This window comes from Ochotona curzoniae, unplaced genomic scaffold, assembly GCF_017591425.1.
Source record: "Ochotona curzoniae isolate NIBS_2020 unplaced genomic scaffold, NIBS_Ocur_1.0 scaffold_1852, whole genome shotgun sequence".
NCBI lineage: Eukaryota > Metazoa > Chordata > Mammalia > Lagomorpha > Ochotonidae > Ochotona > Ochotona curzoniae.
Genome location: NW_024467087.1, coordinates 6,754,189 through 6,898,367, shown reverse-complemented (window position 1 = coordinate 6,898,367; position 144,179 = coordinate 6,754,189). Strand labels below are relative to the sequence as shown.

General features: G+C 37.7%; 1 protein-coding gene across 1 annotated transcript; it reads left to right on the top strand.

The window, feature by feature from the left end:
* The first annotated feature begins 64,080 nt into the window (after positions 1–64,080).
* On the top strand, positions 64,081–65,374 carry LDOC1 (LDOC1 regulator of NFKB signaling). Its single transcript, XM_040999906.1, has one exon. The coding sequence runs from the start codon at positions 64,081–64,083 to the stop codon at positions 64,519–64,521; it is 441 nt and encodes a 146-aa protein (XP_040855840.1). The 3' UTR covers positions 64,522–65,374.
* The last annotated feature ends 78,805 nt before the right edge of the window (positions 65,375–144,179 follow it).

Here is a 144,179-nt window from a genome sequence, read left to right as displayed (position 1 = left end):
AATGTATGGTACCGAAACTCCTGAAAACACTGAGACCAAAGACAGTTTTATGTTTTTGTAGTCGATGAATTATTCATCATTAGGGAGCATTTAGGGAAAAGAACCCAAACCCAGGTTATGGGTCATGCCTGTGTTGTTAATCGTCAAACACTTTCATGAGAAACGGATTTAATAAGTGAAGGAATATTACTTTTTCTAGAAAATATTTTGATTTTTTTAAATTTGAAAGATAGAGTAAAGGTAGAGAGGAAGGTGTATTGAGAAACAGAGATCATCTCTCTACTGGTTCATTCTCCAAAAGGCCACAAAAATAGCCAGACCTAAGCAATGTTGAAGCCAAGAGCCAGGCAATCCATATGAGGTCTCACCTTAATGATGGGGACTTCAGTGCTTGGGACATCTTCCTTTGCATTTCCAAGAGCATTAATAAGAAACTGGATCTGTAGCGGGGCACTGAGAGCCAAACTGGTATTCCAATATAGAAGGTCAGCATAACGTGGAAGCTCAACCTTCTATGCCACAGATATGATCCCAAATACAGTCGTTTCTGATGTAGAACTTTAAGAGGTTTGGGGGAGGGTGGCTTGTTTTGATTTTGTTTTATTTGTTTGAAAGGCAGAGTTACAGGGAGAGAGGCAGGAAAGGAAAGACAGAGACAGGGAGATAAAACTTCTATCCAACTAGTTCACTGCCTAATGGCTGCAATGACTAGGGCTGAACAATACTAAAGCTAGGAGCCAGGGAATTCATCTGAGTCTCCCAAGTGAGTGAATGGCTTGGGCACTTGGGCCATTTCTATTGTTTTCCCAGATGCATTAGCAGGTTGCTGGATGGAAAGTAGTGCAGCCAGAACATGAGCTGATACTCATATTGGTGACAGGTAGCAGCTTAGCCTACTGTTTCACAATGTCAACTGCTGTTTTTGTTTTTTTTTTCCCCCTTAGGAAGTGAAGGTGGAAACAGTCAACTTAACATTTGCAACAGAGTTACATTTTGGTTCAATAATAAGTTTTTACAGATGTTTGAAATATAAACATATTTATGATAGCAAATTAACAGGCAACTGTTTGAACCATGGATTTTTTTTTACATGAATCTCTTGGGAAACAAGAAGTAATTCTTATGATATAAAATCCATATTAATCCTTTGTAGTTATGATAGCTATTGTTAATATATCCATTGTATATATGAAGAAGCTGATGTTTGGAGAAGGCAAGTTATTTGCTCAAGTCTCATAGTTTTTTTATTGAGCAGGCATCCTTGAACCCTCTATATGTGCAAGAAGCTTATATAAAACCTGAAGATTCTGCAAAATGGCTACACAAAACCTTTTACTGAGAAAAGCAAGTAAGTAGAAAAATATGTTGTAATTCCGTAGTTAGTATAAAAGACACATAATATAGAGTAAATAAGGAGAAGTGGGGTGCCCAATTCTGCATTTAGAGGAAAGTGCAGGAGGAGAGACTAAAAAATGACTTCATGGAAGAAATGACTGCTGAGCTAAATGATACAGAATAACAAGGCAGTTGTTAGGAAAGCATAGTAGAAAAGGCATTCTAGATGGAAACTCCCTGGAGATATGTGCTTTCTAAGCTTTAATGTGTAGTGTTATTTAAGCGTGCATTATAAGTAGAAAAGGCTTAAAATGGACAGAAGTATTAATATGCATATAAACCACCTGTGGATTTTAATAAACGGTTGACTCGGAGTCAGTGTAGCTGATGTGTGGCCTGAGACTGTGGATTTCTAAGACCCTGGGTAATGCTGTTGCTGTCTGTCTCGGGAATCTACTTGGAAAAGAAATGAAAGTACAGACTTAGACTTGAAAGGTTCTCATCAAGTTTTAGCCTGAGGCCCATCAGTATTTCACCTCTGAACAAGGACAGTAGTTCAGACAAAACTGAAATATCATGTTTTTGAGGAGGGAAAGAATAGTAACAAACAGGGAAACTGAAATAGAATAGCTTTTTAGAATTTCAAAGCACAGAGTGCTAAGATGGAAAAGGGGAATTATTTTAACTGTTATAGAAAGTTCGGTTTCATAATGAGTTAAAATAATCACTGCATTTAGCTTGAAATCAATCAGTGTTATTTATGTCTGACAGTTTCTGAGCAATGCTATTGTTCTGTATTTTCTGGTTGGATAATGATCAGCCATGGCACTGTTGAGTGCCTAAAATGTGGCTAGTATGAATTGAATGAGCTGCAACTGCAACACACTTGATTTTGAAGTCTTAGTACACACACAAAAGAATATACATTATATCTTGGTACTTTATATACTGACTTGGTATTTGCATTAATTCAGTACTGAAATTGTAATATTTTAGAAAAATTGAACAAAATATATCATTGATGCTAATTGTATACCTCTTCTTATTATTCTTATGTGGCTACTGAAAATTTCACAAGTAAGTGTATGGCCCATACTGCGACTTGCATCATACTTTTCCTGGAAAATGTTTATCTAGATTGGGAAAAATTGGACCAAGGGTGAAAGGAAGCAAGGGTACAAGGATGTGGATACAACGAGTATAGGGAAATGTAGGATCACTGCAAAACATCACATTTGGATGAGACCTGACTTTTTGACATATCAAAATTTCTAGGAAAATTATTTAAACTTGTGAGTTGTTTTCTAAATAGATCTTTGTTTGCAGCCTAAATGTCTTATCGTTACTTGCAAAATAGCTTGTACTAGATTTTCTTTGTCTAAGAGCTTTTGCAGAAGGGCGATTGAAAATCTTTTCTCCATGCAATTTAAATATGCTGTTTGTGGGGCAGTGTGGTGGCACCACAGGCTAATCCTCCACCTTGTAGCACCAGCATCCCATATGGGCACTGGTACATGTCCTGGAAGCTACACTTTTGATCTGGTTCTCTGCTTATTGTCTGGACAAGCAGTGCAGGATGGTCCAAGGCCATGCATCCATGTTGGGAGGCTCCTGGCTCCTGGCTTAGAATTAGCTCGGTTCTGGCCTTTGCGACCATTTGATTAGCGAGCCAATGGATGAAAGCCCTTCTGTGTCTTTCCACCTCTCTCTAGAAAATCAGCCTTTCAAATGAAAACAAAATTAGAAATGCTATTTGTAGTATAACTACTTTTATATATTCATTTTCTTAGATCTTTGTTATTAATATTTTAAAATATTCAAAACCTGAAAACTCAGTTTAGAGTAAAAATCAAAATGGTCTTAAGTTTATCTTTCAGTTCTTCAATTGCTTTTGGATAGTTGTATTGCCTGTGTTAGAGTTTCAAAGGATTGTCGATTGCTGTCAGTATAAAAATATCAGCAATCATGAATCATGTTTTTTATCTTCCTAAACACATCTTTTTGCTCTTATATAGTAACCCTGTCTTATTTTGTATTCATTTATTTAAATGCAATTAAAAATAAAATTCCAAATTAAACTTCTGTGTTTAATAACTCAGAACTCTCCTCACTTGATAAGAATATAGAATGAACATTAAACAAAAAGAATAAAAAATAGAACATGATATTGACCAGGAGGAAGGAAGAGGCCTTGGATTTGCTTATAAAAATAGAAAGAGTTAAATTAGTAAATTACCTATTTAGATCAGCTAATCCTTTTGAAGCAAGAGAAAGAACCTCAGGGAAGAGACAACCCACAAGCTGAACACAGCTGAGGAATGAGTTGTGCTCTTGCAATGACAGGCGTGCTGGTGACCAAGAGCAGTATAAGTATTTGAGTGTGAAATTAATGGTGTTGGACAAAGCTATACTGATTGTAGTCTATTCTGAGTTGCTTCAGCAACAAGTCTTTCTATTTACACTAATAACATTAAAATGGAAAAAATATACAAGTAAATAATTGGGGTGGGCTGACAAATAACAGTATTAAGTTTCCACTTGAATGAAGTTCTGGAAAGAAGTGTGCACGAGGTATAGTTTGCAAGAAAGTGCTGCTGTACAGGGAGACACTGAGCTGATTATTTACGCTGAACTTGTGCTCATAATAGGCTTCTCAGAGTCTCTGCCTGGTTTCAGTGGAGTTAGTATTAGGAAAAATCTCCACTCTAGCATCACTTCCTGGAATGACATTCTGCAGGTCAGGAAACTTGGACTGGAAAAAGAGGTGCTCATTGTCCTAACATATTTCCTAAGATTCGCAATAATCTAGAAAACCTATTGCTTGTACTGCCTTTCATAAATACTATCATGAAGGTAGGTGGACAGGAAGGAGAAACAGCAAATTTACACTCCTTTCATTTGCTCTGTATATAAAAGCATTCCATGGATAAATAAAACCAATATACAAGTTAAGCTACTATAGACACAATATATCACTTCACAAAAAATAATCTTACATACTTTGTAATATTTTGTTAGATCAATGCGTTTTGATTGGCTGACAGTGAATAATCCTTAAAAATGTTTTTAGAAACCCTATCAATATGTACTATTATTGTTAATCAGAAAATTAAGCTTTCTTATATGCACAATTGACACTCTTCTGTATTTATATGATCACACTGTTATGTGAGTTGAATATTTAATACTTTGTTATCTTTTCTGCGTATTTTATTTTAAAAATTTATATGATGCTGATCCAATTTTATAATTCAGAGACCCAGCTGTAGGTTGCACTACTGAAGGAAGTACATGACATACTAGCTTACCTGAATACAAAGATGCATTGAATTAAATCAGATTGCATATTTCACAGAAGCAGTGCAATGGCTATGATAAGTTATAAAAATACTTATCAACCAAATGCATGTTCCTAATTTATTCTTCTTTTAAAGATCTACTTATTTTTTATTGCAAAGTCAGATATACAGAAGAGAGAAGAGACAGAGAGGAAGAGCTTCCATTTTTTCCATCCCAAGTGACTGCAACAGCTGGTACTAAGCCGATCCGAAACCAGGATCCAGGAATTTCCTCCAGGTATCCCACACGGGTGCAGGCTCCCAAGGCTTTGGGCCGTCCTCAACTGCTTTCCCAGGCCACAAACAGGGAGCTGGATGGGAAGTGGAGCTGCTGGGATTAGAACCGGCGCCCATATGGGATCCCGGCACATTGAAAGTGAGTTAGTGGCTACACCACCGTGCTGGGCCCCTAATTTATTCTTAAGTGCATGCTAGTGCTTTTTTGGATAAAATTTCCAGAGAAAATGATACGTGCAATTTTAAACATATCAACTCATAATTTTTTCATTGCAATCTTTATAACTTATATTTGTTTACTAGCTGTCCCCAGCTCCAGGAATTAAACCCTGTGTTCACTGAGTACAGAGACTCTCTTTACCAGATGTGCAGCAGAACCATCTTCAAATTTATCCAACTATGAATTTGACAAATATAGTAGTTGGGGATTTCTGGAATGTAAACGACAAAGATTTAGGACTTAGGGTTCTAGATTTATAGTACTGCATGGTTGCACCATGGTAGGGCCATTTCTAAGAGGGTCAATTGGATGTTAAAAAAATACTATAAGTGTTGATAAAATGTGTCTTTCAAGTATTGTCTAAAAAAAAATCTCAGGGCGATTAGCTCAAAGAAAATTATAAATTCCAACATTTAATTTAAAAAGCCACTACTGAGCACCACCAAGTGCCAAAAACTATTTTAGATATCAGTGGTGGGATGGGGATTCTTCTATCACCCAAGGACCTTGTAACTTCCTAGGAAAGAAAGATGAACAATGACATAGCCAATGGAATGAAGAGCAATAAGCACTAGACTTAGAGAAAGCAAGAGGAGAGGGTATTTAGTGTGATGGAGCTTGATAGAAAATGTGAATATTGAAGAGAAGACAAGAAACCACCATGGAGAATTGCTCATGACAAATATTTCAGGCAAAGAGTACATGCTGTTATAATGGAATTCTTTGTGATTAATGCAATAGTAAAGTACTTTTCCATTGAAATGAGAAAAAATTAAAATACTGTGCATTTAGGGATTTTTTTTTCTTCATGGTCTTACTTTTCAATAAACTAACATTGCCAGAGTGCAGCTTCAGCTGAGTTTGGAGCTCGAGAAGGGTGCATGGAGTCAGCGATAAAGAAAGACAGAGACACTGTCACTTGGTGCCTTCTTGCTTTTTTGCTCAAGAAGCAGCTGTCCTTTTTATTTACTTAGACACATCACAAGTCTCTGCACAAACATTTGATTTTTTTTATCTTTAACTTTAGAACTAAGCGAGCATGCACAGATGTTCAATTAATTTTTACTTCATGGTCAACCAGGTGCTCTTAAAGATAATTCTGTAAGTTACTATAATCAGTTTCTTTAAAGCAAGCCATTATTCATTCTTCAGAAGTAGCCATTAGGTGACAGTCAGAACTCCAAGGCCAAGGCACAGATGGTTACCTACTAATCAGTAAAACGTTCCTACTACATATTATTTTCACAACTTATCTATCACTTAGTGGGAGAAATACAACAAAAGAGAAAAAACATAAAGATCTAAGACAAAAAGTTTCAAACATTAAATCCCCCTACAACTGCAGGCTCTACAACCTCATAAACAATCAAATAATAATCAAAAGTGTGTCTCTATGGTGTTAATAAAATCACCCTATATTTCCTCTAGTTAAAAAAATTATGAAAGCAGCTAAAACAGCTACAATTTCTATGCTCTAAAGAGTTGCAAGGACAGGTTAACCTTTAAGGTCACAGTAACTATATTTTTTGCCTTAGCAGTTTCCGCTCATACTCCCATCATTTCCATTAGTTTGTAAAATTCTTATTAAGCCTTTTCCCAGAAGGCATGCTATATGTCTGGGCCAGATTTGAGGGCAATGGGTAGGCACACGATAAGGTGTCCAGAAATGGCATGAGTTATTTGTACTCCTGTGCACAGTTAAAGGCTCACTCACCAGCACATTATCAGTAACATTAACTCTCAAGCTCACATTAGTTGCCAAAGCCACCCCACAGGGGCAAACAATGCCTCGGTAGATTACAGAATTGTTAGTGGGGTGCTTGAATGTCCATGCAAAAAGGGGGTGAGATTGCGTCAAGGTGGTCAGAGAGAAATCCGCCGGGCACTGCCAAACAGCTGGGAGCTCCCCGGGCACTGCCAAGCAGGGGAGTTGTTCCCCTCACACGGTGCCATCCACACCTACTGCACGGACCCCAGCACACATGGCTGTTGCTAGCCATCACAATCTGGTAATACTGTCTTTGGGGTGGTAGCTACAGGGCATTACTGTTGGTACCACATGCTTGGTTAGTTTCAGCTCAAACTATGAACCAGGCCTCAGCCATGAAGGCTGGGATAGAATAAATGAGGCAGATATTTTACTGACTTCTGCTCATTTGAATCTGTTCCATGCAGAAGGGAGTTGTTGTTTTCCTCAAATTATTTAAGTACCAGCATTTGTCACTCCCGTAATTCACTTACCACATCAGAAATGCAATTACTTTAACTGCAAGGCACTTACATCTTAGTCAGTTCTACTGTCTAAAAATATGTCTGCTTTTATTTGAAGGGCTAAGATTGAAACTGTCACTTGGGACCATTCCAAAACTTTGCTAATTGTGCATTTCAAGTAGAGCAATACTTGAATTAATTTTCATCCTGGAATCTTAAGAAAAAATGATTATTCCTGTGATATTTTTCATTTATTATTTTGCAGTATGCTTTCTAAAGTATTTATTTATTTATTTAGAATTTGAGAGTTAGAGAGAGAAAGAGAACTAGAGAGAGAGATCTGCCATTTGGTAGTTAGCTCATTAGATGGCCACAATGTACCAGGCTGAAGCTAGGAACCAGGAGCTTCATTTGGGTATCCCATGGCGCTGGCAGTGGTCAAAACACTTGCATCATCCTCTGATGCTTTTCTGAGGTCATTAGCAGCGACTGGATTTGAAGAACTGTTGAGAAATGAACCTGTGCAGCCAGCCGCTACAATATGGTTTAAGAATCAGAGTTGAGAGTAAATTTATCTCAAAGGCTACATGGCTCATTCTGCTGCTTGGCCTCAACTTGTAACTTCTACTTAAAAGGTGTTTTGTTGTTGTAGTAGTTGTTTGTGTTTATTTATTCATTAATTTGAGAGGCATGTGGAAGAGAGAGAGAGAGAGAGAGAGAGAGAGAGAGCTCATTCTCTTACTCACTCTCCAAATGTCCATATTAGCTGAGGCAGGGCTGAACTGAAGGCAGAAACCAGAAGCCCAGCCAAAGTCTCCTACATGGATGGTAGGGACTCCACTACTTGTGTCATCACCACTGCCTCTCAGAGTGCAGGAACATGGAATCAGGAGCCAGGGCTGGATATCAAATCCAAGCCCTTCAATTTGGGACATAGGTCACTTAAAATCAGGCCAAACAGCTGTCCCAAAGTGCGTTAATTGATGATTTCCTAGATAATTTGATCGCCAGCACTGTTGGCTACTCAACCACTGGGGACACTAAGATTCCTAAAGCAATATATAAACAATATATTCAGTTATTCAGTGAACAGTGCTTTTTAAAATATATATAATAAATAGGAACTTGAATCCCAACATTCATCATGATGGAACTTGAGAGAACAGTTTACCTAGGCACCGGGTAAACTAAACTTTTTAGGTTCATTTGAGGTTATGGATAGCCAGAATCATTTAGATATGGCATATGAGAAGTTTGGCAGTTTTCATTCGAGAGTACTGTGGCAGAATTCTGATGCTGACTGAAATCACAGCATGATTTTGATGGTTCAAAGATGAGGACCTGCATTTCTGGGTGGGTTATTCCAGGGGAAGTAGACTATGGCGTGTACGTGCACACTTCCTCACTAGCTGTACCCGTGTCCTTTGGAACGGCACGCAGGCATGCCCTACTCCTTGGGTGGCTGTGCCCACTGCTTACCTGGAGTAGCTTAGCAAGATGGAGAACACAAATCAGTTTTATTCCCATCTTTTCTTCCTTTTAGTATTCTTTCAGTTACTCTAGAACTTTCTCTTTTCAGCCTTAAAGGATCTTCACAGTGTTTTCAATTTCATATTCTCTCCTTTCCGTCCTTTGCCTGGCCAGCTCGTTCTCATCCTCTACATCTGACCTGACAAGCAGGTACTCAGGAAAACTTCTGACATCCAAAGAAAATCATATCACTTCTTATGGTCCAAACAACCCAGACCCTCTTGTATCCATGACTGCAGGTTGTAATGAATAATTTGTTCTCTAATTATCATTTTAAGATCTTGCTCTATGAAGTATAAATTCCTCAATACCTATTCTGATAGATCACAATGAAGATGCTTCAGTGGCTCAAGAATTTTTTTCCTCTTTACCATTTATTCTTTAATCCAGAAACACATTTTGATGTGAGACTAATTATTCTTTAATATTCCATTTCTATTTTTAAAGGAATTTAGTCTACATGTGAAAGTATCATTTTTTTCAAGTCAGAAAGTGTATTAGTACTTCCTGAATTGTTATATGTGCATGTTAAGGATTTGGAACTGTTTTTCAGAATCTTTGAGTACTAGAATGAGAAGTTTCATGATCAAGAATTTACAGTGGAAACAAGTCTATTTGAAAAAATATATATTTATTTTTGAAAGGTAGAGTGATAGAAACGGGGACAAACATTGAGAGAGAGAGAGAGACAGACAGACAGAGACAGACAGACAGACAGAGAGATGCTCACAATGGCCAGGTCTAGACCAGACTAAAGCCAGGAGCCTGAATTCGATCTTGACCTTCTACATTGGTGACACAGTCCCCAGTACTTGGGTCATTTTTTCTTGCTTCCCTCTTCATGTCCACTAGCCTGAAGCTGGCTTGGAAGCAAAGGATCTGGGAGTTGAATGGCATGTTACGGAATGCTGGCACTGCAAATTGCAGCCTAATGTGCTTCAACTTCTAGATATATAATCAAATGTTTCATGTCATTTGTGAAATAATACTGTATCTCTGGCTGCTTATTAATTCAATAACTGTTAAGTACACGCTATATGGCAATTATAATTCTATGTAAAATCGGTTGTACATGATATTGAGCAAAGTTGCAGGCATACCCTGTTTTATTGAACTTCACATTAAAATGTAATTTTCCTGTGATTTAAAAAATTATTTATTTTATAATGAGGGAGGGGAGAAAGAAGAGTGAGTATGAAAAAGAGAGAATGAATCGGGCGATGTAATCTAGGCTTCTTGTGCAGGTGGCAGAAACTCCAGCACTTGAACCATCACAGCTGCCTCCCAGGGTGCAAATCAGTGTGAAGCTAGAATTAGGACAGAGATGAAGCTTGAATCCATGTAATTTGGTATGATATATGAATGTTTTAACTCTTAGGCCAACCCCCCACTCTAAGTATGATATTTTTCAGTACATGTAGCAGTACATAATGATCTGTGTTGATAACATTTCTATCTCCTAAAATATCTTTAATAAGTTTTAATTAACACATAATAACTACACACAATTTTGGGAAATGGCACATTTTAATATATGTGTACAATCATTACTGATAAAATCAGGGTAATTGATATTTGCATCTTTTACTATACTCCACAGATTTTTAGAATCAATTAATTGTCTCTGCATTAAAGAAGTCTGGCAGCATAAGTTTTCCAACAGCAAATGCTCCCTTTTATAATCCTGAATCTATTTTGATAATTCTCACAATATGTAAAACTTTTCAAATTACCATTTTATCTATTACGGTGATATATGATTAGTGATATTAGATGTTGGAGGATGCAACAAATTGGCCAGTGTAAGATGATGAACTTAACTGACAAATGTAAATTCTGACTACTCCAGCGAAGACCCATTACTTCATCTTTCACATGTCGCTTGGGTTTCTCTATTCTCCTTAATACTGCAACATTGAAAGTGGGACAGTTAATAACACCTTCAAGTGGAAGGAAGAATTCATGTTGAAAGCTGAGATAGGCTGAAGAGTACTCAGACTGTATCATACAGGCAAAGGAATAACTCTTGTAGAAATTGCAAAGTGCTGCTGTAATGAACACATGCATGATGGAAATCGAAATAGCCTTATTGCTACTATGGAAGAAGTTTCAGTGGTTTGAATAGAAGATGAAATTAGACATAGTGTTTCCTTCAGCAAACCTAATCCATGGCAGTCGCTAAATGTACTCAATTCTATGAAGTCTGAGAGAGGTATAGAAGCTGCAGGGAAAAAAAAGAACAACTAGTACAGTTTGGTTCATGAGGCATCAAGAAAGAAGCAATCTTTATAACATAAAAGAACAAGACATAGCAATTGCAGCGAGATTTCCAGAAGCTGCAGCTAATAAGATGGTTGGCAAATGTGGTTACACCAAACAGAAGGCTTTCAATGTAGATGCATTAAAAAAAAATGTAGATGCATTAAAAAAAATGACATCTAAGACCTTCACAGCTAGAGAGCAAAAGCCAACACTTGTTAGGGGTGAATGAAGCTGTGGACATGAAGAGAAAGCCAAAGTTCATTTGTCTTCTGAAAATCCCAGTAATTTTAATGATTATGCTAGCATGCCAGCACTCCGCAAAATGAATAACAAAGTCAGGACAACAAATCTGTTTTCCATATGGTTTACTGAATATTTTATCCCACTTTTGAGATCTATGATACTGAAGAAAAGAGATTTCTTACAAAATATGATTGTCAATTACCAATGGACATGAATGGGTCCAGCACAATGGCTCAGTGGCTAAATCCTCACCTTGCACATACCTGGATCCCATATGGGTGCCGGTTCATTTCCCAGATGGCCCACTTCCAATCAGCTCTCTGTTTGTGGCTTGGGAAAGCAGTAGAAGAGAGTTCAACGCTTTGGGAAGCTGCACCTGTATGGCAGACCTGGAAGAAGCTCCTGGCTGCTGGGTTATCTGGTCACTGCAACAGTGCTCTGTTTGTATCATTTTAAAAAATTGTAAAAATGCACACGATTGGGCCTAGCATGGCAACATAAAAGCTAAATTCCTCACCTTGTGTGCACCAGGATCCCATATGAGCACTGATTGTAACCCTGGTGGCTCCACTTCCCATCTAGTTCCCTGCTTGTGGCTTGGGAGAGCAGTCAAAGAGGGGCCAAAACAATGGGACCCTGCATCCACGTGGAAGACCAGGAGGAGGATCCTGTCTCCCAGGTTAGGATTGGCGCAGGTCCAGCTGTTGCGGCCACTTGGAGAGTGAATCAATGGAGGGAAGAGTTTTCTCTCTGTCTCTCCTCCTCTTTGTATAAATAAATATACAATACTTTTTTAAAAATACACATGATCACTTAAGAGCTCTGATGGAAATAGATAACATGAACGCAAGACATCTATCAACAAAAAGATTATGATTTAGTCAAGACTTAGATGATTATTAGCATTTTGGACAATTATCTTAAAATTAAAGTACATTAGGTATGATGGTTTACACACTTTATGAACTACACTAATTTTTAAACATATATTTTAAAAGCTGTGGAAAGGCAAAAATTATTTTGTTTACTTTTGTGCTGGTTGAGAACTGAACAAGCCAGATCTCCAAAGCTTGCTCATATATCCTCAAGTGACTGTAGCTAATAACAATAGACACATAGACAAATTTTGTACTCTAAGAGGGACTTAGCAAAATAATTTATTTTTGTCAAGTGTTGAAGGCAGCATGCATAGCATCCAGGAGGTAAGAAATGGAAGGTTTTTTGGTAGATCAATGCATGGAAAAGCTTGCCTGGAATGTAGGTGCTTTAAGGAGTGCATCTGAGTTCTGGTCAAAATCTGTACAGTACCCAGTTCATGACAGACACTCTGGCATAACATAGTGAATAATATTATTAGCTAACTTTTTTTTTATCATTACTAAGGGTCTGTCACTTTCAAGAACTGTTAGATAGAGATAGATAAATAATAGGAATAATTTCTCAAGGTTAGCATAATATAAACAATTACAGAAGAATATTGTGATTGAGTATATGGCAGGGGATGTAAAGGCTTCGAGGTTGTTATAGGACACCTGAGCAAGGTGTTAAAGAAAAGACTCTAACCACATAAACACTATGTGCACATAGGAATAAAGGTTTCCAACAGCATGTAAAGTATGGAAAAGCATCATTGGATGAGTATTACTCTAGCAAAAGGGTACAGTCATAGATGAGGTAGAGAAATTGGAATTCAGCACTGGAAGGCCTTGTAAGCTGCCTTAAGCAATTTGGACCCGAACCTAAGAGTAAGGAGAAACTGAAAGTTTCAAAGAAGAAAAGAGAAGTGGCAAGATTTGAATTTTAAGATGATCTCTTCAGATACAGTATAAAGCAGTGGCTCTTGAATTTAAATGTATTTTTGGAGTAACACGGGAAGATTGTAAAGTTCAACTTCTTCGAGCTTACTTTCAGAGGAAAGCTCATGTATACGCACATTTAGAACTCAATAGACATTTTATTTACAGTCACACTGGTCTTTAGATGGATTTAGGGGAGTGATAAGAGTGAAGGGGGTGATTTCATAGTTGGGGGACCAAGATGATAGTTTTGCAATAATTAAGATAATAAACTCCAGATTGGGAGATTAGACTCTGTTTCCAGTCATTAAGTAGCATAGAGGGCTCTGCGAACTAGAGTATTTGTATTCTATATACGTTATCATATATGTCCAAGCCAAAAAAACTTCTGATTATGAAAGTTGGCTAGGGAACCAGGTTAGGGGCATACTCACACGTGAGGCATCTTCCTGAGACGTCCCAGTGCTGTTTACATTCTCTTGCAGGAAGTCAGCTTTAGTTTGCAATGGCTGGTCTGTAACTGGAGAAGCTGTTGTCCTCAGGTGTTAGAAGAGGGCTTTAAATCAAGAGGTCAGACAAGGCTCTTTAGAGAGGGTTGAAAGAGTTGCTAAGCAGAGATAGAGGTTCGACTGTGGAGCTGATTCAACAGCGGGAATTTTCAACTGTTTTCAACCATTAAATATTCTTTCTTCAGGAGAAAAAGTTATTAAGCACAATATGCCAAGTTAATTTACCATGCTTCATTCATTTAATAGGTCAACACTTATAATTGACTGCATTAGTAATGACAATAAATATGTCAGGTATATCACACAATGCTGTTGAATTTGTTGCAAAAAAGAGGAGGGAGAGATTTTAGGGCATATTTATTCATAGGGTCTTAGTCTGTTGCCCTTAAATCTGTTTCTCATAGATACTGCTGCAACAAAACCTTTGACATGTGTCCTTTACCCATGATCTAGAGAAAACTTTAGTAAAATTTGTAGCTTAAAAATATCAGGGTTTCAACAGAAGTTGATGTCACTGTGGTTTCTTTTATTGCATAAATGTAGCTATTGCAGCATCGCACAAGATAAATGAATCATCCATATCTCTCTGCCACAAAAAATGGTACATTTTCCCTTGGCATGTGAAATCTTCATTTTTGTCTACTGGTGCATTATTGTGGATTAAACATTTTGAATTCTGAATTCTGCCTCTATTAATTTCTAGGGCTACGTAATAAAATTTTTGGATAGGGTGGCTCAATCGGAGATTTGTTTTCTCAAAATCCTGAAGGTTAAGACTCTGAGAAGATGTTGGCATATTTGATTTCTTTTGAAGCTCCTTGACTTGTACAATCTTTGGCTTGTACTTGCCAGTCTTCTTACTGCATTTTGATGTGGCTATCCCTATGTATACAGATATGTCCATGTTTCTCTGCGCCCATATTCCATCTTCTCTAGGAACAACAGTTATACGTATTAGAATCCCCCCTCTTAAGATATCATTTTGCCTCAATAACTGTCTTAAAGACACTATCTCCAAGTTATTACGTTCTGAGCTACTGGGGTTTAAACATGAAGACACAAAGGGAGCCGTGCATGTCAGCCTGTAATTGCCTCTTCAGTTTTTTTTTTTTAAGGTTATTTTGACAGAAGGGGTGAAGGAAAGGAAGAGGGACTTGGGAGAGGGAGAGACAGAGATGCTTTCATGCACTGGCTCACTATTCAAGCATTGTCTAGGCTTGAGGCTGGACCAGTCCAAAGCCCAAAGCTGGAAATTAAATTCATGGTTAGCAAGAACCCAACTACTTAAGTAATTAATGCTGCCTCCTTAGGGGTGCATTAGCAAGAAGCTGCAGTCAGGATTTGGATTTTGAACAAGCTGTTTAACCTAGGTACACTGATATTGGCATGAACATCTTCACCACGATGCCAAATCTTTCTGTCTCTTTTATTACCACCTCTGCAGGAAGCACATTTGGTAAGTAACAGAACGCTTCATCAGATTGTTGCACCAGAATGTGCTTAACCACTTCTCTCTTGTTAGACATTATATGTTATTTCCAGTGTTGCTGCTATTATAGATAATGCTTCACTGAGCATCTTTGTGTGCATGGCTTTTTGCATCTTCTCAATTATTTCTTTAGGATAAATCCTCAAGAGTGGGATTAGAGGGTTATTTTTATGACTCTCAATACATGTTATCACATTGTTTTGCAAATGGGTTATGCCAGTTTATACAGCTACTAGCAATATATGAGGATGTAGCTTTGCTACAATACCAATCTTTCTTGTTATGGCTTAAATTTGCAAATTTAATGCATGTAAAATATTATGCCATTGCTATTTCAGTTTGCCATCCTTAATTTATTACTGATATTGTACATTGTTTTGTCACAAATTAAAATGGCTCATAGAAAGATTCAGAAAACATTTATCCAGCCATTAATATCAAAGAGCCAATTAAAGTCACCAAAAATATTTCAAAACACATCATTTTCATTTTTATTGCTTATTTTATTTGAAAAGCAGATCTGCTAAGAGGGGAAATAGAAAAAGAGACTCTATCCACCGGTTCACTCCCCAAATTTCAAAACACTTTTGATAAGCGCCAACTCTGTGCCAGATACAGTGTTACAGGTAAAAACAAAACAAACAAATTTAAAAAAAGAAAGAAAGAAAATGAAGGTGAATGGAACTGTTGAGTCTAGGTCTGGAAGTTCATTATGGTTTTTCATATCACTTTAATTTTTTGTTAAAGAGAAGTTTAAAAAAATTGTCAACACTGACACAGTTAAATATATCATCTCCCTATGTCAGGATCTCACTATGAAAAGACAGCATATTTCAAAGTAGTATCTGAAGCAAGTTTAACAAACGAATTTTTTGAAGGTAGGGTAAATATTAAATATTAAACCAGGGTGAAATCCTTGAAACGCATCAACAACTCCTAAGAACACTGAGAAGGAAACATCTATGAAGCCAAGTGAGAATTGCAAAAAGAGGCCACATAGAGCCTTAGCTGTAGAGGAATGCAGTCACAGCCTCCTGCCAGTTCTCCAGTTATTTATTGGGGCTTGGCATGGGCTGAACCCAAATACAAACCAGAGGCTAAGAGTCTGAACCAACTGTCCAATGAGTCAGTTTGCCAGATCTAAAAACAAGATAGAGAAGGGTAGACAATGGATCCAGACGGCTCATTGCAAATGTAGACTATTAAGCGACCTTACTCTTTCTTCACCTTTAAAAGGAATAACACCCTTTCATATCCAAACAGATAAATTTGGAATGTCTATTCAGATAAAGGCCTAAAACAATTTGAGGTTAATGATACACAGCATTACCCAGGGCAGATTTCTTTAATGCTGAAGTTTGCTGTTGTTGAATAAATGCTCAAGCTTGGCAAGAATGGGTCTGGCAGGAGGGAAGAATCTTTTCTCAATTAATTCATTTTATTATTTGATGATACAGTTCCATAAACTTTGGGATTTCCCTTCACTCCCTCCCAAAGCCTCCACCCCAACTAATATCATTTCCATAGCATGGTCCTTCAGAAGCAGCCATAAGCCCACCATTCTTCTATATAAGTGTATCCTGCCATTGTAGAACAATGGCAGAGTCCAGCATCCTATTGTCACAATATATTTAACAGTTTCACTGGAAGTCCATCTTTGATTTTGCACAAGAGATGCATGCTACATTGTATCTTTGTATCTGGATTTGCTAGTCTCTATTACACAGTTACTATATATCCCGTTATATGAAAAGCCGTAAAACAAAATCAAAAACAAGAAGAAAAATAGAAAATCCACAGCATGGAGTTAAATAACATGCTACTGATTTACCAATGTGCTGCTGAAGAAATGAAAAAGACATTCAAAAACCTTCTGATAATAATCTATTAATCACTAACACAAGATTTTGGTGACCAAGACTTTAACAGTGCATCTTTGGGGTGCACGGAAATAATATCCACACTGACAACCTTATAATGTCAACTTGAGATAATTCAGTTCTTTTAATTAGAAAATGACAATCTCACATAAGCTATTCTTTACCAGAAAGTAATTGTAATTCACTATAGTCACTCTGCTTTGCTGCTGTGTTACTCTGGACCACCAAAGTGCCACTGCTGGTGCAGGCTTCTTTGTCTGGCATTTTTTATTCTGTTTATTCACTTTTAGTGCTTTTTCTGGTATTTAAAAATAAGTGAATCAATATATGTATTTAAAGAGAACAGATGTCATGTATTTCATGTATACAGTTTTAAAAACTTATTGGCACTTCCCACCATCCCTCCCTCCCACCATCCCTCCCTCCCACCATCCCTCCCTCCCACATCCCTCTTCTGTCATTTCTCATCTTACCTTCAATTTTTGAGATATTTTCAATTTACTTTATAATCACAAGCTTAACTCTCCACTAAACAAAGAATTCAACAAATAGTAAGCAGAATGACTGCTGTTCCTCAGCAGTATACACAAGGGCTGAATATTTGTTTCTTCCCCAATTCTCATGTTGAAACCTAACCAAAGTGAGACTTTGCAAGGAAGATCCAGTGATGAGGTCAGAGCCCTCATTTGTGAAAGGCAGTTGTGAGAGACAGCTGAAAGAGCTGCAGCAAGAAGGCGTATTCTCCCAGAATAGAATTCTCACTAGACATTGAATCTGTCAGCATCTTGGTGTCGGCTTTCCCAGCTTCCAGAACTCTGAACAATAAATTTCTCTTGTTTATAAGCCACTTAGTTTGTGGGTTTTTGTTGTTGTTGTTATAGTAACCTAAAGAGATTAAAACAGCTACCAATAGGAAGGATTTTTTTCTTATTACTGTGAATAGCCTTTCATAATGATTGTGGATTGAAGATCAGTTTGATATCGCCAGCAGTTCTGAGGACCAGAAGCAGAGAAACTAGGTGATAACAAAATTAAAGAATAATCAAAGAAATGAGTAGGGAATGAATTATACAATCTTCAGTCTGATGATTTTGTGATTATTTATGGCTTTAAAGGACATGAAGAATTTCCGCCAAGGAAACAAGGATTAGTTGTTTTCGTTGCAGCAGACCATAATAATACAAGGAATTGTGTTTATGTAAAATCAGAAAAGATGTTACTTTAATCACAGGAGAGAAATGCTTATTGTTGTGATAAATTATCTGAATCCATAGCTGATGTTTATGTGGAATAACTTTCCTGTTTTTAACATGTTTTTAATTTTTTATTGGAAAGTCAGATATACAGAGAGGAAGAGCAGAGAGACAGAGAGGAAACTGTTCTCTGGTTCACTCTCGAAGGAGCTGCAATGGCTGGAGCTGAACCAATCCAAAGCCAGGAGCACGGAGCCTCCTCTAGCTCTCTTTCATGGGTGCAGGGTCCTAAGGCTTTGGGCCATCTTCTACTGCTTTCCCAGGCCACAGGTAAGGAGCTAAATGGGAAGCAGGGCTGCTGGGATTAGAACCGGCGCCCATATGAAATCCCAGCGCACTCAAAGTGAGGATTTTAGCCACTAGGCTACTGCTCTGGGCCCTGGCATAACTTTGTTATAGAGCCATAGAAACAAGGCATTAATCACTGCTCCTTCTTGTATCATACGTTGTAACAGAGTTGAGGAAACCAGGTAATGACAAGCTTTGTGTAGCTCTTCAATTAAACTATTTATCAGATGACATCTCAATGCTGCTCCATTAGTAGTGGATATGACAGAAAATGTTACCTGCAAATAAAGAAATCGGAGGCCATTTCCAGAGCTTTTGTTGTTTAGCTGTATCTCAAGTCATGTAAATACTGATTCAATGAACATTTTATGTAATCACTTATTTGCACTCTGCATAAAATTAAAAGTATTTTCACATTGCATCTACGGCATGTTAGGGGCTTAATTGAAAGTTTCAGCGAATCATAGCACTTTTTGAAAATAGGTTTCAATCCTTCGGACTGTAACAACTATTCATAGCAAGGGGGGATTATAACAGTGGAGATACTAGTTTAGTTTAATAATTTGTAAATTTAATATTTACAAAGACTCAAATTTTATAGAGGCTCTCTTTCTCTCTCTCTAACTCCCCACAGTCACAAAATATTTTAAGAAAGGAATGGGGACATAAAGAAATTGAAATTATCCAGGGATGAAATGCAGAAATATAATTGTGGGTTGGCCTTGAGCTGGATTCTCTACCACACTCTATCTCAAAAGCAATACATAATTAATTAATTAATTTAGTAAAAAGCACTGCCTTTGAGGAAGAATTGATTGCCTATTCCCTGTGTTCAATGTCTTTCAAAATCTCTCATCAGAACAAAACATTTGATCTCTGAAAAAAACAACTTACTGTTGTTTGAAGGAGCCTGTCAATCTTAAAAAAAAATAGAAAAATGGTAATGCCTAACAACAACAAAAAGCCTCTGAAGTGACAATATCATGATCCTTTAGAAACGGAGCATTTGGTGGAGCACAGTTAGACCGTGACATCCTCAAGGACGGAGGATTTGTTTGATTTTCTCATCCAGAGATTATGAGAAAGCACTGTCATGCTTAAATTACAGCCTAAACTCAGCCTAACCGGTGAGCTAAGGCTGTAGCAAATCAGGATAGGTACATTGCAATACTTTCATTCATCTGTCATTTACTATCAGCTGTTCCTGTGCTGGGCAGTGTGCTAAGATTAAGTCCTAAGTCAAAGAATGTTCCTATGTTGGAAGGAGTCACAGACGCACAGGAAAAAGCGAGGGATTAAACAGTAAGCAGACTGTCAAAACACGGCTCGTTGGTTGCTGTGAGAATGAGAACTGCTGGGACGGGGGAGGGAGTGCAGGCAAGGAGTAGGCATTCTTTTGTTGTTTTTGGTTTTGTTTTTCTTTCTTTTTTTGGATACTTCATGGACAAGCAATGTTAAAATGATTAAGACTGTTAAACACATTTTAATTTTCTTTTATGTTCTATTTTTCTTATATTTAAGTTAAAAATCATAGTTTGCAATGCTCCATTGCTGGAAAAAAAGGTTAAATTTCTGAAACTTCTTATTTAATAGCTAATTCCCTACACAAATGAAGTAATGTCAAATAGAATACATTTGTTCACCCAAAAAAGTACATGTTAATGCCTCAAGGAGCATTCAAGCAAGAATTCACCAGATGGAACTTACAAAATACTCCACTGAGGCCCACTGAACTGCCCTTGCCAAGGCAGAGGACAAGTGATTTGCTGTGACTAATTGAAAAGCAGAAAGAACATTAATATGAAAAATGAAGGCACGATCCCTGGTATAAAAGGCAGCGAAAGCATTCACATAATTGATTACTCTTCAAGGCAACATGTGCCTTTCTTCCGTTCAGGAATCCTTTCCCGTTAGCCCAGTCTCTTAGAAAAAGCTATGAAGTGAAATCACTGGGAAGGTCATGCTTGCAGCTGCTTATCCCAGTGTTCCAGTTAGTGGCCCAAGGATGCTCGTACTTAAATAAATCTTTAATTTGGGAAAAGGATACTTGAATAAAAATTTTGAGACACAACGTTAAGAAACAATAATTGTATCATTAATGACCCTTAATTGGAAGATTAGTAGCAAACTATGAAAGAGCCCTACGTTTAATCTCAGCTCTATAACATTCTATCTATGTGAACTTAGAAAATCAACTTAAATCCAGGTGATTTTCCATTTCTTCATTAGTATCATGGGGGTAATAGAGACTCTTTGTTTCTCTTGCAAATTTGTGAAAAGCAAGTAATACTGATGATCATAAATAATAAAGTATTTTTACCCTATCCCTGAATGCTTTCTTTGTTGTTAATATAGGTCATGGTAACTTATTCAAATAATAATGTTGCATTCACTTTTATTTGCGCTTTGAAACAGAATGGAGCAAGCTGTGTCACTTCGGAGAAACATTTGATCTAAATATAGGCGATTCATGGAAATGTTAAATGTACTCTGGGAACTTATGGAAGGCCGATTTCTCCCTTTTCCTCTCCCCTGCCTTTGAGTGATAAAAAAGTAGGAGTGGACAAAGGAGTGAGAGGCTGTGTGCTGACAGGCCAGGGTTAGTTATTGGCTTTTTTTTCAATACTTCCTGGGGAGACTGACAACACATTAGTGACTGATCAGTGTCCTTAAACTCACACTGTCCAACCACGCATTTACAATTCCTTTGAATATTTGGAAGGTGATGTTTCTATTGGTTAACAGAAAGATATTTGAGGACAGGTAAATCTGGGATGTAGAATTTTCATTTATTAGAGTGAGGAGAGACAGAGAGAGAGAGAATGAGAGCTGGGCCTGGACCTGAGCCAGGACTAAAACAGAACCCAGGTACTCAACCCAGGTCTCCTGCCTGGGTGGCAGGAACCCAAGCACTTGAACCATCACTAGTGCATCCAAGTGTCACTGCTAGGACACAGCAGTGGTCAGAAACTCGAGCCTGATATTGAACCCAGGTACTCTGATGTACGAAATTAAGCTCTAAGCTGAATATCCACACCTAAACTTGAATGTGGTATTGGCTCTACGATATAATAGCTGGGTTATGGGCACATCTCTTTGGCCTGAATTTCTACACCAATAAAGCAAATGATAATACACAACTCATTAAAAATTGGGGTGAGAATGTATTGTGTTAAAATAGATGAAAAGCCTGAAAATTTTTTTGCTCGATAAATAGTATTTCAATTTATCAGTCAACCTTTAAGAGCTGGAAGGGAAGGTAACTATTGGAGGTTGCTTTAGGTGAGAATCATTATGAAGCACTTTGGAGATAAGAGTCATGGAGACACCAGGAGCCATAGAAACAGTTGATTCAAAGAATAGGTCTGGAATAGTGGAGTCTAGTGTAGGAGTTCAGCTTCTTCAACACTACATGACCTCAGAAATGTCAGCTACTTCCTCATACTTTGCACTGAAGCATGGTCATTGTACTATCTACTATTTCACAGCGTTATTTTGAGGAATCAGTGGTGTGAGGAATATGAAATGAAAAGGAGGATTGTGCCAATCATATATTCAAGTAATAATTAACATCCTAAGCAATTTTAGATCCTTTCACCCTCCAGCATCCAGGGGAAGAATGCTGAAGGCTTAGTCGTGTGTAGAGAGTTGAGGCCCACTGAGCTAGAATTAAGGCAAATGGGCATGTAAGCTTCTTTGCTCCTGCACTATCTTTAACTAGGTCCACTTACAAGGATTCCACCCATGTTAGTCAACTGAAAATGTGCTAAAGCAATTAGGTGGAAGAAAAGATGTTGTTTTAAAAAGATGTCTAGGTTAACAAGTTTACTCTGGTAATCTCATAAAAAAAAAAAAAGCAGTGTAATGGAGACCAGAGTATTGAGAAGCAAAGAAGACCTAGAGCATGCATCTCTGGTCCCAAATAAAAGAAGGCCTTAATAGAAGGATTTAGTAAAACTTGACAGTGAAATACTAGACTCTACCATTGCTTTTACCTATGAATGTCATGACACATGTATAGACCAGAAAGCTAGAGTCAAAACCATGGCTGAAGCACTACGTTATTGCAAAACACAGAGGATAATGGGGAGGGGAGAAGGGGAAAAGGGGAAGCCCTATAACTATAAAACTGCATTATGGAAAGTAAAAATTTAAAAAAAAAACAGAAAAAATACTGATTTCAACAAATTATGCATGATCAACTATATGTCACACCGGAAAGCAGTCGTGAGTTTTATTAAAATTTCATTTATGTTTATTTGAAAGGCACAGTGGCAAAAAGAAACAGAAAAGCAGTGATTTCAATTTGCTGGTTCACTTCCTAAATGAGTACACTGGCTGGCATTAAGCTAGACCAAAGCCAGAAGCCAGCACTCTGACCACCTCCCACGCTCATTTAGCAGGATGCTGGATAGGAAGTGTGGAGTAGCTAGGACTCAAATTAGCATGCCAGTATGGGGTGCAGGTATCCCAACTGGTGGGGTAACCTGCTATGCCACAATGTTAACCCTGATCATCAAATATAAACTTATACTGAATGTGAATGTCACCTCAAAAATAAGTAAAAATGGATTCTAAACATATCTAATATGAAACCACAAACATCTGGAAGTAAATTTGTGTGAATTTATGACAGGCAAAAGTTGTGTAGATAGAGAAAAATAAGGACAAAAATTTAAAAAAAAAGATTTCATATTGTCAAATTCTGAAACTTTTTAGAAAGATACTGTTGCTATAATTGGAATACTAGACTGAGAGACATTAGCAGCACTTACATTAGAGAAAATGCTTCTTCCAATTAACTGATAAGAAAACCAATGAAATTAGGCAAAGAATTTGAACTGAGGCTTCATATAAAAATAAATAGATAGATACACGATACATAGATAGATTCGAAGCTAAAGCAGCACAGTCTGAATTTCAGAGTGGTCTGAATTGTGCTGCTGAGAGCATAGGACGAGAGAAGACAGCTGTGTTTTCTCACCATTGCTTTCTGTCTGTGTAGGCATTCTCTCTTTTCCTTTTGCTTTTCTTTCCTCCATTTCCCCATGGTAGAAAAGTTGTGGACAACTCACATCCAGTGGGCCTTTGGTTGTCTCAAGGTCGTACAGACAGTTCCAGGCACATTCAGAAGTCAACAGTCAGCCTCCTTAATCCCAGGATGCAAACCCCTGTACTAGACTGTGCAAACCAACCAATTAGTGGGCCTTTGGGCCCTGGGAAAGAGGGTACCTGGTGGATTTCCTTCTCTTGAAACTTCAAGATCAAGATGGTGTGATTTTTAAAATGGGAAGCCAAGCAGAAGCAGAACCATATTTGTTTTCAGGATTGGCTTTCGAAGCAGGTTTACAATGTTATTTGCTGAAATCTGCTAGGTGTTTGCATTTCACCTTGAGTGGCCAATTTACAGCTCAGCACTTTGGGCGTAGATGGGTAATCAGCATTGTCTTTTGGCTCCCACAATCAAGGTATAAATTTATGTTGCTAGAACACAATTGTACTTTCCAGCTGATGTTCTCAGTTATTTTTAAAGTTTTCTGAAAGTTCTTTTCTTGTGACTTTGGGGAAAAATTGTGTTTCCGAAGAACTGCCCAGAATCATCTGCTGCCCCCCAGCTGTGTGGCTGTGTGACCCTGGACAGTCACAGCCCTCTCTGGGGCTTGCATCGCTCATGAGTAAAACTAGGGACTGAACTGGTTGGTCTCTGAGGATCCTTCAATTTTTGAAACTTTCTACATTTGCTGATTCTACGAGTTTACCTCTGCCTTACTATTGAGATGCTGCCAACATACATTTAGATACTTTTTTTCCCCCCTTGCTGTTGATTTGTAGTCTCTGGGATTCCTCGTCTTTGTTTACTGCCTCTTTTGAGCTGCCTTGTTGGTTTAAGCCTGAGACGGTATGTCTCATGCATAATTTGCCTCCTTATGATCTCGCAGATGGTGTCATGTTTAAAAGGTTAAGGCAGGAGCACTCAGTGCAGGAGCAGCGGTACAGACACAGCCGTCTCCCTTTCTGACACGCAAGCGACATGTCCCTCCAGTTTCTCATCCTCGGTCTCTCTTCCAGTTTGTTTCACTGCTGGCAGGCACAGATGCTTTTCTCACTCAATGGTATGGTTAGTGGTGAAATGGATTTTTCCACCAGATGCTCGCATGTGGGTGCTATCTTTTTCCTCTCCTGACACATTTTCTACACAAACAGCAGATTGTGTGTATCTGGTATGCTTTGAGCCCAGCAAAAAAATTCAAGTTCAACAACACTGGGCTGATTTTTAAGTTCTTTAAAAATAACACAGGCATTAAACTAGACAAACTCTTCGCGGGACCCCTGTGGCCATGATCCAGACATGCATCCGCAGACGTTGCTAGCTTTACTCAGGAGGCTCAGACTAAACCCTGATCTTGCCCTCACCTATTTAGGGCTACTGCGTGAAGCAGAAACATCAGATTCAGTTTTACAAGAGCAGGACTCAATTGCTCCATCGTTTTAGGTTCTGAGACCCAAGGTATATAATTTAATCTCCGTTTCTTCATCTGTGAGAAGAAGTTCTAATGAAAAGCTGGTGAGAATCATTGACATAATTACCAGGAAGCAGAGGTCCCTGCTTAATCCACATCACTGTCAGCTCACTGAGCTGACTGCCCGGAAGTCAATTTTCACGAGGAACTGAGAAATTTCTAGGGAGGGAGTTTGAATTGTGGAATTGTTGGAAGCATGGATTACAGCCCAGCGGTTCACAACTGTGGCACTATTTAAATTGTGGACCGGATAATTGTTTCTTGTGGAGTCTGTGCAGTGTGGCATTTTGCGCTGCATCCCTGGTCTTATTCCACTAGATGTCAGTAGTGCACCCCTTCGATTGCAACAATCAGAAGTGCCTGCAAATACTGGTAAATGTGCCTGAAGGCAGAGGTGCAGACAGGGTGGGGTGCTAGGATGTGGCAGAGGGAATGGGGAAGAAAAACCTCTAAGCCTTGATTTCAGATTCAAGCTCTACTACTTACCCAAGGTCAAGCAGCTAGTAACTGTTGGCTGTTCAATTTCTATAAAATGGAACTACTAAGTACCATGACTGATCATCTCACTAATGTCTGTTCCATCCAGCGTATAAATCTCAGGATGGCAGGTGCCGTGTCTGTCTTGCTCTCTGCTGCAAGAACTCGGAAAAATGCCTGGAACAGAATCCATCTTTGGTAAAAACTAGTAAAGGGAAAGGATGAAGGAAGCAATTAAGACAGTAACACAAAGTTGCAAATGCTGTTGCAATCTCTTCCTCTAAGGAAGAGATCTTGTTTTTTAACTTAGCTTGATAGAAAGGATGCTTTGGCGAGAAAAGAAGTAGTGGCTTTGAGGACAACGTGTCATTAACAATTGTCTTCTGTCTAGCCCTTGTGGACTTTATGGGATTTTGTTGGCCCAAGAAGTAGTAACTTTCATTTTCACCTGAGTTTGGAATTTATAGAATTAAACAATTGAAAATCAATAATGACATTTTTGCTATTAAAAAAAAAACCTGAGTTTAGACAACATATTTTACACATGCATGGGGTTATATATATATATATAATCCTGGCAAATTCTGTGGGTGAGAAAGAACTTTGTAACCTGAAAGTCTATTTTAATTTAAAGGACTATTGAAAAATTTCCCTTATGGTCTCATCCTTGTATTTCCAACTTAACATATTTTTGGAACTTCAGATGATCATGTTACTCTGACTCATTTTCTGTGGAATGGCTACTTTCAGGCTTCAAATGGATGGGCACTTGGTACAGTGGCTTCGGGATAAAATAGAATGATGGATGTCAGTGCCTTTGCTGACCTCGGGTGGCCATTTGGGGAGTGAACCAGCAGATGAAGATCTTTCTCCGTGTCTCTCCTTCTCTCTGTAAATCTGTCTTTCCAGTAAGAAGTCTAAAAAAACAAAAACAAAAACAAACAAATGAAACCCATACCTGTACTAATTAGTTGTTGTACAAGAGATTTCCAATTGATTTCAAGGACATTTAGAATATTAGAGATGTGAATCATCAGTTTGCTATATTATTTTTGTTTTTTTTATTTTGATTAATATAAGCAGAAATATGTATTTCATAGATAAAACTTTAGGAAGAGAACCATATTCAAATCTCCTCTCACTGCCCCAATTTCCTTGTTTATTTCTTCTCTTTTTTTCCTTCAAGTTTTGTAACAGCATGATTTCAACTTACTTTATAACTGAATGCTTAATGTACCACTAATCACAGTTCAATAACTAAAAGACAGAAGGATCGCTATTCCATAATAATATAGACAAGGGCTAAAAGCTATAACCAGATAATAAGATTGTATATATTCTGTTTTAACTACCATATATTACAGAAAACTTATGGTTTTGGCATTTTGTGAACTGGATTATTTCATGAAGCATAATTCCAATAGCATCTGTTTTGTGGCAAAGTCAGGAATCTGTTATTTTTTATGGTTGAGTAGTATTTCATTAGACATATATACCACACTTTCTTTGGCCATTCAGCAATTGATGGACATCTGGTTGATTCTTGTTTGCTATTATGAATTGAGCTGTTATAAATATGGTACAGACATTCTTTTATATATTGATTTTATTATATTTGGATAAATAAATACAAGTGGGATGGCTGGTTCACATGCTTACTTGTATTTTTCAGATTTCTGAGATATCTCCAGAATGTGTTCCGTAAACGTTATACTACTTGACATTCCCAACAACAGTGTTATTATGGTAGCTTTCTCTCCACACCCATTGCCAGCATTTATTATGTTTTGATTTTTGGATGATAGGCATTCTAATTGGGGTGAAGTGAAACCTTATGATGATTTTTATTTCCAGTTTCCTGACAGCTAGTGATCCTGAACAGTTTTTAATGTTTACATTGGACATTTACCTTTCATCCTTTGAAAAATGTTTTTGATAGTGTTTTAATATTGCTATCTACTCTTTAAATTATTTTGATTTTTTCTGTGTTCTGTAATTTGAGGCTCATGTGCTTTTCTTATGGGTGTCAACACTGATCATGTCACATAAGTGTCATGTGCAATTGAGTTAACTCTTCTTAGACCTGGAAGGAGCCCCCAGAAAAGTCCAAAATGATTGTCATGTTAACTTCATAATATCACTTACCTCACACCATTTTAAATATGCTGTGTAATATTTTTTTCAAAGCTCAATCCAAACAACAGAATTATATTTATGAATATATTCCACTTTCATAGTATTCCTTTATAAAGATTGTGTTAAGTCTATTTATTCAGCTCTCTTCATTCATGTGGTTTCAATAAATTCTCATATAATTTTTCACTAAAATATATATAATCATTTGCATTTTATGGTTTCTTGTGAAAGGCTGTGAATATACTTTATTTTGGTTTCATTTAAATTTTTTGTTGCATACTGCCATTATAAAAGAAATCTCATCTTGCTTCTAAGACTTACTAAAATTTACTTAATTGATTATGTTAAGAAAGGTATTTTAAAATCCTCAAATTATATAAGCTTTGTTTCACACTCTAAAATGTATTTCACAGCTTTGCTGTCTTCTTATGACAATTATTAATGAAAATTATAATAAAAGCTAGAGGAAAATTTTTTGTACATGAATGCACATGTGATAAAGAAAACTTGAACAATATGTCACTATAATGATTACTGAGAAAACTGAATAACGAGGAAAATTCTCCTTCCGAATTACTTTTACAATGATACAAAATTGCTCCTTCTGTTTGATCTAATTTTAAACACACACTCATATACATTCAGTAATAAGATATCGAAATTCTATTATCACTGAATTATAGAATTTTCACTTTTATTAATATTTAGGTGGTTTCAAAATTTCCTTCATACTTATGTATAATCCTTGTGACCAAAATGAAGCAATAAGTACTATTTAACATAAGATAGCAGTTTCTAGGGGAAGTGCTTCCAGAGTGCGGTATGGGGCTTTTTTGCTGGTCTACAAGATCTAGCAATTAAGCTCCAAAATATTCAAGGAAGACTTTAAAAAGTATAATGGCAGTTTTTCAAAATTCTATCTTTACATTTCTGTGACTCTAGTTGCTATCTTTGCAGATTTGTGGAAATCTGGCACAGCAATGCTTATCAGTTAGAACTGCCAATGCCATCTGCATAATATATTTGCAGCAAAGTGTATTTGCAAACTGATTGTCTTGTTGGCTGTAGATAGGGGAAAAGAACAATTTCTGCTGAGTACTGTCTAGAAAACTCACCTGCCATTACTTAGAGTCTCTTTTCATATTGCAGATCATTTTTTTTTCTTTCCCCATCATTATTCATCATCTTTGCTGATGCCATTGCAGTTAAAATTTGCCCTTTTGCAGGTTGGCTGGAGTTTTATTCCATTTCATAGAGGTTCTGAAAGTGATTGTAACTTTTGTACTGCAATGGAATTAAAGAGCTTTCAGCCTAACCTTTTATCGCCTCTACTCTGTTTGCCTACAGCAATTATTTTTTAGAGACAAGTTCTCCTGAATTTGCTATTAGCTAAATTAAGGTAAGGCACAGGAATATTGTAAATCCTGAGTGCGGGGATTCCTTAGATTCTTGTCTGTGACATTAGGCTTCTTTTACTTCGATTGGGCATATAGTGAAGAGAACTGGAAGTTGAGCAGAGGTATCCCAAAGACCATTAAGTGAGACTTTAGAGAACTTTATATGTATGAAATCTGCTTAAAGCACTTACAATGTGCATACATCCCTTAAACCATTTAACTATATGTTAGAATATCCAAATTGATAAGATTCTCCAGAATAAAATGTAATTACATCAAACTGAGCAGTTTCTGCACTGTAGAGAATATGCTCAACAAAGTGAAGAGGCAACGGACAGATTGGGAGAAAATATTTGCCAAACTATGCAAATGATAAAGGATCGATATCCAGGATCTATAAAGAGCTCAAGAAACTCAACTCAACAAAGCAAACAGTACAGCTAAGGAATGGGACTAAGCACATGAAAAGACATTGTTCTAGGGATGAAATTCAAATGGCCAACAGATACAAAAATATTCTCAGTATCAGTAAGAATCAGGGAAATGGAAATAAAAATCACAGTGTGGTTTCACCTCACCTCAACTAGAATCGCTGTCATCTGTAAACCGAATTACTATTAATAATAACAATAATAATAAATATTTGAGAGGATGTGTGTGGGGGAAAAAGTACTCTAATACACTGTCATTGGAAATGTAAACTACTACAGTCATTATGGATGACACTCTGGGGGTTTCGCAGAAATCTGAAAATACATCCACCACATGATCCAGCCATCCTACTCCTGGGAATTTAACCAAATGAAATGAAATCAATATATCAAAGTGTCATTTGCACTCTCCATGTTTATAGCATGTATATAGTATATATGTACACACACACACTATGGAATGCTACTCAACCATAAAAATAATGGATTCCAAAGTGGATGTAACTGGAAAATATAATACTCAATGAAATAAACCAGTCTTCCAAAGACCTATGTCATATGTTTTCTCTGATCTGTGGTATATAAAACAGAATACAAAAAATATAAAAGAATGAAACTGACATGATTTGATCAGCATTTTTTAGCCCTTGTTTATACTCATGTGGAACTTTAGTCTTTCTACTTTTTGTTTGCCGAGTGTTACCATTAGTGGTGGATTAATTCTGTGATCGTAGAGTAGATTCAAAGTATATATTTGAAGAAAAAAACTAAAGCAAAAAGAGAGGAGAGGGTTGAGGGAGGAAAAGTAGGAGGAAGTGAACTATGATAAATTTTCTTATCTACCTATGGGGCCCAGCATGATGGTTCAATGGTTAAATCCTCACCTTCCAAGTGCAGGGATTCAATTTGTGTCACATCTGCTCGACTTTCCATCCAGTTTCCTGTTTATGACCTGGGGAAGCAATAGAGGATGGCCCAAAGCTTTGGAACCCTGTATCCAGCTCCAGCCTTTGTGGCCATATGGGGAGTGAAGCAGTAGATGGAAGATCTTTCTGTCTCTCCTTCCCTCCGTGAATCTTATCTGCCTTTCCAAGTAAAATAAATAAGTCACAAAAACACAACTACATCTATGAAATCTCCCTTTATAATTAATAAAATTTAAAAAGTAAGAAATTCTTTAAATACATTATTATATACTGAATGTGTCCTTAGCTTAAAAAAATCACAAATATAAAAATCATTTCGATCGCTGCCTGTTTAAGTTTGGACAATGTTTTCCTCCTTTTCTTTAAAATTTCTAACAAAATGCCAGTATCAAAAAGCAAACTGTTGCTTTTTTAAAGCCCATATTCTGTTTATACAGACTCTAGTAAAACATTATGTTACTAATCAAAGGTGATAGATACAAAGCATTGTTTTGTCTTCTGACATTATGGATTATGCTAATGGCCATCTGCCCATAATTGACGTTTTGATTTTCAATCATAGATAAATAAACATAATCAACTTTAAAAGACAACTTTTATTGTGATGGATGCTTATGCAGTTGTCTTTTATTCTCTATTATGCTTTTCATAATTTTTTAGTTAATTATTTAGTAGTATAATACTTTTATGACACTGAGACTGTCACTGAATTTCAATTGAGGATCTGAAATATGTTGTGTTTACAGAATGATATTGTCTCTAACATATCCACATATCTACTGCGCAGCTGGGAAAGAGCAATTAAGCCACTAATTCTTAGGGTATTTTGAAGCTGGTTTTGTTGTTGCTTTTAGTTTTCACACTTGCTTGAGGGTAATTCACACTATAGTTTTCCATAGATTAAGGAGTATAATAAAACTCAATTCAGTTCAATAGAATACAAGCTTAATGGTTGTAGTGCAAAATCAATTAAACCTGTCTCTTATATAGTCCTAAATTAAATGAAAAACCATTTTTATATAAAGTCTTCATTTGTAACTGCTCATCCATTACAATCAAAATTTCAGTTTTGCAAGTGTGTTTGCAGTCCATGTGAGTATGTAGAGCCCAGAACTAAGCATGGTATGTGTGGAGATAACTCTACTAAATCACTAGGAAAAAATATAGAATTAGAATTAGCCAAAGATCTGGTTGCTGCCCTCGAAGAATTTAGAATCCATTTAGGAGCCATAGTCTACATTTTAGGAACATTTGTAAATAAGATATCCAGGAGCGACTGATAGAGGCTTTAAGAACTGGAGAGCAAAAACTCATGCAATGGGATTTCTCACTATTTTAGAATACTTGAAAGTTACTAAGAAGACAATTTAAATCCGTCCTGAAATCTCCGGACTCTGCATGAACTGAGTAAATAAATGTCATTTGAGTGTCACAGTACGATCCTTTGGTAATGAAAATGCCCTGCACTGATAGATGAAACAGCATCACTGCCGACTTCATGTCTTTGAACTAAGCAATCCCTTTTCTGTGAATCAGGTATAATCAGTATGTGAAGAAGGCTAGGAGATGTGATTCAGTTGCCATAGTGAATACTGCACATGTATGTCTATATACAGTTTCTGATTACAATCACTACGTTCTTCTAAACCTCCAAGGGAAGGAGTATATACAGGATTCTTGTTTGCTTTTGATTGGATTATTCTTGTTGATTCTTACATCGTATATTTCATGTTGACTGCAGGCCTGTTTTCTTCATGCGTATGGCAAATATTTGGCTGCATTTGTATTTCTGCTGTTGTTACCTTATTATGGCACTTTTTGCCTTACATAAGTTTTACATTGTAGGTTGTAATATTTGAGAACATTTTGCTTATGTTTGATGAGTTTAGTTCAATGTTTAGGAAAGTGTTACCCCCTCAGTGCATTTGTATATAGTTACCTTTGATTTCTCCCATTACTATTGTAGTTTCAATTTTCATATTAACATGCCAGTCTACAGGGAAATTTTCCTGATGTATGATGTGTCATATTCTGTTCTACACTCACCAGATATGTTCCCTGCTGTCAGTCAATGCTGTTTTTTTTTTAAAGACATACATAGAGGAGAAGAGACAGAGAGGAAGATTTTCTGTCTGCTTATTCACTCCCCAAGTGGCCGCAATGCCCAGAGCTGAGCTGATCCAAAGACAGGAGCCAAGAACTTCTGGGTTTTTCACGTGAGTGCAGAGTCCCAAGGCTTTGGGCTGTCCTCAACTGCTTTCCCAGGCAGCAAGCAGGGGATGGGGAGCGGGCAGCCAGGATCCCAGTGCATGTAAGGCAAGGACTCTAGCCACTAGTCTACCACGCAAGCCCACTACATTTTCTTTACTCAGCCATCAGTTGATGGAAATCTGGGTTGATTTTTGCAGCAACATAATTTCAGTTTACTTGATAATTACAGATTTCATGCACCACTAAAGATGATGTTCAACAAATAAACAGTATAAAGGACAGTGTTCCACAGAAATATATATAATGGATATAACAATAATCAAATAATATGATGCTAGTTTCATTCTTACACATTTTTGTGTTCTATATTACCTACCACATTTAAGAGAACACATATGATGTTAATTTTTGGGAGACTGGATATTTCACTAAGCATAATGGTCTCTAGTTAGTTCTATTTTGCCACAAATGACAGGATTGAATTCATTTTATGTCTGGCTGGTATTCTGTTATATATATCGTGGTTACTTTATCTAGTCATCTAGACAAACATTTCTCTTCAGTCCATATACATCTTGGTTGACTGTATCTTAGCTATTGTGAATTGTGATGGTATAAATACGAAGGTACAAATAACTTTTTAAAAGTTTTTTTGCGAGGGGTAATCAGATATACAGAGAGGAAAAACAAGAGGAAGATCTTCTGTCTGTTGATTCACTCCCCAAGTGACAGCAGAGACTGAAGCTGAGCTGATCCAAAGACAGGAGCCAGGAGCTTCCTCCGGGTCTCCACGTGGGTGCAGGGTCGCAAGGCTTTGTGCCATCCTTGAATGTCTTCCCAAGTCACAAGCAGGGAGCTGGATGGAAATCAGGGCTGCCGGGATTATCATTGGCCCTTATGGGATCCCAGCATGTGCAAGGCAAGGACTTTACTGCTGGGTTACTGCACTGGACACATTACAAATAACTTTTATATGTTGATTTCATTCTATTTAGTTAAATTCCTGGGGGAAGAATAATTATGTCTCATAACGCATCTATTTTCAAAATTTTGAGTAATCTACATGCTGTCTCTCATAATGGTTGTGCTGGTTTATATCCCCGCCAATAGTGTAGTAGGGTATCTTTTTCTCCATATACTCTACAGCGTTTATTATTATTTTTAATTCATAGATAATAGTCTCAATAGTTGAGATGACATGAAACCTCACCATGACTTTTATTTGCATTTTTCTGATGGCTAGTGATCCTGAAAAGTTTTTCATTTGTCTTTTCAATATCCCTATTCCTTCCTTTGAAAAAATCCTCTCCATTTGTTGCCATTTAATCTCCTTATTTATCCTGAATATTGGTCATTTATAATTTTCACAATTTGCAAAATATTTTCTTGAATTCTTTCTGTTGTCTATTGAATTTGTCGAGTGTTTTCTTTACAATGAAGAAACTTCTTAGTTTGGTGTAATCCTTTTGTCTGTTTTTGCTTTTTTTGCTTGTACTTCTGGAGTCTTATCCAGGAAGTTAAAAGTGTATTACACAAGTGAATGTAAAATAAATTTTAACCATTTTGTGTTTGTTTATTTCTGTTTTCAATTTATTCTCATCTCAGTAGCTGTACTCAAGGGAAAATTTTAAAGTTCTGAATGACAACCAATGCTCAGGACACAACCCATATGATTGTTGATTATCAGGAGTCAAATGAGTGTAACACCTTGATTACAGCGATTGGGAATATATATATACATATACATCTCAAAATTATCTAGTCCTGTCAGGGAATTTCATTTTGAGATGTAGAACTAAGTAAATGATTTCTTATTGAGCAGAAACAGAATGAAATAAAAATGATATGCAAGAATGATAGAGTAGAATCATAATTATTCGGAAGCCATAAGTTAAGAGATAACAACATTAAATAAACTGGAACAAATGGAAACAGAAAAGCTCTATCAGGATCATGGTAGTTCCAAATAGGTAGTAATAAAAATCTGTTAGTAAGGGTATAGATAGAAGGTTGGGTTCCTGCTTCTTTCCAAGAGCGTCTATTGAGAGTCTCTCCTGCCACTACTTCTCTGCATTCCTGAAATTAAGACTTTGGAACTTAGTAACCTGAATAAACCTGTTTCTTGTAAAGTGAAAGATTCTGAGAACAGGAAGTTTTGTTTGAATTTGAGAATCTCCTTCTGAATTACATTTCAAATGATTTCTCCTAGATTTTCTCTCTCCTATACAAAAGCAGTTCCAGCATAGCTTTATGTCTTTATGTTCATAGCTACAGAATAATAATGTGTACATTTGGGAACGATGCCTTGAAGAACTGGTTTTTAGGATTTTCTTATGTGGTGTTGTCAATCACCCCCCCCCCGCCGTTCTATTAATTCTTAAATTCACACTATTTGTAGTTTTAATTCTCCCATTTCACCATAACTCCTTTTGTGTAAGCCAGTAATCATCACTATATCCAATGAACTAAGTCATCTGTCTTCATTTTACAATTTAGCAGTAAGTGAAAAACAGAGGTGACTTGTTCTTTCTTGAAACACTTCCTTTATTTGATTCAAATATCAAATTTCTAATTTTTCTCCTACTCAATTGGTCATATATTCTTAATCTACATGGTAGTTCATCTTTACCTTCTCACACTCAATGCTGCAGTGCCATATTGCTTGGTCTTCAAACATTTTCTCTATGTACACTCCACTTTCTACATCTTTTGCAGCTTCGGGCCTTTATATGCCATCTGTCACTTGATGATTGTCAAATTCACTGCACTCCTTCCAAGCTGTTCACTAAATTCTTGACTCATATATCCAATTGTCTAATCAATAAAAATTATTATGTTCCCATCTGAACTCCTGATCTTCTTTCTTCTATAAACCTGTTGTTACCTTAAGCGTTTCCATTTTAGTAATCGTGTGCAATTTTTCTAGTCACCCAGCTCAAAATTCTTAGAGTTGTATTTTTTTTCTCTTACATTCTTGAACATTCCTGGAAATGGTCTGAGTAATATGTTTAGTTAAAACCTCAATCTGTCCCTTTCGCACCACTTTGATGCAGTAAACATGATCCAAGATACATCTTCTCTCATCTTTTTATTCTTACAGATTCCATGTTTCCAAATTTGACCACAGAACTCTATTCTTGATACATATTCCAGATGTATCTTGCCGAAAAGATTTTTATGTTGGTATTTCTCCTCTTAAACAAGCATAATTTTTAGGTTTATATCTCACTCAGATTAAAAGCATTTAAGTTTTGCAAACTTCTGACCTTTGGTCTCTGCGTTTGACACTCCCTATTCCCTTCGCCAGTTTTTTATCTGCTCTGTAATGCTTCCAACCTTGTGAAGTCCTATTCAGTTCACTTATTTATAGAAGGTTTTGCCTCTGATTGCGAGTCTGTGTAAGGTTTTTTTTTTTCCATGTTCATTATTCCAATATTTGGAATAGTAGGCACTCAATATTTGCGAAATGTATTGAACAGTCGATCTTCACTAACAATATGACAAAAGGGAAGTCACCTGACAAATAAAGGCGCTCAAATGTTGAATGTCTATTAGCTGTCCCTGAAGTGTAGTCCCACAGCAAGCTGTAATTATCCTAACAGAACCTTTTTTGTGCTGTGTATGATTATTTGCTTATTTGTTAGTCTTCCACATTAGTTTGTTATCTCCTATGTGGCATCGCTGACTTTTTCCTGCATCTTGCGTTGGTTGAGCATAAAACCTTTTAATGCAGGTAACAAGTAAAGTTTGGTGGATATGTGACAAGTCCATTAATACAGATTTTGAAAAGATATATTTATTTATATAAAGTGAACAAATTTCACATATTTGACAATACAGATTCAGGAACATAGGGATGCTTCCCACTCTACCCTCCCTCCTGTTTACATTCTTCAGTCATCCTCCTTCTTCCTTATTTAATCCGTCTAGTTTTTTTTTTCTTATGTCTTCTGATTAAGACTTGGTAGATTATATGACCCAAAATTTCTTTTCTTTGAGGCTTATCAGTTTGTTAGTGTTTAGTTGTTCATACTAATTTCATACTAATTTCCCATGATACATTTTACTTTTAGTGATTTTTGTTGTATTATCACCTTTCATTATTTTGGTTTAGGATTTGTCTATTTTGTTTATCTTCTCCAAAAATCCAAGCTTTTGTTTGTGGACCTTTTGGTGTTTTAGTTTTAATTTCACTTATTTCTACTCTAATCCTTATTATTTCTCACATGCTGGTAATTTGAGTATATCTGACTTTGCAATAAAAACAAAATAAATCTAAAAGCAGGTGTCTTCAGTGACTCATTGATTATTTAGTAGTTTATTGTTTAATTTCTATATATTTATAAGTGATCCATTGTTTTTCTTGTTGATTTCTAGTTTTATTTCTTTGTGGCCTGACAAAATTTTATTATTTCAATCTTTTAAAAAGGATTTATTTATTTTTATTGGAAAGGCAAAATCACAGAAAGGACAGACAAGGTGGGGGGGGGGAGAAGGGAGTGACTGAGAGAGAGAGCTAGAGAGAAAGAGAGAGAGAGAGAGAGAGAGAGAGAGAGAGAGAGAGGGAGAGAAAGATTTTCTATTTATTGCTCCATTCCCCAAATGTCTGCAAAGGCCAAGCTGAGCCTAACTGAAGCCAGGAGACAAAAGTTTCTTCCAGGTTTCCAATTTGGGTGCAGTGTCCCAAGGCTTTGAATCAACTTCTGTTACTTTATTTTTCTATTGCATTTCATTTTATGTCATCATTTCATAGGCTCTGAGGTTCCCCCAACCCCTCTTCGTACCTTTCCCCCATGGTGGATTACTCCATATTATTGCTGTATTACAGTTCAAATCCAGTCATGATTCCTTCATTGCAAGCATGTACCATGCATAGAGTCCAGCATCTTATTGTCGAGATAAATTCAACAGACTCTTGGAGAGACCAAAGACTGTAAGCAGGGCATTGGATGGGAATTGGAGCAGCTGGGACACGAACCAGGGGCCCATACAGGATGTTGGTACTTCCAAGTGGAGGATTAGTCAGCTAAAACAAAGTGTGCACATGTATTATTTCAGTTTTTTTTAAATTTGTTGAGGCTTTTTTTGGTTCCCTAATATATGATCTATCTTAGAGAATATTCCTTGCTCTGATGAATGGAGTATGTATGGTTTGGACGTTAAGGTAAATCTTCTGTAAATGTTTGTTCAGTACATTTATTCAATAGCATGTATCTATATGGATTTTCTCTCTAGACGACGTGTCCATTGATGTGAATGGTTTGTTGATCTCCCACTACTATTGTATTAGAATCTGGCTCTCCTTTTAGGTTTAATATTATTTACTTTATATATCTGAGTGTCTTGTGTCAGGTACATATATGTTTATGATTGTTACATATTGTCATTGAATTGACCCATTTATTGTTCTTTGTCTCTTCTTACTGTATTTGATTTAATATCTAATATGAGTATAGCTATACATATGGCTTAATTTACTTGCTATATCTTTTACCACTTTCACTTTCAGTCTACATGTGTCTCTGTGAAGGGAATTTCTTGTAGGCAGGTTATAGTAGGGTCTTGTTTTTTTATCCATTCAGCAAGACTAAAGCTTTTGAGAGGAGAATTAAATCCACTCACATTCAAGGTTGATATTGATACATAAGAACTAACACTTGGCATTTTGTTGACTTGTTACTGATTATGCTTCTGAGTTATTGCAGTTAATGCATCATGTTTTTTCTCTCTGTTTGCTTCTAATGTATAACTTCCTTCAAAATTTCTTGTAAGATTGATCTGATGGTGGTGAATTACCTCAGATTTTGCTTATATGGAAAATACCTTATTTCCCCTTGTCTTCTAAAGGATGGTTTCATTATGTATGGTATTCTTGGCTGGAAATTCTTTTATGACCTTAAATATAGCATCCCACTCTCCTTGGCCTGTAGGATTTTTGCTGGGAAATCTGCTGTCAGTCTGTTTGTTTGTTCCTTTGTTTGTTTTTGCTTTGTTTTCCTATTTAGCTTCGGTTGACATTTTTTTCTCCTTCTTCAACAGTCACCTTGTGCTTAGGTTTGGACAGCTTGACTATAACCTTCTTTTCAGATCTTTGTTGATTGAATCTGCTTGGGGTCCTTTGAGCTTCCTGCATTTGCATGCCATGACCTTTTCAAGACTTGGGAGGTCTTGAAGTATCATTTGATTTAGCATGTTCTCAATGCTTTCCTTTCTGTGTTACTTCAATAATACTTATATTATGAATATTTGGTCACTAATGGTATCACATATCATGGAGGCTTTCTTCATTGTTTTTAATTCTTTTATCTTTTCTGTATTATTTCAAAACTCATGTCTTTCAGATTAAAGATTCTGTCCTCCACTTGATCCATTGCTCTTTTGAAGTTCAAAAGCATATTTTTTATTTCATGGATTGAAGATTTTTTTTATTTCATTGATTGAAGATTTCACCACCAGAAATTCTGTTCGGTTCTTCCTAAATGATTTGTTCTCCTTAGTGAATACTTCATGTTAGCCTTGGTTTTCCTCGTTTATTATTAGTGTACACTTACATCACATTTAGTTTGCTTACAATCAGTATTTCAAACTCCAATTCTGGCATTTAATAGATCTTCATATTAATAAGTAATTCTATAGAACTGATGTGTTCTTTTCGAAGCATCATGCCACCTTGCTTCTTTGGGTTTTCCGTGTCCTTACACTTGAGTTTGCTATAATAACTCCTTCTTTTTTGGAGTAGGTTTTATTGGAAAAAGAATTATTGCTTAGGTGGAATGTGGAGTATCACTTGACTTGTTGTTTTGTCTTTGATTCTAGGTGAGGCTAAAAGTGTAAATTCTCAGTGGTTTCTTTTGTTACATCAGTTCTCTCTGCAAGTTACACACTGTATCAGTTTGTATGAGTAGAATTGTGACTCTGAGCTTAATGTCCACTTCCTAGGGTGCGTACCTTCAGTACCAAGCATTGGGAGGCAGTTATACTGGGAATTGTGAGAGCTGGGACCTTGGTAATGAAAGACAAAAAAGTATGCTGCCAGTTTGTTCCACTGGAAATACAGAGTGACTGCTTCTTGGGTTGATGATAGCAAAATCCTTAGTTCCAGGACTAGGGAATGTGAACTGAACCATGGTAAAATCCTACAGGTAGATTATGTGGGTACAGAATAAAAAGATTTTTCACTGAAGGTGTGTGTCCAGAGAATTTCGACAAAGGCAAATTTCTTCCTAGCTCCCACTAGGTAGATTCCAAATTACTACTGAATATTACAATGGGGTCATTCTGTAGATCTCCCAGAGAGGGAGCCAAATTTGGGGGATTTTAGTAGCCACCTGCTTGAAGTAGAGTGATACAGACAAACACTTCGATATGTCAAAAGAGTGTAAGTTACTCCAAAAGTTCTAACACTAATATCGGCAGTCCCAGTTTTACAAAGCCCAGGTGGAAGTACCTCCTGTTGCCATATAGCCTGCAAGGATAAAGCTAGGTTTTATACCCGGTGCTCCTAGCAACATGAACTATGATGTGCGGAGGGGGCTTCCTCAGATTACATCTGGATGTTTTATGAGCTGCTGCTAGTGTTAGACCCAATAAACTGAGGGAAATCTAGCCGGATTACATAGAGTGCTGCTCGTGCTAGACTCAATAAGCTGAAGGAAATCCAGCTGGATTACACAGAGCGAATAAGCAAAGCTCCCGGGTTTACATCCAAAACTCCCATGGTTAAAGGATGCAAGGAGTGTGCTCTCTGCCTTATCAAGTGCCATGACTCTGGCTGTGGTCACCTCGGGTAGCAATGTAATTGTCTGCTGTCTGCTTCATCAGAGAAAATTCAGTAAGGAGTCTGTCACACCCAATGGAGACTGGTTCTTTAGGAGAATTAGGATCAGAGAGGCAGTGTGACTTTTTTTTTCTCAGCAAAGTGAACACTCCAACCCCTGTCAGATCTTTGGACAAACTGGAAGTCAGAAGGGGACTGTGAAATTCGGCCTCAGTTAAAGCCGCCAGTGCCTGGGTACCACAGCAACTTTTCCTACCTTGTCTGAGGGAAGATGGCATTTCACAGGTGGCAGCCACCTGTGTGGATGCAAGGTTGGCTGGCGGCATGGTCAGCACTTTGGTATATTGGTTCTCTTTCCTTGCTGTCCCGCAGAGACTCATTTCCATTCTGTCACGTCTCCAGTGATTTTCTGTCAGTCCATCCCCTGGGAAATTGGTCCTTCTTTTGGTTTTGTGTTATGGTTCGGCAGCTGAAGTTGCTGGGGCTTCTCACTATTCAGCCCTCTGGGATCGTCCAAATAGAGATTCTTAACAGTCATGGAGCCTGGCTAACCACAACCACGGACGATGTAGACTACTATCTTCTTCCTGGAAAAAAAAATGGGAATCTTTCTTAATATCGTTCTTGCCAGAAGTATATTTGCAGCTCAGATGCCCCCACTGGAACTTACATAGGGTACCTCCAAACAGATAGAGCAAAGAAGGCTGACAAAGCCACAGTGAATGATGGATCACATCTTCTCCTGAAAAGATACACAATAAAGCTTCAAAATCTTTTCCCAGAAGGGCTGCAACTTCAGAAATTGAGCAGCTGTTGACTGCAAAAATGGCATCTCCAGTCTCAGCACACAAAATCTTCCTCTTTGCGGCATTATCTGGCACTTTGGAAGAAGGGTCAAGAGGCACAGCATTTCTGTTTACATATTATGGCTTTTCTTGGGTAAGTGTGGTTTTCAGCTCTGAAACAGAAGCTATTTCCAATCGTCCTTTAAATATAGCTACTGCCCCTTGAAGTCTTTCTCCTTGCCCAGAAGTTACACTGTGTTGGTGATGGCTCACACATAGTTAGATAAAACAGTATAAAATCTGCTTTGCTTTTAAGCTGATTTTAAAAACATACCTTCTTTGGCTGTAATGGCATCCTTAAAGTATCCCTGTTAATCACTTGACTGAATTACCTCAGTAACTGATGCTAGGAAATATGATGTTTTATGCTTTTTGTTTCACTTCATGTTTTGCTTTATAGCTAAATAGACTTCTTCCAGGACAGTGTTTACTACAATTCTTTGCTTTTCGTTTTCAGTAGCTTTTAAATTAAATGTGCCAAGGAAGCTGCAGTGTGAAAGCAACAGGAACTGTTAGATGATGACCACCAACCGTCTGCCCGCTGGTGGAATAATATCGGCAAGTTGTTCAGTTGTAATGGAAGGTTTATTGGAAAATCTGCTCCTGGGTCCTCTTCGCGCAGAGGGGAAGGAAGAGGGAGGCAAAAAGGGCAGCTGAGATATGTGTCGAGTAGTTTTATACTCCTATAGACACGTGGGCAGGCAAAGGGGCTGTCTGTGCCTCAACTATGTAAGGAATGTTCATTCAGGTGTGCCATTGGTCAACTGGAATCCTGCCGGGTCAGTGCAGTAACTGGCTCCTGTGGCCCCTCCTGTTCGTGGCTGAAGCCTGGGAGACATGCGGGTCCGGAGCCGACCTCATCTCCAGTGCCCTGGGCAGCCATCAGGAACAAGGCTGACATCCACTCATCTCTTATTCTTGGGGACATTGCTTTATCTGCACTCCTCTTTCACTACGACTCATTTTTCTCCCATGAACTCCTTCACCTCTTCACTTGGAGATCACACAGGTGCCCACTTTGATTCCTGATTACTGTTTCTACATCATCTTCCCATTTTCCTTCTTAAAACTGTTAAACTTTGACTCTCATGTTATCAAGATAATTTAACTGTGGCAGTAAGCTTGGCTTTAGGTTGTCCAAAGATTTTAATCTCATGTTTGGTTCTCTGGTATTTTTCCTTTTTAGAAATATTTATTTATTTATTTAAAATTCAAAAAGAAAAAGAGAGGAGGGAAGATATCTTTCCATTCACTGGTTCACTCTATAGATAGCCATAGAGCCACAGCTGGACCAGGCCTAAGTTAGGAGCCAAGAACTTCATTCAAATTTCACACATGCATGCCATGGGCCCAAACACTTGGACCGTCTGGACTGTTTTTTTTTTTTTTTTTTTTTTTTTTGAGGCCAATAGCAAGGAGGTAGATCAAAAATGAAAGTTGTGAGGCTGGAATCTGTGCCCATATGCAATAACAGTGTTTCAGACAGCAATTTTACCTGTTAGTTCACATTCTTTTTTACTATTTCTGTACTAATTCTTAGTGCTTTGATGACAAATATAACTGATATAAGAACATTCTAATGTCTCAGTTTGTTGAATCCTCCACCCTCCCATGATTTTGTGTTTACTCTCCTTTATGGATATACCATTAACCTTTTCTCAACCAATGCTCAATCCTGCCATAGTATGTGTTATTACTCTGTGCACTGTTTCCTGTCTATTTAACTAATTCCTTCTATTATAATTCAAATAATCCTTCATTACATCCGGATTCCTAATCCATTGATGCTGTCACTATGTCACTGCTTTTAGTCATCAAATCTTTTCTGCCCTCCTTGATCAGATTTTCAGTGTCACAATTCAAAAATCTCTCTTTTGCAAACAACATTAGTAATTTTACCCTCCATTTCATTATATTCTCTTGGTAAAACAATAAGCTAATTAAATTCGATTCTTCACTATTGTGCACTAGCACCAATGCAGCTGAATATGATTGGATAGCAGTACTGCAGTACTTACTGGAACCATTTTAAATTCATTTTGAGTGATTGCAAATGGATATTTAATGTAACCCATGAAATCTCTATCCCTCTCAAATTCTCATTTTATAGTTTATCCTCTCTCTCAATATTCTGAATCTGCCTATCCCACCTTTCCAGTGAGTAAGTTTCTTATTCTGTCACTGAGGAACTTGACGTGGTCAGAAGAAAATGTTCACAGTCATATCTACCAGTGTCTGTCCTCTCCGACTCTGCTGTCTCACCTGTTATAAACCAAGTATACAGATTTCTGTCTCAAGCCACTCCCTCTGATTAATGCATTAGTTCTCTTCTGCTCTCACTTGATGTAGATATTGCTCTAGTCATTCTCTTTACTCTTTCCTACCTCATCATTTTTTCCTTCTCTATTAGATTATGCTCATCTGTATGCAAACATGATTCCATTCCTTCATCTTTAAAGATGATATTGACTGCACTTCTGCAGAAAGCAACCCATTTCTGTGCTATGCTTTCTGGCAAAATTCCTTGAATTTTCTGTAATTGTTCTGTCTAATTCTCTTTATTCTATACTCTTCATTCTTTTAAAATCAGGTTTTAATCATGCTCTGCCCCTACACATCATCCCAAACTACTCTTCTTAAGGTCATCAAAGATGACCACATCAGCATAGCCAATAGCAAGTAGTGTTTGGCATGATGGTCCTTAAACATTTTCTAGTTTCTGAAATCCATTGTGCTTAGTGCATTAAGCCAGTTTCAAAAGGAGAAATATATGCTGTCTCTGATATAAGACAATCAATACGCAGTACTACACACACATACACACACTTACAGAGTAGTATATAGGGAAGTAAAGATACTACTCTACTCCCAAATAAAAGTAGGGTCCGCAATGTAACTTATGAAAATATATTTATGTTGTGATATTGTATTTTCTACTTTTTCCTATATTTACCATGTCATGATACATTTAGATATAAAAAAGTTAAAGTGTAACTGTGAACTGATGGACTATTTTTGAGATAACATGGGGGCAGATAGTGGGAGGGGAAAAGAATGAAGGGAACAGGAACAGGAGGGATGGACCCCTATGCCTATAAATAATAAAAATAAACTGAAAAATAATAAAAATAAACTGGCCTCTTTTTTCCCAGTCTTTTGCCTTTTATTATGTAGATCTTTCCTTCTCAGTATCACTTGTCATCAACTGATTTTTCTTTTCAACACAAAACAGGAATGCCCAGAGAGATCATCACTCATAGCTCTTCCATTTAAAATATACTGACTTCCTTGGCAATTTCACCCAATTTTATGTCTTTTTGTGCACCTTTTATATGCTAATGATTTCAGAAATTATGCTTCCAGGCTAGACCTCTCTTCTAAATTTCAGGCTTGTGTATGCAGCTGTCCACTTTGATGTCTGATAGATGTCTCTGATTTAGGCATTCATAAGAGCTCCCAATATTCCCACACATAAACCTGCACCAGATATATTCTTGTCCATGCAATTTAATGTCAGAGTCCTTGGCTCCACTTTAATAAACACCTAGAAAATGCCCGTTTTGGCCTTCTTCAATCAGTGCCACTGTTAGACCTACACAAATGGTGCCTTTTCTCTAGGATCCTTTCTTTAGAGGAGCCTTGAATAGGCACAAATGTACAAAAAAAATGATTTAAAACACCTGGACACTTTTGTATCTTGGGGACGAGCATTCAGCACTGGCAAAATATGATCTGCATTCATTCTCCTTATGAGTACTTTTCAGAACTCAGAAAAACACTTACATTGCCTGCTGCATACACTTGAACAAGTCAATGACTGTGTCCAAATGCTCTGAAGGATCACAGTCTGTATGGCTGCCAAAACTGAAGATGCACACTGCTTTGGATTATGGGAAGGATTTGAAAGGTAATAACTCCTAAAGAATGGACAGAAATTAACTTACAAAACTCTCCTTTTAAAGTAGCATTAATGTACTACCATCTTGAATAATAAAATATAATTTGTAGTAAGAAAAGCAAAAGGATAATTATCTTAAATGTCAAGGCAGTTACCTCTGGGGAATATCATACTGGAGGCTCCAAAATTCTGGAAATGTTCCATCTCTTGCCCTGCTTTGCAGTTACACAACTGCCAGTTGTATTATCATTCATTAAATTTAACATGCATGTATATGTATGTGTGTGTTTCATTGATTCGTATATGTCTATACTTTTACATAGTAATTTTTAAAATTCACAGTGAAATAAAATTAGGGAAAATGGAATAAAACAACATTTGCGCTGAGCAGCAAGTGTGCATTTTTTTGCTTGCTTCTGTGTTCCAATTTGTGGTTCTGGTAAGAATCACAGCTTACTTCAGCATCACAGAAGTTAGACCTACTTGAAGAAGAATATTTGTCATACTGAACATTTCTTATTAATTTATATTAAAATATAATTTTTTTTAAAGATTTATTTTTTAATTATTTTTTTATTGGAAAGGCGGATACACAGAGAGGAGAGACAGAGAGGAAGATCTTCCATCCGATGATTCACTCCCCAAGTGAGGGCAACGACCGATGCTATGCCGATCCGAAGCCAGGAGCCTCTTCCAGGTCTCCCACGTGGGTGCAGGGTCCCAAAGCTTTGGGCCGTCCTCGACTGCTTTCCCGGGCCACAGGCAGGGAGCTGGAAGGGAAGCGGGGCTGCTGGGATAGAACTGGCGCCCATATGGGATCCCGGGCGTGCAAGGTGAGGACCTTAACCACTTGCGCCACCGCGCCGGGCCCAAAATATAAATATTTATACCACATCCGAAAAATATATCATCAAGTCTTGTGTAAGCATCAGTGAATTATTTTAAGTCTTCATGGAAATCATACATGTCATGGAGAGTTAAATGATGAAATTTAAATATGCTGCATTATATTTTAAAATAATGAAAACTGAGCAATCGTGTTGGTTAGGCTATTTGATTATAAGGAAATCATAAGGAAATTTCCTTATAAGATTATAAGGAAAACCTGTGGTTCACTTCCAAATTTAAATACTGCTTTAACCATTTTTATTTGCAATTCCAATGGCTACTCTTTCTACTGAAAATGCAGACTATCATAGACAGACCAAAAAGCACTTCATTTTTCTCCATGCTTGTCATGACCAACCACGCATTCCATATTCTTTCTTCCAGGAAAATCGCTGCTCACCATTGCAATCAGGAAATTCTTAAGGAAAGCTTCCTGCTTCTAACACAGCATCCTTGGAGCAGGTCACAATTTCAAATCAGAAAAAAGCATGAATTATTTATAAGCATTAAAAATCATGAATGCTATTAATAAGGATGAAATATGGGACATGTATCATTTCTAAAAATATTAATTATTTAAGTAAATCTAACAACTTTTAGCTGAATAAATAGCATATGGATTGTGTATGAATAGCCTGCTTACTGATTCTAAATACTTTATCCATCCCACATCTGTACTCATTCTATTTTTACTACAGCTCATATACATAGAAGAATATCACACAAATGAGTTGGAAAAATACTCTTGAAATGCTTGGCAGACCAAAGGTGCCTAATATTTGAAAGAAAATGTCATGTTGTATTCGCCTGGGTGCATTTTTATATGTCTTTTTTTTTTTTCTTTTGAAAGCAGAAACTGTGGACTCTACCTGTCTTCAGTACTGTTTGAAGAGTTTAAGACAGGGTAAGACATCACTAGATCTTTGTTACATCAGACAACCTAGGGAATTCATTGAGACAGGCAAGCTGAAGTGTGTGCTGAAAGGTATTCACTAGAGGATAGATGGGAGTGGGTTTCAGAGAACAGATGATCTTGACAGTCAGTCTTTCTTCTAGAGAAATCATTCATTGGGGGTTCCTTGGAGAAGACAACAATTTTCTATGTAACTAGAGTTTTAAAAAAACCTTAAAATAGTGATGGAAGGAAGAGCTCTGGCTTTTGTCAGAGGTGATTGCTCTCCATACAAGCTAATAGGATTAGAAACATAGTATGCCACAGAAGCTATAGAATAAAACACAGACAAGCATACAGTTGCTTTTACGGCTTAGCTACTTTTATTTGTTTTAAATTTCAGTTTCTTTCCATTCTGTTTCAAAGATGAATGTGATTCATAAGGATTTAATGTAACTATGCATTGGTGGATTGTGTTTAAGATTCAGTTTGGCAGTAATAATGACTTATTAAGTACATAAAAACATCATGTTTTATTCATGATTGTGTCATGTTTGCATGTGTGTGTGTGTAAAACATACTTCTGTAAAATGTCTTCTCTGCACAGCTGAACTAAAAAAAAAAAATAAATGTGGCTCTAAAAGTGGACTGACTAAAAATTTGCTGTTTCCTAGTCTATGGTGCTAATTTTATTTGTATCCTTATTTATGTTTCTCTCACACTCCATCCAGCCCTAGAGAAACTGGGGGAATTAGCCTGTAGCACAGATCTGATTATGATATTCTAGTATGTAAATTCCTTCAATGGTTCTTTGTTGGGTAGTGAACCAAAATTCAGTATGGCATAACTGACCATCATTATTGACATGCTCAGAGCTTCTGATTCATGCTTCATAAGATCAAAGCATAAACTGCACTGGACTATTCCCAGAAAACAGCATAAGCAATTTAATTTTATTCTTTTGAGAATTCTATACTTTGAGAATTCTATACTTTTTGCCAGGAATGAACTGCAATGCATTCAATCAAGTTTAATTTCATGTTTTAGATTTTTTTTGTCTTGTTTTGTTTTGCTTTGCTGCAAGAGAGACAAAGAAAGGAGGAGAGGAATGTTGAGTAAGGGAGGAAGAGAGAGAAAAAAAGAGCAGGGAGAGAGAAGAGTTTAAGAGACAGACAGACACCTGGCATTCTCTGGTTCACTCCCTAAATGTTCAGAATTTACAGGACCTGGTCAAGTTGAAGCCAGGATTGAAACTTAATCTGGGAAACCTGTATGTAAAAGAAACCCAACTACTTGACGCATCACTGCTCCCTAGAATCTGCATTAACAGGAAGCTAAATTGGAAGCAGAGACTGGGATTCAAATCAGGCACTTTGAAATGCGACATGAGCATTCCAAGCAACGTTCTAGCTTCTATATCGTATGTCCACCTCTAAGCCCAGTTTTAACCAGTGTAAGTCTTCCATCTGCTGTGGAAGATAGACAACCCAAACTGACAGTCTTCCAGAGCAAAATGATACATAAAATTAAAAATCTAAAGCAAACATCTAGTAATGCAGAATTACATACAATAAAATTACTACATATACACAATCAAGATAATAGTTTCTTTCAAAAACAAAAGGGAAACTGAAGAAAAAAGAAATCAAGACATATAAATGTTACAATTGCTAGAATAGTTGTGAATATCAGAAATCTAACGGTTGAATATTTGAACAATTTATTTCCTTATTCTCATTATCTGAATGGTGGAAGAAGGCAGGAAAGATCTCCACGGGTTTACTCTTCAAACATCTGCAACAGCCAGGGTTGACCATGGCCGAAAATAGTAGCGTGAAATCAGCAGATTACCCACATCAATAACACAGAGCCAAGTACTTGAGTCATCACTTACTTTTTCCCACAGTGCATTAACAGGAGTATGAAATTGAAAACAGAGCTGGGACACTAGCCTGGGGAACCAATAAGGCATTCAGGTGTCATATAGAACAGGTAGTTCTCTACCTTAAGTCAAATGGTTACCATTCTTAGTGTTCTTATATTTGCCTTCCTTTGTAACCTTGTCCAAGTTACTGTGGAGAGAGACTCCTGAAGAGGTTTTTAAAGAAGTTTTTAAGAAGTTATGTGGATGGGCCCTCTTCTTTCACTGAGTGTTGGCCTTCCCCCTGGCATTTCTCTCTTGTTCCCATTTCTAGTATACCTCATCTCAAAAGAAGGCTGTACTCGCTTTCTTCCCAGCCAGTGAACAAAGAATAAGAAACAAGAAAAATAGCACAAAAATCCTTTTGGCCAAGGTGTGTAATTTGACATTTTCAAAATAAATAATTGTGCATTAAAGCTAGAGGCAAGAAAAATGAAAGCAAGCTAAAAAGAATTAAAAAAAAAATCAAATCTCAATTGCAGTTTTCTAGCTCAAATAGGTAGAGCTAACAATAACAGCCACATGTAATATAAGAACTCTGACTAGAAAATCTGTGATTTCACGATTAGGATTCCTTATAATTAAAAAAAAAAGATTTATTTGTTTGAAAATCAGAAGGACACAGAGATAAGGACATACAGGAAGGAGGGAGAGTGCGAGGGAGGAGGGAGGGGTAAATTCAGTCCTCAGGTTTCCATCTCCAAATGGCCACTACAGCTATACCTGGATCATGCTGAAGCTAGGAGTCCAGAATTCCATACAGGTCTCCCACATTGGTGACAGGTGCCCAAACACCTGGGCCATCTTCCCCTGTCTTCCAAGGACATTAACAAGGAGCAAGATTTGAAGAAAAGAAGTTTGGACTTGAACACATGTGTGGATATGGGATGACAATGTTGTAAGCAGTGCGTTAGCAATTTGTTGATATAAACCTTGAAAAGTTCTCTCCCAGGTCTAAATCTACAGGCACCCATGAGATAGGATGTGATGCATTTCCAACTCATTTGAATTCCTGAGATTGCTCCTTCACTAAAACTCTGATGACATAGGGTGCTAAATTAAATGACTTTTTTCTTAGTTTTTTTGGAATGTCCCAGTGTAGTCATAAAGCTTCTTTTCGCTATTGAGCTGCTCTAATAAGATAACAAGTCTCATGACAACAGTAGCAATATGCAGGTTTTGTCTTGAAACTGTCCATCAAAAACAGGCTTCAACAGAGTGTTATTGTGCTTTCAGGGGAGGTAGCTGAATTGATTAATAAAAGGTTAATGATAATACAAACTTTAATTTTACCATCAATTTTATCCACCCTATTCTCTCTGGAAGCTAAGGACCTGCAGTTTCAAGATTGTAAATTATCAATTGTCTGCAGTAATTCCCTCTGAATTTCTGATAGTTAGTGTTATTTTTTGCAATTGCTGTCAATTTCTACAACTGTCTTTTTGTTTGTAATGAACTCATTCGAAAAAAAAATTAAAGCAATCTGTGTATCTGCTATAAGTTGTTAGATGAGCAATTAGTGCTAAGTTTTCAACACTGAAATTTTGTTTTACTTTTGCTCATAAAATGGGAACAACAAACACAATTGTTTTACAGCCATTCTTTTTGCAAACGTAAGAACATTGTATTTTTAGAAACAGAGAAGCCAAATGCTTTCAGCTTTCTTTTGATTGATTCTTCTTCTAAACTGTGATTTTCTATCATTTATGAGGCCAAACAAAATAGCAGCTCTTAAGTGAAAGGAGAAACCATTACTCATAGGGGATTAACGTCAAGCCTCGTGCATGCTCTCCCTTTTCCTTCCCTTCTAAGGCTTGTGTTGATCATTCTGACTCACAACTAGGCTGACAAAATAAATCTGCCCATAAGTATAAAAAAAAGTTCCTAGATTTCCACTGGTGTGAGAAGCTACAGGTGTGAATTCTCAGGACAAAGTCTAAATTTCTTAGTGAAGAGTAATAGACACAAAAATCATAACCTCAAATAAAATACCATTAGAATGGGAGATCTCCTAAGGCTGAGGGAAAGAAGAATGACATACAAAAAGTATCTGGATAACATACATTTAAATCAATAAAAGAATTTGTACTATTTTCATATTGTTCTCCTGATATTCAAATGGTTATAGAATACCTTTTTAAAACCTTCTGAGAACTTTAACTAAACAAAGTGTACCTCAAATTTTACCTTTGAAAAGGAGATAGCTTTTGCAGCTGACTCTAGCAACTACAGTTAGGTTAGTTCTCAGCTAAACTTCCCATCCTTATTCTTGTTTTTCTGAATAAGGACATTTCATGTGCCATGATGGCTAAATCTGAAATGATGTCTCTTCTCACCAATCTGCACAAAGCCACAAGGGATAAAGTCCCAAAGTAAGTTGAGTTATCATACTAAATCATACTTTTGGCAGTGATTGTCCAAAGGGGATATTGTTAGAGAATTGCCAGTTAGACTCCATTTCAAGAATCCTTTTGAAAGGTTTTCGGTTGGAGTTATTTAACTGGGCACATGTAAGCCTAAAATTGGTGCCAGCAACTTTATAGTGCTGTGGGAAAATCCTCTCTGTAAACTGGAGAAAAGAAGGGCAGGGCATAGTCAGAGTGAAAAGATGTAATGGGTAGTGCGAGAAGTCAAATTAAGTACTCCTACAGTTATGCACATTGTAATCATTACTTTTACAGTGAGGACTTCTCTACCACTCAAATGTTTCCATATGAAAAATGTGCAAAATGCTATTAACAGTGCTAAGTTGTTGCTATAAATGACAGAAACATGAAAAGTGCAATGTAGGTGCTCATAAAATGTTAGTTCCTCAAATATATAGTGGTCATGTAGTTGAGTTTGAGTATCAATTCAACACTATGGATATTTTTAGTTTGTGAAATAAATGTCTCTCGACAGTTGTAGTAAGTTATCAATCAACAGTTTAACCAGGTTGGGAATATCCAAACTCCATGTAGCAAGAAACAGAAAAGCATAGAAATGATTTGAAGGAGAATGGGAGTGACAAAATGTAATTTAAGGGAGTAGCTAAATTGTAGACTGTTGATCTGAGAGGCTATTGAGACAAGACAAAATCTGGCAGAGATGTAAGATTCCTATGTGAGAAAATTGCATGTAGATTGATGGCAACATGGGAAAGTAAGATTTCAGTGACCGGAAACACCGAGTAGTAGACCTGCATTACAGTTGCAATCACACTTACATGTGTTATAGAGTAAAGCGTTTGTTATAGCTTATGTTTCTTCCATGCTGTTGTAGATCTGGTAAAGCAATTTGTATTTGCTACTACTTTTGAGTCTTGTGTGTTCCCTGAATATTTCAGAGTAGGTAGTCAAGGAGCAAAGATGCATGCAAAATGAAGCACAGGCAGGACAAACAGGGATCCACAAGAACGAATTGTAACACACCGCAGCTTTCTACAACATCTGAATCTTTGATGTTGATGATGCAGGTGAATTGCAAGAGAAGCCAATGTCCTTTATCAGGAAACTAAACACACATTTGACCCGCAGGTCAGAGTTGCTGAAGCAGAAGATCCATCATGAACTGAAGAAGCAACTAACCGGACTGCAATAATTACTGTGAGGTGAGGTGGCAGTCAATGAGGATGGGCATTGATTGCTGTAGGGCATCACCCTGCACGGAATTTCTCAGAGCCAACAAAGGTGCTGCTGTGTTGGTGTGGGAACTTTATGGAGGTTATTTCTATATCACATTAGTTCTCAAGAATTTTTGTTTCTTTTGTTCTTTTGTGTTTTGCATTGCTTTACTCTAAAAGAAAGGCCACACTGCTGGCACAGGTGCATAACAACCTAATCCTCCGACTGTGGTGTTGGGATCCCATAATGGTGGCAGTTTGAATCCTGGCTGCTACATTTCCAATCCTGATCCCCGATAATGGCCAGAGAAATCTGCAGAGGACTGTCCAAGGCCTTGGGTCCCTGCAGCCATGTAGAAGACCTGGAAGAAGCTCCTGGATTCCAGGTTCAAAAGTGAACCTGCAGGTGGAAGATATAGGTCTTGCTCTATATCTCTATCTCTGTAACTGTTTCAAGTAAAACTAAAGAAATTTTTTTAGAAAGGAAGCTTGAGATCCCTTAGTCTTTTAGCAACCACAACATTCCCCTGAACTCCCGAAAACTAAAAGCACCTATTAATTTTGGGGAGATTTATGAATTCGCTTATGCTGGGCATTTAGTATGAATGGAAGCATATAATTGTGGTGTTTTCCAACCATTTATTTCATTTAACATAACATTTTCAAGGTCTGTCCTTGTGTGAAAATATACCCGAAATGCATCCAGGTGTCGTATCAGTATTGGTCCCATGCTATTGTAGAACATAAACCTTGTACAGGCCTATCTCCCCCCAACCTTTTTTTTTTGGCAAGGCAGCTTATGGAAATTTGAATTAAATCCCAATTCTTTGCTATTATGAATAATAATATTATGGACTATGGTGCACATGATGTCATGTTGACTTCTATGCTATAAAACAAAAACATTATTACAGGACTAAGATGGCGGCTTTAAAGAAATGCCAGAACTCTTCAGCAGCTGTGCTATTTTCTATTCCCACCAGAAATGAATGGGGCTTTCGATTTAAAAAATGATTTATTTTATTTTGCTTGAAAACAGAGTTACAGTGAGAGTATTAAAAAAAAGACACACACGCACATAGAAAGAGAGAGGGGAGAAGAGAGAGAAGATCAGCAGTCACAAGATCAGCAGTCAAAGCTGGCCCAGGTTGAAGTTGGGAGCCTGGAAGCACATCTACATCTCCCACGTGACTGCAGAAGCCCCTAAATGTGAGCCGTGTCCCGCTGCTCTCCCATGTGCATTATCAGGGAGGTTGACTGAAACTGAAGCACCTGGGACAGTAGCTTCACCTGTTGTACCACAATGCCAGCTACATCTTCTACATTTGATAGACTTGTTTTGTAGGACAGGGCAATTGTTTTTAGCAAATGGCCACCAAAGTAATAAAGGATAGTGAACCTTTCTGTTTGCAACTCTTTTAAAAAATATTTTTTCCATAAACTCAGGAATTTCATCTTCTTCTCTCCCCACTTCCCCCGTGTCCTCACTGTTTTCCTTTCTATGGTTACAGTAGTACAGTCCTTAAGCAAGTCACAAGTTTATCATTCTGCTATTTAAGCATATCATGGCATTACAGGCATAGACATGTTTTCATGCCTAAGGAAAAAACATGTGAAAAGCACACACACATCCTGACATTACAGAGAAAGAGAAGTCTAAGGTAGCAAAATGTTAATGTTACTAAGTGGCTTGTTTGGAGGAAGGATATATTCAGATTTGAAAGAATTCTTACAAGTTTTCTTAAACAAGCTTGAAAGTATTTTAAAACCATTTTTAAAATATATAATGCATATTAAAAGGCAGCATGTAAAAAGCATGTCACACCTTAAAACTTACTGTAATAACTATTGCCTTATTTGAACTTCACTAATCACGTCCGGATCATTTTTACCCACTTTTTCCAAATAAAGAAAAATAAGAAAAATTTGGATTCATGTAAGTTCAAAAGTTTTCCAGGAAACATGATGTCATCTTTGAAACGGGGTAAGATATTAATGTTATGCCCAGTGTTCTTTTTACAATTCCACGATGCTTTGGAAAACATTGCTTTTTTGCACACAATAGTTTAGAATTACAGAATTTATTAAAATAATTTTATGGATTGGTGGGAACAACAAAGAGACAAAGAACTGAAATGCAAGTCATGTAAAATCCTTGTAAAAACAACAAAAATCTATGCATTCATTAACTCGCCACTAAAATCTCAGGAAAAGCAAAATTCCCAACATAATAATAAAAAAAACTACAAAACAATTGGCAATTTCCAGTTACTAAAATTGTGAAGTTTGCATTTTGTAACTTCTAAATCAAGAAGAAAATTTCATTTTGAATGTTTTATAATTTTTTTTTTCTATTTGCTATCTGCTGATATCTTTACCTAATGGAATGTTAACCCTGTGACTGAAATTATAAAAATTAAGGGGAAAAAAAGAAAAGAGGAAGGAACAGGAATCTGAGCGGGAAAAGGTAGGCTGGAACACACAGCCCTGTGGCTAAAGCTGTATCGTGAAATAGGTGAAACTTCTTTTTTTGATGAAAGATTTTAAAATCAGGTTAAGTTCACATAAAGGAGACTTCTAGCTTTTTTTGTAGAACTTAAGCTTATTTTCTTTTATTGCACTTAGAGGTGAACTCTTTTCATATCCGTATCTTCCAAAGACAAGGAAACGAAAGGTGGGTCCAGTGTGGTGGCTCCCAGGCTATTCTCCCACCTTACAATGCCAGCATCCCACATGCGCAGCAGTTCTAGTCAGGGCTGTTCCACTCCTGATCTAGCTCTTTGTTTATGGCCTGGGAAAGCAGCAGAGACACAACTCCTTGCGGCCCAGCATCCATGCGGGAGACCCTGAAGTAGCTCCTGGTTCCTACCTCTTGATTTCTGACTCCAGGCTTTTAGCTTCAGATGGACCATGGCAGCCATGAGAGAACCAGCAGATGGTAGATCTCTCTCTTGCTCACTCACTCTCTCTGTCTCTACTTCTTTTTGTAAATCTTTCAAAGAAAAGACAAATAAATCCTTTAAAAAAAAAGAAATAAAGTGCCAATACATGACAAGAAAAATAGGAGAAAAAAATCATGATTATGAAAATAAAGTGTGCTCTTTGTATCTAAAAAAAAACTTGAAAAACAATTGGCAATTTTTAATTATCAAAATTGTGAATTTTGCATTTTATATTTTATCAATAAAGAGAAAATTTCCTTTCAAATATTTTGTAATATATGTATAAAACAAGATAGAAAATATTTTATGCACTTATCATTATGGTTATAAACATTTTCTTATGTATTTTTCTTAAGCAATAGGGCAGTTATGACACATATATAACATGAAGCTAATGAGATAATAAAGAATAGACAAATCTGTCAGTTATTCAGTAACCTACAAGTAATATTCCCATCTATCCATGCTAAAATTTATGTAAAGCTTTCAGAAAAATCTTCAATATTATAAATGTAATAAGAAATACGTTCAGTAAAGAATGATAACACTGACAAACAAGATAGATTTTAAAAGCCATTTTTTCAGGTGATCTATTATTGTATTTTAACTAACTTTTCTGAAGCTTGTTCAAAGCAAGAGTGACTCATAATTGTTACACATTTATTATTTCATATATTTAGTTCCTTTCCTTTCAAAGAAAAACATCTGAAATGTCCAGTTATAGCATACTTGACATTGAGCTGGATCAAGTACTGCTATTATTTTTAGCACCAAGTTTCTAAAGTGTTTCATGCGCTGAAAAGGTATTCAAAGAACTGAAATAAATCTTTAAAAACTGGTGTAACAGTTACTGTGGCTAACTGAAAAAAAAATGGCATGCTTAATGGAAAGAGAAAGGAGAAGGAAGTGGCACATTAAATCAAACCTAGCTGAATCAGTGAATGTTCACTGTGTAAATAAGCAAAGTGAACATGGTTTCAAGGTGAGACAAGATGAGGGAAAGCAGCAAGTTCACAAACTGGAATTCCTCTCCCATTTGTATCTAGGTTGATCTGGCACATACTGGTCCTGTCCTCTGTACCTTGTCTTTTTCATCCCTGAAGTATTTTCATTACCTTAAGTGCTCTGCAGGCAATTCTCCTACTTAGCAACTGTCGCCTCTAATTGTGAACTTTTCCATGATTTTGCAATCAGTGGCTTACTGATAGGAACCTGCAAGCTATTTGAAATAGAGACTATTGATTATTCTTGTACCTGTACAGTACAGCACAGCATTTCTCACTTCTTTAAGATTTAAATTCCCAAGGAATATAGTTCGTACTGCACAAGAGTCGTTGAGTTTCAAAGGCTAGCAAAAAGGCTAAGAGAATGTGAGAAGACAGAATGCTGGGATTCAGCTGAGTATAGAGCATAGGAGTTCCTGGCTTCCCCTGTCTCAAATACTTCAGGGTCTATAGGCCTTTCCCAGGAAGACTGTGATGGCACACAGGATCTTCCAAGACTGATAAACGGAAGAGTTGGTGAAAATAGAAACTATAACAAAGCTGTCTTTGGAATGTGATCATGGGAACCCCCACCCCACTGAAATGTGTATATCTCATCATTATGGCAGTGGTGTTTTTTGAACTGACAGAAAACGAAAACTCAAATGAAACCCAAAATATCGTATTGTCTTCTTCCATTTACTTATTAAAATGACCATATTTTATTTTAAAATTCATAAATAAATCCACTGATGTGAGGATAAAATAAGAGAGATACATTAACTGTACATTAAATTTAAAATGCAAGGACTTGGCATTTGGCCTCATTATTAAAGCACCAGTTTGGAGGCTCACATTCTGTTGCAATGCCTGGGTTCAAGTCCTGGTTGTTGGCTTCAGGCTGATCCAGACCTGCCTAGCTGTTGCTGGCATTTGGAAAGTGGACCAATGAATCTGAGTTCTCTCTCTTATAAACAAAGAAAATGTTTAAAATGCAAATGATACGGTCATTGCAAGACAGTAAACCACAAGTTACCAGTGAATAAAAATACAAAGTTTCTGCAAAGCACTTTGTGATTTGCCAGATACTTCTATACTGTATAATATTATCTTCACTGCAAGCTATGGTTTATAAGGAGACCAAGGCTCAGAAGAATTAAGCAGCTTGCCCCATGATAAGCAACAGCAAGAGGACTTGATCTCAGATTCCTTTTAACAGAAGTCCTGTTCTTTCTAATATGCTGCCAATCAATGTGTTTTACTGTGTTTCCATAGTCATATATATTTCTTTTTAGAAAACATGCTTGATTTTGAGTCTGTATGTGTTCTACTCTCATGCTGCCAGTTTTCACTATGAGTGGCAGTCTTCATTGTACAGAAAGCAGCCAGATGCTCAAGGCCACAAATGCACACAGCACCTGTAGAATCCTCCTAGAAGAGAATTGCTCTGCATTTGTCTCATTGTACCCAAAAGATTCTAGTTTATGGCAGTAAATGGACGTTGAGAGCTTGTTTGGAGGTTCTAGCAGGGGAGCGCAGCTACTCGTATACCCTTGACGGAAGACCAGTCCTCCTCTAGCGCAGATGGTTGTCCTCTTCGACCGAGCGCGCAGCTTCGGGAGGGACGCACATGGAACGGTGAGGGAGGAAGGGGACACCCGCCTAGTCAGCCAGATCAGCCGAATCAACCCTGGCCATCAATGGGGTGACAGCTGTCACAGCCAGATCGCCCTCATATCCATATGGTAGTAAATGACTGATGACACAGAGAGGCCATTCTATTGAAGTACTTTTAATACTTTTATTTCTCCAGTGGTGGAAATATGCCACACAAAGCAGGACCATGTGGAGGAAGTATCAAATTTTGGTCACATGGCAGAAAGAAATAAGGAAACCAAAGGCCACAGTCTTTCCCGGGGCAATCTGTGTGAAAGACAAGTGAGGGCAAGATAAACAGTTTAGGGCTGATCAAAGAACTCTAGCAGTGTTGAAGGAATAAATGCAACCTCTAGTTTTCTGGTACCTGGCCCTGGGTTGATTTTTGAGCAGGAGAAATATTGGCTTGGGATGTGAATTTAGACAGAGGAAAGGGTTTCTGAATATGATCTCTTAATTGTAGGGGAGATGTAACAAGCATGGCCTTTAGTTTGGCCCTGTAATTAAAAGATATCAAATAGAGAAAAATATAATCTAACAATGCAGAGAAGAGTATTAGATTCATAATACCATGTTATTTCTTCTTTATAAGGATCTAATATTTTATTTGTACCTTATTCTGTTTTCCAATGTTTCAGTTTTCTAATGTCTTGTAACAAACCATCTCAAAACATTGGATTAAATCAAGTGCCATTTTATTTGCATAAGATTCCATGGATGAGAAATTAACTCAGGATCTAGCTGTTGATTTTTTGCTGTACATCAAGTCAGCTGGAGTCATTCATTCAGCTACACTCAGGTGGCAGTTGTGCTGGACTGAGAAGTCCCAGAAGGGAACTTCAGTCTCTGTATGACTTGCTGGCATGCTGCCCCTTCTTGTTGCCTCTCTTCCTCTAGCTGTCTAATTTGAACCTCCTCAATGAATGGTAAGCTCAGGGTGGTTTAACTGCTTACATGGTGGCTGGTTTCCAATATGGAACACACTAGGTGATGAAGATAGAATCCTCAAGGTTGCTAAGATTGTGTCTCAAATTTTAAGTCATTGCATTGCATTTTTACTCATCAAATCAAGACACAGGACTAGTGCAGATTTGTGCTTATTTTCGATTGAATATGTCATTCTGTGTCAGAAAAACCTGAGTGTAGATCAATGTAGCCAATTTAAACCAGAGGCTTGATTAAATGTTTAAAGCAAAACATTTAGCGGAAATCGTGCATGTCACCTTTTTAATCTCTGTAAGAACAGATTTAACAGAATGCCAGATAGTTTCTAAAATGTAGTATAAAGCTAGCAAAGAAAGTATATAAGATTTATATTAAGAATGTAGTTAGTTAGGTTAAAATAACCAGGTAAAATAATAATTAAAAAAGAACACTCTAGTGCAATATGTTATAGGGATAAAATTCTGTATTATGGCAGTACAAAATATATATAAAAAGAGCACAAAGTACTCCATCGAAGTTACTGGGAAAAATATTTATTCAGTGGTAGCAATCTGAGTTTTCAGTAGCCAGCCTTGTGCATAGTGAATAAGGCAACTGCTAGCTCCACCGTTCATCCACAAAGACTACGAGTCCTGGCTGCTCTGCTTGCAATCCACTGCCTGTTAATGCACCCGAGGAAGCAGAAGCTGGTCCACTACTTGGCCCTTTGGCACTTGCATGGACCACCCAGATGGAGTTCCTGGATACTGCCTTCAGCTATTTCAGCATTGGAACAGTGTAGGGAAGACCTCTCTCTGCTTCTTCATCTCTGTCACTCGACCTTTCAAATAGGTCAATAAATTGTGAAAAGAATACATCCACTTTTCAGCTGTTTAGATTTGGAAGTACAAATGTATTTGGCATTATGCTTCTTCCTGTATAATCTGAGGGAAAAATGCTGGATCATCTTAGTCCCAGGGCAGGAATGCACGTGAACAGTTCAGGTGGAGTATCACACTAGCATTCCGAAGAAAACAGCTGAGCTACTTGATCCTGGCCGAGGGTTAAGGCGCAGATTCTGAATTTGTGATGAACTTGTGTGGTGATACTTTGTGGGCTAAAAGATGTGGAGAATTCCAGGTTTTTATTTTAGCACATCAATGTCACTTTCCTAGAATTTCTTTTCACTCTGAGAAAATGTTATTATTATAATAAATAGAAACAAAAGAGTTTCTGGGTACTTTGTTCAGCTGGCGATAATGAGGGCCAGAGGGTGGAAGCTGTGCCTGTTCAGTCCTCTTTCTAAGTAGGGCAGAGGGCTCCACAATCCTTCAGGTGCGGTTCTTGAAAAAGCAGTCTTAGCGACACGTGAGTACAGTAAGGTTGTTGGAAAGACTAGTGCCAGGTGGTTTAGTCTATATACCACCCTCTGGTGACAGACGAAACCAGGAACATATTTGTGTCATCTGAAAAGTGAAATGTGTAGTCCAGCTGCAACGTGTGTACCTGCTGAAGAGTTGCAGCCAGAAGTGCCAGGGATCAATAATTCCCCAGGCCTTGGGCCTCAGTTCCTGCCGCCTGGCAGCTTCGGAGATGCTTTGCAGCCCTCTCAAGCCACAGCTTCTCTGAAGAAGTGTCCGCGCCTGAGATAAATCAGAGGGAGTTGTTGATTCTGCCCGTGAATATTCATCTAAGTCTTGGAGGGCTCTTGAGAGAGGTCACAGGAATGAGGAAGACTACATGAAGCTCCTGAGCCCTGAGCGAGGGGAGCAGGGGAGGAGTGGTTAACGGGAACACTGGGATCCTACATATTTTGTCTACCGATACTATTTAACTCTTCCCACTTACTCCCTGTGAGTTGATACCAAGTTGTCTGTTCATTCCATCCCTTCAAGTTCAGTAGTAGCTCCCCAAGTTACTATTCAAATCTAGTCACAGTACTGACCAGGAAATTTCTCATTTTCCGGACCTCCGAGCTCTCTGAGGGAGACCAATAACGGTTGCTTCATCTGATTTTCTGCCCGACTCCTCTGCCTTAAGATTGTAGGAAGAGGACTAGCAAACTGCTTCATCATCTCTGGATCCACATCAGATTTGCCTGCACCCAATGAACTCACCGGAGTTCAGACACATTAATGTTTTCGGCAGAAGAACATCTGTTTTCAAGTCACAGTCTCGGTGGTATGACTCCACCAACCAATGACTCTTCTGGGTTCAGACAAACTAATTCTAAACACTGTCTCCAAAGGGACCATTCCCACATGCAGCTCTTTGTACATGGGTCAGTGAGATAGCAATGCCCATCATCTGGGCCGGTGTTACCACAGGAAGCATGCTCCTAGCAATAGAACTCAGTGCCTGGCTGTTCAGGGAAGAGCTGCATACTATCTCTGCCCTTGCCGAACCCATCCTGCAGATTGAGCTGGGAATGTGCATGATGCCTGGAAATGCACTGGCATGTTCCCCACAGCTCCCCTTGGTTTTATCCACTGCACTAAGAAACACTAGCAAATATCAAAGATACAAGTTTGAGTGAGTACTGACCATTGTCTGCTGCCAGGGAGCTCCTCATCTATTGGACGAGCTCATGGTGCAGCTGCAGACGAGCTCCTTGGAGAATACAAGCTTTCATAGCTCCATTTCCTCCCTTTCCCTACTCTTCCTGCTGGCCGGTGTATCGCCTCATCTTCTTTCTACTTGGATCTTTTCCCTGGTTCTCTCTCGCAGCCTCCCACTTGCACAGATCATCTGTCAGTGAAATAACTGAACGGGATTTTCTTTAAAATCCATTTTGTAGTTTGTATGTCTAATTGATAATCAGATATACCAAGTAATTTGAAAGACAATTTCGGAAACTTTATTCAGCCAACTCCGTTTCGATTTTTATCTCAGCTTTGGCATTTTGTGATGCTTTGATTCACCAAATACTCATGAAACCACTTCTCTGGGCCTGGCATTAAGGAGATAGCAAGTAAGAAACAATGCTTGCCTTTGCACTGCACTGACAGTCCACAATGGAGGCAAAAATTGAGCAAATTGCGGTATAATGTGGTAGCCAGGAGTTTGATAAATCCTGTCTATAAGCATACTGAGGTAAGGGGTTAGTTAGAGACTGCTGCCAGCAAACAGGGAGCTAAGAAACATAGTGTGGTCAGAAGAACCCTGCGTGAATGTCATGGGAGGCTCCAGGCAGCTAACTGCCAAGAGCTTTGTGAGTCAGAAGGAGTAGAAGACATAAAGGCCTGGAAGCTGGAATTATTCGATCTGTGTGGGAAAAATCAGGAAGAATGATGTGATTAGGCAGAGCGGGGCATGAGAAGATACAGAAACTAGGCAGGGTTTTATAGGCTAAGGGCAAGACTTCGCGTTTTCTGTTTAGAAAAGTTTTATTGTTAAGTCTATCTTGACACTAGAATGCTGGGCTTTAAATCACTGTCTATACTTACAGTGTCAGGATGCACTGAAATAACAGAATGATGGACTTGTGAGTATTGTTGAGGGTTAAAGTATTGTTACAACATAGGGGAAAACAGTGAGGTGGAGGTGGGAGAAGCGGTAGGGGAAACTTCTGAATCTAAGAAACTGTATCATGAAAAATAAAGAACTAAAAAAGAGGAAATATTTTATTTATTTATTGGAATGGCATCGTTACAGAGAGAGAAGGGGAGCCAGAGGGAGATTCTCCATCCTTTGGTTCGCTCCCCAAATAGCCACAAATGGCTGGACCTGAGGTAGTCCAAAGCCAGAAGCCAGGGGCTTTTTCCAAGTCTCCCACGTGCAAGCAAGTGATAAAGCCCTTGGGCTATTTCCAATGTTTTGCCCTAGCCACTAGCATGAAGCTAGGTCAGAAATGGAGCAACCAGGACACACTGTTGCCTGTATGGGATGCAGGGATGCAGAGATGCGATGCAGGTAGAGACCTTATCAACTAGGGGAGATTATTGGAGGGTGTTAAGCAAAGGAATGACTGGGGTCTAACTGCTGGGGTAAAGGACGGTGGTTGCTACTCTAAGTAGAATAAAGGGCAGGAAGAACAAAAGATAAGCTTAGTGATTATCTTTAGCAATCTGGCATCAGGCTCCTAATGGTAGGACAAGAATGACTGCATTTACTTTCAACAACCATTTGAATAATCACAAATTTAAAACAGAAAGCACAGTCACTAAAGAACACAAAGGTGTTAATGGCTTACTCATTGCTAAGTAAACAAAGCCATTACCACATGCTCCAATAGCAGGACTTTAAAAATTCGATTTTTAAATAGAGTCAAGGATGAGAACAACGTCTTAAGCGGTGACCAGATGCTTATTTTGCAAGAGTTTGTAAGTTGGTGTTCAGGACTTTTTAAAGGGATATCTACTAAAGAAAAGTCCCATTTCAAATATGGCTTTGTGATAAAAGACCTCCTCAGGTCTTCATGACTCAAGGATGGATGTTTTTTGTAGGACAGTCAGGTCACAGGTAGTTATTGTGAAGTAGTCACTTCTCGGGTGGTGCTAAAGTAAGCAACAAGTTATACTAACAAAACATCACACAGATTAAAGTAGTGCCAGCACACCAGCGAAAGGACAGTGAATTACAAGACCCCTAGGGAGAACGGTAGTTAATCCTTTCAACTTATTCAGTGTGGCTGTTCCGGAGACAAGGGTCTCCAGCAGACGCTGGGCCTTGATGTTAAGCAGCTCACTCAACCGGCACCTGGCTCTCCAGGAGCGCCAGCACCAGTCTGCTGCTCCACGAACCTGCACTGGCCAGCGCGCCCTTCCCCGGCCACTCCCTCCCTGGACCGATCCCCGCCAACGGTCGGGGCACACTGGCCACGCCTTCGCTGTGTCCTGGCCTCTTTGCCATTCCTGGCCGTCCCCGCCTCGCCGCGCCGGCGCACCGGCTGCCAGAGTGGCCTCGTGGGCGGAGTTTGCGCAGTCGCCCCTAACTCAGCTTTCTCCTTCCCTACCCCTGGCCACGGCATTTGAGCCGACACGCACTTCCTGCAAGGCCTTTTGCGAGCACCTTGGTCGAGCCGAGCGGATTCAAGCGCGCCCAGCTCTTTGCACATAGTCGCGATGGTGGACGAGCTTGTGCTGCTGCTGCACGCACTCCTGGTGCGGCACCGCGCTCTGAGCATCGAGAACAGCCAGCTGATGGAACAGCTGCGGATGCTGGTGTGCGAGAGGGCCTGCCTGCTGCGCCAGGTACGTCCACCGAGCTGCCCGATTCCCTTCCCCGGAACGTTTAACGGCGAGAGCTCCCGGCTCCCTGAGTTTATCGTGCAGACGGCCTCTTACATGCTCGTGAACGAGAACCGATTCTGCAACGACGCCATGAAGGTGGCGTTCCTCATCAGCCTTCTCACCGGGGAAGCGGAGGAGTGGGTGGTGCCTTACATCGAGATGGATAGCCCCATCCTAGGCAATTACCGGGCCTTCCTGGATGAGATGAAGCAGTATTTCGGCTGGGATGACGACGAAGACGACTTCGACGACGACGACGAAGATGATTACTAGGCCCGGAGCCCTCGAGGCCTCCGGAGGGGGAGGGGGAGCCATGCACGCAGCCACCCCCCTCCTCCATCCCCACCCCTGGCTCCCCACACCCGGAGCTGCTGCTGCTCTCCCTCTCAACCTCTTGTTCGCTCCTTTATTCTCTGCTCTCCATCTCCCCGCCACGCCAAGCCACACCACGCCACGCCACCACCCCCTCCAGGCCCTGTAGTGCTTTTGCTTTGTTCCAGGGGTATCCCTGCAGTTTCCTGCTGCTGGGGCTGGGTAGGAGCCTCGTGGGGCAGCCTGTTGTCATCTACTTTGCCTAATCACAGTTCGGCTCCCCTACTAATCCAGACTGTGTCCGAGCTGCAGCTATCGGCCACCAGGCCCCTGTTCCCAACTGCTCAGATGTCTCTGCCGCTGCCACCTGCCTCACTTCCAGGCCTGCACCTGCAGAGACTTCACGCTGCCACTCCACTACCACCCGCGGCGATCCACCGCCTCCAAGAGACTCGGACCAGCACGGAACACTTTTCACACGGCTGCATCTTTAGGACATTGATTTGGACAGCTCACCAACCCCTGATGGGGCCATTCTCTAAGCTTGCTTAGTTACCCACTACCCAGGGGCCTCCTCTGCCTGGCCGGAGTGCTGCAGGGGCCTCCTCTGCCTGGCAGCCAAATTGTTGACATTTCTTTTCTCTTATGCACAGGTGTCGTTTTTCTTTCATAATTACAGCACTCCCACAAATGTGTGCAGTGAAACAAATGATTCTGACAAACAAGTAAGCAAGAATGTACTCAGCCTAGATCCTTGATACTACCTGGAAAAAACATTGGCATTATTTTCAATAAATATCAAGCACTACAGAAATGGAAAAAAAAATTGATTGTCTTGATGATTAAGTGCTATCATTGGGGGCTGCCGCTTACACACTGATGCCTGTTTCCTGTGAGGTTGGGGGTGGGGGCAATGCAATCTCATTATTGCCTAACATCATCTTTGGCCTGCAGACGACAGCGTCCAGAGGGTTTTCAAAAATAGTCCAGTACTTTACTTACCAAAGCCAAAAGGGATGTCTTCTGGGGCCTCCTGGGTGGCATTGATAAGGGCTGGCTAGCCATGTGGCTCGTCGTCCCAAACCAGGACACTTGGCAGTGGAAAGGGATATTATTAATGACCAGGGGGACACAGCAGGTAGAAACCTGAACATGAGAGGGCTTCCTAAATTTCAGGGGAAAACACGTTTTCTGTGAAATTTGCGAGGCCCCTACATGCAACACTGAACTTTGGGTCCCCTTAGCTCTGCAGGGAAGCTGTCCCTGGACTTTCTGCGCCTATGCTGCTGTGGACTGCAGCTTCTGATGAATGATAGCTCACACTGGTTTTGAAAATGGATTCATTTATATCTTTATTCTTATTTTTAATGTATGTAAAATGAGTAGAGTTCACGTTTTTCACAATACAGATTGAAAAGCATAGGGATTCCACCCACCCTCTTCCCTTCCTACCTCCTCCGCTTATTTTTCACAAATCACTACAGTAGCATACTTATTTACAGTAACAAGCTTAACTTTCTGATATTTAAACGTATCATGACATAGCAAGTAGAAGGAGGAAAAAGAAAACAAAACCCAATGCATATAGTAAAAATACACAAGTGAAAGTGGACATCCCTGTAAACATAATCTAGGAGTGAGGTTAGCATAGGAGGAATGAGGTGCTGTATGTAGCTGGGGACTCAGCTGTTTTAATACTGTTTTAATACTGCTTTCAGGCACTTAAATGCTGTGTCCTGGGTAAGTAAACCATAATCAGGATAGTTTGATTTTAGCATTTCATCCTCCTTGGGCAAGTATTGCCAGGTTTCCACCCATACAAGTGCCCAACATCCCCACTTACGCAAATTGGCAAAACACTTGATTATCAAATGAACCAGATACTGTACTGAAGGTTCCCAGGGCTCAGGTGGGTGTGTGCTAAGAAGGTGAATAGCCTTGTGAAGCCATTTTCCTAGCTTAAGTCACTGAATTGTTACTACAGAGGTGCTTGGCTGTATGGCTTGTGAGGGCTACCTCTGGAAGCCAGGAAGAATTCAGGAAGACTTCAGGGGTTCAGAGTTTTCATTCTTATTTATGTCTGTTCAAGATGTCACCATTACGCTAGGCCTGGAGCCACTCGGACCTCAGAACTTCTAATTAATTCAGATTGTGTGTGTGTGTATACACATTTGTATATATACATACGAAAATGTGTATATAAACATTTTGTGTGTATGTACATATATGTGTGTATACACACATATAACTATTATACAGAGAGATTGCTGCAGTCTTTAGACACAGGCTAGCTATTCTTTATATGTGCTGGTAAAGCTCAGAGTGTGGATTAGATGGTCATCTTGTCAGTCACCTCCGAGATCTAAATTTAGATCCTGCCTCTAGGGTCTGCCATCTCGTGAGCCTGAGAAGCAAAGTCATAGGCAGCAGGTCTCTGGCTACCAACTTGGCTTTCATAGAAAACTGTCAGGAGAGACCAGGACTACAACAGTTCCGGGAGACTGAACATGAGATCCTCATCAGACTCTGTTTACTCCTCGGCATCTGATGAAGGCAAAAATCAATTTCACTTGCTGAACGAACCGAAGTCCAATCAGGGGTCATTTCTTGGACCTATGACAACTCTTTTTGCATGGTGGGGGCAGGAAGTATATGACTTGACAAAGGAAGCTAAGGCTTGGGTAGAAATGAAATGTAGGGCTCTTCAGATAACTGCTCCCTCCAAACCTGAATAAGTGTGCTACTCTCCTCATCTCCAAAGGAGGCATATGGAGACGTGTGGATGAGAGACAGATTAAGCCTCAGGTATAATACGTGTGAATTCAGATAGTCAGGCTCCTTCTAACTAGAAATGCCTGGAACTGTGGTTGCATGTAGGAACATGGTGGGTGGCCAACAGCTGAAAGCCAGGTATAGGATCTGTACAGATCAAGTGTTGGCCATTTAATTCATTTTTTTCCTCCATGGGAAAACTATCGTGGAGAGAGGCTAGAGAGATTTAGTGAGTGTAATATGGCACTTGCCTGTCCAGTGGCTCAGATCTATTTATTGTGTCTGTGGTGAAAACTAGGTGATAACTAGTTACAATGCCAAAAAGTGAATCCAGGCTGTGATCAGACCTGGGAGTGATCCTTTTAGCATAAAAGTTGACAAGAATAGGTGACATATACTCCTTTTCATGAAGCCAAGCAAATACACACTCTGTAAAAAAGACAGGCCCCTCGTCAGTTGAGGATGTCATGGAAACAGCATCTGGGTAGTGTCCAGGAGAAATAGGCGAAGGAGCTCAGCAATCTGCAATGTTTGCTGAGCGTGAGTGCATGTAAACATGGGCTTATGGGATGAGTGTGTTAGCTGATGTACTTTATCACCATGGAAGAGCAGATTATTCTCTGTGCTGTAGGGAAGGCAAATAACACAGTCATTTCCTTAGAGGCAGATTTCACAATAAAAGCACACGTAATGGGGAAAGACTGTCATTCAAAAAGGAATTGGTGATAATGGCATAAGCATTGCAAAAGACAAGTCAGAAGGAGATAACCATGTCTAAAAGACAAATAGCACTATACTTTGACCAGCACACAATGTATACATGATTGAAACATCAGAATGAAGTCCTTAAATAAGCACAATTATCATTTTTTTAAACAACACTGGCCAATACTGCTAACCCCAAACCACTCAATGAAAAATCTAATCATCAACCTTAGGTTTTCTTTCTTTTGCCTGAAATAGCTGTAAGGATTTATTCTTTTGTCCTCAAATATTATAGTCCCTAGTTTTATTTTTTTATAATCTCAAGATGAGTGTCAGTTTGCTTGAAAGAATTAGAGACACTTGTACACAGAACAGAAGCTTTCTATATGTGGAGGGTTTGGGGGACAGGAGGCATGGGTGTGAGGTGCTGCACATGGTAGAATAGCCACCTCCAGCACGACGCGCGTGGTGATGCAGCAGCTTAAACCTCACTTGTGATGTTAGTACCCGGTGTTGGAGTGCTAGCTGCTCTGCTTTGGATCCAGCCCTTAGGCAATCCTCCTGACAAAGCAGAGGAACAAGGTCTGAGTTGGGGTGCTTTCTCCTGTCTTGGTCGCTTTGTCCCTTAAACAAACACTTTTTTAAAAGTGTAGTCTGATAGGGAGCATTTGTGTATCTCTGTTTCCATCCTGCAAGGCTGATATCTAGGTTATGACTCTTAACAGATTTATTTCTGCATTGATTGTATGCATAACCCTTGCATATCATGCCCTATCTCTAAATGAACGATAATGTTATCAACACATTTATGTCATATATTTATATTTTACCCAATGCTCTTGTTTAGTCAGTGTTTTATTTATTTACAAGAAAACGATTCCTGTTCTTTAAGGCAGAGTGACAGTGGGGCTGGGGACAGAGAGTAAGAGCATTTATAAGATCTTCATTCATCCATTCACTATCCCCAATTGGTCACCAATAGGCCACGGCAAAACCAGGAGCCAGGAGCTCCATTTTGAACTCCCTAGTGGATATCAGGGGCCAATACTTGGCCCACTTTTCTCTGTTTTGCCAGGCACACTATCAGAAGAGAGCTGAATCAGAAGGTCAGTAGCTGAGACTGGAGCTGGATTGTTTCAAATAGTGGCTTAACCGGCTGTGCCACAAATGCTGGCTCTTTTATGGTCAGTGTAATTAAATCTACTAGGCAAGTTATAATCCATCAACTCAGGATTCAAAGGTGTTAATCAAGTATTTATATACCTCATTTAGAAAAACAATTTTAAAATAATAGCAGTGAAAGAAAGCAAAGGAAATTGTGTCTCAATGATAGCTGAAGTAATTTTGACATTTCTGATTTATCTGTTTTCTAGACATATAATTTGCACTACTGTTTAGGACTTTCAGAAGCTGTTCAATCGAATGTACACAGAAATATTCCTTCCCTAAACAAATGTAGAGATAATGGTGGGAAAATTAACCCCCATTGACTCATCTTCTGAATTCATCAATCCTTTATATTGGGAGTTTTGTTTTTCTTCCTCTTGTTTTTTTTTTAAGGCTTATTTTTATTGCAAAGTCAGATATACAGAGAGAAGGAGAGGCAGAGAGGAAGATCTTCCGTCCGATGATTCACTCCCCAAGTGGCTGCAATAGCTGGAGCTGAGCCAATTCGAAGCCAGGAGCTCAGAGCTTCTTACAGGTCTCCCACACGGGTGCAGGGTCCCAAGGCATTGGTCCGTCCTCGACTGCTTTCCCAGGCCACAAGCAGGGAGCTGGATGGGAAGCAAGCTGCCGGGATTATAACAGGCACTCATATGGGATCCCAGGCCTGAGAGGTGAGGACTGTAGCCGCTATGCTACCGCACCGGGCCCTCTGCTTGTTTGGTGAGTGCTGCGTGCTCATGTTTTGCTTGTATTCACTCCTTGCACATTTGTGCATCTCATGTCTGATTTTTTTCTTGTTGTTTAACTGGAATTTTTCATAATAAAAATGATGGTTATATTGACACATGAAATACGACGATGATATGACAAGTCACATGTGTTTATTGGAAGCATTTTTCTAGAAAATGTTTGCCATTTTTTTCTGTCTCTTTCTCTGTAGAGGAGTGTCCTGAACATCTTTTAAGGGTATTATTGATTTAGTTCCTAAGGAACCAAGGAACATAGGATTTTAGGAGATTCTACCTCTAAGCTAATATCCAAACCACAGCAATATTCATGTCATTCTCTTCTCCTGAAAGACAGTTATAAATGAGCCTTTTATGCCAATCCAGTCCCCAGCAGTATTTGCTCAGGTAGGTACAACTCGTTGTTGGTACTTTGTGTGTTCCATATTTTCTGTTTGGTAGAGATGAGGAACGTCTTACAGCAGCACCCCCACAGCCCACTTGCCCTGGGGTCCTGCTATTTAACATGTGAAGTTCAATAGCACCCTTTCGTTTTCATTGTGTCTGGATGTACCTAGATAATATATTCCATCATTTTGGGAGGCAACAATCTGTACTTAGTGTTCTTGCTCCCAGCTGCTCAGCAGTTTTAATGTCTAAATCACTTGAGGCAGTCGAGCTAACTTTTGAAATGGAACAATAATGGATCAACTAAAAATAAGCTCTGGGAGTGGGAAAACCTGAAAGATGAGCATCAGCGCCTTGCCTCACATGCGTGCGTGCGTGTTTGCATGTGTGTGTGGTGTGTTTATGCGTACTTTTTCAACAATAAGACAGACAATATCACTGTTAATTTTTGCAATAAATTGTATCACCCTATGTTGCAAGAAGGAGGATGGACGGCGTGAGTCATCTGTAGAGAAATTTAAGTGCATGAATAGGAGACTTGAAAAATACGTATGTGTGAATAAGAAAGTTTTTATTGAACTGAATAATGTAGGAATGAAATTTACAGCAGAAAACGGCCTTAAAAGAAATAGAAGTATATGGAGAGTTTGGTTTGTGGTGAAATGAGAGTGGCTTGTTCCTTGCATAAAATCTGAGGGCAATTAAGAGACATTGATTGCTGCTCTAGATGTGCGACGGACTCACTCCAGCTACTCCTGATAGCTTACCTCGATTTCTGTGGTTATACATTTCTTCACTTATGTCATGGCAATAACTAACTCAGGACTAATACAAGAAAAAAATCTCTATCTTCTATCTTGTCTGACATCAATAAATGTCAGCTCCATCTTTTTTCAATGTGTATTATTTAGCTTTACATGGATATATATTTACTGCGATGACAGACTTGAGTGTCCTGGTTGAATGCTCAAAATACTGGGGGTTTAGAATGTGACAGGAAATGTATTCCACACACTAAAATTAACTTTATACTATTAGAAGGAAATTCACTGGAATATATATCAAGAATTAATTAATGTATGAAGAGTGTTGATACATAACTTACACTCATGTTCAATTTCTTACTTGCAATAACCTGGTGAAGTTGGGTTGTTGAGACCTGTTTGCTTACTGAGGGCTAGTCACTGTCAGAAAATGCTACGAATTCCAAATCTAAATGCCTTGCTAGTTTTACAGTTTCCCGTTGCTTTTGAGAACAAAGCCTTGTGGAAGTTCCTTCTCTCTTCCAGGCTTTCATTTTCTCATTTGTATTCTGAAATAGTTTCCCTTAACACATTACTGCTTGTTTCTCTTTCGTGCAACAGTGCCTTTAAACTGAGCATCCGCCACTGATCCTCACCTTGGTGTCTCCTGCATTTCCACAGTCATCTTTCCTAACCTCTGATATGCTGATTGGGACCAGTGTAAGATTTGAGAAATGAAGTCTTGTTCTTTGTTCTTCTTTTCAATAAGCATGTATTTAGACCCAATTTGCATACCATACAATTTATTATTTTATATACACAATTCGGAATTTGTAGCATATTCTCAAGGTTGTACAAATATCAACATTATCTAATTCCAGTAATTTTTCATCATTTCAGAAACAATCTCTGTAATCATTAATTGGTCTTTGTTGTTTCACTTACCTCTCTCCCCCAATCCTATCTAGTCCGTGCAAATGACTTACTTAATATCTATCTCTACAAGAGGCTTATTTCGGTCATTTCATATTAACAGTGTGACAATACATGCTTCTTTGCAACCATGTACTTCTTTCAAGCTTCAACCATGTTTTTGTGTGTATCAGGGCTTCATTCATTTTAATGAAGGAATAAAATTCCTTATATTTTATATTTACATTTTATTACAGTTTATCCGTTGATGGATGTTTGGGACATTTAAAGTAGTTTCAGCTCCTATGATGCTTCTGCCTTGAAAATCCATGTACACATTTTTGATTCCACATTTGTTTTCAATTCTGTTGGCCATATATCTGAGAATGAAATAAATCACTGGTTCATATGCAATTTTTGAGGAACTGCCAGATTGTTCTCCGAAGTGATTGCACAATTTGCATTGCTGCTGATAGCACATACGTTTCCAACTTTTCCACAATCTCAGAAATAGCGTTATTTTACTTATTTTTTTATTATAATTATTTCAGTTGGTGTGAAGTGGTTATCATGATTTTGATTTATATTTTTCTAATGATGTATGAGGTGGAGCACTTTTTCATGTACTTGTTGACAATTTCCATATATTGTCGAAGAGAAACTTTTATTAAAATTGGGATGCCATCTTACTGTTAAGGTTTAAAAGCTACATCTTCAGGAATTCACATATTCATTAAGATTTATTATCTAAAAGTATTTTCTTTCATTCAAAGGATTGTCTTTTTAATCTACTGATTAAGTCCTTTGATGCAAACAAACATTTAATAATTTTGATAGATTTCAATGTGATCTTTTTCTTTGATTGCCCATGCATTTATCCTCATACTTCAGAAATCACTGCCTAACACAGGTCATAAAAGTAACATCTATGTTTTTATAGTTTTTATTCATAAAAAAGTATTTAGTTAACTCATTTGAAATGTAGAAAGAAAAAAAAAATGGCTCACCCTCATTCTGTAGCATGTGGATATTGAGTTGACCTGGCACGAATTGTTGAAAGGAGTACTCTTTTTTATTTACTGAATTCTCCCAGCATTATTATAAAAAATAATTGATCATAGATGTGTGAGATTATTTATAGAACTTTCAATTACATTATTTTGATCACTCCTCTACCACTATCTTTATTACAGTAAGTTTGTGGAGACTTTTGAAGTTGTGGAGTGTAACTATTCCAACTTTCTCCTTCCAAAATAAATTTGGTTGCTTGGGATCCCATATGTTTTCATGTGAATGTAACGACCAGACTATCAATTCCTTCAAAAACTGTACCTGACTTTTAATTGAGGATTGCACTGGATTTTTAGACCAATTTCAGAAGTGTTGTGAATGGCACTGTTTCCCAAATGATTAACTTTTTTTTTTTAACTTAAAGTTTTATATAATTTATTCTCTTAAGGTTGTGTGTTCTTTTATATTTGAAGTTGTTAGACTTATCCCAAATTCAGGTTATAAATAAATACTTCCATTTTTGTTTTTCATTTTGAAGTTTCTTCCGGTGTAGGTTTTTGCCCTTCAAACCTCTGTAGAGATGTCACATGCCAGTTAAGTTTCATCTTGAGGGAGTGGGGTGAGTGGTGGAGGTGTTGCTTGGGTTCTGGCTGCTCTCAAGTAAAGTGATGGCAAGGAAGTAACTGCAGCTGAGGCTGAAAGAGCTCCAGTAGCCTTGGTTTCAATGAAAGTTAGAGCCTTCCCTGCAGAGGCTGTGGTGCCCTGGGGAGTTTAGGAAGGCGGTGTGGGGGCGGAGGGCTGCTTGCTGAGCCGTGCTGGGGACTGCTGCGCAGCTGCTTGTGAAACTTGCTGACGCGGCACTCTCACACAGATTTTAATGGCTTTTCCATATTCGATTCAATTCCAAGGGTTTGTCAAAATTCCCCAGAATGATCACTTCTGAGTGCACAACTTTAACTTCTATTTGTGGAATGTAGATAAATACAACCCTCGCGACAGTGTTGTCTGTATGGAACATTCTCCAGCTTTGGGGCCTTCCGCCTGAATAGCCTGGAGGTTTGTTCAAGATAAAATCGTGGTATGGACCAAAAAAAGACTTAAAGCAGATGCCACAGGAAGAAGGACTCAGGCAAAGAAGGAATCCCACGAAAGCAGCATAGAACTTGCCAAGATGCTCGGGCCAGAAATGAATGACTATGCTATTAAAATAAGTTAGGGACAAACAATAGGAGGGGAATATATACAGAAAGGAGAGGGAAGGGAGAAGGAGAGATGATTCCCTATGCTTATAAATCTGTGTCTTGAAAAGAAAATCAATTATAGCAAAAAAAAAAAGTGCAGGTTAAGAAAGCATCTAAAAACAGTGCAGACTGTGAGAGACAAAGGTGAAACTTCATGAATCCCAGGAACAGAATTCCAAAGCCACTTTGCAGTCTCTTCTTGCACACATGTAGGGCCAGAGTCATTCACTCACAGGCACCTGAGCTGTTTGCTTCAGAAAGACAGTATCTGTCAAGGAGATAAGGACCCTTGGCACTAATTCTGCAGCAAGTAGGCAATCTGAATCCGAATGACTTTTCATATAATTAAAGGGTTATGATTTTAAAGAACCCCAAAGGAACTGGCTTGAATACATTAAAAATCAATGGTCACTGGAGTCTGTGCTCTCCAAAAGACTAAATCCATCTCAGAATGCTGCTTACATCAGCTATTCAACACCTCTTGTATGTTCTAGCAGAAGCCCTGCATCTCCTCAAAACCAGCTCTTGGACTCAGATGTCACGAACCTTTACATGACTTTAAAACAAAAAAAAACACTTGAATAACTACTCTGACAGAGCATTAAACAGTTGCCTGAATCCTCCTGTTGAAAAATTTGCTAGCCTCCTGCCATCCTCTGCAGATGTCTCCTCCCCACACCTCCCACTACTGCCTTTAATGCACCTGCTTATCTCAAACTCTTACTATGATATGGGCTGGGAAAAAAGCTAACTTGGGATTTGCTGAGCTGGAGAAACCAGCAAGCCACCACCACCCTGCCACCACCATTACCTCACATGTAATTCTATCTGAGTACTTAACAATCAAAATGCCCCCTTTCCTGGGATGCAGATGTTTTATCCAGGACCTGTGGGAAACACGCCACTGGAAACATGGATATTAAGTTCCACGTGGCATTCTTGGACTTAAAATAAAACCTCAGGCAGCTTCATGTTTGTAGAGGCATCTCCACCTCATAAAATGGGCACTGGGAAGTGTTCTCTGTCTTCCCACTTCAGACCACTACAGGAGGATATGTGGAAGTGCTCTGATTCCCCTCCCCCATTTACTCTCTAGCCCACTGTTCATGTGTCTGTGTGCTTGTTTTGTCACCTTTTAAATAAAATTTACTTTACACATGTCTACTCTAAAATGCTTCTCTTTGCATATGAGAAGATCTTGGGATAAAGATTAATATCCCACTCCTCCACGTCAGAGAGTCAATAAAAACAAGAGTGTCAGAATATTCAACAATTCTTATGAGAGTATTGAAAAACCAAACTATCTAATCCCTAGTGCCATAAAGCAAAGCACAGGTTTGAATATCTTCAAAACAAGCTGGCTCATCTTAAAAGATGGTGTACTTGACCAACAGTAAGTGTTTAGGGCATTAACAGTGCTTGGATCCGAGGGCATGAAAAAGTAAACTTGTTTATTTAAAATTCCAAAGAGTTGCTCTAGATTCCTATAGGACAAAGTTTTGTGTGTTGAAGATTCCAGTATTTGTGAACTAGGATTAATTTCTCTTCATTTTGCTTTCCTTTCCTGCATTTTGAATTTGCCCTTCCTGATTTTTCTCCTCTCAAGATTTTATTTATTTAGATAGTGGAGATACAGTTTCAACCTCAAATCATTCTTCACTTAAAAACTTAAGTTTGTTATTACAAATGATATTTTAGATGTCCACACACCAATGCTATGTGCACTAAAAAAGCAGTAATGTGCATACTGAAATGATGTTGGGTAAACACAAGCTTATTTCCAGCCTTTATTAATTCAAATTCAGATCCTTTATCTAAATGGCAGCATATTTAGAAATTCCCAAAAATACAAAAACATTTTTTGAGGGTTAAAAAGCAGAAAGGTGCTTGAATATGTGTATAGATTTCCATACACAAGCATACACAGCCTGACTTGAGGTCGCATATTTAATCCTCTCTACAAGGTAAGCCCCATTGCAACGGCTGCCTTAGAGTGGTTGGTGGTTGTGGATATACTGTGATTAATCATTGGTTACATTACTTCCCACTTGATTGGAGCAATAGGAAGAACACTGTGGTCTACCAGCATCTGAAAGCATGTTGAACCCATTTGTGTGCAGAGGTGGTGGTATAGGAGTGCTCTTGCAACAAGGCAGAAAGTATCTACTTTCTCTGTTTAGGCTGAGTGCTCAGGTGAAACAAATGACCAGTGTTACTGTAGGATTGTTATTTTCCTGTCTGATTCTACTTCTGTAGTGGAAGATAAATGTATTTGCATTTCAACAGCTTGTCCATTTTATTAATGATGGACAAACTTGAAACATCTGTAGCTTTTGAGAAAATTATAAAATTAAATGTGTAGGTAGCCTATTCATACGCTGTCATATATTATAATTTTGAAGAGAGATATGCAAAGAAGCTATCACCTACAGAAAATATATAATTGAAGATGTCTTTTTAGCCTAAGTGCCAGGAATATAGAAAGAACAGATATACTGAAACTTAATATACTATGCTGTGATTCATCAAATAGCAAAATTTTCTTTCATGGAGTTGATCTATCGGTGCTGATTTAAACTATCACTTGTTTTATCATTTGGGAACATAAGTTATGTTGTCAAACATATAAGGATTTTAAACTAATCTTCGAGTTGTGTTTTCTTATCCTATTGTCTTTTCAAAGTGCTGCCAATGAAAGAAGAAACATTATGTTTACATGCCTGTTTTGAAACGTTGTGATTTTTGTAATATATTTAATAAAGACACATATCTCCAGCAAAGCAAAATTAACTTTTTTCCTGAGGGATGTGATGTGATTATGATAGATATCATGTATCGTTATGTCTATTTGTGGACTTCATCCAGTTAATTTAGACTGAAGGTCTTATTCATCTGCTATGACTGCTGCGGGATAAGCAGGCAACTAATTTCGAATCACTGAGCTGGAAGTCACAAGTCACACTCCACGAAATAATTCTAGTCTCCTACATGACAAGCAAAATATCTGCTTTCCTGGGATTTATCTGCTTCATCTGGGACTTAAGTGGAGTAGGGGAGGGGAGATGCATGAATCTATGCATATCGAGTCCCATGTGAAATTTTATGGTGATACTATAAAACTTCTGGGTGTATTTGTGCTTATAGAGCCCTCCCCCAAGCCCCAACTGGCCTCATAAATAAGCTAACGGATGGGAGAAGCTCTCTTTTCTGCTGGAGCTCACTGCTGGGGGAGATGCTGCAGTACTCTTTGTTGCCCCCACACCCACCTCTTTCTCTTTATGGGCCCACTGCCCACTTCTACACAGGTATCTCTCTATGTAGGGCAACCTATGTTCGTGTGTGTGTGTGTGTGTGTGTGTGTGTGCTGTGTTGTGTTCATTTTCTCACCTTTATGTATGTCAGCATTACTTTACTTTATGTATGTCAGCATTAGGAATGCTTTTGTTTATACATAGTAAGAGCCTGGAATAAAAATAAATACTCTCAACTGCCCCACTGCATTATCACTCAATCTAGAACCTTAAACTTGACTACCTATATTAAGGTAAGTAAAAATTGGAAAATACATAAGTAAATTTTATAGATCAATGTATTATAACCAATTTTAAAATACACCAACATAGAAATATACATTATGATGGCATGAAGCATTTCCAATTCCATATGCATTTAATTAGTTTCCAATTCCTTATGCATTTTACTTAGTTGAGATGTGTTTTCCATATTGAAATTATCTTCAGGTGAATTTGTACCAACGTTTTTAGCAAGTAAGTTTTCATGATTGTTTTTATTTTGTGTAATCTGAGGAATACCTAGAGTGATTTTCAAAATCAAAATTCCTGGTGTGGCTGTACATGATCTGCCCTCTTTCTCCACAATCCCTCTGAATTATTCTTCCTCTTTTTGTTTTTCACTCTTTGTTCTCCAGGTCTACTGGTTTTCTTTAATTTATAAACTGACAGATGTTTATCCTTCCACAGGAACTTCTACAAGCCATTGTTTCTCTGCCTGGAAAATTTCCCCCATATCTATTTGTCTAAATATTTTCAATGTAAATCTGATCTTACTAAGTAAGGGGAGGAGGGGGTGCTTATCTGGTTAGCTTCCCCTTCACAAGAAAGAAAAATAAAAAATTGCATTATTTTACCCTGCTGTAAATGTCCCAAATTTTCTTCCCTCTTGAAATAATTATTAAATTATCATTCATTTTATTAGGTTTCTTTAGTGTCTTGTATTAGAATATAAACTGACAATAGAGCCCCTTCTTGTCTCAATTTCTATTATATCCCTTACATTCAGAACAATACTGAATATAGAGTAGGCACTGGTAAATACTTGTTACATAAGCAAATCAATGATTTTAAACAAACGTGGAAAAAGTTGCTGCATGAAAGAGTCTGGGAAATATTGGCGAATTCAGGCATTGTCAATTAAATAAGTACAACAATGCAGGAGATTGCAAAATGCCTGTCTTATGAAGGAAAGTAAGACTTTCTGTCAAAGCAAGATGATACTGAACTATTTTGCTATAGTATTTCAGCACTTGATGAGGCATTATCAGTTCCTTATTTGATTTAACTAAGACAAGTTGGAAGCAAAGGCAGCTGGGAGCAAAAGTCTGGAAATTCACAAGTTTACCATATTGTTCCATAGTTAATAACACTAAACCAACTTACACTGTGCAGGAAATATAAAGATGTTTAAAAAGTGTTATCCTGGAAAACATTGTCTCCATGGTGTCTCCCCAGGGAAATTAGGGAATGCCACCAATTTAAGTTTGAGGTTAAAGGATAGTTTCAGAGAAAGAAAGATAATATGATTTGAAAAACATCAACACATGGGCTATGTATATAGGTGTCTAGCAGCTTGATTGTTTTGAAATTGCTTTGCATCCTTCATACTTTTATTTGCATGTTCTTTCCTTTCTACCCCAATTCTCATCTCTTTTCTTGATTGATCAGTCAGTAGAGGAAGAGTTATAGAAAATTCTGTAATACACTCAGGCTGCATTCTTTGTGTTCCAGACATTTGGAAGGTATAGTTAAAAGAGTTGTGAGCACACATTCCACTCTGCACTGAGCTTTCTGTAACTGCCTTGGGGATGGTAATTCCTTCATACACATGAATGAGACCAAGGAGTATGAGGGAATATTTTAAGTGTTCTCATCTTTTAACAACTACATATTTAGAAATTTTTAGTGTTTGTCAGAAGTTTTGCTTTCAGAACTACACATAAAAATATAAAGAGACTTGGTGGCAACTCCTAAATTATCAGTTAGTGATTGTGATAAGAATATTTAGTAGATAGCTAGTATTTTTTAAAGACTCTGCTGTATAGCAGCCAGTTGTGTATAAACTAAAATTGAAATGTCAATGAAGTAGTCACAGGATGTGGTTAAGAACTTGCATTTTCTAACATATTGGTTACTCAATACCATGTCAATTAACTCCATGATGTTGTAAATTGTTGTTGATGTTATGATGTGGCTTTTCATTGGAGGGGATGATATTCTGCCAGCTCTACTTTCAGACCAGGAATGGTCTCCCAAGGAAACTGTTGAACTTATCTAGACAATAAGATGTTGGACTCTATGCATGGTACATGTTTGCAATGAAGGAATCAGGACTGGATATGAACTGTAGTACTGCAACAATGTGGAGGAATCTGACATGGGAGGAGGGCTATTTGGAAGGGTTGAGGGAATCCCAGAGCCTATGAAACTGAGTCATGGAATGAAAAAAAAAAAAAAAGCCTGCTGTAAGTGCTGCTTTCATTCACGTGAGCTCACTTTTACACAAATCAGTCCAATTTTTTCCTGTGTACTCCTTTAACACTTAAATTGAATTAATAAAAACAAGTTTAAGGGGAAATGTTTAAAATTGTTGTATATAAATCAACATAGTACTAGGAATTAGAGAGAGAGAAGGAGAGCTTCATTTTGAGCTTTCTGGACTAATATCAGTCCCAGAAACCTATATCTGAGAAGACAGGAGATCATAGATATGTAGTTTTGTGTCTTCCATAGTGCTGGACATTCCCTGTCCTCCTTAGTAGTCATCACACTGAATAATATCTCAATAACATGTTATCTCAAGGCATTGCTGGGTGAGGATTGAAAAATGCCGATAGAAGGTACACGAAAACTCATTGAAGAAACATTGCTGTCAAATATGATTTCTAATCAATTCTTTAAAATAGCTGCAAGCGGGAGTGGAAAATACAAAGTTAGCATAAGAGAGATCTTCGTTCCACTCGTAAGTGGCCAAAATGGTTGGACTCAGGCCGGTACAAAGTTCCTGTATTCTATAAGGGTTCAGGGGTTAAAGAACTTGTACTATCATCCACTGTTGTCTCTGGGACATTAGCAGGGAGCTGGATCAGAAGTGGAACAGCCAGAACTGGTGCCCATATGGGATGTTGGTGTTACAGGTGGCAGATTATGCCCAGATTTCACTTGTACAAGGACACTTTTGCTACTGTATTTAGGGTTCATCTGGATAATCTAGTATAATCTCACCACCACACTTTTAGTTTAACTACATTTTACAGTAATGTCAATAAATTGTATCATGATACAAGAATTATTAGGGGTGGAGGACGGGGAGTAATGGGCTTCTACGATTAGACTGAATTGGGCTAGTATCTTTGCCTCCTTTCATGCAATTATGGTCTAAGGAATGAATAGGTCTGATAGAAAGTTGAAGGGTGTAAAGACACATTGAAGCTATGTATCAGCCTTATTCCTGTGGACTTAAGCCAGTAAGATGAAATATTTTATAGGAAAGTTGAGACATTCTCTGTAATATGTTAGTTTTAATAATATATGCTCCATGTAGATCCGGTTTTCTAAGAACATAATTCTAAACAGCATGGCATATTATTGAATAAAAGTATGCTTTTACATGGACTTATCCTAAATTCCATCATATTTTTCTCCATTGTTAAAAAATTCATTGCCTTTTTTAGCCTGTCTAGTATTTCCATAAAAATAATGAAATTCGGGCCTGGTGGTATGGCCTAGTGGCTAAACTCCTCGTCTGGAACACGCCGGGATCCCATATGGGTGCCAGTTCTTCTTTTTTTTTTTTTTTTAAGATGTTTTAATTTATTTATTGGGAAAGCAGACATACAGAGAGAAGGAGAGAGCCTCTACCCATTGGCTCACCCGCTAAGTCACCACAATGGCTCGGGCTAAGCCGATCTGATGCCAGGAATCAGGAGCCTCTTCCAGGTCTCCCACGTGGGTGCAGGGTCCCAAGGCTTTGAGCTGTCCTCTACTGCTTTCCCAGGCCACAAGCAGGGAGCTGGATGGGAAGTGCAGCTCCAGGATGTGAGTAGGTTCCCATATGGGTTCCTAGCACTTGCAAGGCAAGGATTTAATCATTGAGTCCTTGTGCCAGGCCCAGATCATGAATTTTCCATCTTTTGTCTCTTGTGGGGTTTTTTTTTTTTGGCATTTTTAAAATTATATTTTGACAATTAGGGTAAAAAGGTTCAAGGGCTACAGGAAAGTGGATAAGACTATTATTTCCATATTGTTTCCTTCATGTATCTGAAATAAAGGGGGGTATTGAGGAAGAAGGCCCACCCAGTCTCCCACCCACCCCAGGTCCTGGATGTGGGGCATGCTCTGAGGGTCTTGCTCAAGTGGTTTTGATAGTTCACCAGCTAACCTCAGAGATTTGTGAGAGAATAACATATCTGTATACCTTGAGACACCTGGAGAAATGGTTTCTACCTTCACGGAGAAATCAGGACACACTGTCTGCTGAGCTGCACACCGCTGTCAGTAAGGTACCATGGGCTTGGCGCTGTAGTGTGACCCTCTGTGAGTCTCCCTTTTCATAATTGAAAATGAGGAAGATGATGTTGTGAGGTAGTCATGATTGCATTTTAGAAGGTCTCCTCCCCGCCCCACACACATATACATTGCTGACTTCCCAGTTTCAGTTTCCTTTATGGTGCTATCTTTGTTTTGTATCTTAAAAGCCTATGCCTAATCAAATAAATAAGCGATCGCTGAAACCATCTTTTTTAGTTGTTTCATCGTTACAGCTTGGAATTTTTGTTGATTTTTGGCTTGAGACAAAGAACCTAACTCTTTGCAAAGTCAATGATTTCCAACTCATTCTAAAGTAATCCATCATCCTGCTAGAATTTTGTCATATATTCCTGTGTGCAAACATGAAAATATTACTCTGTTCCTGATTTCTCCATTATATTATAATCATTTGTCTTTTCCATTCCATTGTTGAATTATCATGTATTTATAAGGTGTATGAATATGTCTCTTTTGGCATCTTAGCTAATTTGTCTAGCTTTGTTATCTATAAAATTCTCTTTTAAAATTCTTTTTAAAATTTATTTTTATAAGAAAGGCAGATTTACAGAGACAGGGATATACAGAAAGATCTTCCATCTGCTGGTTCACTCCCCATGTGGCTGCAACAGCTGGAGCTGAGCTGATCCAAAGTCAGAACCAAGAGCCAGGAGCTTTTTCCTGATCTCCCACATGGGTGCAGAATTCCAGGGCTTTGGGCCATCCTCTACTGCTTTCCCAGGCCACAGACAAGGAGCTGCATGCGAAGTGCAGCAGCCAGGACACAAACTATATGAGAGCCCAGCATGTGCATGGTGAGGATTTAGACACTAAGCTATCACTCCGGGCCCTCTATTAAATTCTAGAAAACATGTTAATCAATATACTCACTCGTCATATATACAAGTTTACCTATATTTGCAACATTTTTTGTGTTGTGGTAAAGATGTAGATGATAATTCTCTTTATATATTTGTTTATATATGAGTGATTATATAGTTAGGAGCAACCGGATGAAGGTAAAATGTGTAGAGTTGTAGATACATATTGGTATCCTGACAACTTTGTGTGCCTTCCTATAAATTGCATGGTCAAGGTTCAATTAGGAGGCTGGACTAAATTTTGTTGGAATACACAGGGCATTCTACCAGAAACATGGCAAAATTGGAGTCTTCAACGCTGCCAGGGAGCAATCTTGAATCCTTCTCATGTACCTTCTTGGCTCAGTGAGATACAGAATATTTCACCTTGCAGTCCCTTCGTTAGAGTATATCTGCAGACTCTAAAACTTCAAGACAATGTGCTGATGATGTTACCTTCCATCTGTCCCCTTTGGTTTTGCGTCATCTTGTATAGAAAGTGATACATGAAGCTGACCATGCTGATTTGATCATGTTTTAATAATAAGCTTTTAAAATTTACCTGGTCCATTTTCTCTTGGGTTAAATATTCTTTCAGCATGCTGGGAAAACTGTTAAGCTGCAACTAGAATAACAAACCAACTTAATTTTTAGCCGTGTTCCCATGATTAAAAAGGGGTCAGTGTTGGTTGGTCCTTAAAAGTTTTATGCAGACAGTAGCATTACACTAACATTTCCTAAGTGATGCCTTCTTGTAAGTTTTGGGCTCCCAACTACTGCGTGGGAATCTTGCGGGAAGCAGTTATTGAGACAGTCTGTTTGGACTTCAGCTACAACGATGTTCTGACTCCAGAACATTTTGGCACAGAAATATAACAAGAAAATTCTTGTAAAAAAAGTTTGTTACTTGTCAGTCTTTTTAAATGTATGATTTTTACAGTTATAATATGTTGTAATATTTTTATTCTGTTTAAAAGTTAACAATCATTGATAGTGCTGTTAATATTTCAAGAAATGCATACTTTTCTTCCATCAAGTATTTTCTCAATATTCTCTTACTAATTGAAGAGGATTTCTTTGTTTTACTTTATTTTGCTTATTTCATTAGCACCAAAATTATTCTGTGATAAACATACTCAGCCCTTTGGAAAGATTACCAGCAGCGAAAGCCATTTCTTCCAGCTCTTGATGTATATTGCCATTTTTTGAAGGATTTGTGGATTTACATTCCAAGTGGCATTTGTGCTGCCCATTGTCTAGTCATAAAGGTGCAAAGCAAGTTACAGGATCTCATAATCACTCACATTACCTTTATGAGAAGCTGAGGGTAATCATGTCTGGAGACACCAATCAAATAATAGAAACTATTAGTGACTTTTATGACAACAAAATGATATTTTGCATTTTAAAGATTATTTTAAAATTTTGAATTGATTTTTAAATTTTGAGTTGAATGGGCCACCTATGTATTTTATTGTGTTTGATGTAAAATTTACAATACATTTTATTAGCATAAAACAATCATAACTTGCCTGGTGTGATTTAGCTCAGTGGCTAAATCCTCACCCTGCAAGTCCCAAGGATCCCAGCAGATAAATCGGTCTTTCACTTTCTCTATAACTAATTAACTAATTAATTAAGTGATTCTGGAACTGGTACAATGACTAAACTTGCCAATCCCATGCCTGTAGGTGCTGGCATGCCAGATGGGTGCTGGTTTGTGTCCTGGCTGATCCACTTCCCATTCAGCTGCCTGCTTGTGACCTGGGAAAGCCCATGTCCTTGGGCCCCTGCACCTGTGTGGGAAACCCGGAAGAAGCTCCTGTCTCCTGGCTTTGGATCTGCTCAGCTCTGGTGGTTGTGGGGAGTGAACCAGTGGGTGGAAGATTTTTCTGTCTATCCCTCTCTTCCTCTGTAAATCTGATCTGCATTAAAAATAAAACACATTAAAAATGGATTATACCATGCAATTAGCAAGTCCCTAGACGTCTATGACTTTAGCTTCCTCACTGGTGAAGTGTTTCCATTGTATTTACTAGGTAATACTGTGACGACTAAAGGAGAAATTATATGTAAAGCACTTACTATAATACCTGTTGTGCAGAATTACTAGGAATTACGTGGATAGAAATTTAATTAAGTAACATAATTCCATGATATTAATTTTCTCCTTTACTTCATTATGAAGCTTTCTTATTTAAATAATTGTTTAATTGCTCTAGATAAAATTTGATGTTTAAGATAATTTTTAAATCTTCATTTGATACTTTAAAGCATGTTTTACTAAATATATGCATAGAAAATAATGCATAAGGAATATATGGATGTATGCATTAAATGTTTATATTATATATCAGGACAGAAACAAATAAAAAGAGACCTGGAGTCGCTGACAGTAAGCTGTGTATGTTGACTGTTTATCATATACCTATTCTTCTTTCTCCTCATAGACTCATAAAAATTAACAAAGTAGCCAAAATAAAATACAACTCCCTTTGTGTGTTTACCTTTATATTGAGGTGACTCAAATGATTTCTATACACATGTAGGAATTAGTGATTCTGTATGTTATAAGGGATGGGAGCTGCAAGCTTGGTGTTTGACAGACACATTGGACAAGCTATGTTTAGGCCTTATTTTTTCCACTCTGATCCAAAGGAGTAACACCTAATTATTATTAACCTTACATATTGCTCCACATTTGTTGAATGCTTCTTCGAATCGAACATTGCATTAGGTACTCAACAATCTCATTTAATCCTTCCAACAACATCTTCTGAGAAAAACTATTCTTATTTACATATTTAGATGAGGGAGTTGAGAGTCTGAGAAGCAATGTTACTTAACCAAAAGGCACAAAGTTGATAAGTGACTGAAGCTGATTGGATCCTCACATTGTCTAATTTTGTAGAACAATTTTTAAGGCTATGGTGAAATCCTTCTCATGGTTCAAAGGAAACAGGAATAATAGTTGATGACAAATAACTGAGAGTGATGGAATGATGTCTGGGAAAGGTAAGGCATATCCAATAAGGCATTCTTTCTGAGTAATTGTAAAACAGAAGGTACAACTTCAAGTATTACTGTTATTGTTTTAGCAATAAAGTTGTAATCTGCCCATTTCTGTTAATGCTGTCAATGTCCACCAAATTTATATTATCACCTTTCTTCCACTTGAAAACTTCAAAGTAGAAACATTTTAAAAATTATTTTATTTTGGTAATCTTTACATAGTTGATCAAGGCACAAAGGGTCAAGGGCTACAGGAAAGTGAGTAAGACCATTGTTTCCACATTAATATTTTCCTTTCTGTATCCTGGGTAAGGGAAGAGATAAAGGGAGAAGCCCCACTCAGCCTCCCACTCATCCCAGGGTCCCAATGTGGGGCACGCTTCGAGGGTCCTGCTCATGTAGTTTTGATAGTTCAACGGTTCTGAATTGCTGCCAATCTCACCACTCCAAACACGATGAACTCTCTTCAGAATCCACTGGCTGACGTAGTCTCTTCATGGTTGGGGTTCTGAGATCAGCAGTAGAAACATTTTGTAGTGAATTGTTTAATTTTTGCAACAGAAATTTAATGGATATTGACACTCAAATACCACAGCAAAAAGAGGTTCAGAGTGAGAACACCAGCAATGATCAATGTCAAATGTCAATGACAAAGGTACAAGATACCAGAGTAAAAAGTTACAGACTTCCAGGAGTTTAGACACTTGGTTCAATAAACCCTCTTGCTTGTATTATATAATTGCGGCATTTACATTTGCATCTCATATACTTTGTTTCTTCTGTCAGTCCTATGAAGCGCTTGAGGCAGGGGATTTATGCTTGTTTTTACTGTTGTTTATCCCTTTGCAATTTCTTTCCACATTCTCCTCTTTTGGAGAAACATATGCCTTCTTTTGCCTGAAAAGGGATGAAGGATACTGTGGTGGACTTCTCACAAGAACCACAACACTGCTCGGTAGAAGAGCATAAATGCATAAGAAGTGATGTTTAGAAGACACACATTGATCTGAAGACTTTATTTGCATCCCTGTTTCCAGTTTTGCTTGAAGTCTCACTTCCACTTCTTTTTAACATAAAGAGTTCCCTTTATTACTCAATTAGCTTAATTGGGTTTCTATTCCTTCCAGCACATCAAATTAAGAATAAATAACTCTTACTTGTACAGAAAAGGAAACTGTGAATCAGCAGTTAAGTGTTCTTCTCAAGGTCAAATACCTCTGGGTAGAGTTACAACCCAAATCCAGGCTTCTTGTCTCAAAGGTTATTTTTTCTTAACATACAAACATTTTGTAGCCTTGCTCTACCTTAAATGGCTGTTGAGCTTTGAACAAAATGATTAACAACTGTCAGCATCAGCTCTCTTCATTTGCAAAATGTGCTAGCTGGATGATTGATCTCTGAGTGTGCAAGGCCCTCGTTTCCCCTTGTTTTTCAATTTAAATGTTTCTTACAATTAAACAAATGAACATGAAAAGTTCTTCTAAAAATTCTGAACACTAAATGTGAACTTCGGGCTCATTGCTGAACTAGTATCTACTTCCCTTTCCAAACGAGTTATCATTTATCCTTCAGGAATTTGTTTTATTTGTTTTATGTCTTTGTTAACTTCTTACACAAAGTTTTCCTATGTAGATATTGCATAGCTTAATGCTACGTTTCACTTCTTGTTTTGCAGATCTCCACAAGCAGTTTACACAGGTCTGGTTTATTCTTTAAACTGTCTCATGACAATAGTCTAGCATATTTTGGTTATCTATAATCTGTTGACTGCTCTGTAGGTGGTTTGAACTTTATTATGACAAATTATGCTGCTATGGACATCCCCATATGTAACTGCCTTGTGTGAGTGTTCTGGACATCAAGGAATATCAATTTGTATTATTCCCATATTTAGTGTATTGGATTTCTATGCCTCAGCATCTCTGCCAGATTTTGACATCATAAAAATGTTACAGACACTACAAACTAAAGTTTTAGTTAAATATGTGTTCCTCTGATCCAGGCAAGCATTTGTGACCTTTTTGTTGTTCCTTGTGGATTATCACATTTCCATTTGTAAGCATCTGGTTCTGTAGTTCATCTAGTTACTTATACTCAAGATGCTGCATTGCAGAGTGCCAAGGATGGTGTGATAATGACAATCTTTTCCCAGACAATCTTGACATAGGAGTTTACTTGACTGATTTGATCGTCAAAATGTGATTGGAGAACTGATACTGAATAACAGAACCTGATGCCAGGAAAGAACTGAATTTCAGTTATCATTTAGCCCTACCCAACTATCCAACACATAAACCTTGTCATCAATATCATAGTCAAGCAAGCAAGCATTCAACTAGTGCTTGAAGTTTGAACTCTCTGCCTCCTGAGGCAGCCCACTCCATCTGTGGACAGCTCTGTTGATTATGACGCTCAACCATGTCTCCCTGTAGTTTTTACCCTCTCTCTCAAACACTAGAGAATAAGTCTGCCTGCTTTTCCACAAGACAGCCTTTTTGATATATAATGACAGTTTATATAATACATCAAGTTATCTTTCCTCCACATTAAATATAATCCTTCCCATACGTGATCCTTACTAGATGTGATTTTAACATTCATTTGTTTTTATGATTTTCATCCTCATGGTCATTTTTACTGTATAATTACCAATTTATATATGTCCTTTAAAAAATGCATCCGTAGAGGCATCTGATATTCATGTCTTGGCTGCTGCACTTCCGATTCAACTTCCTGCTTATGCTTACTGAGAATACAGTAAAGGATGGCTCAAGTATTTAATCGCCAGCACCCACGTGGGAGATCTGGAAGATGTTCCAGGGTCCTGGCTTCGAATTGGCTCATCTCCAGCTGCTGCAGCCATTTGGGAAGTGAACCAGGGGTTGGAAGATCTCTCTCTCTCTGTCCCTCCTTCTTTCTCTAACTTGGCCTTTCAAATAAAAATAAACTAAATGCATTCCTGAATTTAACACCTTTGAATGGACTAAATAATAGAGCTAATTATAATTATGATGAATAATGATGATTATGATAATAGAAACCAGGTACTTTTACTGAAAATTAGGTGCCATGTCATTTTACATCTATGAATTCATTTTGTTCTTATATTACTAAGAATTAGATATTTTTATTCCTACTTAGGCAATGAGGAAACTAAAGCACATGGAAATCGAATATTTTACTTAAGATTACACCATGTAGAGTGGAGTTGCAATTTTTGATATGGATATAATATCTCAATATATGGTTGTCCAAAGTCCCATAAGGATTAAACATTTTAAAAGATGTGTGTTTTTCTTGAGCGACAGAAGACAACAGAAAAGGAAAGCCCCATGTCTGAATCCTCCCTGAATGTGCACAATGAGTGGCAATGTGTGGGGCCAAAATGAAGAGTTGGAAATTCAGTGTATCCAACATGGGTGGCTGGATCAGCACTACCTCCCAGTGACTGCACTTGCAGGAAGCTTGAGTCAGAAGCCAGCGCTGAGATTGAAAACCAGCCAAGACGTATCAATGTGGGATGCAGACATCTTAATCGATAAGCTAAATGATTGATTCCAACTAGCTTTTTAAAATTACTAAGTTACCTATCAACTCAAGTCCTGAAGTACTACTCAGATGAACTACTGGTGAGTCACTGCTTCTCATTTTGCATACTTGTGCTTTGAAGTAAAGTCCAGAACCTCTGAAATTGCATGTAGCCTTACCTAGTCTACCTTCACTGGCAGCCAGCCGTGCTACCAGCACATCTCACTCACGTTTCTTCCCTGAGAGAGGCAGCTGCCTCCTGTAGTGTTTGACTTCACACTTGACATGCTGAGCAGGCAGTGCCATATACTACATATTTTCAGCATAGCTATACATGAATGAGTTGCTAAATTTGAATAGAGAAAGCAACTTCCCAGGATAAGAGGAGAGGATTCCGTTCCACAGTTTTGTGGAGGTCGTTTTGGCTTCTCTTTGCAAGGACTGGGAGTATTTACCAACATGACATATGCTTTGTGTAACAGTTAGCACTGTGTATACTTCATTCACTTTTCTTTCCTTTAGGAATGCTCTTGAAAATGATACATGGGACTTAGCCTGATTTCTGCCTTTCGACTTAAGAACAAATTGTATGTTTTAATTTATTAGTTATGGAACATAGTGCTTCATCTTCTTTCTGTAGGTTTAAAAGAAATAATTTATTTAAAAAAGAAAACTATCTTGAAAAAGCATCAGGGTTTAATTTTAATCTTTAAACTTAAAAGTAGGCTGTGTGGTACACTGGAAAGATGAGGCTGTGGCAAATGGTGCAGCCATGGTCTTTACTGTAAGCTCTTTCACTTCCATGATGTGAATTTCTAGGAGTCATTTTCCTGCTCTGGGAAAAAAAATATCTAAAATGATGAAACTGGCATAAAATAAAGTAAGACCCTTTGATACTTAAAATTATGCTGAATTTAATATAATTGTCATAACTCACATTCTTCTAAATATTGAAATTGCATTGTGTGGTTGCTTTGTTAACACATACACGCACATGCACACACACAAATTCACAGCTTCTGGATTTTGTTTAGAAGAACATTTGCATATTAAAATGTAGATAACAAAAGATTCTGAACATTATTCAGTTCTATTGCAGAATAGCAATCACAGATGGATAATTTTACTTTATAACTGAAGTCCTTATGTTGATGGCTGTAGGTAAATCAGAGTTGTTTTCACGTTGCTGGTATTGAAAAGGGAGTTTCAGGCCCAACCATGTATTTTGTACCCACATTGTATCCCCTCGAGCCCTGTTGAAATACTGAGAGTATCTTGACATTCATTCACATGCCTGCCAAAACAGCTATCAAGTTACTTAAAAACACACATTCTATGAAAATTCTCATTTGCTATCTGCATCTGAGAAAAACACCTAAAAACACACCTGGGAAACATCTTCAAATTTATTTGCAAATATAGTTATGGAGCTCTTTTTAAAAGACAAACTAAACTGTATGCTTGTATATCTGTGTGTGTATGTTTAATTTAATGTAGATTTTGAAATGAATTTGCCATAGCTGCTGTATAAATGAAATTATACACAAGGAAAACGAACTTAAATGGATTTTAAATTACCACCTTCCTGAGGTGGGGTTGGCTGTTTTCATTATCTATTTATGCTTAGAACATATTTTATTGAGAGAAAATTTCTTTCTTAACTTTTAGTTCACTGCATTTAGTCCTTGGATATATTTATTAGTTAAATATAGCAACTTCACAATTAAAAGTTACAGACATTTACACATATGCCTGCGGATCTTTTTTTAAAAAAAATGTAGAGTTTCTTGTTAATTGATTTAAAATATAGAAAGAGAAGGAGAAGCAGATACAAAGACATCCACTGGTTTTCTTCCTAAATTTCTGCAATTGGGCTGCTGCAAGACCATGTGGAAGACAGGAGCCTGAAACTTGATCTGGGTCTCCCTGTGGATTACAGTGACCCAAGCACTAGTATCATCACATGGTGATTCCAAGATTGTGTATTCTCGGGAGGTGGGGATTGGAAACAGATGCAAGAGCCCAACCAAGACACTGAAATGTGGGATGTGGTTATATGAGGTGGTGATCAGTGTTGACTTGTTCCTATTATTTGAGGAACAAACATTTGTATAGAGAATGAAATGATATAAGCCATCTTTTAAAAAGTTCACAGAAATGCATGCTATGAGAAAACTGCAAGGATTTCAAATGTTTTGCACCGAAATAAATTGTTTTTTGATTTCATACTTCTGATGCATATTTTTGATTACATATTTCTGTGGACTTTCTGATATAGCAATATATGGGTGTATGTATATATATTATGTATACATGTATATTTCTGCTGAATTTAAGTTCAATTTTAATGCATTTACTCTAATTCTATATAAAGTAATCTGGTATTCTCAGAAAAAGCTTACACTTAATTCAATTATTGAGACTGAGTTTGAGAGAAGAGAGAGAGAGAACGAGAATCTCTTGCAAAACATCTGCAATTGCTAGCCTGAGTCAGTGTCAGGAAATGGGAAATTAATCCACGTTTCCCACATGAGTAGCAGGTACTCAACAACTAGAGTATTCATTGCTATATGTCAAAATTTGCTTTAGCAGGAAACTGGTACCAGAAATCAAACCAAGGTAACTTAGCGTGAGATGCAGGTCTTACTGATATCTTAACCACTAGGCCAAATATTTCTTCCGAGAAGCTCTTTCTATTATCTTCTTTCTGAGCTGCCCTACAATTTCCTACGGTGTATATTCTGTCTCCCTGCGATGAACATATATATATATGGACATTTCAGAAAATTTATGAAATATGAAATTTGAGGTTCAAATTTTTCTTGAATCAAAATTTTGAAACATGATAAATGTTTTATAATATGTACTTTTACAAGGTGTAAGCCACTCTATTCCGTAAACCTGAAGTGCTAAGTGACAGTTGTTCCTGATAATTTTGGATAGAGGGCTTTGGAAAAACTGTATTAAAAGAATTATGATTATAGTCAAAGTGATTTTAAAAATTTTATTATGTGTTTGTTCAGAATAATTGACACATAAAGCTATATGTATTTATTATACAGAGGACATTTTGTTTGGAGAAGCAAGGATGTGATGTAGTTAACTTGTCACATGGGACACTTGCATCGGGTGTTAGAGTGTCTGGTTCCAGTTCTGGCTACTTCACTTCCGATGCAACTTCCTGCTAATGTACACACTGGGAGGCAATATTTGATGGCTGAACTACTTGGATCTCTGCCAACCACGTGGGAGATCTGGATTGAATTCCAAATTCCTGGCTTCAGCTTGGCATGCCGCTGCCTGTTTTGGGCATTTGGAGGATGAACCAGTGGACAGAAGATACTTTTCCATACATCTGTTTCTCTCTCTCTCTCTACTTATGTCTCTGTCTTTAAAAAACAAAATAATTTAAAACTTTTCAAAAAATATCCTTTTTAGATGTTTGAACATTGTGGAATGACTAGATTGAACCATCTATCCTGTGTATCACATCACAAATTTCTTAGTGCCTAGTACACTTAAAATCTATTCAGCAATTTGCAAGAATACTACATTCTTATCAATAATAGTATCCTTTCTAAGCAACAAACCTTTTGAACTTATTCTTCCCGTCTAACTGATATATTGTATTCATAGACCAACATCTCCTCCACCGTTGCTTTTATTAGAACAGATGGTTTCCAGTACCGTGAAATCCTAATTTGTTTCACTGTCTCACCATGTGTGGGTCATTTAATAGCTTGAATTTTGAGATATACAGCATAAGTGAAGGTAAATATTAAGTGTCTGTGAGTCAGTAGGGAGACTGTTGAAAGAATACTGCATTTGATCTGAAAAGACTTGAGTTTGAGGCATGCTTGCAGGATGATTTTGGAAAAACTTGTTAATCTGTTTCTGCTTTGGCTTCCTTACGCATAAATAGGGATGACTCTTATTTTAGAGAGCTGTTGGGAGAATAAAATGGTATGTATGGAGCTTTTTTAAGATAGGACTTATTTTGCAGCTGTGAAGGACTAGGAAATAGTGTTAGAACTGGAAGGAAACTGAGTGAATGTACACACACTTTCATCACCCCATATTATTCTTGGAAAAGAAATCGTAGAGAATTAGCTTACTTCACGTTGAGATTAGATTTTAGGGGATATGATTTTTATTCTAGCATCACTTCTACTTTGGAATATCACCATTCTTCATTTTTTGCTTCTCTGATAAAAATTGATTAGGAAATATTTTGAGATACATAACACCGTTTTATTAGATATTAACTCTTCGGAATAATGCCCACTGCCCCTGGTCACAGCATTAAGGGTTTGTGAATATGTATGAGCTCATGATTAATTTACAAAAGTGCATTTAAAAATCAGTTGCCAGGCTTTTTGTATCCTAATCATTCTTAAAGGGTTACTTCTTTTTCTTTCTTTCCTTGTTTCTTTATTTCTTTCTCTTTCTTCTCATGTGTATATGTGTTGATCCTCTTTATTTATAACCAAATTCTGGGTCTTATTTCACGGTGGTTTCACTTGGTTTTAGTTGAGTGTTATGCAATCGTGTTTGGTCTGCCCTATGGTACAGGGATTAAAGAAGGGGAGAAAAAAGTAATCTTGGAGCTTGAGGAAAGCATTCTCTCCTCTGATTACAAGTTGTTATGCGTTTGCTGGTCAGCTCTTTATTTTACTTACTTATTCCTTCTGATGTGCTTGACTGCACAAATCACGAAATAGAAGGATAAAAAGATCTTTTGGAATCTGTATTTATTGTGTTGGAAGCTCAGTAACCGTATAGAACACAAAAGCCCAGGGACTTAAATATGAAACAGCATTTCGTTATTTTGCTTTCTCCCTTAGCATTTTAAATGTGTCTTTTCATCATTGTTGAGGTTCAGTTAAGGGGCACCAAAGGTGTGGTGAAAACAAAAATTTTATGCTAAAGGCAAAAATGATGATGCAGGCATTGTTTTTTTAAAAACATTTTATTATCATTATTAGCATTTTATGATACAGTTTCATAGTCCCACCACACAGGGTGCAGGGTCCCAAAGCCTTGGGCCATCCTTGACTGCTTTCCCGGGCCACAGGCAAGGAGCTGGACAGGAAGCGGGGCCACCGGGATTGGAACCGGTCAGGCCCCACACGGACCTATTTTGAGCAGTATGATGACACAGTTGCTATTATTTCCCTGTGGGGCCAGTGCAATCCACGGAACTCAGCGAGTTCTCGCGAGCCCAGCACATGTGCAGTTCATTGTTGTCCTGCAGTCCTAAAGCTATTGCGACAGAGTACAAAATGGCACCTGACGTACCAGTACTAGAGTTCTTGCTCTGCTGGCCATCAGATCTGAGGGCTGTCCAGACCTGTCTTGGGTGGAACCTGTAGAATGCCACGTTGTTGCAGTTCACCAAGTCAGAAATGAATTCACTCCCAACTCAGCACATGCTCAGTCCTTTCCCTTGCTTTTGCTACCTTTCGCAAATTGGTGCCCAATTCAGCTCTAGGGGGCAGACAGGGCTGTGAAATCCACCCTGTTCTTGCACTGTCTGTCTGGTATCTGCTGCTCTGTCTCTGCTCCTGGTCAAATCAAACGGACCAGCAGGACAGACAGTTCCCCATCTGGGTTCACCTCCCAAGCTCCCAGTGAAAGTCCCTTCCCACCTGGTTGCTGGTGGATTTCCAGCTGCTGGTGGAGTTCAGATCGCCATTAGCTGAATGCTGTTGGAGTATCAGTCACTGCAACACCATACGGTTGTTTCCGCTGCTTTCCTGTGTCTATCAGTCTCCAGGTGCCCCTCTTCTGTTGTTCCTCTCCTGTTTCCTGGAATGTGTCCTCTCTGCTTCTTTCTGATTAAATGTTTTTTTCATCCATTTAAATTGTCCTTACCCTATTCCGCCATCTTGATTCTCCAATGATGCAGGCATTGTAAGTAATTGGGATTTTGCTGTCATTTTCCTAAATATTGCATGGGAATTGATGACGAAACAAATCTATTTGTTATTTTTCTTCTTCCTTATCAGAATCAATGCTTACTGCTTCCTTACTCAAAAAGGTATTAATTATGTTAACTGATTTGCAAAGACATGAAAGATCAGGCAAATGCTGCAATGAGCCTTTCATTCAGCCATTCTGTTATTTACTTTCTGCATGTTTTGAGACACATTTAGTGCTGCACTTTTTTTCTGACACCAGGTTCCAGTGTGAATAAGACATAGCCCTACGTGCTTAGCAAAACTTCCTTAGGAAGCCAGAATCATAAAACACTGGAAAGAGTCAAACTGATGTCTCTTGATAGTGGCAATTCAATAACTGGTCAGCTTTGTAGATTGTCTTCCAACAAGTACAACATTATATATTGAGGTTCCTTAGTTGTGTACCTGTTTTTTTGTGTTCCACTGATAATATCTCAAGGAATGCAAACCAACTTGAATATAAGTGTGGATTCATTCTTAATACATTTATCTATTTTTTATTACAAACTTATATCTACAAAGAGAGAAGAGACAGAGCCAAAGATGTTCCATCCACTGGCTCACTCCAAGTGGCCACAATGGCTGGAACTAAGCTGATCTGAAGTCAGAAGCCAGAAGCCAGAAGCTTCTTCTGGATCTCCCAGTGGGTGCAGGGTCTCAAGGCTTTTGCCCTTCCTCAACTGTTTTCCCAGGCCACAAGCAGGGAACTGGATGGAAAGTGAAACAGCTGGGACACAAACCAGCACCCATATGGGATTCCAGAGCAGACAGACAAGGACTCCAGCCACAAGGCTACTGTGTTGGGCACTGTGTGGATTCATTCCTAGGAATACTTATCTGCTTATTATTGTTACTATTATGACATCTTAGTATCAAATAAATGTGAGTTTATCTGGCAACTGAACATAGGCAGGGATACCAGATAATATTTCAAAATACAGTGAAGTGGAGCTACACTTTATTTATAAAGCTACAGCTTTATTTTGGTATTAATTGATTTAAATCCCTGCAGTATTTTTCTTAAGAGACATTTGCCATGAACTATTTGAAGAAGCTGCATATGAATATATTTAAAAAATTTTTGCAGCAACATCAACTCATGATCAGTTCAATTTTTCCACAAATGTTTTGAGGTTCTGTTGTATTTAAGGATGCATGCACGTACACATTGCCATATCTAATTTTTTTGTATGTGTATGTCTGTGCTCTTTGCTTCTCAGTGTCTGCAGAATCATGATTGGCAAATGACTCAGATCAGAGAGCAAAGAGACTGATTCTATCATCAGCCAGAAAAGAGAAGATTCCTTCAGGCATTTTAAGCATAAGGGAAGATGAACAGGGTGCTAATTAGCTCTCTGTCTGTCACACTTCTGTCCTTTGTTGGAGTCCAAAAACGAAGTAGATTAGATTACACACAACAATATGGTCAACTGGCCTAACTGCAAGGCTCCAAGAAGGCTTTTGCAGCAGGAGCATATGGACATTTTGTGATACTTACATGGGAAAATGTATACAGATTTGTATTCAGGTTGCAAATGGCTTTCTGTCAGAAACTTCTCAATTTTTTTCCCATAAGCATTTTTATGCGCCCTGCTATTAAATATATATTTCACAGAAGATATTTTCCTCAAACTTAACCTTATTTTTCCAGAAGAAAATGTTTTACAATACGATTGGATAAATAGCTTAATAGAAATAGCATTGACCTAGAAGTCAGAAATTTTGAGGTTGAATTCTGTTTCTGTTTCTGCACATTAATAACTCCATAACTGGAATATCAAACTATCAGGCATTTTGGTTTCACTTTAAAGTGAATTTCCTTTTAAGCATATGATATTGAAGCTGGTATTAGGTTTCTTCTATTTCCTCAAAAACTTAATTCATTTTATTTTCCTTGTGTAGAGAACCATGCTGCAACCACAGCTGGGGGCTGGGGCCTCTGCTCTGACACACAGGTGTGGGTCTTCACCAGCTGCTCTGTTAATTCCTGGAAGGGAGATTTGGTGAATAGAGTTCCCTTCCAGAGATCAGGGATTAGATAGCGATAGAGAATGGAGATGGCATCAAGATGTATTGGGTTTCTACACTTCCTGGAATTTCAACTGTTCCACTAATAGCATGTTTATTTTTCTACTTTCTGAGGCCTCATTCATACTTTTAGTCTTTGCAGACTTAACTCATCTGCTTATCCCAACCCTTAATGTCAGTGAAGAAACTCTTTTTTTTTTTTTTATTGTTGCTTACATTGTATTATGTAGTACAGTTTTATAGGCGCTGGGGATTCCCCCCACCCCTCCCATACCCCTCCCCCCATGGTGGATTCCTCCACCTTGTTGCATAACCATAGTTCAAGTTCAGTTGAGATTCATTGCTTGCAAACACATGCCTAGCATAAAGTTCAGCGTCTTATTGTCCAGATAAGTCCAGTGGCCTCTTGGGGAGACCTTCTATGGTCTGAAGATAGGTCTAACAGAGTAAAGATCCGGTCAGTTAAAAGCCCCAACAAGGCCTCAGTATCAATATACAACATTATGGAATTAATTGACATAGTATTGGGTAAACAATATGTTAAAAATAAAACTCTTTTTAAAGAACTGTTGGTACTCACTATTTCTTATTCCCATATTGCTATCCATCCTTAAAGTGCTCCAGAGTTCAGTCTGTCCACTCCACTGGTCTTGCCTGTGTCAAGTTCATCAGTGACCTCTGTGTTCTTAATTTAATTGACACACATCAAACTTCATCTTACATTGTTGACAACTTCTTTTTTTCTCTGAACATCACCTTCCCTAGTTTGCTGTACCTTTACATTTACCCTGTCTTTCCTTTCACCTCATTGATTTATCTTTCTCACTCTGTTTTTACTAGCTCTTAGTTTATCTGCCTTCAGAACAGCCATTAAGCTCTCCACTATTTTCCTGTACTCAAAAGTTCCTATCACACATTTGCTTTCCATTTTTTCCTGTGCACATACTATTTTTATTCCTTCAACATACAACACTAAGTAAAAGATGTTCAGAAACAGCTTGCAAAGGAATACAATAGTGGATTAGAATGGAAAGGCACGTTTTGATAAATTTTCGGGTCCCTGAAAAATCAGGTCTCAAGCATCAGAAATAATTTTAAAGCAAGTTAAGTTTACGAAAATAGGAAAAAAATGGGAAACGAGGAGTCCAAGTGTATCATTTAAAGGTTGGGTATGGTCACTTATTAATATAATTTTAGCATACAGGATTTAGAATGTGTTATATCTGGAAATGTACCAAATAGATAAAGACATTAAAAAGGTTTTGTAGGTGCTGATCAGTGAAAGAACCTGAGGGCTGAAAAGCAGAATAATGTCTTCCAAGGGTTCTTAGTTCAAATGCCTTCGAGGTAAAGTGTTAATACTGGTGGTGAATATTTCTCTTGTCATAATTGACTCCAAAGTTGGAGCTATATGTACTTCCATGGCTCTACTTTAGTTGACATGATGATATACTGGCCTGATTAGTTTTATGAAATCAGCTCAAAAAATGTAAACAGTCATGTATTCAGGCTCACTAGAGTACCAGAGTTCCACCACCAGGCCCACTCTTGTGTGTGCTGATGGGTCCTTCCACCCAGCCAGGCATGGCCTGTAGTATCAGCTCTCATTGGTGGTGTTGCAGCCTAGGCCAACCAGGTGTGGCCCACACCCTGTCCTAGCTCTCATGTGTGCCAGAAGGTGCTATAGACTTGCCTGGCCTGGTCTGTGCCTTCGCTCTTGTACTCCTCATTGGGAGCTGTGGCCTAGTAGGAAAACTCCCCAAGGTCCCCTACAAACCTTCTTCCTGCCCTGAATCTCACATATACTGGCAAGTGCAACAGCCCTGCTTGGCATGATCTGCCTGCAGTTCCAGCCCTTGCATGTGCCAGTGGGTGTGTGGTTTGGCTCCACCTGTCTTTCCCTTAGTCCCAGGTCCTGGGAGTGATAGGTCGGTTCCCGTAAGGTGAGTCCTTTGGTCCAGCCTGGATTGGCCCATCAAAAAATTTTACATGGCAGCTTTCCATGTAAAATTGTGGGTGTTGCAATCCCACAAAGGTGAACTGACAGTTCTCCTACAGAAACTGCCCCTACATGTGGTTCATTCATGCTCTGATGGATGCTGCATCCCAGCCTGATGTGACCTACCCCCTGGTTTTACACCTTTAGCTCAGCCAGGCATGCTCCAGCCCCAGGTATTGCAAGAACCAGCACGTGGCAGGTGATACATTTAGTCCAGTCCAGGCCTCTCATTTGAATGGCTACCTTGGCCTGACCCAGAAATATCCTCTAAACCACTCTGTCTCAGCTCTCTCACCTGCCTGACAGTGTAGTGGCCCAGTCTATGGAAGACTCCAGAAGCTACTCCTTCTCTGTCAAACACTCCCACCACTCTAATAGGTCCCCAGACACCCTTCCCAGGGCAATCTGCAGCCTCCTTCAACTTGGGGCTAATGGAGGGCTTTTGGGGTGGCATGTCTCTGCCCAGAGTTCCCCACCTTCCCCATTTATCTTTCAAAAAAGAAGAGAAAAGAAAGGAAGAAAGGAAGGAAGAAAGAAAGAAAGAAAGAAAGAAAGAAAGAAAGAAAGAAAGAAAGGAAGGAAGGAAGGAAGAAAGAAAGAAAGAAAGAAAGAAAGAAAGAAAGAAAGAAAGAAAGAAAGAAAAAGGAATAGGCAACGATGCTAGTACAATGGTATAGTTAACATACATTTGGCATTAACTAGGCACAGAATACCCACCAACTACTGGCTGCTTTTCTCCCAACAGTATAACACTTGCCTAGGTACAAGTTAACCCAGGCAGTTGCCTGTAACTTGGGTATGCAAGTTGGGTATACTTCCTTTCTGAAAAAGTCAGAAAGGAAGAAAAATGGATCAATTTAACATCATTGACATGCACTTGCCTTGGAAAGGTGATGTTTCCCTAACTGTGAAGAGATGTTAAAGAGCAAATTTTATTCAACCAATCACCTAAAGATTTATTAAGCTGCTGTTAATTGATACAGTACAGTAGAAAATGCCAGACAACCTAAAGAGGAAAACAAATTGTATTCATGCCATCCTGCTAGATATATGGCAATCTTTTCAAATGGTGATGAGATGAGGTCATAGGATTCACTCAGATCTGTCTAGGGCAGAGTGCATTTGACATTGGAGAAGTGCAAACCAGATTTTAAAAATCACAGTGAAGAAATCCTTAAGGAACTAATACATTTTCTTTGTAGCACTGGAGTATTTTATCCAAAGCTAAACTTGGAATGTTCATAGCATACATCACAGTGAATCTTATTGATTCCATTTTTAAAATTGCACCTGCTATGGAGTCATGCCAAAACACACATATGAAATTAAAGCATGAAAATGGATAAAACATAGCAGGAGCTGAAAGCTGCAAATTCAACTGCTTATTTAAAAACCATTAGCCTTAAAATGTTAGATTGTCAGAAAACAATTTCCTTCTAACTTCAGCTTTGAAGGTCAACTAATTGGAAATACATATAAGAAGGACAAGCAGGGAATTCAATAAAATAAACCTCTCAGTAGAAGGAACTGCTCCAGTCCCATGCTGGCGAAATTAGAAAGTCATCATCAGACACAAAAGCTTGAAGTTCACAGATTTCATTCAGCACTAACAATTGTGATATTTAGATACCAGCTGTAATAACCTCAATCATTTAAGCATATACTATTTAGTATAATGCTTTAATATGTGTTGAAGTGTGTTAAAACATAAGGGTATTCAAATATTTGAGAAATAAAAGTATCCAAATGTGCCAGCCAGTAAGATTCTTTTCTGTTTTCCTTTCTTTCAACAATGAACATCTGCTTTTTTTTCCCTTTCACTTTTTTTCCTCTTTCTTTGAAAAATTAATCTGTGTTTTTGATTTCGGATTTGTAGAGTGAGGTATGATTGCTGAGGTCTTAATCAACATTCAGTCTGACAGGAAGGACTTGAGCCTGCCTTTTGTGCTGAGAAAGGTGTTTATTGTAAATGCTCTGGGCCCTCTGAAGCCTTGGGAGAAGAGGCTTTTGAAGCTGATGCCAGTGGCAGAGTATTGTTTAAGATCCCAGTGGCAGGGAGAACTGCAAAGGTGACTGGAGGGAGAGTTATTTATAAGATTATTGAATAGAACATGAAAGGAAAACTATTTTATTTCAGATATGATAATTTTATTCCAACAAATTAAATCATGAAATATGCATTACAAGAAACTTTATAAATCATCCAGTTTGGTGACTTCCAAATGCTAATTTTCAAAATGACACAGATTGAAATGGTATTTTCATTCATGTGTGACAGAATTGAAAGTAGAGGAAGAAAACTTTGTAAGTGATCTTTCAATATGCTGTATGTGTTATTTATTTATATTCTTAGATTTTTTGGTCCTAAAACATTTTTTTACTGGATGCACAAAAGCACTTCAAGAATTTCAGAGAAGTCAATAGATACATAGGTAAGCATGTATGTACATATATTTGTTCAGAAGATCTGTATAATGGAGGCTAGTATACAATGAAGTGGAGCTACAATTCAGTATGCATCTCTGCTTCCAAATAAAAGATAGACTTCCAATGAAGCTACTTGACAATATGATGCTGGACTTTATAACATTCTTTATATCAACAATGTGAGGAAACACTTACATAGCAGAGTGATGGTGTTGTGACTGCTGTTGAGGGACTAAACTATATTTACAATATAGAGAGGAAACGCGAGGGGAACAGGCTGGGAGAGAGTGGAAGGTAAATTCCCTGAGCCTAAGGAACTGTAGCAAGAGAAATAAAGAATTAAACAACAAGTTCTACTTAAACCAGTGGCTTATTTTGTTTGCTCAACTTCTCAGCATCATTTGCACACACATTACAGCAGCTCTAATTTCTTCACACACGGAAATGGAAAGGTATATATAAAGTTCATGTAAAATGATTTAAAATAAACACATTTCATTTTCCATGAATTTTTGAAGATGCTGTATGTGTATGCATCTTAAATGTTTGGCACCAAAATATCACATAATTTTAATTGCCATAAAACTTTTAAAATTATTTATTTTAAAGAGTTATACAGAGGGAGGCAGGGAAGGAGAGAAAGAATGCACACAAATACTACTTGCCGTTTCACTCCGCAGACAGCCTCGATGGCCTGGTGTGGGTCAACTGCTGAAGCTGAGAGATTTGTCTTTATCTCCCACATGGTGGGCCAGGGTTCAAATACTTGGGACATCTTCTGCTGATGTTTTCCTAGCAGCGTTAGCTGGGAGCCAGATAGGAAGCAGAGCAACCGGGAATTGAACCACTTGAACCAGAGGTCATATAATATGCCAGCATGGCAGCTTAATCTGTTTCCCCACGATGCCTCCAAATTTGTTCCAATTCAGGACCTCTGCAGTTATTTTTCCTTCTTTCTGGTATTTTCTTTTTTGAAAACATCTTCACTCCTTTAAAATAAGATTTTTGTTGAAGAGAACTTCACTTAGTATCCAATATAATGTTGTTTTGTCTGTCGCTCTAACACTTATTGCTTCCTTCCGCTCTTTCCGGCATGCTGAAATCTCCTTCATGGTACTTACAACTGATTGATATTTTCTGCCTTTTATTCACTTAGTATCTATCTCTCCCAGTACCTGAAACTTATCAGGACACCTTACTGATGCATGCATTACCATAACTCTAGAATTTAGGACAGTGCTTAATCACAGTAGTTATTTTATAAAGTCCTGCTCAGTGACATGCTGCACAGATGGATTCTAATGGTCTCATGGTCCTTATGAGTTTCACCTTGAAAATTTAGACAGAAGTCTGTGGAGTCTTATCTCTGCAATAATTGAAGCATCTGTCTTTTTCCTTTCAAACCTGAGGTCTTTGTTTGGCCAAGCTTTACTTTCCCATTTAATAAAACTCAAATCTGGCCACATTTCTTGCTGGGCTTCAGTTCTGCCTATATTTTTAAGTTAATCTTATAACATTTCTGAAGTTACAGTGTAAAAAGCAGAACAAACAAATCCACAATGGTGACCCTTCATGTAGAATTTATTCTAAATTTTCCATGTTATTATTTATGTGCTTCAAAGATCTGACTCAAGTTAACCTCAACTCTAAGTGTTTGTGACATTCCAGCTAGTTCCTTGTTTAAAAAAAAAATACTTGTCTAACTATTTTTCTTTTTCTTTGAAAGGCAGAAAGCAGATAAATTATTCCATCTACTGACTGAGTCCCCAGATGTTCTCCACAGACAGGGCTGCCTCTGCCTGAAGTCTGATCGATTAGGATCTGTGGATGAGAGGGACCCAAGCTCTTCAGGATTGCCATTCCGGTGTAAATTTCTTAAGTAGTAAAATAATTGACACTTTATCAAGAGCTTTTGGTTTCATTTTTCTTTCTTTTTGCTTTGAAGCTGTATGTTTTAAATCTGAGAATTCCACGCTCAGCACCAACATTGAATGCCAATGCACACTGGAGAACACTAATTAGTATTCCATTGAGAACCAGCTGTTTCAGTTACATCTTGTAAGAATGAGGAGAGGGTTGACACACTGTGTGTAATCTCTATCAATCACGGTGAAGTCTTTGAGTAAACAAAGTGTATGAGTGACGATGGAGACACTTCAGGCTTCATCCCTGGATATTTTCTTATCTCCTATTTCTATTTTCTTCCACGCCTGACTCCCCTTCCAGCTTATGATCCAATCACACTGAATTATGTTTCAATTCCCCGAAGTCCAATAATGCGCAGACTTTTATGTCTCTAGAATTTTGAAACTGCTGCTTCCTTGGTTTGAATTCCCTTCCCTTATTTTCAGGCTAAGTGTTTTCTATCCATTTTCCTTATCAAGACTCTCAGTGGTGTACCTTATATTTGCAAGCAGAATAGGCAAAAAACCTTGTCTATGCAGTTGCGTTGTATGCATGTTTGTTGGACAAGCTATACGATTTTTTTTCATTAGATGTTCCTAAATGGTCTGTGACTTCATGTAAATTAATATTCATATTTAAAATATAGGCTTCCTTTTATATCATTTTTATTTTGAGCTGAGATTTTAAGTAAGGGATATTTATTCACTTCTTATTCCAGAGATTACTGCAAATAAATTCTTTAGTATTTCACTGGGGATAATGTTGAAGCTCAAGTTACCTTGCCTGAAATTTAGAGATTTTCATATACTGACATTCTAGAGGAAATACTACTTATGTTTTCCAACAACGGCCCACACAATTTTTCATTATTCAGGTCATATTTAATGTGAACACCAAAAACACATCATTTCTTTCTAATTAAGTATGAAAATTTTGAGTTATGATTCATTGAATCCAAGGTATGCAAATACATTTGTGTATATAAACAGAATCAGTGTGATACTTATCATAAAAGATGATTTCCAATGCTTTAATTATATTAGTTCCCAAAAGAAAATAGATAAATGATGGAGAAAAATTGCCAGCACATTTCAAGAAAAAAACCTCTCAGAAACAAAGGAAGATTAATCACACATCATAAATCTAACATCCGGAAAAATCAGTATCAATAGACTCTTCTCAAGACACATCATCAAAAAATTTCAAAAAACTGGAGGCAAAAAAAGCCTGTGCATGTTTCCAGAGTGAAAAAAAAAATAGGTAAAGTATAAATTTTGAGGAAAAAAATACCGTTATAACTTTCAATACTATTACTATAAATCAGAAAGTAATGGAGCCATACTTTCAAACTCTTGTGGGAAAATTGTTTCTGACATATGTTGCTACTCTCAGATGAACTAACAACAAATTGAAGATAAAACATTATTTGCTGACCTGTTAGAGCTTAGATATTATTACTTTCTGTTTTCTCAGGAAGTTACTATTTTTCTGTACCAATGAAATAAGTAAGCCTAGAAAGACAAAGATACCACATGAAGAAAATGGTAGGCAAAAGCCTGGCATGGTAGTCTACCAGCTAAAGCCCTTGCCTTGCATACGCTGGGATCCCATATGGGTGCCAGTTCGTGTCCTGGTGGCCCCACTTCCCATCCAGCTCCCTGCTTGTGACCTGGGAAAGCAGCCGAGGACGGACCAAAGCCTTGGGACCCTGCACCCGCATGGGAGACTGGGAAGAAGCTCCAGCTTCTGGCTTCGGATCAGCTGAGCTCCAGCTATTGCAATCACTTGGGGAGTGAATCATAGAACAGAAGATCTTTGTCTCTACTCCTCTCTGTATATCTGACTTTACAATAAAAATAATATAAATCTTACAAAAAAAGAAAATGGTAGGCAAGATACAGGAGAGGGGTAAACTAAATGACTAGAACAACAGTGAAAGAAGACTCTAGAATAATAAACATGAACCAGGCATAGCATGCAATTCATCAAGATTGTTGTAACTAAGTGGCATCTAGGAAAAAGTTCTTCAAGATAGACTTTATAGAACTATTGATGGAAAAAGATATTGCGAAGAGATTTAAAGAGTAGAATTTTCAATTGAATTGGTGAAAATAAAAATATAATTAACTTGGAATTCAATAGCAAAATCAAGGGCCAATGCATCTCTCCAATTGATGGATTACCACAATGGAAACTTTGAACTACTTAAAATTTATGTTGAAAATAAACTTGTAATATCAGAAATGTTATTCCAAAGTTAACCATTGATGGGAGCATGGATACTTAAGTTTCTAATTTGCAAAGTGCACCAAATGAATGGATTCTTTTAAATAAAGAAAAAGATACATACTTAAGAAAAGCTTCTTCTGTTCTTTAGCTACACATGTGACAGACACATAACTATGTGCTGTGGCTTTGTTCATCACTTTCTTCAAGAAGGTTCTTGATTTTCTTTTTCTTTTCTTCAGCGACACATTGGCCATTCAGTAACATATTATTTAACTTCATGGTGTTGTTAAATTTCTTTTTTTTCTTCCTGTTACTGATTCTGTACTGTGACTTTTCATTTAAGGGGATGTACACTAACTGTGTATCATACCCAGATGTGAGGATACAACACAGTATGCATCTCTACTTCCAGACTAAAGATGGGCTCCCCATGAAACTGTTTACTATATCTTGACACTAGAATGTTGCACGCTCTGCCACTGTCCATGCCCACAATGATGGATATATGACTGTGTATGAAGAACTATACTATAGTAATGATATAGGGGAACTCAGTGATGGGAAAGGGAATTGGGGAAGGAATAAGGGAAATCCCAGGGCCTGTGGAACTGAATCATAAAATGATAACAATAAAAAGTAAAATAAAAACATAAAGAGAAAAAGAAAAAAAAACACTTGCTCGCTCTTTATTATGTGTCTAATTTTTAGTGCATACAGTTGTTTAATATATGTTTTAAAATCCAGTCATGTCTTTTCATTTAAAATGCTGTCATTCTATTGTGTTTGAGTGGAGTGAACAGCTTTGAACTTGAACTCTCAGACTATTTTTACAGAATTTCAGGCTCTATTCCTTGCCTAACGTTAGTTCTGGATATTTAATGTAATATTCAAAGAAAGTGATAGGGTTAAAATATATTTTGTATTTAGGTAACATGACTAATTTTTCCTTTTATCTCTCACATACAGTGCTTGACATAATTTTGGTTCTTGGTTCTTCTTGATGAATATACTAGCAGAAAGAACAGTAGAGATTTGCATTAGGCGGTGATTAAAACTGCACTTGTGATGCCTGCATACCCTATCAGAGTGCTTAGATCTGTGATCAAGCTTTGCTTCTGATTCCAGTTTTTGGTAATGGACAGCTATGGAGGCAGTAGATAATGGTCCAAATAGTTGATTTGCTGCTGCCCCACCACCCTTGCTCCCCATGTCGGAGACCTGGATTGGGTTTCCTCCTCCCAGATTTGGTCTTGGTATATGAGGGGAAGAATCACAGACGGAAACACGTTTATCTCTCTTTAAAATAAAATGAAAATAGATCAATTTGAATTTGAATTCAATAGCCAGTACAAGCACATAATAATAATAGTCTAAATCTTATCTTGTTCCTTTATTTACTAAACACATTTGACTTAGTAAGGTATGTAGAGATAGTAGAAAAATCAGATAACCTACAAGAATTAGAATGCCCTCAACCCTTGAATACCTATATAGATGGAGCAATAGTCATAGCTATACTTGATCTGCCTGGGGCTAGTAATCCTGGAATTAATATTTCACTTACTGTTTTAAAACCGTCATTGTTTGAGAATCACCAACTAGTGTCTTTCAGTTTTGTATCCTCAATGTAAGACCGTAATGCTAGCTCAAATAATGGAACAATGCCATTCTTCGAGAAAGAGATTCTACAAAATGCTTAGAGATACTGGTCTTAAAATTTTAATAGATTTCATTGTATGTCTGGTCTTATGAAGTGTTCCATGACATATATTGATTTTGAAAAAGTGTAGCTGAATTCCAACAATGTTAGAAGCAAATGTGAGATTTGAATATTTCAATTGAGATAAGTATTATTAAGTAAGTGGCTTATTAAAATGTGTGCCAAGAAATTCATGCTTTATCTAGAGGCTCTGTCTTTAAGGGAGCTCAATTAAAACTCCCAAATCCTTACAGCTCCAGTGTCAGAAATGGCTGCAGTTAAGTCTCTTCTTAGAATTAAGGGACATTTTAGCTCCTTTTAAATCAGTGCTCAATATTTTTAAGTGCTTAATATTAATAATTAAACTTTAAGAAGGATCTTGGTTAGTTAACTTTGCTACAATTCAGAAGCTTTAGAAACTTTAGAAGACAGGAGCTTATCCACTCTGATTTTTTTTAAAGAGTTATCTATTTTTATTGGAAAGGCAGATATACAGAGAGGAGGAGAGACAGAGAGGAAGATCTTCCATCCGGTGGTTCACTCCCCAAGTGACTGCAACAGGGTCCCAAGGCTTTGGTCCTCGGCTGCTTTCCTAGGTCACAGCAGGGAGCTGGATGGGAAGCAGGGCCACCAGGATTAGAACCAGCAACCATATGGGATCCTGGCACGTGCAAGGCAAGGACTTTAACCACTACACTGTCATGCTGGGCCCCACGCTGATGTTTTATCTAGTAACTATCCAACTGTGAAGTTGGAAGGATAGTAGGGGAAAGTGTTTTGTGCAGTAGTAAAGATCTGCTGGGGATGGCTGCATTCCCTATTGGAGTACCCAGATTCAAATTTTGGTTTCACTTCAGATTTCAAAAACCCGATAATGTGTACCCTTTAAGCAGAAGGTGGTACTCAAATGGTTAAATACTTGCTACCCATGTGAGAAACCTGGATGGAGTCAATGTCTGCTAGTTTAAGACTGGGCCAATCTGGCTGTTGGGAATTTGGCGATGAAACCAGTGTATGGAAGATTTGTCACTTTGTGTGTGTCTTTTTTTTTTTAATAAATAAATAGTAAAAAGCATGAAAACAAGCTATAAACAGAATTTAGACAAGTATATTAGGTGGATTGCTTTCTAATTTAAAAGCTACAAGGAAATGTCTGAGGAAAATCTCCATAAAATTGCTTTTGGGAAAGTATATAATATCTACTCTTGACTATGATGGTTATCACTACATAGGCAAAGTCTTGCATGCTGTACAAGTGAGCTTAGATTATGAATTCAGCCCCAGGTTAGTGAAGGCCTCTAAGAATGTAACATGCTTGAAATGAGAGAAAATTTCAAAGAAAGATGATCTCTAAGAAAAAGATCTCTCGGATACCGCATACCACTAAACAAAGGGCAAATCCTCATTATATGAAATTCCTACTGTTAAAAATCAGTTATTTGGCTTGATTTATTTTTTATATCCAAAAATATTGATTGAATGTCAAGTATAAGCACTGCACTGGGCATACTAAGAATATAACATAAAGAAAAAACTGAACTGGAGTCCCTGCTATCATAGACAGACAATCAAACAGAAGACATGTAAGTCAAATTTAGAAAAAAAGAAGGCCTCCAGAAACAATTGTATATAAGTATTGTAAGGTGTTTTATTCGGTGGCAAATGAAACCTAAGTGCTGTATTTAAGTAAATTAGGGAAATCAGGAAGTGAACTATACAAAGATTTGAAAAAAGCACTCTGAAGTCTTCAGGAACAAGCCTGATGTTTCCCAGGAATGGCTAGGAGGATATGATGGCTGAATCAGAATGACCAAGAGGAAGGATGGCAAGTACTTTAAGAAAGATACAAAGGAAGATCATGTAGGGCTTTATAGACCAGTGCAGGAACCCTGGCCTTTGCTATGAATGAGATGAATGTCTTCCCAAAAGTTTGATGCAGGAGATGAACGTGTGGAAGCAAAGAGTCAAGTCAAGATACAATTTTCACATTCCAGGTGAAAGGTGATGATGTTTTAGGCAATAATGAGAGTAGTGGAGTTGTATAGAAGATAACAGATTCTGGACACATTTTCAATTTAGAGCCAGCAGGATTTGTTGATGAACCAAGGTGTGGTTTTTTTGAGCAGTGGGGGAGGTAATTATGACTTCCATATTTGTGCCTAAGCAGTAAGAACTGCCATTTATTCAGAAATGGAAAATTCTGGAGGAAGAAATTTGTTGTGGAAGGGGACAAAATCTCAGCTGGGACATAAGTTTGAAATGTCCATGAGCTACAAAACCTGAATGCATACAGTGATAAGCAGTAATTCTGGAGTCAATTGCCTAATTCAAATTCTCACTCAATCACTCAGAATATGTGTGAGTTTGAGTAAACTTCTTAAGTTGTGCCTGTCTCTGGTAACAATAATACAAACTTTATAAGATTGTTGTAAGGGTTGATGCATTTTATATATATGGGTTACATTAATGAGTTATGAACTGGAAAAGTTCTTAAAATGAGTCTAGGAAATAGTAAGCATACATCTTAGTTTTGGACACTGCACTGAATTACTATACACTGGATGCCTCACAGATAATACAAATTCATTTATCACAGTTCTAGAAGCTGGAAATCCAAGACCTGGGTGCCAGCATGGTCAGGTTCTGGTAAGAGAATTTCTCATTACGGAATATTATTTCATTCCATTCATTCAATAATTTGAAGTTTTAGATTTGAAAGGTGTCCAACTGAGAAAAAACTCTTTAAATGCTTCAAGGTGTTATTTTCAGTGCCTTGTCATTTATACCATATGATCCAGCAGATCCAAGCTGCCTGATGTGTTAGTGACAGATAGGAATACTGTTTGGAGCCTTTGAAAGATGCCTATAGGTGAATTCCCAGACATACCCATGAAATTTTGGAGCAATGTCCTATTGTCCACTGTAGGTAATAATTCTTCCTTAGCGAATCCACATTAGTAGAGTAGCTGGCTTAGTAAAATCTAAAACTTAATTACCATGTGACTTTAGTTTCCCAAAGGGTACGGAGTGTTTACCTAACTCATCAAATCATAAAGTTGGACTTGTATAGCACCACTCAATGATCAAATGGCAGTGGCGTGATCGTTATAGGATCTGAACCGATCTGGGAGACGATATAAACTACATAAAAAATGGGGCTCAAATGTTCATGGTCCCTGCTCCCACTACACTGCCATGTCTCTTGTATATTGTATCTGTACATTTATGGGAAATTCCCCCAAAATGATTGACAGCAAGAGAAAACTGTGGCCTAGTTTATAGATAATTTTGCATGATATACAGGCACCACTCGAAACTGGATATAATCATTTCTGAGGTCATCCCTGAAAGACAGTAATGAAACAAAATCCTCCGAATTCACAAAACATATGGTAATGCATCTTGTTATGAACTTTACTTGGAAGGAAAACTGGCCAGATATGCAATTACATAGAGTCATGAGTTGTATCCAGTTATTGCTTAGATGGTCAGGAGTCAGAAAGAAAATGACCAGAATATCACAGACAAGGAAATACCAGAAACAGGAATGAGGATGGTCTACTCTGAATGGCAAAAACATGTGAAGACACCGCCATCTCATATAAATACTTGTTGAAGGTGACCTTACTTTAATTACCAAATGGCTGTGATGCTGTATTCTGTGGGTACCAGTTAGCTACTTTCCTCAGCAATCCCATATTAGCCAATAGATTTAAAAAAATAGACGTGGTGTCAGGGATGAAAGTTATCCAAATTTAAAGGATAACATGACTATAGTCACTGGTAAGTGCCCAGCTGACTAGCTGCACCTATGTTCACTCTCTTATAATATTCCACAGCATCTTGAAGAAACCAAGCAACTGGCTTGGTTGACAGACGAACTGGCCTTTTGAAGACTTATTTAAAGTGTCAATTAGGTGGCAATATCTTGGAGGCCTAAGGCTATGTAGAAAATCGCATATACTCTCAATCCCATTTCTCTCATAGCAATGATTCCCTGGCTGAAATATGTGCAGCATCACATTGTTATTCCTAGTGCATTTATTTGCACAATGTTTGCTTCCTGTTCTTGTGATCTTCAGCCCTACTAGCCAAAATCTGACATGATTCCTTTGAACTGATTGTCAATACTGCCATCTGAGGGTGGGCATTTGCTATATCAGTTAAAGACCACTTGGAACCCCTGTATGTCAGAGTGCCTGGATCCCTGTCTTGATTCCACTTTACATTCCAGCTTCCTGCTAATGCATATCCTGGGAGGCACCAAATGGTGGCTCAAGTAGTTGTGTCCCTGTCACCTATGTGGGAGGCCTAGAATGAAGTCCAGTATCCTAGTTTTCTACTTGCCCAGGCCTTCCTGTTGTGGGAATTTGAGAAACAAACTGGAAGATGTTTCTCTGTCTCTCTTCCTCTATTTGTTGGATTATCAAAACAAACAAAGCCTAATACTTGATAAGCCCAGGCTTCTCAGGCCATGTTTGCTTGGCAGATTACATATCCCAAAGGTAAATTGGACTACTACTCCACAACAGAGGTGAGAAATAACGTCTGTTATAAATAGTATGATTGTGTGTACATCTACATGTGTAAGTGTATGTGTGTGCAAAATCTTTTTTTTTTCTTATCTACTTATCATGGAGCGTATGTTCATTACTTTATATCCACACTATATATTTATAGTATTTATTTAAGTGTTACTAATTTGCATAATAATCTTAAGCAGTATTGCTAATTTATATAACAATTTTAAGTTATAGCAATTAGATAAGAGTAAACATCACTCAAGTGCTTTATTTCATCCTGTAAAGAAGATTTAATGCATTTTTGGTTGTCTGCTGGATAATTATACCACATTTGGTGGAGTTATGGCTTTGTATTTTTATTTGGAGATCAAGTATGATTTTATAGAGATACATGTGGACGTGAGGGAAATACAGCTTAAAACTGTCCTGGTTAACTGTATATGTCTACTTGGCTGGGCCACTTAGTGTCTAAATATTTAATTAGACATTATATCTGTGTGTGTCTCTGAAAGTATTTCCACATAAGATTAGCATTTGGATCCATAGATTTGATGTAGTTTATTATACTTCCCAATAATTGATTTAAGCTCTAATTTTTCAGCAGCCATTGATAAATGTACCTGATATATATTGCATATTGTGTGAACAGGATACATCAGTTTGCCATATGGAATATATTGTTGGAGGAACTTTTAAGATGTTGTGGTATATTACTTTTTTTGTCACTTTCTTGAATATCCTATAATACCACAAGTTAAATTGCATGTGGCCCCATTGGAAGCTCTGGAAGAGAAAGTGATATTGTCAGAATCAAAGAGCATGTTTAGACAAGATCTCTGGTGTGAGTTACTAGCTGATATAATTGATACCCAATATATGGGCTGAAAGCCTGTTGAGTTCATAACTGTGACATAGAGACAAAGGAATAGCTTATGGCATGCCATGTTTGTGTGAGCACTTTTGAAAATACGAATATGAAAGTTAGGCAGAGCATGGGTGCTGATTCCTGCAGAATGTTTATTCTCCCCCTCCTCTTGTTATTGAAAGAATTCAAAAAATCTTGAAATAGCTAACCTCTCATATGAATCCTATGTGATTCAAAATAGGTACCCTTATCTCAGTCTTCAGGTTAGGTGATAAATCAATCACAACAATGTCTTTCAACTTGGCAGTAATTATTGCAGAAAGCCAGGCTTAAGCTAATCGGCATGTGGCAATCTCTAAGAATGAACATAGGCTGCAATTGGACCCAAGAAGGGAAGATGAGAGAATGCCAGAATTTCCCTTATAGAAAATGAACAAAAGTGCATCTGGCCCTGATTGCCTGTGCAGCTGACTCACAATTCTGAGAAGCACTAGCATTAGTATGGAACTGAGATTATGGACAGGAAGGCTTGGAAATGAAAAGAAACGATGGCATCATTAAAAGATTGAATCAATTAGTGAAGTTGGATGAATCTTCGTTGTTCTCTGGAAAGAGCAAGTTTTTCATCAAAAATATCAGGTAAAGACCCAGAATGGCTAAAGATTTGTACCTCCTCCCCTTATTCATGCGCTAAACGTACGCTACTGCAGGGATTACCTTCAGTGACTGGATTTCCTGCAGTTGAGGCAGACCTTCAAGGAGCAGATTGTTGGAAGCTGGCTACCAGCTAATTCCCTGTAGGCAGATTGAGAAACCCTTTCTCGAAGGAGAGTATGGGCCAAATATCTTGTGCCTACCACACACACAGAATTTGATAAATATTATGTCTTACTGAAATAAGTAAGCTTTTTATTTTTGTTTCAAAGAGATTTTCCTTGCAATGGTGGCTTTTGTAACAGAATCTAAAATGTTTAATATTGAGTTGAAGCTATCCGGCCAGTGACAGAATATTACACTGCTTCATGGTCAGTGGCCAAGTCATGGGGAATGAAATACAAACAGTAAGGAAAGGCAGTCATCAAGTAGCATAGTCAGCTAGCAGAGCAGGATATCTAACGTCAGTCTGAATTCATTATCATAGGTTCCACAAGACAGCATCAGTGACTGTAAACTTTGATATTTAACAAACCGGTAACTAAAAACGTACGACTCTGTATCCACGTATTTGGCATCTCTGGATCCAACTAATCATAATGAAAAATACCTGGGATGTTTGTATTGTATGTGTGCAGATGTGTACAGATGCATAGGAGGAACTTTTAAAGGCATGTCAGCTGAGAAATTCTTTCAAATGTTGGTGACTTTGTAAATAGCAAGAGCTTCTTCATAGGAATTCTTTAAAAGAAATGCAAAGCATGGCAAGGGAGTATTCCTAAGGTTGAGGCTCCTGCAATTTCCAACTGTAGGGATATTTCAGTGTGGCCACTGGTCCAGGTCGCTGGAGGAGATGCCCTGGGAGGATGCATTTCTCCTAGGTAAGCATTTTGAGATTAACAGCAAAGTGACTTCATGTCAATACAGTTTCCTTCACAAAGCTGATGTATCATTCTGAAACATGACAGTCATTCTGTTCAGCATCATCACCATCCTGACTGCCATTTTATAAATGAATAGTCCGTAACGCACTCTGGCAATAAGCCTTCAAATGATGCTTGGCTGGAAACATGCAAGTGAATTTCAAGAGATTCACGGAAAATTGAATGAAAAGTTTATTTTGGTGCATTTTTTTGAAATACATGTTTCACAATATCCATCATGCACAAAATTTTAAAGCCCTTTCATTCGTAGCATCTATACTAACTTATTTTTGGATTCATATATGAGATACAAAGATAAATCTTAGTTGTCTATCTCACCGCCAAATATTTAGCAGACACAGATAGTCCATTTTTTTCTATTGCATAAACTATGTTGTATTCTCCCCAAACTAACATTTTAATGGGAATAATAGATTTTGTTTATTTAAATTAAGAGTGTTAATCTTAAAGATTTAAATTAAATATACTAAGTTATTTTGATCTGAATTATTTAGATGTTTAAAATGAGAGTTTTAATTTCATGTACTTGAACTCATTTCTATGAGTTGTTTTCCTATACAAAGGCAATATGTTAGTTTTATAATGTAAAATTAGAAATGTTCCATGATGTTGTTATTAAACAGAAAAATTAAATCAGTTTTCCCCCTTCATTTCTGTGCCTTTACAATTTCCATCAATCACAGTCACAATTTTCCAGTGTTTTGTTGAGAAAATCATGAACTACCATAAGAAACACATTAGTTTTATGTTACTCATTGCTTTTTATGTTATTGTGTGTTAAATAATATCAAATTTTCTTATTAGTAAAGTAATATATATTAATTGGTCTAAATGTAGCAAGCACAGGAGACCACAAAGAAGAGAAATACTAATCCCATTTCTGGGGATGAAAACTGTGACAATCTAATATACAATTTACTAGCTATTTTTGTTTGTGTGTGCTTAAAATATAGCTACAATTTAATAGAACATCATTTAATTCTATGATGCTGTTTAGTAGTTGCATTTTGTATATATCATAACATTTTGCTTCAATAATTCAAAAATCTTTTAGCATAACTTTAATGGTTTCATCCTTTTCCATGTACTGATGTTTAAAGCTTAGGCCCAAGAATATCACAGCAAACTTGACAAATACTGGAAATTATATTACTGGGCATCTATTATTTGTAAATACAAGTTTTATTAGGCTACAGGTAATAGGTGGGCAGATAGACATGATACATCTAGGTGATAGAGCAGTTTCTGACTGTCAGCTTTTTGTTTGTTTTGGAAGGCATGCTAAGGTGATGACAGATTGAAGAATTTGTTAGAAAATGCAAGTTCTTAACCACAACCTGTAACTACTTCATTGACATGTCAATTTTAGTTTATACATAACTGACTGCTGTAAACCTTAAAGTGGTCAGCTGTCTCGTGTCTAAAACTGTTCTGCTGCTCAATCATTAAAATATGGCTTGTTAGAGATATAAGCCTGTTTGGATTATCCTAATATTCATGAAGTTCAATAAAATCATGCTTGAATACTATAAGCTGATAAATACAAATATGAAAAAAAGACATGAGACAGCTGTTAGGTTTTTATTCACAATTATGATGTTTTTCTTTACCTGGGCTGGTGCTTTATATAACTCAATATCTTTTTATTTATGCCTATGCAAGGGGTAATGGTTGTTTCATTTATGTACAAGGAACTCTACCTGTGGAATACATAAAATCTGATCTCTTTATGTTAATAAAAAATAAAAAGTAAGCAGTGATATAGTGAATATTTTGTTAAAATATATTTATGTGAAAATGTGACTTTCCCTGGAAAAAATACCTAAAGAAGTTGATGAGTTAAAACATTTATTTGACACATTCTGTTAAATAACCAAATAATAATTCCTGTTAATATTCCTGTGTGCTCTCAAATTTTGGCGCGCTTTAAATTCCTTGAAAATAAAGCATATGTTTTGTTGACTGCAAGCAAAATTTATCCATTTTGCTTTTTTTTTTTTTTAATTTGAAGGCAGAAAGACACAGAGACAGCCGACCTGCTGGCCAACTCCCCAAAGTCTGCAACATCCAGGAATGGGGCAGGGCAAAATCAGAAACCAGAGCTCAATCCAGATATCCCATGAAGAAACCAGTTGCTAGAGCCATCGCTGGTGATTCTCAGGAAATGCGTTAACAGGAAGTTGGAGTCAGGACCTGGAGCCACATATTAAACTCAAGCTTTTGCATACAGGTGAAGCAGTTCCTTAAAGGCTGGGCTGAATAACTCTCAAGCATATTGGTTTTAAGTATAAGCAAAGACATAGTGGATTATGTCGGTTTAAAATTTATTTGCTTATACTATCAATATGTGAGACTAGTGAATTGAAATCCCCTGGCATATCTCTTTTACATATATATTCTCTGCAGTTTTGTCAGCTACTTTATATATCAAAGCTGTGTTAAAAAAAAATGTGTAAATCTCATTGTCAATATGTGTTGTCCTTCATCTCTTCACCTTACTGGTATATCTCATTTTTCTTAAATACAAGAGTTAACTTCCATTTTCTATTGGTTCACATTTCTCACTTTGCATTTTTGTGCCTCTTAATTTTGATCACTCCATTCTTATATTTTAAATGTGCTGCTTGCTCCAGGCAGTATCTATCTGGATATGTGTTTTTAAAATTAACCCAATTATCGAATCTCTTTTTTATGGGTCTGGAACAGATGTTGCAGGGCTTTGTCAGTACATGGTCAGACAGTAAATATTTCAAACTTTATAGACCATATGGCACCTTTCACCACTATTCAGTTATGCTATTGGAGGATAAAAACATACATAGGCAGTATTTGAACAGGTGGTGCTTCTATAAAACTGTATCTTCAGATCGGCCCTCAGGCCACAGTTTGCTGAACCTGGATCTAGACTTTAATTTGTTTACATTTATTGTAATTACTATCACATTGGAAGATATTTTTAACATCCTTTCCCATGTTTTCTATTTACTGTACTTTTTTTTGGTCTCCTTTTTGCTTTCCCTGCCCTTCACTTGGTTTTAAATTTGAATGATGCTACTATGACCACTTTTTTTCTCAATTTTCTAAGACTTACTTCTAGATTATGGTTAGATGTTTCTACTTGTGTATCTTTCCTCCATGATGATATTTTTATATTTATAGTTTCTCTGGCATATTTCATTTGAATTTACATATACATGTAGTACTTACTGCCGTCTTTGCTTTGCTTTCATCATTGTTGCCTCTCTTATGCCTTCTGTTATGGTTTATCAGATGTTTAATTGTAACTTGTTAGTCCTTTCTTTAAAAAATTACTGATAGTAGGGATCATTTATATCTCTTCTGGATCCTGGAGGTAATGTCTCCTTTATTAGCAGTAACATATCTAATCTCATTCTAATTTTAAAACTTACATCCCTTTGTCCGGATGTTTTTTTTTTTCTGTTTCCTTTCAAAGTTCAAGGTATTATTAAAATCACAACATTAGTAGTCCATATAAATATATTTCTTAATAAGCTCTTTCTGAATATTTCTGAGCTTTTCAACAAGTACACTCAATAGGTATTCTTTCCACTATTTAGCTAATTGTTACTTCCCCATTCCTTGATTTTTCTCTTTCTGAAATTTAAGTTAATTTCATGGTCTCTGTCTAATGTCTCTAATCTTTTCTAACAAAACTTACATCCCTTTTCATCCTTACGTTCAGATTTTAATTCTACTTAATCCTTTAAGCATTTAAGTTGTGTTTCTGTAGTATCATTCTCCTCTTCATTTCATCAATGTAACTTTCCAGTTCAGAACAGATATTTTTGTTGCTCCAGTCTTTTAATACTTTGCAGAATGGCTTTACGTTTTGTTAATGTATTCATACTTTCATTCATCCTTCTCCAGCAGCTTCATTTCACTTTTATTCTTATTTAGTCAATGGAACATCTTAAATGAATAACTATTTACCTTTGCTTTCTTTTTTGGTTTAAACATACATTTGCTTTTATTGGAAATTCAGATCTACATGGAGGAGGAGATACAGAAAGAAAGATTTTTCTGTCCACTGTTTGACTCTGCAATGCCTGGAGCTGAGCTGATGCGAAGCCAGAAACTTCCTCCTGGTCTCTCACAAGAGTGTGGGTCCCAGGGGTTTGGAACATACTCCCCTGCTTTCCCAAGCCATAAACAGGGAGCTGGATGGGAAGTGGAGCAGCTGGAACACTAACTGGTACCCATATGGGATCCCAATGGATACAAGGCAAGGATTTAGCCCTTGGCCATCGTGCCACTCTCTACCTTTGTTTTCTCATGGATGTTTACTCTCAAAGCTTAGATTTAGGTTATCCTAACACAAGTAATCTTTTCTGTCAAGTGGAGTGGAAATTTCTGTCTCTTTGAAAGTTTATGAGGCCCCTTAAGGGTACAGACAGATTTTTTTTTTTTAAAGATTTATTTTTATTATTTTTTTATTGGAAAGGCGGATATACAGAGAGGAGAGACAGAGAGGAAGATCTTCCATCCGATGATTCACTCCCCAAGTGAGCGCAACGGGCCGATGCTATGCCGATCCGAAGCCAGGAGCCTCTTCCGGGTCTCCCACGCGGGTGCAGGGTCCCAAAGCTTTGGGCCGTCCTCGACTGCTTTCCCGGGCCACAGGCAGGGAGCTGGAAGGGAAGAGGGGCTGCCGGGATTAGAACCGGCGCCCATATGGGATCCCGGGCGTGCAAGGCGAGGACTTAACCACTTGCGCCACCGCGCCGGGCCCCGATTTTTTTTTTTTTTTTGCTAGCTTCCTCAGCAGAAGAAAAAAAATAAGAAAGGAAAACAAAAACAAAATGAAAAACAAAAACACCAAGCAATCTGATATATTTGGTGTTGGTAAGAGTCGAAGAAACTTACAAATTCCTCTGTAACAAAGTGGAAGGAAGAAAAATCACTATCCATTTTGTAGGAGGGTTTACAATCTGTGGCTAAGCTCCTTCTGGCATTCTTCAATCCTGAATTCTGCAGAAGATCATCAACTTCTAAGATGAACCAGAGCATAGAAAAGTCATCTAATTCTGGCTGGGGGATTCCAACACAGTCAGAGCTGGGTTTTACAGACAGAATCATAGGTCTTTGTGCTTGAGTCAAGGTTTTGTACGATGCGTAGTTCTGTCACTGGATTGCAATTGAGGTAAGTGATACAGAAATAAATGTCAGATGGCATCTCCCCACAAATCTCGGCCCATTTCCTTTCATAATTCCTCACATAATCTGCTATTTATAAATGACCTCAAGTAATTGGTGAGCATTTGTTGAAATTGCACAGAGGCCTGCAAAGCCCATGAGAGATTTCTGAGCCCAGTCTTGCCTTTATGATTGTCAACATGAAGATATCAGAAGCTATCACAACTTGAAAGTAATTTTCTGAGAATGCAAAATGTCTTATATATCCTTCAACGCATATTGCTTTTTGTAATTGTCAATCAAATTGCTATTAAGATTTCACTGCTTATGTTTTTAGTAGAGCAAGATTTTTTAAAATTGTAAGTAAAGCAAAGGTAAAATATTTGTTTTTTACTAAAGACTGAAAATTAAGGTTTTTTTAAAACATTTCAAGAAAATTACTTAATATTCAAGTGGCAATGTATGAATCAAGATACATAAGGAACATTGAGGAATACCTCAGTATTCCACAGCTTTTATTCTTTAGAGGGAAGAATAACCCATCCTTAAGAAATGGTATTTAACTGCTTTGCAAATAATCCCTTTTCCTGGTAGCTACTGTGATTTGCTTTTTCCTGGAATTTAATTTTTTTAATGTTATTCCGCTGATTTTCAGTTATTGTGAGTATATTTTGAATTTTCTAGGAAGCTCTGATTTGAGAGTCTGTGATATTATTCAGTTATATTTTGTATAATGGAGCTGAGAAATAGGAGTTGTATGCTTCATTTAAATTTTGTGGCAAAATTTCTCCAAGGTTACTGAGGATGAATATTTATTAACTAGGTGATGAACAGGTAATGGATTTTGAACCACTGGCCTGCTTAGAGATTTCTTGCACATAAAATGTGTTACTGGGCCCAGCGTTATAGCCTAACAGCTAAAGTCCTTGTCTTACACATGCTGGGATCCCATATGGGCACCAGCTCTAACCCCCACTTCCTATCCAACTCTCTGCTTGTGGCCTGGGGAAGCAGTTGAGAATGGCCAAAAACCATGGGACCCTCCACCCCTGCACCCGCATAGGACACCAAGAAGAGGCTCTGGGCTCCTGGCTTAGGATTGGCCTAGCTCAAGCCATTGCGGCCACTTGCGGAGTGAATCAACAGACAGAAAGTTCTTCCTCTCTCTCTTCTGTTTATCTGACTTTCTAATAAAAAATAAAATAAATACTTTAAAAACAGTCTTCTTTTCATGAAAAAATGTCTTGACAGTGATTAAAAAACTCCCTAATGTAAATGGACAGTTTAGTTCCTAATGCATTTCCTGCAAAGTGGCTCCATTCCTGTTGTTATCTGTTTTGACTAGCCACTGTGAAAATAATATTTAATCCCAATTAAAAAGACCTGGAATACAAGTGATGATCAGAAATCATTAAAAATCTATCGAGTTTGATGCAATGTTTTATTTTAATATTCTTTGTGCTTGTTTTCATTAAATGTTTTCAATGAACTAGTGTGTTCAGTCATGTCACAGCATAAACTAAGAGAGAAAGGATTTCATAATAATTCATCTGAGAAATAATCTTCCATTTTCATAATTTATTGGGTTATTGAATGTAATATGTTTTGGTTACATTTTAATTAGTTTTCTAGAAATGCTTTAGGCCCAAATCTCCCTAGTATGTGATATGTGGAGTTACACTATTCATTACAGAAAAACGACCCATATGTGGCTGTTAACACATTTGGCACGATGCCAACTCAAATAGAAAGTTTGTAAGCGAACAATGCATGAAAATTTTGAAAGCTTAGTCAAAATATGATGATTTACCATATTTTATTAGTAAATTTTCATAGCAGCTATGTATTGAAACAGTAATACATAAGATAAAAGGGTTCACTATGTTATTAAGATGAATTATTACTGTTTCTTATTTCATCATCACTATTTGAACATTTTAAATGATATAATTCTCTTATATAACATTTTACTCATTCATATTTATATAAATAAAAGAGGTTGAAAGACCTAAAGGAGAAATTGTGAATAAGCTTTCTAGAATTGTTAACCTGGCTGTAAGGAATTACATTGAGGATGTGGAATACTCCAGAAAGGCTAGTTTGGCTGCTCCTTCTGCAGCAAGAAAACAACAGTGACGCCAGTCTTGGATAGGCTTCAAAGTAACACTGTTCTCTCTTAGCTCCCAAAGCTACATTTCCTTTTTTTGGCATTTGCACCATATTTGTTGCTCCATAGGCGCTTAAGAAAGGGCAATGATTTGTTGTTGCATTCCATTGATTTGGGAAGCAGAAAGTTTGAGTTTTGTTTCCAGGTCAGCCCCAAAACGTGCTTGGACCTTGTGCATATCACTACTTCTTCCCTCATGTCAGTTTGTAAAATGAGGATTTTTAAAACGAGGACTGGGGGAAAGTTTACCTCATACAATTTGTGGCTCTATTATGTGATTGTTTCATTAGTCTGTTAGCTGTTTGGAATTGCCATTTCAAAAGTGTCACACACCTTACGGCTTTTGTCAAGAACAGTTTAGTGTGTGTGTACCTGTCCTCGATATTACTCATTAGATTACTTTTTCTTGAATATATTAACACAATCTAATTTATCGAATCTGTAGGAAATCTCCTTTCTGTGATCCTTATCTGATAAGTACAATACTTCCCCTCTCATCTCCTTCTCTCTTCTATGAAGTTTAATAGCTTGATTATCCCCCTACTTGGAATTTTAACTTGAATTTTTGTATTATAATATGCCTTGTATAACACAGGCAGAGCCAATGATCCATGCCAGTGAGTGACTAGAGGCTTCAGTCTTATGGTTAGCCGACCAGATGATGTAGAGACTCTGTCACCATTTTATGCCTTCAATTACAAACCAATAGATTCCTTTTAATAAGACCTTATAGGTTCCTACTGAGCTCTTAATGGGAGATAAAACAGAGCTAGTGTGCACTGTACATGCCAAGAAAAGGGTCTATAGAAGGCCTCATTTAACTATCTTATTCTGCTCCACTGATGCTTCAAGTCTTACTATGCTTATTGTTTTGTGTATATTCTGAAAAGTCTCGTTCTCACATCTCTTTTACCTACCAGAAGAAAGGGCTGGAAACACTGCTGAGGATGCTGAGCACTTCAAGGAATATCAAATCCTGATTTCTATATACTGATCAAAACTTTGTATTTGTCAGACTTGAATATCCTTTCACCAAAAAGCAAACAGTCTAATAACGATTGTCTTATATAGATGCAAGTCACTGCAAACATGAAACATACAAGATATGGACCATTAACATTCAGAGAATATAGGCATAAGGCATTAGTGGAGGCTCTAAGGCAAGAGTTATGGACGTTATTTCATAGGCAGCAAGGAGAAATAAAGTGATTTGGGGCAAATTTCAACCTCTTTTATTTATATAAATATGAATGAGTAAAATGTTATATGAGAGAATCATATCATTTAAAATGTTCAAATAGTGATGATGAAATAAGAAACATAATAATTCATCTTAATAACATAGTGAACCCTTTTATCTTACATATTACTGTTTCAATACATAGCTGCTATGAAAATTTACTAATAAAATATGGTAAATCATCGTATTTTGACTTTTGACATTAATAGAGAGTGGACTGAAAATCCCAAATATGGGGCCCTGGCAAGATGGCTAATTGGCTAAATCCTCACCTTGCAAGCACCATGATCCACATGGGAGTTTGTGTCCTGGCTGCTCCACTTCCCATTCAGTTCCCTGCTTGTGGCATGGGAAAGCGGCACAGGATGATCCAAAGTCTTGGTACCTTGTACTCATATTGGAGACCCAGAAGAAACTCTTGGCTTCTGGTTTTGGATTGGATTGGTTCAGCCCCAGCCATTACAGCAATTTGGGGAGTGAGCTAATAGATGGAAAATCTTTCTGTCACTCTCTCCACAATTCCACTTTTCCAATAAAATAAATGCATCTTAAAAACAAAAAGCTCAGGCCCGGTCTGGTGGCCTAGTGTTCTAATCCCAGTGGCCCCACTTCCCATCCAGCTCCGTGCCTGTGAACTGGGAAAGCAGTTGTGGATGGCCCAAGGCCTTGGGACCCTGCACCAGCCTGGAAGACTTGGAGGAGGTTCCTGGCTCCTGGCTTCGGATCAGCACAGCACTGGCCGTTGCACTCACTTGGGGATTGAATCATCAGACAGAAGATCTTCCTCTCTGTCTCTCCTCCTCTCTGTATATCTGACTTTGCAATAAAAATAAAACAAATCTTTTTTTTTTTTAAAGAAAATCTCACAAATGAAGGTCAATTAATATGAATATTTTGAGTGCCAAATGAGAAATTCAGTATTAGAGAGACAAGAGATACAGCCTGCTAGTTCACCCTCCCCCAATGGCCCCAACTTACAGATCTGAGCCCGGTCAAAGTCAGAAGCCTGGAGTTCTATCTGGGTTTCCCAAGGAGGTGACAGAGTCTTAAGTTTTTGGATTACCTTCCACTGTTTTCCCAGATGCATTTGCACAGAGCTGGATCAGAGGCAGAGCAACTGGAACTCAAACCGATGCTCCAATATGTGCTGCTGGAGTTGCAAATGACTGCTTAACCTACTGAGCAACAGTGCCTGCATCATAATATTAAATTTAAGGTGGCACTTCTACATGTCTCTGTCTCATTGTCTCTTCTCAACAAAATGCAATGATGTCTCAGAAATGAGGCTGGATTTCATAACACAATAAAGTTACACCTAATGCCCCACCCATTGTCAAATGATGCAGAAGATAATAAGACTTTCTACTTGTGCCACTTAAAATACTCTATTGTCAGCCGACGTGGGTCATTTATTGCTGCTTGAGAAATCCACCAGCCTGAAATAGTGTTTATCCTTCCCTCATTGTCTAGTCTCAACTTCTCCAAAGGCCTTATTAAACAGTCATTAGACTGGGAAATTGTCTCTATAGATTCTGAAATTGAATTCAGAAGATTCTAAAGCAATAAAACTTCACTCTGGCTCAATCCCCCTTTCTCCAATGAAAGGATAATATGCAGTTAAACATCTATTTACACATCTGCTGTAGGACCATGATCCCTGAAAGGCAACAAGAAGGTCAGGTATTTTAGTGGAACGAATATCAATTATGTACTTCCATAATAGTGTTATGTAACAAGTCATTCTACAAAGCAGCAGCAAGCAACAATTAACAATAGCAAAAACATCTTTCTTATGCTTCTGTGAGGTTCATGTGAGCTAGCTTGTAACTGCCTCATCTTCCTCCCACACATGATGTGTGTCTCGCTAAATTTGTTGCTGATTATTCTCTTGAGACCATGTGCCCATACGGACATTCTTTTAAGGTAACAGCTGAGGGCAAGAGCAAGCAAGTTGCATACATGTCCTGAAACTTTAGCTTGGAATTTGTGTTATAATTTCTTTGCATGCCATTGGTCAAAGCAAATTATAAGGTCACAAGTTACAGTCATAGAGAAATAGACTTTGACAGTGTAGCGAAAAAAATCTGTAAAACAAAAACATAAAAAGAGTAGACTCAGGAAGGGGTAAAATATGTGGCGTTCCTTGTTATTTGTCACAGTAATGAACTGTAGGAATACTTACTATTGCCTTGCTTAGAAGGATAGAAAGTTCGTAGGGGGATCAAGGAAGAAATGCGTTGCATATTCCCTACTACCTTTTAAAATTTTTATGAGTACATTAAAAATGTTTTCTTTAATTTGACAAATGCCTATTGTGGAAATGGTTAAAGGATTTCCCCATTTTGTGATTAGCATGTCTCTTTCCCAGTAGTTTATTTTTTATAACACTAAATAAATGCTAGTATGTGTTTATTGGCACTAGTATTTGTCAGAAAAAAATAGTAGGCTGTGCTGAATCAGCAATAACAACAAGCAAAGAAAATCTCATGGCTTAATGTAGCAAAGGCTTGTTTCTTCATCAAGTGCAATCCGAATGAATATAAGCTCTTCTAAGCCCAGGGTCTCCGGGGCCCATAGCACCTCCATCTTGTTTTCTTCTTTTTGAGCACATGGTTTCCAAGGTCATTGTGACAGAAGAGAGACCAAAGAGCCACAAGAGGATAGAATTGCTTTAAATTTGAAGTTACATAGGTATTTTCCGCTCTTAATTCATTGCCAAGAGCTGCCCATAGTCTTGAACTCATCCCAATCTGATTACGAGAAGCACTGTAGCAAGTGGGGAAACAGAATTCCGATGAGCATTCTCCACGATCGGTTTTTTGCATCTCCATGTGCTTATGTCATTACCTGTGGTGGCTATCATGTTACAAAACTTTAATATCTTATGCTGTGATTTATTTTCATTAATCTGAACTTAAAATAATGTTGGCAGTTATTAGATGTTTAAAAGATACTTTCAAGAGTATTAACGCTTCGTGTTTCCACTAACCTTTCACAATTGGTCCATTTTCTCTTAAATTCTTAATATATTTTTTGACATACTAAAATGTATCATTTTATTTAGCCAGATGTATTAGTTCTTCTCATTAAGGTTTCTCTCCTTCTTGCTGTATTCAGTTTTTGAGCTCAAGTGTATATGAATGTTCACCAATATTTTCATATTTTTTATAATTTTATTTTTATAAGAATTATTTCTTTCTTTTCTGTATGATGTGACATGCGATGAATCAGTATTTCTTTCCAAGTGGGTTTCTATTTCACTCAACACACTGAATAATTCATGTCCTGATGTCAGTTGAGATTCCTATAGAGTTTATGTATCATATTATCTATTGGTTTGAAATAGTCTTGTCTGAGTAACCATGCATTTAGTCTAATTTACTGTTTAAACATTAACTCATGGTTTGTCACATGCATTGATGTTAGCAGTAATATAGTCATAGTATTTGCCGGCTACTGTTGTTTTAATTATGTTTTACTGCAAAATTACCCCAATATTAAAGTTTAAGCTAAAGTTGTGATGCTTTGTTTTCTGAACATCAGTAGTCTGGGAATGGTTCAAGTGAATCTGCTGATTTCAAGGTTCTGATATGATGGAGTCAGGGTTGCAGTCATCTTAAAACTGAAAGAGAGGGGAACTAATCCTTTGTTTATTGGCAGGATTCATTTACTTATTGTCTATTTTATTGAGAGATGCTGTTTTTCTTTCTTTGACTATTAACTGAAGGCCACCTTGTTGTATAGACTTCTTCAGGAGTTAGCTCACAATATTCCTGTTGGCTCCAATAGTATAAGTGAGTGAGAAAGCAAGGGGAGGATTGCTGGGGGAAATATAAGGCATAACACCAAGTCTTTTGTCATCTGATCTAGAAACTGGCATTCTATTGAACTTACCGCATTATACTCTTTAAAAGGGAATCCATATTTTCAGCTGTTCATATAGAAAGAGAGATAGCTTAGGTTTTTGGAGAGAGTTTGAATCACTAGGCTAGATAGATGAGTAGCTAGGAACATAACTGATGAATTTATTTTTTAATGTTAGTTGTTTATTTTGGGAGGCGTATAGAGCCTGGTTTGTTATTAGGGGTCAAGGTGGTACAGAAACAGACAGGATGGGGGTGCCTTGGTGCCTCCCATCCTATGGACTGGGGAAGGAGGCTCACTGGGAGCATGGCCCAGAGCCCCTTCTTTTGCTCTCCTCCCTTCAGGATGCCACGTTTCCAGAGGTCTTGGCTGCCCCCTTTTAATGGTTGCAGGCTGCGGCCTGCACCAGCGCCAACCTCTTGGGTAGGCTGTTTGGCTTCAGCACCACTTTTTGTTCTTCTGGATCCCCACTTCGAGGTCCTTCCTTAGCTTTTGTTGGCTGCATGATTCGAGCTTTCATTGAGGCGATGGCATGGCATGGCTGCCCTTCTTTTGCTCACGGCTGCTTGCCGCCAGTCGCTATGTCTGAAGTTTGCACTATCCCCGCTTCATGATTAGGTATATTTGCAAGGGGCAAGTGATAGATTCATTATGCAAACTGATTCATGCCATTATGGGGGCAAAGAATTCATACCATCTGCCCTACACAAAATTAGGGAACCTGGAAAATCAGAATTTAGTTTGAATTGAAAGTTCTGAGACCATGGAACTTCACAGTGTAAATTCTGAGTGCACCGTAAAGACCAGAAACACAGGAGATAATGTGTTCAATGGAGGGAGAACGTGAATGTTCCAGCAAAAGAAGAAGGAGATGAACATTTTATCTTTCCTCTACCTTTTAATTCTATGCCTTTTTTTAAAAAGAAAGTTAGATGGTATCTCTTTACCTTAATGAGGGCACATCTTCGTTATCCTGTTGATGCAGATGCTAATCATGTCTGAAAACACTGTTACAGCTATGCCCAGAAGCAATATTTTTATAATGTTTCCTTTGTTCAATCAGACTGACACACAAAATTAATCACTGATATTGGGGGTGGGAGTGGGGAGCAATGGGGGAATTGCACTGGAACATGAATAACTACACGCTAATCATTGGGAAATATTTAGAAACATCCACAGACAAATGACTATGATGTTATTTTAAAGTTTGAAATACAGAATGACTATTTCATCATCTAAACAAACAGTACGTAGTCGTAGTGTATTAACTGCAAACAATAGTATTGAACTTAGTGTAGTAATACTAAGTAATACTTCTTTTCTGCCCCCTGGATAGAGAAAAGAATGCATTAAAGAAGAGAACTAGGGACATTAGTAATACAGCCGAGATTAAAGGGCATCTTAGTGCTCTTATCCTACCCCGCCTCCACTGTCTGACCTACAGAGACAATGAAAAGGTCAGGGAAACAATGTTTTCCTGCTGTAAAGTCAAGCCTTGGCTAAGGAACCAGAAGTTAAACACATCATGTAAAATATTTTATGTAAGATCATTTAACACAAGCTGACAATAAGAAGCAGCTTATTCCGTCTAGAGAGACTACAGACCACATAGACTCCACACCGAGTAGAAAATGGGATGAAATAATTAGAATTAAGGATTCATATAGACCTGAGTTTTCAACCTGGAGTTACTTTCACTAGCTGCATGACTTCAGGCAAACCACTTGACTTCGAGGGCTTAATTTCCTCATTTGTGAATCATGGATAATAATTCATAGAGATAGCTTGGGGATTAAAAAGGATAATTCTTATAAAGCTATAGTCACCTGGGTGTGCACTAAGTGCTTAAAAATGATAACCTGCTTATTTTGCTGACTTGATATTTTAAATTTCCTGAGACATTAATTTATTTTGTTTACTTTCTGCTTGCTCTTTTTAAATTTTTTCCACACACATCTTCAATCTCAGGACACAGTAAATAACAGAAAATTAGGATTTTGCAAATTAGACAGGAAATTGTATAGCAAATAATTAACTGAAGAGAATATTAATATGGTAATGCTGAAGTGTTTTTCATTTTTTTCCCAAAAAGCTCTGGTTTTTCATTACCACAGTAATTAGAAGCTTTTATGAGTAGCAACAGAAGTCCTTAAGGATAGAATTTTACTGACAATAAGTACTAAATTATGAGTTTGGTACATGCTTCAAAGCTAGCTTCACTTTAAACAACTTTCCCTTTGCTCTTCTTTTTCTAGTTTGAATTGTGTCTCCATTAATCAAAGGTGCTAATTTTCTTTGTGTAATGCCTTCCTTTCTTTGTGTAACGCCTGATACACTTCTTTTCTGGATTCATATATCCTCTTTCTTATGGAAAAGTACGATGACTACCATGAAATTCTGCGATTGTGTTTGCTCAATTAAGAACTTAAGTTTTGTTGTTGTTGTTGTTGTTGGATTTTGTCCTTTTGTTTTATTTAGCTGCATATCACATAAAGTCCATTACTTCCATCATCACTCTAACTTATATATCAATGTATGGAGCAATTAGATTTTATTCCCACCTCCAACTATAGATGTAATACAAAATATAATTTTAAATTAGGCTCTTGAAACAACAGTTTGTATTTAAGCTTAAAGCTTTTGTTTTTAATTACATTTTGTTTATTTGGAAAGTTTGCATGAGAGGGAGACAGAGACAGAAAGATTTCATATGCTGAAAATCACATTTTTTTGCATCCTTAATGATACAAAACAGGATAGATTTTCTTTGATCATAGATTGGAAGAACTGATATCGTCAGATGTACATACCACCCAAGGCAACCTAAAGAATCAAAGCAATCCCTACCAAAAGATCAATATTTAGAAATATCTGTAGAACTTCCACTTGTTCCCATAAAGAAATGATCAGTATAGAACTTTCTCTCCCAATGTAAACTACAAACTGCTTTGGGAACAGTCTTTTCTTTGTTGTTGTTCATGCAGACCTTGCAGTCATTATTAAAAGAGGAAAAGAAAAATAAACTGAGCTCTACAATTAGTATCAGAAAGCAATTTTTAAAACTGTGGTTCAGTTAGTTGAAGACATAGAAATATGAATTCAGGTGTTGAAATAATTGGATTTCTATAGCAGAGTAATAGAGAAAAGGGAGTTATACAGAAAAGGAGAATTCTAGAAATTTTCATGGGGCATCTTGAATTTTATACTGATTATTAATCAACACATAATAGGTGACTTTCCGGAAGCAAGATGAAGAATGAATGCTAGTGAGTCATCATTTGAAAAAATGTCTGGATCTCACTGCTTGCCTTCTAGGAGCACACTTGTCATTAAAGACATGGGGCTTATTACACATTATAGTGAGAGAATGAATACTAGATCTTTCACTTTTTTTTTTTTTTACAGTCACAGTGTCCAGTGAATGTACTGACTAATGAGAAAAGACTGCTTTTCATACTTTTTGGCTGCATGCTATTTAAGGTATCAGGAAGTGAGGGTTTTAGATTGAGTACAGCCACAAATTTATGGGTGTGTAAATCAATAGCAGATTTGCCTTACATATTGTAGATTCCTTAGACTAATGGCTGATTTAAGGGTTGGCTTTGTCATACCTGTAGGTTAAGCCAGTGTAGGTGATGATACTGGTTCATATCAGAGCACCACTTTGAGTGCTGTCTGCTTTGCTTCTAATCTAGCTCTTTGCTAATAATGTGCCTTGGAAAACAGTAGAAGATGGACCAAGTGACTGAGTCCCTGCCACCCATGTGAAAGGCCAGACTGAATTTCTAAGCTCCTGGTTTCAAACTGGACCAGCCGCTGCCCTTGTAGCCATTTGCAGAGTGAGCCTTAAGATGGAAGCTTGATCTCTTTCTCCCTCTTCCTCCCTCCTTCTCTCCCTTGCTCTCTCTCCATATCTTTCTCTGTCATTCTGCTTTTCATAAAAATAAAATAAGTATCAGAGAAAGGGAGGACAAACTAGTGCAAAATAAAGTTGTAATTGGAAAAATATGTAACATTTACTCATATTAGCAGGGTAAGGGGGATATTTTATGGTTTTTTGAATTGCACAGTGAACTCACTTTTGTATGTGCTTTGAGAAAACTATGGAATGGCTTTGTTTTATCATACTCTTTCATGGTCTGGAATGGGTATGCAGTGAGATTGTTTATGGTCTTAATGCGGCTTAGCAGTAAGTGCCAGCCCAGCTGCTAACAGCACCGAAGCTTAGCTATAAGTATCTGACCAGTTCCCAGCTGTCCGTTACTTATTTTTAAAATTTCCCACCACATATGGCTTAAACATCTTTAACATTCTACCAGTGAAGTGGAGAAACTCACATTACATTATGTTGCAAGAAGTCAGCAGACACTAGAAAGCTAAACAAGTTCAAAAATGAAACCTACCCTAGACATACCCTAGGAAAAGCTGAAAAACAAAACTTCATTCCAATATTCGAAAAATGTGCTGACTTTTAATTACCTGTCTAGCAAAACCAACTGAACAGCAAATTGTGACCCATAAGCAGGAGCAAATCAGATAGTGGAGTTAACCAGCAAGCACATTAAATTATTACTGAAAACACTGCACCCTGTCTTGATTCTTCTGCATCGCATACAAACATCCAGCTGTACATTTTAACTACATTCAAGATTAGCATAAACATAGTAAGGAGAAAGAAGACAAAACTTGAGGTTTTGGAGATACAATACATACTGACTTTTTTTTAAAAGCTACGTGAATAACATTACCATCATATTAGACATTACTAAATAAAAGAAATAAGTGTTTACACATAAAACAGAGAATTGTGACCACGAAACAGATTATGAATGTGCTAAAAAAGTATTAAATTATGTTCCTGAAGAAGGTGATGAGAAACATGAACTGAAAGGTGTTTACAGTAATAAAGGTAAAATGAGTTCACATAAACACTGTAACATATTAGGCAGCGTTGTTTTCTATGGAACACGGTTTAACAGTTGCCTACCCAGGGTGTATTATTGCTAAAACAGAATAGGTAATCAACTACATGATGAATCGTGTGAGGTCAATTTCATATTGTTGGAATGGAAAACCCTAGACAAGAAATGCAGAGCCCTGGAATGATACATGTGGTAATGGATTCAAATTGACAACATCAGCATTGACTCATCTTTATCCTAATATAGAAACAGGTGTTTACATACAAATGAAATTTTCATATATGCACATATACACAAAAATGTGTGTACATGCATATATTTTCTTTTTGTGCCAAATGAGGTCCTAAAATCATTGCACTCTAATAGTGACTAGAAAACCTAGCACCAAGACTTTGGCTTCAAATAATATTTTGTCATAAAAAAAATTCAGGAAAACCTGAGAAAAAGATTGATTCAAAGACTAAGATAGAAAATATGCAATGTTGCCCAGGGAACATTTTGTCATTTCTGAAAATAAGAAAATCTGAAGAACAGAAACTGGGAGCAGTTTAAAAAGACATAAGAGCCAAGTCGAAGAGCTCACAATGGCTAAATTTAAAGCAATTTGAACAGTGAAATTAATGAATAAATTGGGATTAAATTTATAATAAATATTTGGGATTCCACAGCAATAAAAATTATTGAGTAAATAAAATGAGGGAGAATAAGCAAGTCTGTATCAAATAATTTCAAATAATTTGCATCATAGTCTTTCATTTGAAAAGTGGTGCTTAATTCTCCACTGTGTTGGGTATTGGTCACATTTAATGACTTGTTTGATCACAGAAAGAGGAAACAATATGATAGCAAAGATACATGACCCATACTAATCTCACCGGTGCTTAAGGCAAATGTCATTAGTGATATGCAATGTGATATTATGCAACTTTGATATAATCTGATGAAAAATTGCTCACGTCTGATCTATTCTCCAAAATTCATAACCTTAGTCTAGTGAAAAAAAATAGCATCATATAGATCCTAATTAAGGACTATTTTATAAAACATCTTACCATGGCTTTACATGGCTCTCAAATTTACCAAAACGAAGACAATCTATGATACTGTTACAGTTGACAGGGGCCAAAGATGACGAGATAACTACATGTGACATGGTATCCTACATGGGACAATGGATCCAAAAAAGGACATGAAGTGAAACTTAAGGACTACTCCGTAAATGCATGAATGGGGTTAACACTGCTCTATCTGTATTGACTTATTGCTCCTGAGAACTGCACTATAGTGGTGTAAAATGTTAACTACAGGACAAGTTAGGCTTGAGATTTTATTACCTGAGGATTTACTATATTACATTTACATTTTTTTTAATAAAATCTTCCATCTGTTGGTTCACTCCCCAAGTGATTGCAACAGCCAGAACTGATCCTGTCCAAAGCCAGGAGCCAGGAACTTCTTCCAGGTCTCCCACGTGGGTGCAGGATCCAAAGGCTTTGAGCCGTCCTCCACTGCTTTCCCAGGCCACAAGCAGGGAGCTGGAAGGGAAGTGGCGTAGCAGTGGTACGAATTGGCACCCATATGGGATCCTGGTGAAGGGAAGACAAGGACTTTAGCCGCTAAGCTACTGTTCTGGACCCACATTTGCATATTTTTAGTAAATTTAAAATCATTCCAAAAATACATATTAGAAAAACTAACAATGCACTGGTAATCAGTAGAAGAATACTATATCATACATATACATATAAACATATATGTAGAAATATTTTTAATAAAACATGTTTGCATTTAAAAAATTTATTTCACTGTAGTAAACATAATTACATCTTAATCCATTTTCCATTAATTTTTTGTCTGGTTTCCATATCAGGGCATTGTTCATCTTGCATGAAGGGTTTATAAAAGTTACATTCCTTTCAAATTTTTGTAATAGTTTGAGATGAGATGCTGGTTCTTTCTTAAATGATAGAACTTTAGTGAAGTCATCCAGTCCCGATTTTTCTTTTTTCTTTGTCAGATTTTTATTTATTTATTAAAAGCTCACTTATCTAATTTAAGGTGCTCAGAAGACAACAGGAGATGAAGCAGAATGAGAGAGTAAGAACGAGAGCAAGTGAGCAAGAATTTTTCTTGTATTGATTTACTCCCAAAGGCACACAGCTGTCAAGGCTGGTCTAAGCCATAAAATGTGAAGCAGCTCTCTTGCATGGACAGCAGGGCTTCTAGCGCCTGAGCTGAGATCTGTGGATTTCCACTGAGCCTTAGAGGAGGAACCTGGATCTGAAGCAGAGGTGCTGGTCCTGGAACCAACACTCAGGTAGGAGCCTTGGCCCTCCTGATCGGCACTCTAACCTGCTGCTTCCCAACACTTGCCCCAGGAAACTTTTTAATAAATGACTCCATATAATTCTTTTCTGATGTGTTCAAGTTTTCTGCTTTGCATGATTCAGTTTGGAAGGTTATGACTGTAGAAGCTTGTCTTTTTTTTCCCCTGGTTTTTCCAAGTTGTTGGCACATGGTTGTTCATAGTAGTCCCAAATGATTTTTTTGTTTCTTTGTTTCTGTGGTTTTAGTTGTACATTTCCTTACCATCTCCAATTTTACTTATTTGAATATTCTTTCTTGTTTGATTGGTTTAAATGTTTATTGATATTGCTAGTTTTTTCCTCAAATCACCAACTATTTTGTTCATTTTGTCAATTGTGAAATTTTTTCTGTTTCTTTTATGATCCTCATTATATTTCTCTTTCTAGAGTTTGGGTTTGATTTGCTACTGCCTTTTTAAGTCTTAAAGAGGAGAAATATAGTGATTCTACCAGGCTAGTGATCCTCTGCCTGCTAGTCCAAGCATCCTTTATGGGCACGGTGGAGTCCCAGCTGCTCCACTTCCCATTCATCTGTTATGACCTGGGAAACCGGCGAGGATGGCTCAAGTCCTTAGTCCCCTGCACCTGCTCTTGAAAGAAGCTCTTGGCTTCTGGCTTCACATCAGCTCTCCTTGGGCTATTGTCGTCATTTGGGGAGTGAATCAGCAAATGGAAGATCTTTCTAAACAAAAACAAAAAACAAAAGCATGCACATGAGAAAGAAAAAAATCAAATTGTTGATAAATTTGCAAAAAAACATTTAATATCCTTAGTTATTAGGGAAATGGAAAGCAGCAACAACGAGGTGTCATCTGAACCCAGTTATAAAGGCTATTAACAAAGGAGAAAGATAACAATAATGAGAGAGGATATGAGGAAATGACATTCTTACACACTGTTGGTGGGAATATAAATTATGGAGAGCAGTACAGAGTTCCCATAGAAAGTAATAATAGAGCCATAATATGCAGCTACACCACATTTGGATATATAGCCAGAAAAATTAACCTGGTACGTTAGTAGATATAGTCATATGCAAAGCTGCACTATTCATAATTGCTAAAATACTAATCCATTTGGATGCCTACTAGTGGCTGAATGGATAAAAAAGAAGAGAGATGCACAAACAATGGAATGTGATTCAGCCACACACACAAAAAAATAATGGAATACTGTGATTAGCAGATACTGGCATGGAACTAGATGGCATTATGTTAAATTAGTCAAATGAGGCACAGAAACACAAATACCACATGCTTTTCTCATGGAAACTAACAAAATTGTGCATGAGTATAGAATAGTAATTGCTAACAATTGGAAAGGCTGCAGGTACCAGAGCTAGAGGGAGGTTGGATAACAGACACCAAAATTCAGTTAGAGAACAGGAATGGATTCCAGTACTCTGTGGCACCGTGAGGTTACAATAATTAACAATAACCTATTACATATTTTACAAAGAACTGGAAGTGAAGTGCTTAAAAGCTCCAAACATAAAATAATGATAAGCAGACTCAAATGTTAATCATTCTGATTTTACCAGTACCTATCTTACACAGTTATCATATGGTATCCCAGAAATGCAAATATTATTTTTAATAATGACTTTCTAAAAATATTTATGAAGATGGAAAATCTAACAAACTTGATTTTATAATCACACTGTATATACATAAATAGAAATGTCATAGTTTGTAATTATGATATATAATTGAAATAAAAATTTTTAAATATTACAAGTTTTATAATAATGTATTTGTAACTTTAGCAAAGCATCAGGAAAACACATATTATAAGCATAATAAGATTCCATTTCAAATTTATTAGGATCATAAAAGGCTAATGTAATCCAGTAATTTGACTACCAAATGTTGACTACGTAATCATGGTATGTTTACATAAGAGAGAATTACTTAGCAATCAAAAGGAACTAACTATTATTGCATTCATTATATGGGTGGAGATCCAATGATAAATGGAGGAAATCACACAAGGAGCGAGCACACTGTATCATTCTACGTGTGGGAATCTAGAAGTTAGATTAATCTAATTGAGAAAAGGTGGAACACAGATTGTTTCTAAGTGAACATAGGGTTTATTGTAGAGCAGCACAAGAAATTTTATTAAGTATTGTCATTCTCATGGTTAATGCCTGACTGTATATAAATACATTTGGCAAATGTACATTTAAGTGTACAAATTATAAACTTAGATGCCTGCATTTTATTGAGAGAAAAGTGCAACCCAATAAAACTTTTTCTAATATGCACATACTGAATTTGTATGTGTTTTGGCATGTGCTGTGCTGTGGATGCTGGAAGGATACACATCAGGTTATTATAATTGGGTGTTTAGGCTGAAGAAATGACAATCAAGAAATTTAATTTTTTTTTAAAGATTTATTTTTATTATTTTTTTATTGGAAAGGCAGATATACAGAGAGGAGAGACAGAGAGGAAGATCTTCCGTCCGATGATTCACTCCCCAAGTGAGCTCAACGGCCAATGCTATGCCGGTCCGAAGCCAGGAGCCTCTTCCGGGTCTCCCACGTGGGTGCAGGTTCCCAAAGCTTTGGGCCGTCCTCGACTGCTTTCCCGGGCCACAGGCAGGGAGCTGGAAGGGAAGTGGGGCTGCCAGGATAGAACTGGCGCCCATATGGGATCCTGGGCGTGCAAGGCGAGGACCTTAACCACTGCGCCACCGCGCCAGGGCCAAGAAATTTAATTTTTTAAAATGTCTTTCTTTAGTAAGAGAGAAAGAAAAGAAATGCAATTAAATAAAAATGCAGGTTCTATACATACATTTGGCTTCCATATCCAGGCTTTCTGATTTGCACAGACTTGGTAATGCAAGTTTTTAGTTATTTTTGAATAAGTGAATCTTTTAAATGATTGAAAAAATATATCAGGTATTCTATATTTTTGAAAACCCCAATAATCTTAAACCTTACCCTGTTTATTGCTTTCTGCTCCATTTTGCATCTATATTTTGAAACTATGCCTATTCTGCAGCGCATATTACCTGAAACACATTTCTCTTCGTACATACTTCAAAGACTTAGCTTGATTCACCAGTATTTTATAGTATTCTGTACATGAAATAAATACAGGGAAGAAAATGCATTACAGTGAAAGTAACATTTGGACTTAGAATGTAAAAGCTGGCATTCCTATTCTAGCCCCAATATTTATTAGATCTTTGATTTTGCTACATGGTCCTCAGTCTTCACATTGAAAACAATGGCAATAACTATTCTTTGGCATTGAAGACCTGATTGGTTAAGATGTGGAAAAATTTATATCAAACAACATGTAGTAGATTAGACAAATATTGCTGGAATGTGAGCCCCTATCTTGTACTAGAATGAAAGTCACTTAGGGCCCTCCATAGTGGCCTAGTGGTTAAAGTCCTCCCCTTACACCCACTGGGATCCCATGAGGGTGCAGGTTCTAATCCCGGCATCCCCACTTCCCATGCAGCTCCCTGCTTGTGGCCTAGGAAAGCAGTTGAGGACGGCCCAAAGCCTTGGGACCCTGCACCTTCATGAGAGACTCGGAAGAGGCTCCTGCTTCCTGGCTTTGGATTAGCTCAGCTCTGGCCATTGTGGTCACTTGGGGAGTGAATCATCGGATGGAAGATCTTCCTCTCTGTCGCTCCTCCTATCTGTATATCTGCCTTTCCAATATAAATAAATAAATGTTTAAAAAAATCATTTAATAGCTAGTGTATGTCTTAATATTGTCTGCAAAAACCCCTCTAGATCTGATAGCACATTGCCTAGTTTGTGAAGTACTCATTCAATGAGAAACGAATCAAATTCTAAAAACAATGGTTAAAAACAATCTATTCTTCAGTAGTGAAAACTGTTGTGAGGCTTTTCACTAAGTATCCACTTTACCTCAGCAGAATCAGGTGGTTCATCACATGAAATTCTTTCATTTGGGATGTGAAAGATGCATATTCTAGGAAGTGATTTTATTAACTTTTCTCATAAGATCATGCCATGTGATGGCAATATAGCTCATGTGTTGAACTATTCTGGGCAGGACTCCCTACTCTTCCATGACACACTGTAGAGTTTCCATTTACATTATTGATCCTAGAGCTGCCATAAAGCAAACAGCAATGTAACAGGATGACAAAGTAGAAATAAGTTTTATTTTGCATGTCAGTTAATTCCTTCACTCAACGTTTTTCCTCTCTGTGAGTAATGTATTCTCATTTAAAATATGGAAAATTTACAAATTATACTTTCCTACCTGAAGAAGACTGAAATGAAGGAGTAATGCAAAAAAGATGTAATTATAATGTACCAAAATAGGATCATTGCAAGTTGTTATCATTTTAAGAATTTATTTTGGAGGATATTTAAATTAAACTGAAGTTTAATTCAAAATTAAAGTAAACCCACATTAGTAACTAACTTTGCCAATCAACCTGTCAATAAACAAATTCTCAAAATCTTAAGAAGACAGAATTTTGCCTTTGCAATTCTTATATCCAAGTTCCAGACACAATGGCAGTTACTTTGTTCAAACTGTCACCTCATGACGTTAGCTTAAAGGTATGCTTCCCCACAATGCTAACAGGCCCCACAGTGCTAACAGGTGAAGAATTCGTGATTTTGTGAGCCAGAAAAATAAAAGTATTTTGTAAAAATCTATAATATGTGCAAATACACTAAGGGAACAAAAATGTGCATTCCCAAACCAGACTTTTATATTATTATAGGCAAAAATACTCATATAAAACTAATAATGAAATCTGCCATTTAACACATTATTAGTTTTTAATGGAATATTTCATTTTAAAAACTCTTAGAATTATAACCAATTCAATAAATAGGAATGAGACATTCAGAAAAGTCAAGTAAATCAAAGATGTGCAATTCCAAAGTGCAAGCTGATCCCTGTTTCTGGCTGGGGAGGCAGTGGAAAACAATTCAAGTCCTTGGGCTCTTATTCCCTTGTGGGAAACCCAGAAGAATCTCCTCGATCCTGGCTTTGGCTATTGCAGACATTTGTGGATGGAAGATGACTCTTCGTCTTCCCTTTTCTCTGTGAATCTGCCCTTCAAATAAAATAAATATTTAAAAGAAAGTGCATAATTGAATCAGCTTTTTCTGGGAAAAAAAAGCGCCCTTGTTTTCTGTCATATGCCCAAACCAAAATCAAACCATTCTAGATTTCAGCAAAGCCTGAAATTCAAGTGTGCCAAGCCATGTGCTTCAAGGGCATATTCACATACACAACCTTGGGAAGTAGTGTCAGTACAGTTCTTTCTCTTTAACTGCTCCTGAGCACAAGGAATCCTCTGCATGACCTTGGGGATCCAGGGCTATGATGTATCATCTCAGTCTTACAAGAAAATTTGTTTCAGGGTGAAAATATCACCACTTTCCTGTCTTTCATCTATCTTATTCTTTACTTTTCACTCAGTATGAATCTCCATCTTTACAATTATAAATACCCAATTGTCTTATTACGAACTTCTGTATTTTCCAAAACTAACAGTGTAAAACCTTAAGACTTTTCTGTTACTTTTTATAAATCTAAATTGATAGAAAGCTTCACAGGTTTTTCTATTGACATTTATTTGTAGAAGTTGTCAGGAATTCATGTAGCTAAGAGTTTCTTAAAACCATTTGAACAACTGAAAAATATTTCCAAACATAATAATGATAATGGATAATTTCATCTATCCCAATATCCCACAGTGTAATTTATCAATGACCATGCTTTTCCTTTGATGAAAACCTCAAGGTCTTTTCTATCTTGATTAGAATAAAATCCGAATTCCTAATAATGAGCCACACGATTTTATCATCTTTTACTAGGGCTTGCTTATTCTTCTGCTGGATTATATGGTTTCTTTTTTTTATTATTATTATTTGTAAAGTCAGATATACAGAGAGGAGGAGAGACAGAGGGGGAGATCTTCCATCCGATGATTCAGTCCCAAAGTGAGCGCAACGGCCAGTGCTATGCTGATCTGAAGCCAGGAGCCAGGAACTTCTTCCAGGTCTCCCACACTGGTGCAGGGTCCCAAAGCTTTGGGCCATCCTCGAGTGCTTTCCCAGGCCACAAGCAGGGAACTGGATGGGAAGTGGAGCTGCCGGGATTAGAACTGGTGCCCATATGGGATCCTCCATGTTGAAGGTGAGGACTTTAGCTGCTAGGCCCGGATTATATGGTTTCATGAGCAATACTGTATGATTATTTTTCAAGTAACCCATTACTCACCTCAGGGCTTTTGGTTTCTTTTGCCTGGAGGGTTGTATAGTTGTGTAGCTTCATTCCCTTCAAGTGTGTACTCAGAAGCTAATTTATTGGATAAAATACCTTCAACTTAATATGAGGACATTAAATAGGATATGTACATTTGTTGAAAAAAAGATAAGTGATCATTTTAACCAGTACTTCCTCAGTCCTGTGCCTGAAACATTTAACCACATATGTGATAAATTCATGTTAATCCGAATTTAGCATCTGAGCTTCTGCTATTAGAAAAAAAAAAATGTGTAGGAGCCTAATTTATGGTGTGTCAGATTAAGACACTGCCTGAAATGCTGCCGTCGCATACAGTCTCTGGTTTGAGTACGGGCTAGCTGTCCCACTTCTGACCCAGCTCCCTGCTAATATGTCTGGAAAAACAGCCTAAGTGTCTGGATATCAACATAACATATACATAGGAAGTCAGGAACAAGCTCCTGGCTCTTGATTTTGGATCAACCCAACTCCAGGTATTACTGCCATTTGGGGAGTGAACCAGAGGATGAAAGAACTCACTTTGTAAGTCTCTATCCCCTCTCTCTGTAAATGTAACTTTCAAATAAAATCAATCCTTCTAAAAAAAGAAATCATTTACATGTGAAAGTAAGAATGTTGAACTGGGAAATAATAATTCTTTGTATAAAATGGATAGGATAAAATAAGTGAGTAGTGTGGTAAGGCTCATTCAGTTTTCAGCTGTAGTACATTTATGTTAATATCACCCTAATTTCTGTTGTATTTTTTTTTTAAAGATTTATTTTTATTATTTTTTCATTGGAAAGGCGGATATACAGAGAGGAGAGACAGAGAGGAAGATCTTCCGTCCGATGATTCACTCCCCAAGTGAGCGCAACGGGCCGATACTATGCCGATCCGAAGCCAGGAGCCTCTTCCGGGTCTCCCACACGGGTGCAGGTTCCCAAAGCTTTGGGCCGTCCTCGACTGCTTTCCCAGGCCACAAGCAGGGAGCTGGAAGGGAAGCGGGGCTGCCGGGATTAGAACCGGCGCCCATATGGGATCCCGGGGGTGCAAGGCGAGGACCTTTAACCGCTTGCGCCACCGCGCCGGGCCCAATTTCTGTTGTATTAATTAGAGCCATATGAGAGTCCTGGAAGATCCTCCTGGCTCCTGGCTTCAGATTAGCTCAACTCTGGCCATCGTTGTCATTGGGGGATTAAACTAGATGAAAGGTTCTCTCTCTCCCTCTCACTGTCTCTTTCCCTCCCTCTGTACAACTCTGACTTTCAAGCAAAGTAATCAAACCTTTTAAAAAGTGATAATGGCTAAGAACATTAAACAGAAATCTAGGTCTTCACATTTGAAAATATGCTAACCTGTTCCTTCTGGAAGCTTTACACTAGGCATAACATAGCTTCTGTGATGAGTGGCGGTACCAAGATGTCGGGAACTGGGGCCTAGGACAGCACAATAGTATTCATTAGATTCGCTGACAGATTCTTCCAAAATACATTTAAATAAAAACCATGAGATCTCAATGTAAGTTTAGCTCTGGCCAGGTCCTTGAGCTCTTTTCCTCTATTGTTCATAATCAATTGCTGATGCAAAAGTCCCAATATCAATTTTCCACAACTGTTTGCATTGAGGTCACTGGTGTACAGTTTTTAATATAATTTCAAGAGTAAAGGTTTGAATAATTTTTGTGGCTTATGGATCTCACAGGATTTTGAAAAATCAATTAGAAATGAAATGCTTGCATGCATGGTTTTAAGTGGGGAAACAGGGTCAGAAGCATGGGCTGTTTTACATGCTGTTTCCTTCTGTAAGTTACAGTGAGATTGCAGCTTGAATGAATAAACTTTCCAATTCAAAAGTCAGGTCCCTTGAGAAAGTAGCTTAGAATCTTATTATCAGTTCATTCCAGAGATTGGAGTTAGCAAATACATATACATTGGTGTTTATAACAAGGACTTTTCCTTCTGCCATTATATCTAGTTGATGGAATGACTAGTTCCTATTGCTACTATGATGGAAGTAGCTGCTCTGGTTCCCTGCAGAGATGAGCTGTAATTTACTCAGTGGAGCAGCTTTCCAATACCTATCAGTCCTACCAAAGCTGCCATCTTACACTCCGTGGGAATAGCTTCTTTTTGTGAAATCTCACTGAATAGATGCCATGTGTGGTCTTTTCCATTACACTACACAGTCATATTAATTGTATGTAAAGTCAGAATTTTTATTCTTAGTGACAATATCTTTCCTGATACTTTTACAGCTTATTCATTTGTATTTTGATCATAGAATTCATGAGTTATCCCTCACCGAAAATGGGGTGCCAGGGAAGGCCTTTCGGAGGCAGTGACAGTTATTGCTGACTAAGTGGCTTCTTTGTAGACGAACAGGGGCGAGAACATGCCCTGCACATGCACAGCGACTGAAGCAGAGAGAGAAATGAGGGAACACTCTTTCAGGGAACCGTGAAGACTTCATTATTTGCATAGACTTGAGGTCTAGGTGACAAGGTTTGCACTGGGACTAGATCTTGGAGCACTTTGGAAACATTAAAGAAATCTGAATGATCCACTACAATTTTTCAAATAATTGGTAAATTTATGGGGCACTGAATGAATTTCTATCAGAGAAGAGTCAGGAGAAAGATATGTGAAAATATGGGGGTGATTGTAAACTTGTTTTATATTTTTAAAATTTGTGTAGTGGGCCAAACTGCAGCTAACAACACTGGCATCATATATTGGTTCCAGTTCAAGGCACCACTGACCCAGCTCTCTGTTAAGGATGATCTAGCAGCGAAAGATGACCAAGTGCCTGGGCCCTGTACCTGTGTGGGAGATCTGGGCGAAGTTCTTGATCCCTGGCTTCAGCCGGGCTGAGCCAGGGGCATTGCAGCCTTTTGTGGAGGGAATCAGTGGATAGAATGTCTCTCTCGTTCACTCACTCGCTTACTTACTCTTGCTCTCTGTAAATTTGCCTTTCATTTGGAATAAATACATCTTAAAAAAAACGCACCTTAGCTTGCAATGAAAGAACATCAACTGAACATGAACTGTGGCAACGTAGCAAGATGGAGGAATCCACCATGGGGGGACGGTTGGGGGAGTGGTAGGGGGAATTGCAGTGCCTAAACAACTGTGTCACATAATGTAATGTAATAAAAAAAATTAATAAATTAAATTTAATTTAAAAAAAGCAAAAAAATAGAACATGGACTCTTACAATTAAAGGACCATGCCAAAATTAAGTGAATTAAAATGTAAAATTTTCTATCCCCAAGTGGTAACTTTAGGGATGCTAGAAGATGCATTCATTAAAAACAGCTACAGAAATTCTTATTTCTTATTTTTCTTAATTTCCAACTTTATTTCCCAGGTAAAAAACCTACCATCTAAACATAATTTGCTTTACTTTTTCATATGAATTCTGTAGACTCTTTGAAGCATCTGTCGTATCTTGCAATTCAATTTTCTTCTGGGTTTTTTGTACGTTTGTTCATTTGTTTGGCCTCAGCTCAGGCTGTGAGC

Excerpts from the sequence above, each read along its gene's own strand:
- LDOC1 (XM_040999906.1), top strand. The coding sequence starts at position 64,081 with ATGGTGGACGAGCTTGTGCTGCTGCTGCACGCACTCCTGGTGCGGCAC.